The sequence below is a fragment of the Labrus bergylta genome, chromosome 23 (genome assembly GCF_963930695.1).
Source record: "Labrus bergylta chromosome 23, fLabBer1.1, whole genome shotgun sequence".
NCBI classification, from domain to species: Eukaryota; Metazoa; Chordata; class Actinopteri; order Labriformes; family Labridae; genus Labrus; species Labrus bergylta.
This window is the reverse complement of record NC_089217.1, coordinates 10,076,507-10,183,961: the sequence shown is the minus strand read 5'-3', so window position 1 is coordinate 10,183,961 and position 107,455 is coordinate 10,076,507. Positions and strand designations below refer to the sequence as shown.

The window sequence follows — 107,455 nt, the reverse complement described above, 5'->3', positions numbered from 1 at the left end:
TCTGAGCAAATATTCTAATAGTTGCACTTCTTTTAGCTCCTGTTAGAATTTGCCTCGTCTCTGCATGGTTTGTTAATGGTATGTGTATGTGCTCGACAAACACGTCATTGGGTGGATTATGTAAAAAGTTCACAAACAGATTCATAGATAACGAGAACAATGCCCCTATTTGCAAGTGACATGATTGAATGTAACACCAAGTCAAGTTTTTAAAGGACAGACAAGGAGCTCAGTCATGGTCAAGACTTCTGGGGCCTTCAAATGCTGACAGGAATATAGGAATAGTTGGTTGCTGCTGTTGTAGTATATCATGTTTTGCCTAAAGCATAGACATTAGACCTGGTGTTAAAAGAAATGACTAAAGAACCAGCCAACGTCAAATCCTTTGTAGCCTTCAAATACTGTCAGACATATTGTAATAATGAGGTGTGTCAACTTGAGAAAATACTTTTATCATACTCAAGATTTGATAGGTTGACAACAGAAGTTGTTACTTAAACAGTGTAGCATGTAAAAGCAGAGCAGCTGTATGCTTTGTCGATTCTCAAAGGGACACAACAACAACAAAAAACTTTCAAAATCTGTATTTTTTTATGTCAATAACACTTTGAAAGAACAAGTTGTGTTTTCAATTACAGCCGCCTGTGAGGAGCACTTGAAGGCAGCATTCCCCTCCAGGTATAACTCATCTTTTGCCTCCAACAATAGAACTGACAAGCCTCACCAGTCATAGTAAAGATATGTGGTCACATGACGGACAGGGCTGTATTAAGTGAGCTTTTTGTGTTGGGGGGATGATTGAACTTGTCTTTGTGTGGATGTCAAACAATAAGGCCTGAATTTGCAGCTAATCCAAACTCTTCTTCGGGGATATACGGGAGGTAAGATCTGGGCTTGACCTCAGGGTGCATGACAGGAAAAGGGACAACAAAAACATTTTGTTAGAATATATGTTCAATTTATTCTTTTTTGAATTATTATTGAGTTAGGGTTTGTTAATTGTCAATGAATTTGGCAAAAACTTAAGTGAGTTCTGCAACAAAAAAAAAAAACTAAAGACAATAACTCCCTCTGCTTGATCTCACAAGCTGTTGCTCGTACAGACTCGTTAATGCTGAGTAAAATGGGCTCAGACATTGCCTAAGTAGCCTCTTAAAGATTTTATGATGGCTTTTCTTTGATGTATTCTGATCTGAGCAGTGTGTATGCTGGTGAAAAAGGTGCTAATCTCGCCCCTGAGACTGCTCTGTTGGTAGCATGCTTTGGGCTTTGACTTAATGCGGCCTAATGCTGAAACCAGCACCCGCAACATTCCTGCCACTGTCAGATTGTGTGTTATTACAAAGTTTCAGCCAGACGGGGACTGACCGCATGCATTAAAGCAAATACACGTTTAATACCCTGGCCATGACAAGGCCTCATACACTGGGAATTCTTTTTGGGTTTCCAGTCAGTGCTTTTCTTCAACCAGATGGTATTTCTTCTTTTTCTAACTTCTCTTCGCTTTCTCTTAGGACGTCAGCTGCTTTATCTAGTGACACAAGAATAACCATAATGTAACACCAGGATTGTACCGTAATGTTTTAACTTGAGTAGATATATAAATAACAGTATTGAAACAGATACATGATATTGGACAGTATTAATGCAGGGGATGCATAGATATGGTATGCCGAGATTGAACGTGCAGCTGGGCCTTTGAAAGAAACTGGAATGAAAGAGCAAGACTTCAGCCAGGCAGAAACAGGGGGGAGGTTGGAACAGGGCATGTGAAGCTAATTTTCTGTATCCCAACAGCAACCTAAAACAGAATATGTCACTATCGTTACAAAAAAAAAAACCTGTAATAAACTTGAGGAAATGTTTTAGAGCAAGACAGACTTGAGAGGCATTGTAATAAAACTGTTCCCCAAGCAGCAGCTGACCAAACCGCAGCAACAAAAATAACCTGTCTGCTCATTGATTTAGTGTGCGTTCTGTGAGGTGAGCCAGAGCCATTGTCTACAGGAGCAGCTCAACACCTGTTCAAAGGCGCACTCTGTTATTCTTAAAAATAGACCCTCGCGCTCCTTCACTGCTCTGACACCGGTGTTTATGAGCTGTTTTATATATGCCCTTGGAAAAAAACATGATGGAAAGGAATGCTGCACAGAATCCTGTTCTGATATTATGTGTGTTAATACAAAAAGGAATTAGTGATATCATATTGTTAAGTCCTTCCCTGTAACCTTGACCTTTACCTTGACCTCAACAACCTCGATGCAGTTGTTTTTAAAGGGATAGTTTGGATTTTTTCACGTGGGACTGGGAATACTGACAGAGGAGCTGTAGTGGTATTTGTGCTGCCGACGTTTTCACCACCTCACCCTGACATAAGCTTCTTCATCTTCACGGTGTTTTTAACGGGACAACAGTCCTGTACTGCAAACTCTCCCGTTAGTAAAGGTTGCTCAGTCTTGGGAGTTTGACCTTCTTTCAACTAAAATTGAATAAAATTATACTTGAGAAAGATATATAAGTTGAAATATATCATGGTATAACCAGGAACTAGTGGTTAGCATAGCTTAGCAAAACGCTATGAAGCAGTCTGTCCACATATACAAAACTCCACCAACTATAACCTGTAAAACTCACGACTGTAACATATGAAACTTGTTGACCTGATTTTTAAAAAAAAGTGACATCCTTGAGATTCTGTAGCTCCCTTGAAACGTCATTATGACTCAAGGACCCCAGATTGATGGGGAGTTGCATTTATTTTCGCTTTCTTCTCTTAATAAAAAATTATAATTCCTACACAATGTAGTATGATCCAAGGGTGTAGATAACCTGACTGAAAGTGAGTTTAGTAACTTTATCAGAATCCTTTTACCAGCTAAAAGCATATGTCTTTTATATCAACACCTTATATAAAACAAGATCTGTGTGTTTCCACAGGTTGGGCAGTTAAATTCATGACAAGTAAACTGATCTTCAAGTGTCAAATCGATGGAATGCACTTGAACGTAGCATGTAGAATTGTTTCAAGACGTTTTATGAAGCTGTATTGAAATCAGGTTGAATTGTTTCCTTTTTGAAGAATATCAGCTGCTGCATATAAATATCAGACTCCATCACGCTTGTTGGGATGGAAATTTCTTGTGGCAGACCACTTCAAAGTCTACTCCATACCTGGAAAATTGTTGTCAGAGTGTACATATTTGAGCTGATATGACTTGCATAGAGTTTCAGATGTGTGTGTTGGTCCCTGAAGGAATCTTGCGGTCCTGGTAGCTCCAGCGCTGCTCAGACTCCAGTCAACCGCCTGCAGCCCTGATCAGTGCCAAGAGGAAATGGCTAAGGATTAGGCCTGGAGCTGTTTAAAGCCCTGGGTCTCTGCTTTCAATGCCCATGGTGGAATCATTTCAAATTCTACAACTGCTCCAATGTCACAGCATGCAGCCAAGGTTTTTTTCCTCTGTTTTTTGAAGGGTTTGGTTTGCTTGTTTGCACAAATAATAAAAGCAATGAAAGGAGAAGAAATAAGAAGAGATACAAACCAAGGGAGGTGGTGAACAGAATAAAGAAAAAAAAATATCAAGAAGACAAACAACAATCCAAATCACAGTGAGAAAACATTCAACTCAAAAATGAACAGAACCAGCACTAATTAAATTGATCCCGAGAGGATTGAGTGCACGGTGTGTTGTTTTAATACGGTTATTGTCTCAAAAAAAAGAGCCCATAAAAAATGCATCTGGACTTCTGCATGGTGAATCGATTGAATCACTCTTTCTGATGCTCTCATGAGTTTAATGCTATTCTCTTTGTTAAAGGTAGAAACGATGGCTGATGAAGAAGTCGAGGTCGAGGTGATGCCGTGAGTACCTTCATTACCTCAGTATTATTATTATTCCCATTGTGTTTTCACTGAATTCAACACACAATCTGAACTCTTTCCACTGATTGCTCAAAAAATGTGTCTTTTTTTTCTTTTTTAGGGAGGAAGGTAAGAACAAGTTTGATAGATTTCACTAGTCATTCAAATGCAAAGTGGCACTTTCAAGCCTCCATTTCTTAAAGTAGCTTATCTGATTATGTCTTCCCAGAGGAAGAAACCCAGCAGGAGGAAGAAGGTAAAACCTATTTTTGCATGGCTTCATATGTGTTTACTGTCCTGATTTTTGGGTGTGTCTGTTGCTGTTAAGGCCTTGACACACCAAGCAGACGGCAAAGAACTAGTGGCGAAGAAAATTGACACTAGAACACACCGCAAAGACTGCAGCCGACGACCAACCACCACGTACGTTCTGTGCATGCGTGAGAGGCAATAACTCTCCATGCCAGCAGGTGGCGGTAGTCTGTAATCGTCATTCCAAAAAGGGGATATCGGAAAAGGACGAGGAAGAACACGGATCAATAAACCGCTGTTGGAAACAAGAAGACAATTTTCTCACCGCTCTTGGTCAACACTCGTAACATTGGTACTTCTAATTGAGAATAATGTCTGATAAAAGGTTGAAAACAGCCAATCAGAGAGATTCCTACAACCAACCGCGATGGCTCATGATTCAACATGTGGAATTGGCCAAAAAAAAGGCCAACCGGGGCCGACGGGCAGCGAGGGAGCTGGACACACACCGCAAAAACTAGGGCGACGACCACTCAGCGACGGGCCGACGGTCTCCTTGGTGTGTCAGAGCCTTAAAGGCCATAGCTAAAACTAATTTAACATTAGCTTATCTGAACACTGGAAGTGAAGCCTTTCAAACGTGAACTCACTGTTGTGAACACTGTTGTGTTGAAATGTGTTCAAAACCAAATGTGACCGTGGAATGTTGTATGTTATTAGCTAGCCAGGTTATCTGCTTTCCCTTGTTCCCTACCGTTATGCTAAGCTACGTTAACCCCTGATGTCTGTAGCCTCATATATACAATTGGCCTGCAGACACAAGAGTGGTATCAATATCATTTTATCACATCTGACATGAACAAATGAGAAATAAGTATTGTTTGAAATAGCATACGTTTCCTTTAAGACGGGCTAAATCCTATAATGTATCCATTCAAATAGCCTACACATTGTTTTTGTTAGCTGTTAGCAGCACTGCATGTTATTTTATATAGCCTAGGCTATTAAACCCCATGGGGAAATTTAGGTTCACACTCTGTTATTGACATGCTACTCTCGCACAAAGGCCCAAATATACACATGCACAAACAGCACCTATGAACATGAATTAAAGGAGAGATGCACACAGGGGGCCCTTGGAGGATGGGGATTTAGTACCTTGCTAAAGGGCACCACATCAGTAGGCTATTGAGTAACCAGCAACCAGACCAATTACAGTACTGTAGTCCATACTGGGGACCAGCAACCCTCTGGTTAACAGTCTAAGCCCCCTATACATAGGAGCTGCTGTTTTCTCTTTGTAACCCACATAAAAACTCTGACGACCACTCAGATGCATCTTGTGACCCATTAGAGAGGACAAAACCAGAGGTTGGACACCACAGAAGTAAACTACCAAACTGATTTTGAGCTCATTTAAAATTGCACAAGGATTTTCAATATTTATTGTCAATTGGTCAATAATGATACATTCATTAATTAGATGAATTTAAAATCACCTCCCTCACATTTTGATCAAAATGAATCTCATTACACAAAATAAACAGAAAGCTTTATCAAAGTCTTCCTTTTGATGTGTCATGTGTTGAGTTTTTGCTTTGATTTCTGAAATGTGACGAAGAGCTCCAGGGCTCAGTTTGTGATCCCTGATCATTCACATGTATTTATTTATTTGTTAGCTTTGTTCAGAATGTCTGACACCATTATTGGTTTGAGCACATCCCAAGAGACAAAAATAATCATAGTGTTCAGACTTTGACCAAATCCCAGCCCCGAGCTGTTTGCTACTCTGCTATTGATCCACTAATCCTGATTTCACTCACTCAGACACGGAGGCGGCAGCAGAAGAAGGTTTGTATCACTTGTTTTTGTAAGTAAATGACAGATTGTAATTTTTACTTATTTATTTCATACTGTTGTGTTACATTGTGGGCCAACAATGACAAGAATGTGTTCTCCTTTTGTAGAAGCTGCACCTGAAGTAGAAGGTAATTGTCCTCCTTAAATGTGATTGTACATTCCACTGTAATTCAAACTGTGTTTTATAGAATCTAAAACTAATTCTAGAGAAAAAAGGGAATATATAATGACATGTAATCATAGCCTTCCTGTGCCATCATCAATATTACATACATACCATCTTTATATTCATCACGCACAGACTCAGGGAAAATATAGTTAATATTAATTGTCTTTTCTCTTTTAACTCACATCATCTGAGCCCCATGTATTTACTCAAATCAATATTTTCTCCAGTATTCACTGCTATGTGTGGCTGCCTGCTTAATATTGGATGAAGTTTCCCCAAAAGTCGAAATCCATGTTCCAAAAATGTGACATCTACTCCCAGACAAATTAGTGTTAACTCTGAAGTAAACATCAGCACTCATTGTGTAGCTCTCTATTTTCATTGACACAACATTGACATTTTCCAGCATGGTGACATTTTCTAGACAAGTTTAAACACAGTGTTTCACTCTCTTATGTGATGACAATGTGGCCCATCTCATCACATTCTCTCTGTTTCAAACCACTTCAGAGCCTCCCCCGGCGACAGAAGGTAAATACTTCTATTCTGTTATATTCTATTGTAGCTTCACATAAATGACAGTGTTGTACAAATGTGTGCTCATGTGAATTAAATATAGACATGTTATATATTGCAGAATACTTTTTTGCTGAACCACTATCCTAGGTAGCTGTTTGACGTTGTAGCTAAGACACCACATGAATATTTACTCACTATATTCTTCATTTCTTGCACTGATTATCACTAATGTACCGCCTGCAGAGCCTGAAGAGCCCGCAGAGCCTGAAGAAGGTAATACATTGTCCCTATGTTTAAACCTGCATGCATGGTGTGTCTAAATGACACTATATGAGTCTGGTTTTGCATCCCACCGTGTTTCAAAGTGTTTAGTTGGAGCAACAGGGCCTTCGTGATGAGATATTTGCAGGAAATAGAAATTGCGACTTTCAATCTTTCCAATTCCCTGTGGCAGATGAATTCAGATGGGGGTGTAAATATCTTCCCTATTCAGGTTTGATTACACATTTAGAAATGCTTCGACTATCTGAAAGCAGGCCCAAGCTTCTCATGGCATGAGACTCCTAAAGCACTTACATCAGCCCTGCGTGACAAAAAAACTCTTTAGACTTTTCATTTCTCTTTCTGGCAGGGAGAAAGTTTTTCATATCAAGCAATATATAAAAAAAGATATCTGAAGTGGAGAAGCAAAACAATGAAAGGAATCTATTTGTGTTCTTCCTGCTGACGTGTCCTCATGTCCTTTGTCATAGAGTCTCCAGCTGCAGATGAAGGTATGTAAACGTACTGATGAGGTCTTTTGAGGACATTTGTAGTAGTTTAACATGAAAGCCTTTTTTCAATGTAGAATTACTCTGTATCACACGTGCTCCAAAGACTCTGTACCTGTCACCTTTTGGTCTGAGTTGTTTTTATATTTTCTAGATTTTCAGAATTTAGATTTTCTTGTTTTATTTTGTCTCATTCTTCCCTGGTGTTTGTTTCCCTTGTGTGTTTCCTAGTTCAGTCGTTAGTGTTTCCTGTGTTATTTTGTTATTTCCTTTCCTCCTCATGTGTTCTAGAGTGTTTTTTTATTGTTACATTCTTAAGTTATCTGTGTCATTAGTGTTTCTGGAATTGTTTTTGTACTTCTTGTCCTCAGTGCTTCTGTGTGTTTTCCCTCCAGTCCCTCATTGTCGTCACCTGTGTTTGATTACCTCATGTCTATGGAGTGTTTCTTCCTTCTTGTTGTCAGTTCATTGTCAGTTGTCTATGTTGGATGTCATTGTCAGTTGTCTTGTTTCCAGTTTCTGCCTGTGATTATTTTTTAGTTGGACTCTTTGAGAAGTAAGCCTTGTTTTTGACTTTTGCCTTTTTGTTTATTAAATAGTTTTCTTTTGTTCTGCAATTGGGTCCAGTTTCTATTTTTTCCACAACCATGAGTACCAGCCAAAGTAAATCACATGTTGCTTTTTTTTTTTTTTTTTAAACCCTTCATGTAGAGTTTATTTCAGAACACTTGTTCACATGCTGCTCGTTTTTATGACAAAAACCGTCTTTGATGTCATTATGAAATCACAGCAGACACTGAATCATTTTATTTTTTTCAAACAGCAATCACATTGTAGTCATAATATTGACTTAGTAATATTAGAATCCAGATAGAGTTTCCCCACTGCTTATTATGGGATGTGTTCATTGGTCAGAATGTGTATTGTGTGTTTCTACACTTTGACACATTAGTTATGAGTGTTTTTATACTACAAACTAAACTGTTATGGTTTATATTGTTGTTTGGATGTGAAAGTGAAATGAATACTTTAGGATTTAGAAACATAAGTCATTGTTATACTAACTGTGATTCCACTTTGATCCTTTTTTCTCATCATAGATGACTCTAAACCCAAACCAAAGTATGTTTTTATTTGCCATATTATCTACATTTGATTACACAAACCAATAACAGGTCATCTTATTCTAACTCAGATATGTTGTTACAGGGCGTTTGCTCCACCTATATCAGTGCCAAAGATACCAGACGGAGACAAAGTGGACTTTGATGTAAGTGACAGATGACATTTCAAGCAATATAAAGACAATTTAAATGTAATTTAAAGAAATGGTTCACTTATGATCCTGTAGGGTTCTTATTGCATACTGTGTCTGCAAGTTTGCCTGCATGCATTCAAGTTGTTTTAGAACTTAATTGTGTGTTTTGCTTTCTGGGACCTTCAAATATATTTTTAAGTGTGCCAATATGTGTGTGTGTTTGTGTGTCACTGCAGGACATCCACAGGAAACGTCAGGAGAAGGATCTGACTGAAATGCAGTCTCTGATCGAGGCCCATTTCATCCAGAGGAAGAAGGACGAGGAGGAGCTCATCGCTCTCGTTAACAGGATCGTAAGTCTTCCAGGAAAGAGTGCCAGATGGAGTGATGCACCACCCAATAAACAATTACACTGTGTGTGTGTGTGTGTGTGTGTGTGTGTGTGTGTGGGGGGGGGCATGGATGTGTGCAGGAGAAGCGTCGTGCTGAGAGGGCAGAGCAGCAGAGGACCCGTGCGGAGCTAGAGAAGAAGAGGCTGGCTCGAGTTGCTGTGAGTTCCCTTTCATTTTAATCCAATTTAATTCATAGATAATTCCACATAGATAATACTGAAGTGTCCTATCACAACAGCTCCTCTGTAGCTTTCACATTTCTAGAGTGATAGACGAGTTTACTTGATGTTATTACATTCTAAAAGTGCCTCAATGTCCTGCCTCAATTTCAGCTCTGATGATATAGAGTAAAAACAAATGAAAGCCTTGGTCTTGGTCTTGGTCTCGGTCTCTTGACCACTTTTTGAAGGTCTCTTCTCGAAAGCATTTTTACTCTGTCCTGTCTCGGTCTCAGAGTGGGCGGACTAATGCTTTAAAGAAGGGAAAATTGTAGAGTCCAGTCAAGACCACCACAGATGCTCCTTCCTAAAAGATCAAATCACTTCAGTTCATTTGTAGTCTGGTCTCAGTTAGTGTGGTCCTCACTACAACACTAGTACTTCAATTACACATCAATTATGTCTCAACTTTAACTCAACATATACCAGTGATCAAATATTATTATGGACATATTTCTGGTTTTCATGGCAGATTTTTATGTTTTGTTCATGTTTCCAATTAATTGATATGTAGGAATTGACCTGAGGGCCATGTTGAGGGTTGAGGGTTGAGGGTGGGGGGGGGGGGCTGCATGTGGCCACCAGTTGCCCACCCCTGAGCTAGAGGGAGTTTTTGGGAGTCAGATGGTTGAGACCCAAAAAAAAGGCCAACAAATGAGTGAATATTGAATGTACTCTCACAGGGTGTCACAACAGGACTCCATATATATTAAAGTGTGGCTTCACATCACATCAGGTGGATGAATGATAAGCAAAGTGGTCACTAATGAATGAGCTTTATAAACTTAAAATGATTTTTGCGACCCCTGTGGACAGATGTGTACATCTTATCTCTTTTTGTATCTTGTCCTTTGAATATGTAAAAAAAAAACCTGCTTTCTTTCTTAACAGATAGATACATGACTCTCTGTGAATCCTTTCTGTAGAAAATGTAAACCAATATAAGAAATCCTCAAAGGAGCTTTAAAATGTTTGAATCTGGCAGATTAGTCCTTGTAGCTTGTGTCTGAAATGATTAGACAAAAGCTGAGTGCGTTCACATGGAGCTCATTGGATTTTTCAAACTCTTTTTTTCCTGTAAAGTGATCTGCTTGTAGTTCTAGTAGGCCGATATGTTATTAAAGTGACAGCAGAAAGTCTTTCCCAGATGTCGCCGCCATCGTTGGTTGAGAGAACGGGTGGATGTTTGGTATGTGACCATCTTGTATTGTCGCGCAGGAGGAAAAGGAAAGGAAGGAGCAAGAGGAGGCCCGCAAGAAGCAGGATGACGACGCCAAGAAGAAGAAGGCGCTGACTAACATGACTCACCAGTATGGTGGTGTCCAACAGAGGGTTAGAGATAAATCAAACTATTTAATTCTCACTGGATTAAAAATGGGCCGTCATGACCGCTTCATATTCTGTTTACTATCTTTGATTTATTCTCCAATCCAGCAAGATGGAAGGAGGGGAGCAAAGAAGCAGACGGAGAGAGAGAAGAAAAAGAAGATCCTGGCCGATAGGAGGAAGCCTCTCAACATTGACCATCTCAGTGAGGACAAATTGAAGTATGGCAACTTTTTTTTTTTTTTTACTTACTTCAAAATTCCATTGTTAGGTCATTATAACATATTTACAGTCGGCTGCTGGTGATTTGTTCTTCAATATTTAATTTACAGTCCTTGTATGAGAGTTTGACAGTTTTGACTTTGCCTGAAAGTTTCCTCTTTCTTAAATTCTCCTGGCTTTTGCTTAAAAAGGGAGAAGGCCAATGAGCTGTGGCAGTGGCTGATGACGCTGGAAGCTGAGAAGTTTGACCTCAGCGAGAAACTGAAGAAACAGAAATATGACGTAAGTATCCCACAGTGTTCATCACCACTGGCTCCATTAACATATACAGTATATATACTGTATGTATAAAAAGTCATTTTTCTCTCAAGTTGTATATGCACTTGTAAGCTAACTCCAACTACATACTTATGCCTTCTTTCAAACTGTTGGGAAGGAAATAATTCTGGAAATGAAAAATTTCACAAAAGTCTTAGTTTAAAAAAAGGGAAATTACTCTACTTATGTACTCATCTCTGTGTTAATTGTTCTGACATGTGGAAGTGTTTATTAATGACTCCATTTGTGGTTACATGAGGTTACATATTTAGAAAAATGTAGGCGATACTGAAAATAAAATCACGTGTTATAAAAAACGGGCAATTTAAGGTTGAAAATTGTCCTATTGGTCAATAGAATTAAATGATATGCACATATTTAGCCTCAGATTACCTACAGTATATTTACTGCCCAGACTGATTTACTGCACATAGGCCTGTAATGACTTTGGATTATGCTTAAGAAATGAAAGACATTGCAAGTTGATAGTATACAGCCTGGAGCCATGGAAAGCCTCAGAATATGAAAGTTGAAACGCTACATTCTGTGCTTTTTAAGTACAAGGCTGTCCTGACGGCGCCTATCTAAAATGAGTGTGGCTTGACTTCCAGATCAATGTACTCCAGTCCAGAATCAGTGAGCAGCAGAAGTTGTGAGTAACTGTTAAATGAAGAGTGTGAGCCGCTTGGTTTTTGTGTAGTTTTGCTGCCTGTCTGTAAGGGAGTCACGATCCTGGAGCAGGAGCAGAGCTGGGCGACAGCCACAAACAGAAGGTGAAACTGAGAGTCTGTGTTCTTTAAGAAAGCCTGTAGAAGCTGCCTCGTGGTTGTGTGTCAGCAAGCTTGTTATTATCATCCGGTAGCAAACTGCAGAAAAATGCCCAAAGAGGAGTGGGGTGGGTCGCACTAACAATTTGGTAAATAACAGCGGTTATATAAGAGGTTAGAACAAAAAAAATATACCCCGCTCTAGGACAAAATTTCACATAAAATAAACTGGGAGACATCATCATTTTTATTGTCCACACAAACGTAGGGCTTGAAACGAAAAAAATATTGAACTCAGAATTCCTTCTGGAATGTAAATAAACACAACGTAAGAGATGATGGTGGACAATTAGGAGGAAGTTCAGCTTAATTGTACAGATTAATATGAGAGTGCGGAAAAAATATTCCCATTTAACAGCTTTATGAAAAATGAAAAAACAAAATGTTAAGAAATCACAAAGAAAAATCCACAATATTCAACACGATATTCAGGGAAGATGCCCCTTGTCTCTCCAGAAATTTAGTTCAGCCTTCACACTTGTCAAGTTTAGACACCCATAATTTGATGTGAAGTCAGATTTTGCTGTACCTCACACGTCTCATCCACCTTCTTTTTTTTTTAAAGATTTATTTTTGTGCTTTTTGTGCCTTTAATGGAGAAATAGGACAGTGGATAGAGTTGGAAACCAGGGAAAGAGAGTAGGGAATGACATGCGGGAAGGGAGCCACAGGCCGGCTTGAACCCGGGCCGCCTGCTTGAGACTACAGCCTCTGTACATGGGGCGCACGCCCTAACCACTGCGCCACCAGCGCCCCGTCTCATCCACCTTTAACAGATGCTACAATTTGTAGGCTACAGTAATACTTGGAATTAGCTTAACGATCACCTAATTCAAGAAGATGAGAGGTGAGTTTCTGCAGATGAAACTGTGGACGTCAGGTAAGTATATCTTGTTCTGCCGAGCTCTTCTTATGGACCACAAGGTCCGCTCTTTGACTCCGCTGGTATCTGCCTGTAGTCTGCTGTTGTTCCTGTGTTTAGCATGTCCTCCATGTTTGTCCCCCACAGATCAGTCAGCTCCTGGCTCGCGTTCAAAAACACCAGAGGTAAGAAATAGCCATGTGTGAAACATACCTGAGATCTTCTCAGGATGTCTCAAGTTGTGGCTAACATCAGCACTGAGAGTATCTTTTGTTTATCCTAAAAGCCATTGGAAGTGTTGAGGTGGTGTTGGTGCTCATTTAAAGAGCCTTGGGAAATGTGAAATCAGGTCGTATATTTCAGATGGATTGTAAAAATGCTGCACTGAACCCAAGGCCTTTTAAACTCACATCATCCTACTTATTACAAAGTGGGAACATGTGATGCAATCTCACTGTTTGAATTGTGAGCAAAGATTAACATAGGTACTAAAAGTAGTTTTAACGTGCTGTGGCTGTAAACAAGTAAACTATAAATAGTGATTTTTTACTTGTTTCAGACAGCCATGGAGAGTTGGATGTAGTCGTAGAAAGTCTGCTACTTTTAAGCGTGCATGTAGTATTTTATCATTCTGGTTTAATATGCTGCTTAATATTTTTATTCTCTTTTAACCGATGCAGCAAATCTTCTCCATTCATCCATAACTCATTATCCTTTTTTACATCCTCATCCAGGAAGTGTTAAAACACCGTGTTCTAATAGGCCTTTGAAGTCTTTAAAACAGAGAAGCGAGTGGTGGTTTTCAGGAAACATCCCAAAGCCTCACATTTTTGCTTCTTTTTGAAAAACTGCTTTGTGTTAGACTATCAATACCAGTTTTAAAAAGTAAGCCGATCTGAACCAGCCATCAAGGATATAAAAAAAAAAAAAAATAGATAAAAAAAATGTGTTGTTTTAAGGCAGAACGGATGACGTCAGGATGGTTGGTAAGTGTTATGCTTGTCAAATATACGGCACATTAAACTCAGGCTGTATCAGATCTTATGGTGCAAAAAGAGAACAAAGGCAGAGAATCAAAGGTAAGGATCAGAGGAAACCATCTTCATTTGCCAGCTGTGCTTTGCTCTTTTTCTAATAGCATGATGATCTAGTTTTCGCCCTCTTTGACCCTCTGATCACTCCAGTTCACTCTCTGCTATATCTACTTTCATTTTCTTAATGAATACTACTGTACATAGGGTTGTGGGCATGTCAACTTTAAAATACATTCATTCTAGTAGCTATCTCGTTAAGTTTATTATATTAATTTTCACCACAAATATACTACATGCACACGATGCTTGTTAAGATCACACCTAAGCATGTAAATGAACCTGCAACAATAGACTTCATGAATATTCATTCATGCATGCACACGGCGAGCTGTGTAATGATTTGTTTGTGATTCCGCAGCGCCAAAGGAAGAGGCAAGGCCAAGGGCAGGGTGAGATAGAGGCAGCCCTCTGCAGGAGCTCTTCAAGGAAGCGTCTGGAAATGAGCAGCTGTGTCGACTTTGATGACATTAATGTACTTAGAAATATGACAGCAGAATTACAACAGCTGGCTTTCGACATGCACAATAAAGAGATGTTTTACGCTGTTTGAATATTTTCTCTTAAAACCCACAGTGTCTTTGTCAACATCGTCACAATGATGAATCCATTTACATTGCATTAAAATAACTTTTTATTCGTTTGGGAACCATCCACAGAGAACCACATTGCACTAATCAATTTCACATATAGGTAGAGATATGTAAACAAAATGAAATGAGTGCTTGTTACATTATCCACACACTTAAATTACATTAATAAATAAAGATTCTTTTGTATTTCAGTGTACGGATGATGGACTTTCTATACAGTACAGTGTGGTGACAACAGTGCAAAAATTAAAGATGGAGTATGTACACAGGACTATTACACGCCCTGCTACGACTTCTGAGGTCCCATGTTTCCCACACATCACAGCTACCCTAAATGAGAAGGTTGCATCATATTTTTCTGATTTTCTTTAACCTAGAGCCATTACATTCTGAAGAATGCTTTGTGGAGCTGCCCAAACAGCATCAAATCTTTCATTTTCACTTCACACAAAAGTCCATTTCCATTCTGGTTAACCACAGTCTGTCAAAAACCAAAAGTACCTTTGCCTTTGGCTGCACTCTGGTTTCCTCCAGGAGACATAGGAGGCAACTACAGTTTCTAACTCCTCATCTTGAACATTGTCTAACAGAGGCAGTGCAGTTTCATTGACTTAACAAGCATTGTAAATAAATAAACAAACTTAAACAACGTACATGTGTTCAGCTGGCTCCAGTGCATATAAAATACCTACTTTTCATTTTAGCAGGGATCTGATCAGTGCCTTTTCATGGTTTGCATTTCTAAAACTTGTTCCAACACTATGGGTGTGGGTGTGGGTGTGAGCATCATACTTCTCGGCATGATGAGGTGATAACAGATCAGGTTCAGCTCTCCTTGTTGATTTTTCACCACAGATGTGTTTCTCTTATCTCAGCAATCACCTGGCTGGCTCTTTGCAACGCCTGCGGCAAAAGGTAAACACAGAAAAAAAAAAAAATATATAAACAAAAAGAAATGAACATGAATTCATCAGGGATGCAACAAGGTGTGAGTGTGTTACCTGGAGCATGTCAGCCGACTCCTTGCGCCGCTGGGCCATGTCCTCTGATTCAGTCAGCAGCTCGTTGAGGAGGCCAGATTTATACAGCTGACCAACGAGCTCGCTCTGGAGGCTGTCCTTCACGTGGTTGACCAGGAAGTGCATCACTGCCTTCGGCACACTGCAGGAAGAGAGAGAGAGGAAACAGAGCGGACAGATGGTTGAGAACAAGGAGGCAGGACGGTCTGGTGATTGTATCAACCCCCCCCAGATGGAAAGGCACGAATATAACCCCCCAGTTGGCTGTGAGAGTCGAGGAATTCAGCTGCTGAAGTATGAGTTAAAACAGTAGCCACACAAAATTATATCTAACAGCTGATTGAATCCCAGCAGGCAGCACTCTAGATTCTTGCTTTTCAGGCATTGTTGTTAACAGTTGGACAGTAATTGTATGGAATATTTATAGCCTTAAACCATTGGTTTTTACTGATGTGAGTCTTTACAAACTGTTCCCAGACACCACCTGTCTTCAGCTGTACTGATGAACTTCTACCGCTGTGTGATCGAGAGCATCCTGACCAGCAGTGTCTCAGTCTGGTACGGAAACTGCTCTGTCACAGACCGTAAGGCGCTACAGCGGGTGGTAAAAACCGCCCAGCGCATCACAAGGTGTCCACTTCCTGCCATTGAGGATGTCCAAAGAAAACGCTGTCTGTGGCGAGCTCACGGCATCCTTAAAGACTCCTCCCACCCTGCCCACAGACTGTTTACCCTCCTGCCCTCCAGTAGGCGCTTCAGAAGCCTCCGGACCAGAACCAGCAGACTGAGGAACAGCTTTTTCCCCAGAGCTGTCTCTCTACTGAACTCTACCCCCCGAACTCTGAACTCTGTCTCTCTCTCTCTCTCCCTCTCTCTCTCCGCCCCCTGCTGACCCCCCTTTCCCCTACATATCACCTCACACCCATCATTCCCCCACCACTCCTCCTGGTCACACACACACATCTCTCATCCATCTCTCTTATTGTATTATAGTATGTTCATATTATGTCCATATTCTTTATATTATCTGTAAACTAGTATAGCATGTTCACTGCATCTTAATCTGTATATTATTAGTATAGCATGCTCACTGCACCTCAATCTGTATATTATAATCCTAAGAACACACTTATTTTGTAACATTACTTATTTATAGCATTTATTATTTATTTATTGCATCCCATTAATCCAGCCATCCAGATATACCTCATAATTCACTTTTTTTGTCTACATCTGTAAATTTTGCAATTACTGTACATAGCACAGAATTACTGTACATAGCACAGACTCTTGCACTTTCTGCTAATTTCCACTTCTGGTGAGATGCCAAACCTCATTTCGTTACTCTATACAATAAAGTTGAATCTCATCTCATCTCATCTCATCTCATTTGGTCTTTTTTTACAGGCTCTGTCATTTCCTATAACAGCTGGGCACTGTAGTTTTAGTAAACACAACTAAAACTGGAAAAAATACTACTATTTGTTAGGGACTGTATTGACCTGTGGATCAATACACATTTGTTACACTGTTAAGTATTTACAGCAGAAGACCAGGGTGGTAGTTATTTAAAAATAAAAAACACACACAGACGCTGCATCGAGGACTATAGCCTCTGTACATTGTCTCTGTAGGAAGTTCAGCTGCTAGTCTATCCAGAGCCCCGCACATGAAATTTTAGTTTCTGGAATCAGTTCGCTATTGGTTTTGGGTTTTTTTATGTGATGCTTAAGTACAAATTTAAAGACAAGCTAGCTGGTCTACCTGTCCTGGATATTCTTGCGAACGATGAGGAAGTAGGACTTGATGAGGCGTTCAATGACCTCACAGTCCCGCTGTTCACGTGATGACAGTTTCCTGGCAACCGGCACAGGCTAGAGGGGGGAATAAGAGACAATGTAAGAATCAACTGTTCAGTGAAAAATACAGCTTCTTTTTTTAAAAAAATTTTTATAATGGGTCATGCTGATCTTATAATGTTTAATTACCACATCAAGCAGGTTGACAACCCCCTTGAGAGGGCTTCCTGGTCCCGAGCCGGGGGCATCCTCCCCTTTCTTCAGCATCCCCCTCCAGTTTCCTGTGCTGTCCTGCTCACCCTGGGGCCCTGCTGCTGGGGCCTGAGGAGCAGAAATATGAAGACAGATACATTTTAATGACAACACGCACGCTACCAATTTATCAGAACTGCACTCTTCAATTGTCGTTTTTTTTTTCATTTTTTCGACAGGTATGTATGGGTTTTTATTTTTATTTTGACCTGGGTATTTATGGCGTTTTTATTCGACCTGGGTATGTATGGCGTTTTTTTTCCGACATAGGTATGTATGGCGTTTTTTTCAATTCGACCTGGGTATTGTATGCCGTTTTTATTCGACCTGGGTATGTATGGCGTTTTTTTTTTACATAGGTATGTATGCGTTTTTTTCAATTCGACATAGGTATGCATGCGTTTTGTTTTTTTTGACATAGCTCTGTATGGCATTTTTTTTCGACATAGGTATGTATGGCGTTTTTTTTTGACATAGCTCTGTATGGCATTTTTTTTCGACATAGGTATGTATGCGTTTTTTTCAATTCGACATAGGTATGTATGGCATCTTTTTTCGACATAGGTATGTATGGCATCTTTTTTCGACATAGGTATGTATGGCGTTTTTTTTGACATAGCTCTGTATGGCATTTTTTTTCGACATAGGTATGTATGCGTTTTTTTCAATTCGACATAGGTATGTATGGCGTTTTTTTTTCGAGATAGGTATGTAAGCCTTTTTTTCATTTTGACATGGAAATGTATTGCGTTCTTTTCGACATATGTATGGCGTTTTTTTCAATTCGACATAGGTATGTATGGCATTTTGTTTGACAGGTATGTACGTGTTTTTTTTAATTTCTTTGACAGTTATGTATAGCAATTTTTCTAGGCATATGTTTGCATGTTGTTTTTTTATTATTTCTTGCAAGATAGGTATGCATGTCTTTTTTTGTTCAAAATAGTTATGTATGTACTTTTTTAACATAGGTAGAATGGACTGAATAGACAGAATAGACTGTGAATGAAAGGAAAAGTCATATGTCTGTTCACAGGGAAAAGGTATGATGTGTGATAATGTTCATCGCAGTAGGGCAAACCACAAGACATACAAGCAAGTTCACAAAATACAGAACAGGACCTTGAAGCAGGCATCCAAAATGAGCATTAAACAGTCACTGACAGTAAAATGTTGTTGATTTGGAGATGATGTTGGGACGCCTTCACTTAAGGAAGTGAACTCAACTATGAATGCGCCAGCTGAAGAAACAACACGATTGACACAGTGGCACCAAAAACAAGAATTATTCTCTACAGTTATGCTGGTTAGCTCTGTATTACTGCTGTAGTTCACAACTGTGCTTTGAGCACAGAACATGCTAACAATGAAGACTGTAAAATGGAGATATAGTGTTAACCAGGTGCACTATCTTGGTTTATAATATTTCCAAGGTATTTCCCAGTTCAGCTGATGCAGCTAGAAATATCATTATGCACCAAAGTCACGCTCCCATATACTTTTGAGTGACTCAGCCTACATGCGTTGCAGGAGCAGCCAGACATACACACACCGGCTGAATGAACGTGTTTGACTTCGTCAAAGCTCATATGAGAAAAAAATGTGATTTTGCTGAGAGCAGCAAACTAGTCACAGAAAGTTTCTATTTTGTAATGATGATGTACTTTGTTGGGGGCTAACAAATAATAAGTTATACTGTTTTGTTATGCAGCGTTTTATATTACAGCTTTCTATACTCACATTTTTAGTCGATGTGTAATTAAAAGTTATTTTTTTGGGGCCGATCTGAAAAATTATTTGATCTGTGATAAAAGTCCTTGATCCGATCTGAACTGTGAGATCTAAAGCACAATTATTATTATTATTATTATTTACAAGTCCCTTTTGGAACTAAAAGTTTTTCTTGGTTAACAAACTCCTTCTTGCTATTTTTTTTTCAAGTATTGTGTGATAGTATGGTAGAAATCACTTTTTCTTTTTTAATATTTTAATTTTTGAAACAACTGGATATTTTAACATGGCATGATAACCACACATTATTCTTCTACTGAAACCTTTATCCATATAGCCTGCCCTCTACAATATTAAAATGCCCCCCAAAAATAATGCTCATAAACTTAGCGGAAAATAAAAGACAACCAAAGTGTTAGGAGGTTGGAAAAGGAAAGAGAGGGAGAGGCATATTTTAGTGAGACAGGAGGACCAGCTTTAGGAAAACAGACTCTGCAGAACCCAAAGTTGTTAGTGCAAGTCCACACAGGCTGTTGGGGGTGCGAAACAAGAGCCTGGCACCAGCAGACAAAGATCAGAGTGCATGCCAGCAGCCCATGCCATTCAACAATCCATTCATCCATCCATCCCTGCCGGCCCCCACCAACAGCCCTCACAGGCAGCCCCGCGCAGAGCAAGCGAGCTGCGTGCGTGCCCACCTTGGCACCGTCCATGTCTACTCCAGACGCATGGAGCTCGCCAGAAACCACAGTCGGGCCAGCCGAGCCTTTGCCAACCGACTAGCAGGAAAATGAGAGCAGAAATGGAGAGAGAGCGAGAGAGAGAGAGGGAGAGAGAGAGAGAATTGTGGAAAGACGGAGGAAAGGAGTTTGGCAGTGGAAAGTCATTTAAGGGGAGGAGAGAAGTAGAATTCCTGGATGGAAACTATCCGAAGCATTATGTTCACAGATCCTCATCCTGAAGTGCTACGAGTGATTAACGCTGCATGCTTCCCCTTTATGCCCAGATACTGCAGACCATAACCAAATATCAGAACAAATGAGCTTTTGTAGTTTTATGTAGTATATATACCATATATATTATTTTTAAAGGTTGTTTCTTTACCTTATCCCTGGGCACTGCAGCGGGCAGCTCCCTCATCCTGTTCCTCCTCTGCTCCTGTAGTGTCATGACAAAATGTTGGCATCAAAAACAGGTCTTGGCAATTTTACACATGAAAAATATTTATCAGAATTGATGTAATCAAGGCTATCACACTCCTAAAAAAAACCTGTTAATTATGTGAATACATAAAAATCCCAGAGTCTAAAACTTCAAACAGAGCAGTGATTTTCTAATTAGAATCTTACAGTTATCTACTTGATCTACTTTCTCACATTCTGACTGAAGGGTATTGATACTTTTTCATTGTGTCTTATATATGCCATGCCATGTTTGAGGTTATTTTGTCACGAGTACAAACCTCTATGTTGTTATTCATGACCCCACAGGCATCAGCAAAGTCCGGATGTTTGGTGTTGATGTAAGCCAGCTCTATTGCAACCAAGTTATGCACCTTATAGAAGAAGACAGAAAGAAACTTCACTTTTAAATAGAATATGCTGGTGCGGATCCTCATTTAAACCATGAAACCTGAAGGATAATTACTGCAGCATAACTGTTAAAACAGATGACTGTGACCGTACCATCTCATTGGTGATGGGCAGTCTCTTCCTCAGGAGGGAGGTGACCACCTCCACAATGGCTTCATGCAGCTTTGGGAATCGCTGCAGCTCCTGCAAACACACCGTTTCTGCATATGAGTGTTTATGTATGAGAGAGATATAAAGTGATGTGCTCCCTGCTTTGTGCAGAGCAGATCACCTGTGTGCTGTAGTTGCTGCAGTGCTGGATGATCCTCTGCATCTCCTCGTGGACCAGCTCCACGCAGCGCAGGCTGGGCTCCTCCAGGCGTTTCACCTGCTTCTTCACCAGCAGCTCGAAGGAAATCTCGGGCACAAACAGGGACGGACGTGGGCCCTGATGACAGAGAAGTAGAGAGTGACGCAGTTTAGCTTCCTTTTCTTTTTATATGAGCAGCTTGTTTTAAGTGAGCAAACAACGAAAGAGACAGAATAAACTGTGAATGAAAGGAAAAGTCAATGGTCTGTTTTTTTATACGATAGCTAACAGAGCTAACGATGACAGAGAAACTCCTTAACGAGTGTGGGATAACACACTCACTGTTGCGTTCCTTATGGCTGTTAGGATGTCAATGGTGCTGAGTCCTCCCAGAGGATCCACAGACTCCAACGTTCTGCCAAAAGTCTCATGGAATATGTAACAAATTCTGGCTCCACCGCACCTGAAAAATAGCAGCGGGAGGATATTAGCAGTGATGTGAACTCTGTGGCCCGCTCTCCTGTCAGCTCTTCCTTCACAGCGTCTGTGCGTGCCTCAACTTACAAGTTGTATTATATTAAATGATGAAACCAATGCAGTTGTTTTGCTCATTTTCCCTGCGCTGGAACAACAGCATCACCATGTGGCTGAGCCCAGGAGAAGCACGGAGGTACTCACAGCTCTGCCGTCTCGATGTATTTGGCCGTGCCCTCGATGGTGTTGCAGTATTCTGTGGCGAACTTTGTAATGAGCTGGAGCAAGGTGGCACTTTGGTCTTCTACGGGTTCACCGTAGCTGCTGAGCAGGGACTGGTACTGAGCTGCCAGGACGTTGATCCGTGCCTTCAGCTCAGGGAGACAGTCTCGGATATGATGCATCAGTAACCTGACATTAAGGAGAGAAAGGTCACAATGGGTGATGATTCTCTGAGCTGGGATTGGACGGGATAAACTTCTATTGTCTAAATTAAAAACAAAAGCATCTTCTCTAAACAGCTGCTCCAAAATACAAGGTGAGAGATTCTGACATCCAACAATGTTCAGTGCCAGCTCTTTACATCGGCACCGACATATCTGTGTCAAATTTTATTCTTTTAACACTCCCTGTACTGTACAAAAATAAAATATTATTCATGTATTTTCAGACAGAAACAATTTTACAGTTTCACAGTGAAGGTAAATGAGTCACAATGAAAGCATCCTAAAATTGAGTCCTTTCATTTCTCTTTACTTTGTGCATTTTTTTGTCTGACATACACAAAATAAAAGTGCTGCTGCATTCTTTGACTGAGCTTCCTGTTTCTGTGTCTTCTAAAATGTTTTTTTGAAGTGTGGAATCATATGATCCAAACTGGTCTAAGTGCTCTTAAAACAATATTCCATGGAGCTCAAGAGCTACATTTTTAGAGTTTTCAGCTGGTTATGAAATGGGTCAAAGTCATTCTGTTGTCTTTATATGAAATGTGAAAGTAAAGAGAATATCAGATACAAGCTAGACTTTTTCTAAGTATATTTCTTTTTTACCTGTAATACCTTTAACATCTGCCAAAGAGGGAAGATATACAGTGAGACCATGAACAGCTAGCTGAAGAAACAGCCTTTGTCATATTCAATATGTGAAATACTCCTGACAATCTAAAGGCAGCAGGGACTAGATTTGTGTCTGAAAACACAACTTGCAAGTACATCCTGTACAAGACAAAGAGAGAAGAGGTACCACAAGTCCACAGGGGGGCGCCAGATCTCATTCTCGTGTTTACCTGTTAAGTGTTCTGGCCAGGTATTTGGTTCCATTCCTTGTTGCAAGAGAGGGATATTTCTTCTGAAGGAAAGCGTGCTCATCACGGATTGCATCAGCCACTGTCTTCTTATTGTTGATGTCCAGCTGGCTCCTAAAAGTTTCAACACCATTAAAAACAACAACAATTAGTCCAGGGAGATACAAAAAAAAACAAGAGGAGAAATAGAAGATGATTTATAGATAATGGTGATGACATGAATCAAGGCTTACACTTGTTTCCTAATGCACTCTACACCATGAGGAGTTTATATATGGAGGGTAATGGGAATGGATGTTCATGAAAGTGTATTATAATTGATCTGGCAATTATGAATCAGTAGATATTGATATAACAGCATTAAAAATGTATGATAGCACACTCATCTATGTTTTCTTGATCTCTGTTGAGCCTCTCGTATCTTTTAAAACACTCTCATCCCTGTTAGGACTTCTTCATTTCATATTCACCGCAGTAAATATAGAGACTTTTTCCACACCTGTTGACTACTCCAATGAGACCCAGTTTGACAGGAATCACTCTGCCCATCAGAACATCCATCGCATCGGTACCGGCGTCCATCAGGTCTAGTTTGGTCACCACAGCGAGCGTCCTCCTGCCTAATGATTCAGAAATGTAGTTTTTTTTTTTTACTATGCACTGTTTTTGTTCCAATTTATGGTAACAAATAATGGGTTTTCTCTTACAACACACATAAACCCTTCCTCCTCTTCTTTTCCCCCTTACCGTCAGGGTCGACCTCCCGGGCCACCTTCAGGGCCTCCGAGGTGGCCATGTCTGTGTTCGCGGCGGTAACAGCCAGGATGATGCAGTTGGGGTTGGAGATGTGCTTCAGGATCAGATCTTTTATCTGAACCTCGATGTCCTTAGGCTGATCACCCACAGGCACCTGAGAGGGAACAATACCAATTAAAGGAAAAGACACTTCACATCTCAACCGGATTCGTGAGCGACTACACCGGGGGGATTTCTCCGATTAACACATGTTCCACCAGAGGGAAGGAACTAATGAGGTCTGAATCAAAGCCTCCACACTCTCAGGCTTTGACAGCAGGTTTAGAAGCATCAATAATGGGTTACAATCCACATACATCTCATACACAAAGCATTGAACCGGAGAGGAGGGAATTGGTAAATCTTGTTTTTTAGGCGCTGTATAAAAACTTCCCCAGGAGTCCGAGATGATCAAAGCCTTGTCTTTAAGAGCGAGAAATAACATGCGTTACCTTCGTGATTCCTGGCAGATCCACCAGCGTGAGGTTGACAACGTGAGGGGAAAATATCTTCAGATGAATTGGGTCATCGCTGATCCCCTGCAGAGAGACGAGGAAAGAATAGATGTGGACTCGTTATAAGTACGGTATGTGCAAATGCTGATTGGCACAGCACTACCAACGTTTTATAGCTGTTAAATCTGATTATCATGATTTTTATGAGGGGACATGGCGCCGTTTTAGACTCTGCTGGGTGTCTGCTGGTGGGGTAGTTTGTGTTCGCACAGCTGAGCATCTTAAAAAATAAATACTCCACGGTTGTTTAACACACCCAGATGGTGGTCGAACTAAATTTAAAACTGCTTTGAAAATCCTAAAAATAATCTGCAAAAAAAAAAGTACCATATTGTAGATTTTAAACAATTTATGGAGGTACTACTCTGTTTCAAGGTAGCCAAAAGTGCCATCTTCAGTGTTTGAACAAGATAAAAAAGTTAACTTAACGCTATATTATAAGTGGCACAACCCTGGGGGAGGTAACGGCTATAGCTTGGTGTAGCCAAGGTAGCTTACTCAGTGGGGGTTAAACCAGTCTGTCAGGCATGTGGCGAATGCAAGCTTACTGGCAGAAATCATTGCCACTCAGTTTGACTAACAGCAAAGTGTAATGCGCGAGACTTTGAAGTTCCGACTTGTGTTTGATGACTAAACCTTTGCTTCAGCAGTGCAATATAACCACACCAAGTCTGCACAGTTAAGCTCGGTCCAAGCAATAGGTTAGCTGAGAGCAATAAGTTCAGTCTAATTCTAGTAGGGAGAAAAGGTTGTCTAGGTATGATGGGGAAAGAGAGCCTAATTAAATGTTTCCTGATTCTTACTTTCACTTCTTCTAAAGTCAAAAAGAGACCTTTCTAGCTGTGTGACACACACACTCTCATGCTGCTCTGAGAACTGTGGTTATGTATATGTCTATAACCCAAAATGTATTCAGCTTCATGGGAGCACGTATATCTTCTAATGCTTCCCTTTCAGATTGTTGGAAGTATCTGATAGTTGACTTATTCCTCCTCACTGCAGTAAATCTGCTATCTTTGAGTAAGAGAAACATTCAAAAGTGACTCCTGCGCCCCCTTCTCACCTTATTATTTCCAGATATTCGCTCCGTTTCGTTTTCAATTTCCTGCCTGATTTCATCAAAATCTGTGTAGATCTGCAAAAAAACAAAACAAACATATATAGAGAGAGATATAAGAGATATAATATGCAAGGGTGAAAGGTCTTTCATTTCTTTCTATAAAAAATAAACTCATACCTGATTTTTTGTGTGCAGAAACTTGCCCCACTCTTCACCTTCTCTGCCTGTGAAACATAATACAACAGAATAGGTTGGAGATAGCTTTTTCAAAAAATATGTTGACTGCTTCCAGTTGAAGTACAACTACTTTGTGCAGGAGGCTAAGCAAGCACAGCTAACATCAGGACACCTGACAAGAGTCACTGGTCTAGGGAATAAATCAGCTGGAATTACAGGTGTGGCTGTAAGAAGGAGGGAAAAGAACTACAACGCTAAATCAGGTAGACACATGTACAAGGCACCTTTGTGGAGCACCTTTCACTCACCCAGCATCTGCAAGTGATGAGAACGACAGTGACAGAGACAGAACTTTAAAACTGTCTGTGATGCAAATCGCAAGACTTTTCACGCCGGGCCTGTTCCCTAAATGTTTCTCACCCTACAGAATGTGAATCTGAATTTATTTGCAAGAATCCCAACACAGCAAGAACAAAACTGCAGTGAACTAATTAGTGGTAAAACACTTCCGAGATGAGAGGGATTTTGGTACTTACCACTTTCGTCATTCTTCCTCGCATCTCCAGGATCTACATGGACCAGTTGGAGGATGAGAGGTCGCCTGGTCACGATACCAGTCCCACGGGGGAGCAGGTCCCTGCCAACAAGGGCTTCAAGCACTGAACTCTTACCACTGCTCTGGAGCCACGAAAAAAGCAGATAGAGGCATGAGCAAAAATAAGGGACAAACCAGGGACTACATTTACCAGATCAAACATTGCACGTCTTTTCCTCATGCTTTGACCTAGTGGGAGGTAACAGAGGTTAGTGTGGCTCTTAAAATAGCCCCTCTATTGAACATGATAAAAATAGCTTCATCTGCCAGTGCCAATGCAGACTTGGCATATTGGATTTTGCAGCAGTTCAGTTTAACATGCAGTGCTGCATAGCTGGCTGGATCCACAGAGGAGTCTTCAATGTAGCCCCATTTATTAACAATATTTATTATTGCTCTAAATATTTCCACATTACATATTTATTATACCATTATTTACGCGTGCATCGAGGGAAAGCAAGGTTAACCATCTAGCATGACTACTGCTATATCAAAAAAATTGCATTCAGAACAGTCAGTGCATTTTTACCTGGGTCCCCACCACTGCTATCTGCGGCAGCTGTATGATATCCGCACCCACTGTGTTGAAAACATCTTGCAGCTTGTTTATGACTGGGATAAGTGCCTCCATGCTCCCGGTGTGAGGATAATATTAATAAAACTGATAATTTCGTGATGGAGCCAAAGTCATTCAATGTCCCACCGACACCACCATTGCAACAACACCCACTTGAGGGACGACAGTCTTCTCGGGGTGTTGGGAGCTGTAGTTTTCATACAATTACTCAGCGCTGCGCAGGACGAGGGAAAAGACTACACCTCACGTTCTCTGATTACAACGCGACAGTTCTTTTTCTTTTTTTTTTCTCGCGCATGCGTACACCTAATGTTGACCACAGGCTAGCTTCGGTAGCCGAGAAGACTGGCGTGTTCGCTCACTCTAGCCTTCAACTTCTACTGCTGGATTTGAAGTCAGAGAGTTTGTCTGCCGTAGCCAGTCCTTCTTCATTTCACAATGCTTCAGTTCCTGGTGAGTTTACCCGACGTTATCATTCATGACATGACATTTTATAAGGAAACTGAAGGATGCGGAACATGGCTGATGTAGCTAACATGTTAGCATCACGATAAGTAGATGTCAAAAGTCTGTACTGAACAAAGTCGACAAGTTCGTTGTTATACACCGTACAGCTAACTGTTAAAGGGTTAACTCATTACAATGAAATTCAATGATAGTGAAGTTGAAATGAAACTTCGTCTGTCAGATATTTTGCCCTTGGTTAACTTGTTGTTTCTCCTGCAGGCTGGCTTCACCTTAGGAAACGTTGTGGGGATGTACCTGGCTCAAAACTATGACGTAAGTGTTATAAAGTTTGACATGAATACTTAAAGATGAAGGATTTGCATTTAACCCAGGGAGCTACCTGCCATACATACTGATCTTTACCACACCTTGTGCCACAAAGCAAAGCAGACTTAAAGGGTAACTTAACCCCATATTTTCAGTTGTACTGCTCTACCCTGGAAGTTCAAAAAGTGTATTTAAAACGTCAATGTATCAACTTGGAGAAGGAGGGGGGCGGGGCGTGGGGTAAGACACGCCCACTCACTGCTTCGCACCGTTATCAGCCGCAACATGATACAATGTTTGCCCCACACACACACAAATACACACACACACTTGACTCCCCACAGTTCGCCGAGTCGGGTGACGAGGCTTTTATAGGTTTGGTGACGTGGGGATGCACTCCTACGTCATACTGTACTCTTACGTCATACTGTACGCCACACAGACACTCTGCACATTTCTAACACAATATTTCAAATTTCAATACTTTGTACTCAAAGTTGGAGATTGGGACTTGGATTAATCCATAACACTACTTAATACTAAAATACAGAGGTTTATAGTTGAAAAAAGTGGTTTTAGGGTTTAGTTACTCTTTAACAGGTGGTGAAGGACATTTTACACTTTTTATGATGAAGGTAATAAACAGTTTTCACTGTAACTCAGCATTATAACCTTCAGATTCATAGTCTATAACTTCTGTACAGTTTATTTAAATCACTTAGCTGTTACTACAACTTCTTTATTACTTTTTTTTGTACTTTTCTTCAATTTTTTTCTTATAATGTTATTCTATTTTATATATAATTGAAACTTTTTTTGTAGAAGCTGACTCAGGGAGAAACGCACAAGAATTCCAATGTACCTGTACTGTCCTGTACCTGTGCAAATGGCAATAAACATCTATTCATGTTGGAATTAAGATCCCCACAGGGGGAAATTCTGTTTTTACACTCTGTAGGTCATGCAACACACACAGGCTGAAATATGGCACAAACAGGATCCTATGGACATGCACTAATGGCCCACAGCGGGCCGCTCCTGAGCTGATGGTGGGTGGAGGGTTTTGTGCCTTGCTCAGGCACCTCTCCAGCTACCAGACCAACTTCCATATTTGGTCCACACCGGGACTTGAACCGGCGACCCTCGGGTTCCCAACCCAACTCCCTACAGACTGATCTACTGCCGGATCATAATTATAATTAAAGCAGGATTACAGTTTTGGTGTGCACCACGTTTTGGAAGGTCGACCTTAGAAACAGTTAACTGTGTATTTGTGTCTGATTGTATTGATTTGATTGTACTGCTTTTCTCCATTTAGGTTCCCAACATAGCCAAGAAAATTGATGCCTTCAAGAAAGATGTGGAGGCCAAGAAGAAGCCCCCGGAGTGACAAAGGCTGGACCATGTTACAAGCTAGAACAGATGCACTCTGCAGAGAAGCTATTTATTTTACAGGGTACATTGTTAAATGAGTACATATTTGATTAAAAAAAAATTGATAATGTAAAAATGTATAAGAATATTAACAGTGCCTGGAACTGCATTTGTTCTTGCTTTTGGGTTCAAGGCACGTTCCATTGTAGCCTATTTTTATAAGATAAAGTGTGCAAAGACTGGATTTAAAGAATTTTACAAATAACTCGTGGGATCACTTTAAGTCCAACACCATGGCACCGTTTGCTGGCCTTTTCTGGAATGCACTGCAGTGTTTTAGTTTCCACATGTTTATTAAGGTTCTCCAAAGGTGATATGGATAAAACATACAGCTTGCACAAAGTTTAGGGATTTTCCTTTAAAGGCTTTCAATTTATCAGAAACAACTGCCAAACTTTTTATGACCAGTATGAATACAACTCTGATTTTTGCAGCTTATAATAAAGTTGGTAGTTGGTAATAAATTAAAGTCTTTGTCTCGTGAATTAAGGTAACTTTTACTGGCACATTTTTGCAAAGGTGGTGTGAGACAAAACAATACTTCTGCATAGCACTGATTACAGCTGTCAACACTTGTGTTGTTAGATCTGTCCACCAGATGGCGCCATTAACTAGCTCTACTATACATCTAAAGGAGAAAATGTATTTTGGCCAAAAAAAAAAAAACATCTATTTTTTCTTCTTAGGCTTTGTACCCTTCTTTTTCTTCTTGGTATTTGAATGTGGCCATCCAAAGCCTCTAAACTCCAAACAGTCGACTGCATTGTGGGAAATGTAGTAGACATTCTCCATGGCTGCTGGGCTGAGGATGTCCACTTCTGTCTTTGTTGATTTGGCACTGGGGGACCTCTTTTTGGGATTCCCCGTCTTCCTGGCTGGTCTTGAACTGTGGGACCTTGATTTCCTGGATTTGGGAGGCTTTGAACAAAACAAAAAAACCGTTGTACTCTATAGGTTTCTTTCCCCCTCGTGAAATAAATGAAATAGTTCTGAAAGTACGTTATTAATTTACTTGAACTATACCATAGCGAAAAGTGTTGGTCGCTTCCAATACAACAGATTACTTGTCCCTCTGTAGAGTCGGATAAATTCACAGAATGAAACATTCAACAGTAGATCTGCTCTCCTACATTACATGATCTAAAGGCGTTACTAGTTTGAAAACAGATTTCTAGAAACTGCTTCGGTACTTGAAACCGTTAAATATTAAAAGATTTGTGATTCTTACCAGATCTGGTCTTGGCACTGTTGTTTGTGGCAACTGAATGGTTCAACTGGGACAGTGATACCACGTTTGTTTACATCCTGTTGTCTTAGACACAGAACAGAGTCGCTCATGAATGAAGGGGCTGACCTCAGCCACAAGCCTGTAAATTCTTTTGTTGCTTCCAAGACACTCGAACACAACACACAGCTGAACTTTTAACATAAAAATGAACAAGAATTAGTGAAATGACTGATATAACTAACAAAAGGCAAACAGTCAACTATCCTTTCATTTTTTTTGTTTTATTTTTGTTGCAGTGTGCAGTGGAATTCACCACTCGTTAAGACAAAAGAAAGCTTCAAAGTCTTTGGCGATTGTTTCCAAGTTGTCCTGATTTTAAAAAGCCCTTGCATTCACATGGTGAAAATGTAGGTCTGACATCATTGTTACACTTAAATACATTCAGTAAATGTAAATACCATGCAGAAGCTCTTGGATTTTCCTGTCATGCAATAAAAATAAATACTCACACAACCAAAGCAATTCTGCAGCCACTGTGAGAATAACTATTCCAATATGGACCCAAGGAGATTCTCAGTTGTGGGAAAGACACAACTCAAAATAAAAATACACTGTATACAAATATGACATCAAATTCAGCCACAATTTGTGTGCCAATTTATGGCATTCTAAAACGTCTCCTTTCCCAGCAAATACTATAATGGAGGTTTGTTGATCACCATAATAGTGCCATGTGTTTTTCTTTAAAAGGCAATATTTGCTTCCCAAAGCTTCAAGTGCATCAACAAAGTAGCTTTGTTTTCTTGTTAAGTGATACTTCAGTTTAAGTGCCAGCTTGCAGCAGGGTGGTGAGATGCAGCACCTCAACCAGGTGTCCTAGCTTCACCCCTAACTGTTGGAGTAACATGTTGTTAAATATCACTTCATGGCAGTATCTCAGGAGCAAGAAAGACTTTTTTTTTTTTTTTTTTTTTTTTTTTTTAAACTGCAGAGCTTCATGCATTCAAGCCATCAGGATTGACATAACAGGTTAAAAAGTGGTTTGTTTAGGAGCAGTGTTATTGTGTGGTGATGAGGTGAACAATCATCCGGATGATGCGGGAGCCGCGGGGGCAGCTGCACAGGTCCATGCTCGGGCTCCTGATTTTGTCCTCCAGCAGCTGGTCCAGCTCCCAGCGCAGCTCTTTCACCAGCTCTGCCACCTGTGCAACACACAAACACATTTACAGAGCCAGCTTTATTTGTGTTCTTTGATTTGGCTTGTGCTGTTATTGTATGCATTTATATTTGGTATATATACAGTATATTATTTATGTTTTTCCTTTACATATATTTTCATTTAAAAATGACTTTTGTGAGTACTGACAACTTAGGAACACACAAAGAATGTACAATGCCTTTTTGATTTTTGCTTAATAGTATAAAGCTTTACAACATTTCAAAGAGCTTGCAAATGACTTCATCAATCAATACGGTTGAAGCCATGTTTATTTCATATCAAAATATCACTGTGTAACTACATTTTAGACAATACATTAAAGGAAAGTTTTAGTGCTTTAAGATATGTCTCATGATAATTTGTTTTCCTTGATGTATTTCTAAACACTTAAATCTGTATCTAACCTGATGAGAAGAAGCAGCGAATCGGATCCATCCGTCATCAAGTGAGATGACAAACTCTCCCTTGTGCAGCTCCACGTTGACCTGCCCGCCCCCAAACAGCACCAGCGGGTAGACGGACACCATGCTGCAGTCCCTGATGAACACGCGGCTCGTCTTCACCTTCTCGTGGTACACCAGGTAGGGGCTGTTGTAGTGACGAACCTGGAGCACAAACAAGAGTCATGAAACTCGTCGCTCTAAATACAGGAGCTGTTGAACACAAGGCCTCTTCCTTTGTCTTGTGACTCACAGTGTAGTTGACTGAGGAGGGATGCACGTGCACACAGCCGTCATCCTTGGTCATGAAGCGGAGCTCGTTGGCTTTGGGCTGCATCTTCATCGCACCTTTGCTGGTCATCTTGAAATTACCCTGAGGAGCTCGTACCTACATGAAAAGGATCAATGACAGGATAGTGCAGAAGCAATAAAAGTTAACAACAGTCATATACTTTTCACTGTCTTCCATCTCTTATACAAATGAACACAGAGTATGAATATTTACCTGAACCACATTGGGATAGAGGGCAGCACAAAGCATGGCAGACATTAGCCTGATGTTTTCTGAGTTTAAGTTAGCCTAGAAGAAATGACAAAAAATGAATAATTAAAAGCATGGCAACTGTTTCTTTTTCTACGATCTTTGTATGAGAAGTGATTGCCCTGGAAGTTAAATATTTGAGATATTTTCAACTATTAGAAACTTTACTAGGACATAAGCCCTTGCAGCAATGGAGAGAAGGCAGGAGCCTCTTCTCTATTGGATCAAAAATACTGTCTGCACTACAATCCATGTATGTGTGTGTGTGTGTGTGTGTGTGTGTGTTACCTCAGGGCCTGTTGCCTCCAGAACACCATCAGTGCCTTTGGTGCTCATGCGATCTATAATCCTGGCCCTCAGTCCCTCCTTGATGAAGCCAATGTCAGACAGCAGCTCAGCAAACTGTCTCTTGAGACTGGCAATTTCCTGCACACAAAGCAAATATCATTTTGTGAGGAGGGGACAAATTATTTCAAACAAACCAAGAACACAAAAGGAGACAATTAAGTGAACGCTGTCGGACCTGTAGGCCTCGCCATGAGAGAAAGTTCTCCCTGCAGTAGCTGAAGCCGGCCTTGTTGCCATTTTTTGCAGCACAGCACCATCCCTGCAAGAGAAACATCATAACAGTTAAAAGCTACATGATCATCATGTCTGTGCATGTCTTCTCTATAAATGGTAAGTCCATTTAGAACCTTGTAAGCCTGTAACAAAGCTAGATGGTCACTTTGGGCCACAGCAAAGGCCACTTTCTTTTCATTGGCTTCTTCTCTCTTATCCCATGGTGAAACCTGGAACACAGACAGAAGACAATAAATGGTTAATGACACTTTTAACAAGTAATAATCATCACATGGGATCCTATAACCTGTAATACCAATGTGAAACTGGGGTTGCTCAAAAGTAGCAAGTGGTTTCTTACAAAGGGGGATTTGAAGGCCAGACTGGCAGCGATGGTGAGTGCCGGGTCAAGGCAGCGGAAGATAGCACCAAACAGCATGAGTTTCCCGATTCGTACATCGACAGGCAGGCAAGCCAGGTGGTAGCCCAGTGGGGTCAGTTTCTCATCTGCAGTCAGAGCTCCCAGGTCACACAGGCGCTGCTTTGCTGCATCCAAGCTTTCCATAGCCGGGGGCTCGATCAGGCGAGAGAAAACAGACTCCAGCGTCCGCTCGGCAAACACGTCCAGGATCTTAATTCTGTTGAGACGCACAGGAAAGTGTAAATATTAAGTATTTAAGCTCATAAATCTGACATGGTATTGCAGGTAAGAGACCCTCTGCTGCCAAAATCCCTCCGCTGATTTTTAAAACATTATTCCCAATAGCCATGTCATACATTGGCTTCTGCTATTTGCGTTTACAGAGACAACAAAAGAGAAAACAGATGGACGTACCGGAGGCAGAGCTGCTCTAGAGGCACTCTCTGGATCTCGGGAAGTTGCTGCTCAGCCAGCTGGTGTTGGAAGCAGTGACTGGTGAAGAGATGGAAGCAGACCCCCGAGGCCACGCGACCGGCTCGACCCTTCCTCTGCAGCGCGTTGGCCCGAGACACCCAAGAGTCCTCCAGGCTCTCCATGCTTTTAGATGCATCATACCTACGGACAGAATCAAGAAGAAATGTCAGTTGTAGCTTTTTTTATTTTTATTATTATTTTTTTAACTGCAGGCAGCACGAAGTAGAATTAAAACAAAATGATTAACTACTGGAGTCATAATGTGTTTTTCTCCAGAGAACACAAGCTAAGAGAAGCCAACCTTTTCTCCTTCATCTTGCCAGAGTCGATCACATATACCACGTCATCGATGGTTACAGAGGTCTCGGCGATGTTGGTGGAGATGATGATCTTTGTGACACCTTCGGGTGGTCGGCTGAAGACTGCCTGCTGCTCCTCATTGGACAAGGTTGAGTGAAGTGGATACACCTCACACCTAGTGGGAGGAAAGCACATTAATATAAGTTAGCATTTTGCTAGTATCAGGTATTAGTTTACCCAGCCAAACGATAATTGGTCAAAATCATTTGGAACACAAACCAGAAATTACTTCCCCCATTAGAGGTATCAGGGTCAAAATAGGTGAGACAATACACAAGACCTAACTTCTTTGCTACATAAAAATGCTCAGATTTGGAGCAGCAAATAAATCTGCCGTCACAGTGTCATGTTGTCCTTTCATTTTATTGTCTCTCACTTCAGCATGCATGATACGATACACTTTAGGAAATTTGTCTTGGACTCAAAGTGCTGCCAAACATTCAGCTGCTTCCAAAAAACAACCAATACAGACGGAAAGTGGCAGAACGTGACTCCGGGTCGCAAGCAGGGGTATAACATTTAGTTGTTTAAATCAAGGCTGTGTTAATCACAGGTATTTATTTAGCATATTTTTTCAAGTCCTTCACTGTTGTTTCTATATTTTCCACCCTTTTGGTGTGTATCATCTTTAAAAAAGAAAACAAATATACGTAAACAAAATATTTTTACGCCAGCAAACACATCTTTAGACACAGACCTAGTTGGCCCTCTGTTGTTGAACATTCTGTTGGACTTGAGCTGCTCATAGAGCATCTTTATCTCAGCCAGGCCCGGCAGAAACACGAGCACCGCACCTGAACACAGAAACCAAAATGTTACATTCATAAAAAAGTTGTTCAAACTTTCATAGAGTCTTGGAGTCCACTTAACTGACTGAATATAAATTATTTCAGGAGTCTTACCTGGAGGGTAGCCATGCTTTCCATCCACAATCCACTCCAGCAGGCTCTCCACCAGGTCCATATTGATCTTGTCCAGGTCCATCGCTGCCATGGTCTTCAGCACAGGCTTCTTAATATCTACATCAACAACATGTACCATTTCATTGACACCTTCTACATGAGACATAGGAGGTGAAGTTAAAGGAAAGATCCCTTCATCTAGTGTTACTTATTCTGAAACTCACCTTTGTATCTGAGTGTGAGCTCCTGCAGACCGAGCTGCTGGTCTGGAATGGAGTCTTTGACAAAATCCTTCTTACAGAAAGACATGTAGTTCCACATATCGTCACCCAAGTCATCCACCAGGTCCCGAGGATCTGCTTTGCTACCTCGTCCACTTGAGGAAGACGAATTCTGTTTCCCTGAGCGCATGTAAGGGCTGCCGTCCTCGATGACATAACTAGAAAAAAAAAAAAAAAAGAGATTTAGTATCGGGACCTTTTGTCTCATTCCTGCCCTGTGTATTTCCTTTCTCTACACTTGGTGAAAGATGTGCTGGAACTTGTTTTATCTTAGAATACTTAAAAGATGAGTTTGCTTAAGTAGTAGAATTAAAAAAGGATGTCCTTACCGAGATTTAGCAATTGCGTCTTCAAGAAAGAACTGGTCAACAGGAAAAGTACGTCCTGGAATCAGAGAAATGTATCAAGTGGGAAATAAACCATCAATAACATGTGTCTGAGTTGAAAATTGTCTACAATAGATGCTACAGTTGCTGATTACCTGGTATGTGGATGGTGGGACACTTGTAAAAATACTCAGAGAAGAGGTTTGCGTTGAGTGTGGCACTCATCAGAATGATCTTCAGGTCAGGCCTCTGCACTATCAGGTCCTTCAGAACCAACAGCAGGAAGTCACTGAAACATGAAGTAGAATATTGGACAATGTACGAAAAACCAGCTACAGAGAAATGTTTTGTAAATATAACTTGCCTGGGCTTAAATTTCATGCACAACTACAAAACATGTATAGGGTAGAGCTTGGAGGGGCATTTTCATTACATTATGCATCATTTGCATAATCTCACCTCTCCTCTGTGCGCTCGTGCACTTCATCCACTATGACATGTGTGACGCCTGTAAGGTCTGCCTCGCCCTCCAGTCTCCTCAGTAACACGCCTGTGGTGCAGTACAGCAGTCGGGTGGCAGACGTCTAACAGAACAGAGCAGTTATAAAACAGTTCGAGGGAGCACTGGCAATAGTATAACATTTAAGAATTAACTGACTGCTGACGGCTCGCCATCCTGCATATTTGAAATTTCAATCGTGCCCTTACCCTGACGCTCTCCAGGCGGATCTGGTAGCCCACTGAGTTGCCCAGACTCTCTGCTCTCTCCTCTGCCACCCTCTGGGCCACAGAGATGGCAGAGATGCGGCGCGGTTGAGTGCAGATGATGTTCGCCACCTCATCCGCTCGGCCTTTCAAGGTGGAGTCGAGAATGAACTGAGGGATCTGAGTGGTCTTACCACAGCTGCAGAGAAGCCGCAGAAAACAAAGATTAAACAGGTTTCTGTTACCAAGAGGAATGGAATATTACAGGCCTGAAAATGAAGAATTTATTTGGCTTTCTATCTTTTCTATATCTACACACAATGTAATAATAAATGCTCTTAAATTGGTTATTAATACTTTTTGGTAAAGTAATCCTTATCGTTTCAAAATTAAGAAGCGGACCAAAAATACTTTTGAGAGCTATGCAGATTTTTTTTAACAATACGACATGGAAGGAAATGTCAAAAGTTATTATTCAGAAGCCCTTTTTTTCCCCAAAGAATCTTACCATCAATAGTGTATCAAATTTGGATTTAGTCCCTCACTAATGCAGGATAGAACACAGGACCAGAATTTAGCACTACAGCCAGATTATAATTTTTTTTCAACACGCTTTGCTAGGGAAAAGGTTCAGACCTCTTTCAGTTTCCTCTTTCCTGCAATAAAACTAAGTCATGTTTCTGTATGAAATCATAACTATAAATAGCATCTCCTCCGTTTGAGTATATCTGAATTTGACAACCCTCTATGCTGCCCCGTGTGACTCACCCCGTCATCCCGCTGACCACCAGCACCTGGCACCGGTCCAAAAGGTCGAGAATGTTCTCCCTTTCTTGCCAAGCTGGCAGCTTCCTCCTCTGCTCAAACATGGACCTGAAGCGCCTTGATGACTGTGTGCACGGAAGAAAGAACAGCGATGCATTAGTAAGAAATATTACAGAGGATGCCTGGTATTGTGTCTTGGTATCAAATATAAGGAAAACACGTTCAATTTTACCTGCTTCTTCTGGAATTCTCGGCACAGCTTGCCGTTTTCCTGAAGTAGGTTGTCAAGCTTCAGGTTGTGCTTATTCACCATCTTCTTCCTCAAATTGACATAACTCTCACTCTCGACTGGAACAGCTTCCTCCTCATCTTCCTCATCCTGGTCATCCAGCTCCTCTGCTTCTGTTGTCTCTTTCACTATTATGACATTAGTTATAGAGTTTAAACTCATTTACACATGAATAAAGTTAACTGTTGATAATAAGGACGATAAATGATCTGGTTGACTCACCATCTATGGGTCTCTGGTTGTTAGGTGGAGCACTCCGTCTGCTGCTGGAGTGATTACTGCTGCTACTACTGCCCCTGTTTTCCTCAGTTGCATTGCTCCTCACACTCTTACTCTTTGCTATGGCAACAGGAGGTGGAGGAACAACCACCACAGGCGGAGGCGTGCTGTATTTGTGATGACCGACAGCCAGCAGATCCTTCATCATATTTTCATCCTCACATATGGTGATCAGAGTGTAAACAACCGGCTCACTGCTCTTTGCTGCTGCCAACGCTTCTCCAAATAATCTCTCTGTCACACTGAGCCTCCCAGCAGCTCCGACAGACTCGTCGGTAGTGCTAAAGGCAACTATCGGTGCCTGAAAGGGGTAACGGTTTCCTTTGGGGAAACGGATCTGGAGTTCATATTCAGGAGGAGAATAGCTGCTGACGCCGGGCTGGCTCGGGCCCATCGGGTCTGGGGAGCCAGCCCCGGATCTTTCTTTAGTAGGGAGCTGGTGCTTGAACTTGCATTTATCACCAAAGCGGCAGCCCTGCCCTTTCAAGAAGAATTTGCAGACATCACGTATGTTAACAACTCCTCCACCACCACCACCACCTCGGCCCCAGACTCGCTCGCCATTCTTGTCAGCGTTGTCTAAGAGGAACGAGAGGTCCAGGGTTACAGTCCAGACTGAATTAGCGATGCGCTCACTGAAGCGCTCCCCGTATATGGCAGCTAGAGCCAGAGCTTCTTCCTGCCTCTGGCTCAAACAGTCATCCATAGGAACGCTTTTGAGGCCATCAACGGAAAGAGCTTTTTGGCCGAAGCGTTCGCTGTAAACCTGGTGGAGGAGCTGTTCCAAAGTGGTGCCAAATTCACCTCCGCCGGACTCCAGTGCCTGCTTGCTGCGCTCCCTGTCAAACCCGAACCTACACCAATGAAAGGAGGGGGGGAAAAAAAAGAGTTCTAAGGTGATATGGTTCCTGACAGAAAAGAAGCAATCATACTGGCTTTAAATCACAGGAGAGATGTTCTTGAGATGTTTTGAAACCATTTCTTCTTGCTTAATATTATAATATTGTCAAATGCTAAATGACATTACATAAATTCTTCTTGCTGCTCCAAAACAGTAGTTTGAAATTGTATTATTGCCGTGTTGGTCGCTGTTTTGAAGAAGTAGAAACAAGTCAATTTTTCAGGGGCTTAACAAATGAAAGTAACAGCTGAGTATATTGATTGGTCTACCTGCTGGTACAAGTTTCAAAGCTAGAAACACAATAAAAGCTGTGGATTACTGTCTACTCCCACATCTTCAATAAAATAAATCATTTTGCACATCACCTGCAGAGTTTTGCTATTGCGAATAAGGAGATGACAGGCTCAGGGGTGGGCCGCTCATCATCAGATTCTGGATCATATGCTGGGCTCTCTGCCCTCTCCACAGGCTCATCATTAGTGGCCCAGAACTGGCCGTCCTCACGGTGGTCCAGCTCATCAAATTCCACCTCTTCCTCTTCACTCCCCGTATAATCAGAACCAGATTCACTGAGAGAGAGAGAGAGAGCGAGGATGATATCAGTGGAAGTGGAAAACATCACTTTATTGTATGATAAGTGTCTTTTAACAGAGAAAGGACTGTAGATTATTTGATAAGTTTTCAGTTGAATGTACATACTCATAGTTCTCATCGAAGTCCTGGGTCTGCAGCTCCCGCAGCAGCTCCTTGAGTTGTTCCTGGTTCTCATTAGTCATGAAGATCCTCTGCAAGGGCATGGTGCTCGCCTCTGGCCTCGTGCTCTCCCCTGACTGTGGGTATGTTCTGGTCCTCGCAAGAGACCTTGGCAGAGCCTTGCTGCTGCTGTCCCTGTCTCGATCTCTACCCCCCCTTCCTCTACCTGCATCTCTGCCACCTTCATGTCTGCCAACTCCACGGCCACCGCCAACTCCACGGCCACGGCCGCCAACTCCACGGCCGCCACCTCCACGGCCGCCGCCTCCACGGCCGCCGCCTCCGCCTCCACCTCCACCTCTTCCTCTGCTAGGTCTGGAGGCAGCGCCAGGTAAACAGTGACAGCAGAGGAAAACAAATAAACAAACAAACATGAGCACACAGTGTGAAATATTTAACCTGATGGTTCATTTTGTTGCTATAAAATGTATACCTGCTCGAGCGAGGGGCTCCAAAAACAAGGCTGAAATCATCATCATCGTCCCAGCACGCAGCTCCTCCTTTCTTGCCTCCACCGCCGCCGCCGCCGCCACCACCTCCACCTCCTCGTCCTCCACCTCCTTTTGACTTGTTAAACCTCCCCCCTCCTCTGTTTGGCTTCCCACCTCTTCTCCTTGCATTCATGTCTCTGTGAAGAAAAAAAAAACAGTGAAGTCACAGTTCATTTAATTGTTTAAGCTTCACAGCAAACACAACCGATTTGGTTTTTTTTTTTGCTCTCAGAAAAAAAGTATACTCACGTTGAATCAATGTCCTTTCATTGCAGCAAACAATCTGGAAAGGAAAGAGAGACAAGATATGGTTTGAATAAATCCTGAATACACCGAAGAGCAGACCGCTTCTGCACATCCTCGGCACACAGAGCTTGTGGGGTGGCTTGTTGTGGCACTTCAGCTCAAGTAGGAGTAATGAGATGGTGGCTGACACACAGCGCTGCTGGCTGCAATTATGCAATCACACTGGGCACGCAGACTAACAAGCCAACCACGGCGATGACCATTTAGCTTTACACCTGGCTCACTGACAATGTTTGCATTCAGAACTTTGCACAGATTAACAGGATAAGAAAAAAAACGTATTTTTGTGAGCAGCAGTCGGTAAAGCGTCAGCAAGCTAAAAATGCTAACAGGCTAGCGAGCTCTCTTCTTTTCCTGTCACTTCACATGCCGGAAAAGAGAAGCTTTCTCTTGAGCCAAGAGGAGAGGTACAAGTGCTTAAGAGTAACATACAAGTAGGGAAGTGCCTATTATACACTGAGGTTTAAAAGGTACTTTTTTAAAAACGTAACTTTCGAAACAAGCGTGAACCAACCTGATACAGCTGTTCTGAACACCGGCAGCTTGCTTCTCTTTCATTGGCTGAACCTCGGGGTTCAAAGTTTCTCTTCCGGTGTCCGAGTTTGATAGCTTCATGTTGTTTGAAAAATAAATTAATTAATTCATTAATAAATGAATGAATAAAGGGAAAGTCGTTATGATTTGTGCTGAATAAAAGTTTTTAATGTAGAAACAGCCTCTCAAAAAAAAAACACATTTTAAACCAGCCCTGCCAGAACCAGTAACCATGGTAACTCAGTCGCTGTGGCGCTTTAACAACAACACAGTCCGCAGACCGCCACGTTTCAGTCAATGCTGGTTATGTTTTTTTAACGCGCAAATACAGCTTCAGGTTAGCCTGTGTCGTTTTTGTTTTTCATCAGCTGTTTTTTTTTTTTGTGGCTGTGCACGGAGCGTTTTCACTGTCGTATTCTGAAAGCCATCTGTCTGCTGAGGCGAAGCTGTCACGGATGTCTGGTGGGGTGTCATTGTGAAGATGTGATTTCTAACACCCAGCACACATACTGACAACTTCTTCTGCACTGCTCTCTAATTATGGCTGTGTGTGTGTGTGTGTGTGTGGTTTTCCATTTCAGATAAGAAGGACACTGATTTTTTGATAACGCATGGTAAATATCTAAGTTCATCACCTGTAAATGCTTAATGTTTATCTAGCCTGATGTTTTTGAGGTTACTTAATATCTCTGTTACTTACTACATAGGGGAAGAGCCTGTAAAGGTGTCCTACATTTTCCCGAATGGAGACAGATATGGTGAGTGATAACAGATGACGCTGCCTTGTACATTTAAATGACAGTCAAATGAGTTTGTGTCAACTTCTCCACAGAGGGGGAGTGCAGCAGGGTTGCAGCAGGGGCGTTGATGAGGAGTGGTACTGGGAAACACACATCAGCAGGGGGTGTAATATACACCGGAGAGTGGCATGAAGACAAAGTATGTATATGTATCTTACTTCCACTGATGTATGCCGATACTACCTCTGTGGACCTGCATGCTCAGTCCTGTGTGTGTGTGTGTGTCTCACAGATGCATGGTAGAGGGACCCTGCAGCATCCCTCCGGAGCAATATACGAAGGAGGATTCAAAGATAACATGTATGAAGGGGCAGGAACATACACCTTCCCAGACGGCTCTGTGTACAAAGGTCAATTTCACAAGGACAGGTATTTTCTTTTTGTCCTAGCCTTTGTTTTGAGAGCCATTTGTTTGTTGTTGTTTTTGAATGAAGTGTTCTGTTTTGTTTTAATTAATGTTTTGTAGAGGGGCAGATATCATAAGATTAATCTTCTTTCTGCTCCTTTTCATTCAAAATTTATGTTTGTTTGTTTTTCTTAACTTTATTGTTTCTTTGAATGAAATAAAATTGGCAAATAAAAAAATAAAATAAGAGTCAATATGGTTATATTTGCCATCTTTTGTTGGCTGAATGAAGAAGCAGACCTAAATAATCAACGATCCATGCACTGATTAAATTTAATGTGGAATGGATGAAAGAAATAACTAAAATATGTAACAGTACAATTTCCACTTCTAAAAATGAATGTCCTTTCCATAGTAGAGCTCATAAAGGCCACTTAAAGCCTAAAATTTCCAACATTTCCTTAAATTTCCTCTTAATTTTAGGTTGGATTCAATACTATAATACTTAATTTGGGAAAAGTATTCATTAGAAGAATTTAATACTTTACAAATACATGATTTCGCTTTAGTTTTTGGCTGTCCAGTTTTTTTTCTTCTTCAAATGTATGATTTCCAATTTCTCAACTGGTGTGTTCCAGGTTGGAGGGAGAAGGGGCGTTCACTGACACACAGGGACTGGCATGGACAGGGGAGTTCCATGGCAAAGCAGCACTGGGCCTGAAAATGCAGTATAACAGTTAAGACAAAAAACAAACATGGATGAGCTAATCTGAATATGGTATATTCTTCATTGACATTCAACTTTATGGAATAAAAAAAACACCCTAAAAGTGTACATAGTCTGTCTTTGTGCATGTGATAGGTTTAAATGTACTCAGTGCTGGCAGTATGAGCGGTGTGTGTCCACATGCATGTATATCTGTGTAATGGTGGTTACACTTCCATGCAATCTGAGTCATGTCTCTTGCCTGAGGTCACTCTTTCAGCTTTAATTATCGCTCCACTGGTTGGATGCTTGAGCGTAGAAAGGGTCTGAGTTTGCTGCTGTTTTTTTGTATGCATGCTTTATAATGATAGCTATGAATGTGAATAAAGCCATGTAGAATAAGCATTTTTAACCAATGACATCATTTAAAGTGAAAGCAAGCCATCAAAAGTTTACATTATTTTCTGGTTATACTTGATGCTGACTGTAGGACCAGTCGTGGTATTGTTACATCATTATGCCACCAGCCAATCACTGAGTGGCATATGTTTATGTCCCCATCCACTAGATCTGTACAAGAACAGTCAGAACATTGGCCTGAGGAGCCTTGTGTGAGAGTGCGTGGTTAGACTGACCTTCAGTGTTCACGTGAAGTGCTTTAAATGATACACAAAACAATCACAACTGATCAACATTGTTTAATAAGCAACTCTGATATTGTAATTTGTCATTCTAGTAATAATGCCTCTATGGATCTGTAATTGCACATACCCCTGAACAACGTCAGTACTGAGTATTAATCTAGACTGTACAGATGTGGAAACGTGTGTAACAAGAACACATATACACTGTAGTGACATCCATACAATGCTAATAAAGACGTTTGGTAAAACACTCTACCAGATTCAAGAAACAGCAGTTTTCATTGATTGTACAATTTTCTGGTAGAAAACGACATTTTTCTATTGCAAACCTGCAGTGGTGATATGAATGAAAAACCTTGAATATGCTCATGAAGGCAAGAACACTTAAAGTAAAAGTAGAAAATGGCACTGAAATTTGGCACAAGATACAAAAAAAAAATACATCTGAACCTGAAACATAACTGACATAAATACAAACTCACAATGAGTTATTGTCTTTAGTGAACATCTTATGCAGTAAATGTTTGGTGCTCAAGGTGTTCATTTAGTATAATAAATGTGTATTTATCTCTGCAGGTAGAGAGCTAGGTGATGGCAAGGAAGCTTTAACAGTTTGCAATATATTATCTCCATAAACCTGAGAATCTATCAAGTATACAATATTATTTCTTAAAGATTTTGTCTTCCAGAAGAAGAAATAAAAGTCACTTCTTATGCAGAACATACACTTTGAAAGGAAAAATAAAGTACACCTCTAATTATGCTGAAAACATCATAAGACAAAAAATAATAATAATGCAATTCCAAATATGTGAACAGGTCCTCAAAACGAAACAGTGTCCATGCACATTTACAATAAGAAGCACGAGACTGAGTGTTAACACTGTTTTGTACAAAGATCATACATGACATCTCTTGACCCCTGTCTAAACCGAGGGAGAGTGACATGAAAATAAAAAGCTGACCATGCTTTATGTTTCCTGTGCGTGTTTGTGTGCTTCAGTTTCAGACATTTCCAGGGAAACAATCCAGAGCCCTCAGATCTGGAGCTCCATTTAGGTAGTTGGATGTGAAAAAAAAAAACCCCAAAAAACAGCTAAGACGAACTAGAAAAAAATAACTGTTGTTCTTCCAAGCAAGGGTGGCAAAGTGCTCACCAAGGCCACCACTGAGGAGCTCAATGGTTTAACATGATGTGCTGTTGTCGGGCAGATTGAGAGGGAATCAGGGGGTGGAAGCAGGGAGTCACGAACAGAATTCCTGCTATTAGACTCTTTGCTGGGGCGGAGATGGTTCCATAGAAAAGCTGGAGGTCTGCGCAACAAAGAAAACATTCTCCAAAGCGAAACCTTCATACTGAAAGTCTTTCCTCTCCCTGAGCTTTTCTATGGAACCATATTGGGACCAAATTTCCAAAGTATGAAAAAAAAAAACCTGGGTGACATCAGTTATTAAAGACTTTGTTCTGTGATTTCTGGATTTGAATTTCAAAATACCAACATTTAAAGGATATACCTGGATAGCAAGAATTCTATTCAAGATAAAGAGTCTACTTAATATATGACAAATAGGAAACATTTTACCTCAAACTATCCTCTTCACATCTGCTCATCCTCACTTTAACTGTCACACATATACTTTTTATGTTCACAAACAAACTCTATCCACTTATAGCTGGTATATTTAATATATTTTGGTGACATATAGGTGAGATTACTATGACATTATTTGAAATATGGGCTTTTTATAGATTTGGGGCTATCAAAAATGACCCTGTGGTTCTCTTCAAAAAGGTTCTTTTTTTTCTAGAAAGACATAAGAAAAACTTTAAAATCCATCGCTGACAATCTGTAACCCGATACCTACCGTTGAGGTTTTCTTTTTTTTTTTTTCAAAACTTAAAAAAAGACATGAACTTATTTAAAATTATAAAAATGTACATCTCCATTCAAAAATGTTTTAGTCCAAAAAATCTAACCGCACACTTTGATACAAATAAATAGTAACAACACCGAGTCAAAAAAGTACCAACATTTGAAAAAGGAGGACATCAAAACTGACCAAGTGGTTAGATTTCTTTTGAAACACGGGGTACAGGGGGGCAGTAAAACAAAACAAAACATCTCCTGCTGCTACAGCATTTTTTTTTTTAAATGTACTGCTACCTCTGTTGCCCGTCATATCCATGTGTGTGCGCAGCAGTCATAGGCACATGTTAACATCCTCTGTGTGTTTGCGTGGAATCTTTTTGTGCTGATCTAGTGGAAGAATCCTCATCTTCTCAATTTCCAGCATCTTTTTCTTCACCCCTCCCCCATCTCTTCAAAACTGAAACCTTTGACTACACAATTTTGCACATCAAAACTAATCTCTAGCTGCACTGCAATGTTCCCTCTGACCCCCCCTCCTTCCTCCATCATGGGTTTTGCAGCAGGCCCTCCCACTGGATGGGCTGGGAGAACACCTCTCTCTCCAGCCACATCTCGTAGCTGTAGTGGAAGTCCTCGGGTAGGTCCACGCGCTGGCCCAGCACACTCTGTAGGCAGTTGTCCACGGGTGCAAACTCTCCATTCCGGCTCCTGTCGTATCGGCGGCTGTTGAACTTCTCGATGCTCTCCCGCAGTGCGCACTCCTCCGCCTGGAAGTCCCAGGGCCGAGCATCGATGTCTGGGAAGAAAGGGTAAAAAAGCAGGCATTTCAAAACGTTTGAACGTTTACACTCGGGCACATCACCTTGCATTTCATTTTCTTTATCCCACCTGTGCCTGCCTATTATTCATATTTTTATTTCCTACCATTCCTCCCCCTCTTTCTATCTCTTTCTTCAATCCATCTCTCTCTAACACTCATGGTGACAGATCACTTGTTCACCCGCGAGGGACTGTGACCCTGAACAGTCCCCCTTTTGCTGTTTCTATGGCAACATACTCTAGATTGTTCCCAATTGGCTGTATGTCGCACCACACAGCTCTCATACAAAGTGATATGTTACAACACACACATGTACACATCTACTATGTATTGTAAAATCAGCATTTAGAATGTTTCCTATCCGAATACCTATCTTTTATCTTTCCAAAAAAATTCAAATTAGACTTAGTTGATCATAGTATTGTCATTAATCTATTATTCATTATTTTGCATTTCATTATTCTTTGTACTCTAATTAGTGATGTTTTTGACTTTTAAGTTCATTCCCGTATACTGTTGTGGAAATTGTAATTTAGTTATCCCCAGCCCACAAAAAGTTCAGCTTAAAAAAAATGCAATCAAAACTCAAACTGAAGCCTGTCATATATTTGTTGCTTTCTGGCATAAAACGGACTCATTGATGCTGTGATGACATAACTCAAATGCCATGTCAACTTCTTAAACACTTCCTGATTCTGGTTCTGGTTCTGCAGACCCCCAGTTTACCGTTTCCATAAGCCCAGTCGTCGTTGAGCCTGTGGCGGACCTTCTGGTAGATGGCTGACATGGTCTTCATGTTGCTCTTCCTCCACTGGCGGCCCAGGTACTTAGTCTGGATCTTAAGCAGCTTCAGGACGTAGAGCTGCATCATGGCCTGCTTCACCTTCAGAGCTCTCTTCAGGATGGGGGCAGATTTAAACACCACCAGCATCTGAAAAGGGGAACAGAGGTCACTGCAGGAGCACTCTGGAGCCTTGTGGTCTTCCATAGGCATATGGTCGGTGGAAATTCTGTCCTAAAGCAGTGAAAGGCTTCACACAGCAGTGCAGAGTTACTAACCATTGTCCTGGAGTGTTTCCACTTGGTCAGCTTGTTTAATATTCTCAGCAAATTTATACAAGAAAACAGGTTTCTCCAACAGAACTGATTGCTGTCGCCTGCTTCCTAAAGTTCAAACACAGATACAAAAATACACAATGAGTTCAAAAATGATATCATTCTACTCTACTAGCTGACCGTCAGTCAGATTTCATGTTTGGACTCACCAGGCTCTCTGCGGTGAGCTCAGGCATCTCATGCACCACACAGTGGGGGAAGTCCAGCACACATATACTGCAATGCAAACGCACAAAGACAGACGCGTATCCTACATGAAATGTACTGTTTTTACTTCATCCTGTCCCTGAGCTAAAGCAGACCGGCTTTGTCTCTGCACCTACTACCATCTCATTCCCTTCACCCCTGAATCTCCTGTCATTGCATCACTGCTGTGAGGCCATCTGTGACACCCCCTGATAGCCTACATTTCATTCATGCAAAATTGCATCCATGCACAATGTATTCGATATGTTATTACTCTTATCAGAAGGCCCACAAACAAAAACTGAAGGCAGGATACTACACTTTTTCTGTCTCCTGACCTGCACCATCCGAGTCTTTTTGTTCTGTTAATAAAATGTGAAATAGAAGAAGTGTAGTGTTTTGGTGGGAGTATGGGGTAAAAGAGGAAGATCTTACCTGTTTTTGGCACTGATATATGACATGATGTTCTGATTGAAGAACTTGAGGATGAGTGGGATACAGTTGGCAAACACCAGGTGCTGGGAGACGATCTCAAACTTTAGGGAAAGAAGAAGAGGCAGCAATGTGTAACAGGTAGAAAGCCTGACAGTCTGGAGAAGACAAACAACTAAAAGTGTAATAAAATAATAAAGAAAGTTATAGACGTCTGCTTTTTAGTTGTGATTCTTACTTAGAATGCTTTTTAAATGAAAGAGAGAACATGACAATGACTGAGAGAATATATAGCTGACTTGACAAATCCTGGAGAGGAAAATCCACATCTGAAGAAAGAATAGACGAGGTTAAATCTAAATCCTGAAGCCAATAATCCCCCATCATTGATGAGTTTCCCAATTGACAAAAAAAGGTCAAGAACCGGGAGGGATTTCTCTATAAATCCTTCACCTCATTCAAGAAGCTTTACCAAGATTAAAAACAGAAGAAATTCTGCAGCTGGAAATTATATTTCTGTGTTGTATTGACAGAGGCTGCTTGCAAAGGGATATATTAACAATGTTTTGTATGTCATTATATATATATCAAAGTCCAGGTGTTTAAATACAGTGTTGTAAGGCAGTCAGATAATGCACAAAACTTAATTATTTCATTTTTTTTTTATTTCAATCTGCATGCAATCTCCTATTGTAGCAGCAGAGGGCACTGCCACTATGACTCTGTGACTCTACAAGGCAGTTAATAAAAAGAGTGTGAAGGAATGGCCCCTCCTGGCACCACTACAGAGAAAAACGCGAACGTGTGCGCACATCCAGGCAAAATGCACACAGGCAGAGAACAAGAAATATAAACTAACTGCAGAGAAATGAAAAGGGTCCACACACTGTTCAGCTAACCAATGGGATATTTGATTCAACCAGGACAATGTTTTCCATCTACAAGATCCTCCTCCTGGCAACAAAACATGCCTCCATCCCACTGAATTGTGGCACAATCAACTTGAAATAATGCAAATGTCATGTAAACAAAATATGTGATTTTGGACCACATGCTGTCCTTGGACCCTTTTTCCTGTCTGCATTTGAATGAGCACCGGAGTGGGAGTGTGACGGAGGTTGTGAGGTGTGAGGTGTATTAGTGTATTAGTGTGCAGGGGGAGGATGAGATAGAGAAAAAGGAGAATAATGTAAAAAGAGAGAAAGTAGGTGATGTGGGGTGCCTGGAAGAGGGAGATATGTGTGTGTGTGTGTGTGAGAGAGAGAGAACGTGTGTGTGTACCTGATAAATGTGGTTGAGTTTATAGTGTTTCAGGAGCAGCAGCAGCAGAGCAGAGATGGCCTTGACAATGATTTCCTTGTGGCGGTTCACGTCAATCCCCAGCTTCATGCTCTGAAGGACTGTGATACTGCAGGCGACACAAACATACACATTAAAAAAAAACAAAAAAAAAAAAACAATGTGAGGCCTTCAACACTCGAATAACAATACAGTTTGTTCTCAAGAAGGGGAAAAAAAACATAACCATGAAGAAAACCGACTGTTCTCGGTCCTTTCTAAACAACCAGATCATCTGCTAAGTCTTTGATGGTGCATTCAAGGTTTTTTTCAAACGACAACAGCGAGCTCATCAGGCGCAACATCAAAACAAGCGGAAAAAACACAGATCTCAGGGGCCGGAAATGTCAGACAGGGTTCGGAATGTTTTCACTTGTGTTGTTTCTATTCTATTCCTGACATGGAGACTGTCTTTCAGCTCTCTGGTGTGTCCGTTTGTTTAAAACTAGGCCACAACGCAGAGCAAAAAGAAGAAGAAAGTGTATTTTTATTCAAATAATGTTTATCAAAATGAGAGGAAAGCTAATAAATTAAGAAATACCGGGCTTAAAATGAGCATGGAACACTTTGACTTCCTCAGAGCTCACTTTTCAAACTTGATTTTATTTATAAATGGCTTTTTAATAAACAGCAGCTGTGGAAGGTGAAAGGTTGCGTTTATTTTATCTCCAACCACCGAATGGAAGTGTGGCTCAAAGAGACTGCATTAACATCTCACCATGATGTGTAACCTATTCGGCGATCTTTCCGCAGTACTTACGGCATCTCCTCGGGCAGCACGTCAGCCAAGATGTTGATGGAGTCCGTTTTAGCTTTGGAGGTTGGAGCTGCAGCCAGAAGCAGCTTCAGGAGGGCAATCTGACACAGGGAATGATGCCACAGGTTTAAAACCAAAGGCCCAGTTTGGGATCTATTATGTTTTGACATATAAGAGGTACAGCTTGGGCGGATTCCTTGATTCAAAGGTGGTCTTTAGAGGGAAAATGAAAAGGCAATTTGGTAGCAAAACAGTGTGATTTCTTTCAGTCAGGTGACCGTATGGATGGATATTGCCAATGGGCCACTCACCACATACTGGGAGAGGTTAGGAAGCATTCCCAGGTAGAGCATCTCGGCTGACGTCTCCTCCACCTCCTCCTCGCCCTATACAACAATACACACGGACAATCAAGCACACAAACATTAAATAAGATAAATTCATCACACATTTCAGGAGGGAAAAAAAAGGAGTGGTTAAATCACATAAATATCCCATGAAATGTCCCCATTACTCATCAATTCATGTTTAGGAAAATCATGTGTTTTAAAAATGTTATGTTGACATTACTAACCAGAGTCAGCGGACACTGTTGCAGCTCGTCCTCTCTCTTAATCTGGACTTCAGCAATGGACACGTATTTGTGCTGGAGATAAGAAGAGAATTCATGACTCTAAAATGTATTTATAACTACATGGACAGTATATGAAGGTGTTAAGAGGGAGTAAGTGGGATGTCAATGTCAGGGGTCTCAGCAGTGGGGGGGGGGGGTTATTGATTAAAAAACTCTTTGGCTGTAATGAGTCAAAATATGGGGAGAAAGAAGAAGGACTTTAAGAAAAGGGGATGGTGGAGTAAGAAAAAAAAAAAGCCTGAGAAATATCTGAGAAAGTCATGTGGCTGAAAGCCTTGGAAACTAAGAATTCTCTCTCAGACCTGGAGAGACTTCTGTCGCGGGGGAAAAAAAAAGTTTGATTTGCTTGGTGATCATTTCAGTTTGTGAAATTCAAACAAACTGGCACTGAGCTATGCGGCTGGAGGGAACGTGGACGAATCAGAGCAGATGACACATGTGTTTGTTGGTCTTGTCTGTTTAGTGGCCCCCCTCTGGAAAACACTGCGCTTTAGTATGAGTACAACAGTCAGGGCTAGCTGTTCAGCCTTCCCAGGGCTGACACTGTACGGGGCCCTGGTGGCGTCCTGGCTCTTGCTGCCCATCGGTCTACATTGCGTTGGGGTTGAGTGGTGTAAGCGTTGTCGCTGCATGGGCTGGCTCACACAGGCAGAGGAGGATGGGTCTGTTGAAAAGTGGTGGTGCTGTTTGGATTGTGGTGGAAAAGTAGGGACCACGTGGTTGGTAGAGTAGCTTGTCAGTGGGGAATGGGGGCGTGGTCTGCATGGGGTTTCTTTGCCGAGTGCATGTACTTTGATTAGACTCAAGTATCTCGTGCTTATGTCAAATACCTTGATTTTCCTAATTATCTAGTACTTTGTAACCTGTTTCCATGTGTGAAAAACAAGATCTAGACATACGTGGATGTCCCCACTCACCTGTTTAAGAGTCTTCACGCTCTCGTGGATGGGTCGGGGCAAGCCCACAAGGGTCTCTATGTCACTACAAGAAAATAACACGAGACTTAAAATAAGGAGAATACATTAAGGGCTTTTTTTTTTTATATTCTTAAAATCACACTTACTTTCCGAGGGTAAACCCGATGAACTTGTTTCTACTCGTCTCCAGGAAGTGCTCGATGTCTTTCTCCCTACACACACACACATAACCACGAACACACACACACACACACACACACACACACTGCAGTCAGATTATAGAGTCATTTGAAAACACCTGCTGCAACAATTCTGCACATCAACACGCTGTTAAACAGCCATTTCAAAAGGAGGCGCTTGCATGTGCGCGCACACCCACACAAACAAGCACAGGAGCACAGCACGCTGCGTTAGCTTTCTCAAATCTCATCAGTCACGCTGTGTGGAGGGTTCAGAGCCTCCTACTGATCGACACTTAATCAGCCCCGTGTGATGCAGCTCTCCGAGCCGAACTCACTCAATGATAAGGTTCTCTGATAATAAATGCATGATAAATGGACCGCTCGAGTGTTTGTGTCCTCCCTGAGATGCATTATTCATTTCCCCAAAGCAGAGGCGGCAGCACCCTGGGAAGACACACATGCTTCTTTCCAGGATACACAGATGGAGAGCTTATTGTGAGATGAGGGTGAAGAGAGAAAAGCCGGGAGAGAGTTTTCTAAATTTGTCCTGTAACTTTGCAAATGGTGGCAGAGAATCAGGGTGGGAGGCTGACACCAGCTGACGGCCAAATGGTGTAAAGCTCTGGCTGTGGGTGGGAAGTTTTCTCCACTTCAGTGGTCAAAATGGCACGTGGCCAACCCTCATTTGGAGGATTCATCTTAAAAAATAAGTGCTTTTAAACTCATAAAATTCAGCAGGCATTGTTATAGCCAGCTGAAGTAATGAGTGTCAGTATAAGTTTTGTATTTTAACGTCTGAGCTGAGCTGTTTTGAATGTTGTTTTGTATCCAGGATCTTTGTCAAATGGTCTTGTCTGACTTTCGGGATGGTCTACAGTGTAGTCTATCCTGAAATGAGTTTCTGAAACTCTGATTATGCGAGTCACAAACAGAGTGCAGGATCGAGAGCTGTGCAATTAACCTGACTTTAGGGGCCCATGGGAGACCCTTGGGGAAGTTCACCCTCTCTGTGGGGGGTCTGAGGGGAGGCGGAGGAGGCGGCGGCTGGATGATGACATCACGGTCCATGGGGTCCACCTCCCCCTCGATGCCGCTGTCCGTGTCCTCGGGGTCCTCCTCCTCGTCCCGGGCGTCGTCGTTCTTGAACGGGTCGCGCTCGTTGTAGGTGTCCAGGCTGTCCTGCTTGACCAAAGGCTGAGAGAAAGAGAGAGAGAGAGAGAGAGAGAGAGAGCGAGCAGATGATCAATTACACTTTTAAAGACTGCTTTGGCTAGGAGTCACATGATCTCGTCGTTTCTCCAGGTTTTCAGTTTGCACAAAGCTAAGCTAACTGTCTCCTAGCTCCAGCGTCAAAGTTAGAAAAAGCAGTGTTGATCACTAAACAATCTCTTTAGTGCATTAGTATTTAAAAAAAAAAAACAACCTGTAACCTTTTCAAAGCTGCGAATAATCAAATCCCTGGGAAGGGAAATTCAATTAAAAGACATTTTCTCAAAGCAGAAGAGAAAGGACAGATTTCCACAGCAACCACAAGCAACGTTCCTGATTTGACTTAACACAGACTGTTTTTTTTTTCAAAATGCAAAAAATGCAAGCATGGTCCAATAACACTTAGACTTTATATGTAGCTTTTTATGTACAAACAAACAAACCCAGTTCAAGTGCATAACACACATTCACAAGCATACACACACACACACACACACACACAAAGTATCTCAGTCCAAACAATGTCTCCGATGAATGACTGTGGCAGTAGTGCAAGCATCAGGCATGAATCAGAACATTATCAGAGCTAGTGCAGTCGACGTATGGTGCGCCAAGGCTACTTCTAATGCTGGACTAAGTGAGGAGTATAGTGAGTGTACGGTGGGAGGTAAGGAGGGAGGGAGGGAGAGGTGAAACCGTGTTGAGAGCCATTCTCTATGGAGAAGCCATTCACTGCTGTGTGGGAGGTAAAGCTAGTGTTTATCTATCGGGGTTAGGGGACAAACGCTTTCAATGACATCCATTTAAGAGAGAGATCAACTGTAACCCAAAGCCCACAGACGAGATAATATCTTTATTCAGATCTCGATTCTCCTCCTCAATGAATGCATTTTAAGGATATTGACCCCTAGTCCAGAGTCGGTGATTTTGCGAGGTGATTTTTGAGGCCAAACCTAGCAGCGATGTGATGAAAACTACAGGGGAGATGCTACTACGGTAGATGTCTGACGTGACTGCCTTTATGGGACTGTGGAGAGTGGCCAATGACAAAAGCCAGCAAGTCAGCCTTGTCTCTCAAGCCCCCCCCCCCCCAGTACTGAACAGTTGAAAGAGGAAGAGGAGAGAGGAGAAAGAGATAGGGGAGAGACAGTGTGAGGTGTTAGTGGATGATGAGGTGGGAGAAGGGTGATGGAAATGATGGGGGTAAGCCTAAGAGGAGAAGGGGAGGGAAGAAAAGAGGCGGGGGTATTAAGAAAGAAAAAAAGAGGGAAAACATGTAGAGGAGAACATGAGGGAAAATTAAGAGGATCAGGAAGTGTTAGGGGAAATGGAGGAAATGTTTGGATGATGGTTTGAAATAAAGGAAAGTGGAAGGACAGCAAGTAGAAGTTAAGGAAAGACACAATAGAAGAGGCAAAAAGAGAAGAAGGAAAGAAAACATGCGGCCTAAAATGGTTTATTTAAAGGACTAGTTTCACATTTGGGAAACACACTGCTCAAAACGAGACCAGCATATAACTGCAAATCGCTAACTGTGATACCCGGTTTTAAGTCTTTGTGCTATGCTAAGCTAACTGGCAGCTTGCAGTAGCTTCATATAATTAGAGATACAAATATGGAAATGTTAAACTTCGGAAATGAATAGGACTGCACCAAAACCACTGGGAACAACTGAGGTGTTCTGATGGATTTTATAAAGCAACAAACTGTGTTAGTATAACATATAAATCGTATATAGAGTCAAATAGTGTTGAAAAAGTTATTCTTTATCAAATTTGTTTTGTCGTCACGCAGGGAGGGTACGGTGTCTGGCATCTTATATAGGGTTCCTGATTTTGGTGCATCTTAGGATGATGATTGGATGAGGTTAAATGACAGGGTGAGAAAGGAAAGAAGGAAAGAGGAGAGAGGAGAAATAAGGTGTCGGGAAGGTGGGAGAGGAGTGCTTAAAGTCCAGCTCAATGCAGAGTAAAAAAATGCAAGAGGAAACAAAAAAAAAGGGAATTTGTGGGTAAAGACCTGCTTCTTGGGAAAGGGACTGTCTCCTTCCAAGCTATCAACAAAGGCACTCTGTGGGGACACAAGGAAGAGGGGCAATGAGAAACCAGAGGGCAATTAGAGAGAGAAAGCCTGTCCAGTCAATAAGCTCTAGTAAAAACAACACGCTTTGAATTCTCAAAGCCCACCCAGCGCTAGTTTCATCGCCGGGATCACTGACTTACAGCAGAGAGCCAGCGATGTTTGCGCTTCAGAACTGCAGGGAAAAAAAAGTCACCCAGCAAACAGTTAGAGGGTGAGTTAAAGGAGGAATTCTACAGAATAAGTTGTTCACCTATAAGAAGGCAAGTAATGGTAAAATTAGTCAGGGGTAGCATTTCAAATAAGCTCTCTGAATGTGGCCAATGTGTGTGACTGTGTGTGTGTGTGTGTGTGTGTGTGTGTGTGTGTGTGTGTGTGTGTGTGTGTGTGTGTGGGTTAGGTGGGTGGGTTCGGTACCCTGCGGCTTCGGCGTCCTCTCTTCTGCTGCTGCTGCTGTTCAATGAGCTCCATGGCGGAGGCTGGAGGAGAGGCTGCTCTCATGGCCCTCACGACCTTGATGCTGTCCTCTGGGAGTGGAGGCAGGTTCAGACGCTCCCGACCTCGAACCTTCATCTCCTGAAGCTCCTCAAAGCCCCCCAAGGTGAACTAGAGGATAAGGACGGACACAGGAGCACAATGATTCACAGGCATATGACCAGAGGATTCAGGAAGAGTACAGTAGCCAGCCAGGGATGAATTCTACAGAGGTTTTTAAAGATTTGAAAAATAGTTCATAAGATGCTTTTGATGCATTCTTGTCAGTTACAGCATTAGGAAGAGTAGGAACTTACTAATGAATATGCAATGCAGAAGCACAGAAAAGGGGCAGAAAAGCACATTACGGTTTAATGGTTGAAATGTGCTAACCAGTATCGTCTTCCAGAGCAGAAGTAGTACTTTCTTCATGGGGAAGTGCGGGGCGTTCATGCTGCAGAACTTGGTCACCATGGTGAAGAGGAGCAGGGCGAAGGGCTCCCCATTGTAAAGAGGTGAACCTGAGGGGTTAAAGGTCAAATAATTGCATCTGTTATGACAGAACCAACTCTGTTCTGTTGTTTTTTTTTTAAGTATGTATTATTACGATAGAACAATAACTGGTGTGTCTGTGTGTGTGTGTGTGTGTGTGTGTGTGTGTGTGTGTGCGCAAAATAACACAATTATGACTTCACACGACTTTGTCTTTGTCTTATATTTGTCTTTACACACATACACACACCCAGCTCATTCTTAAAGGCTTCTCTGGCTGTTCTCCACTCAGGCCTGTCGTCCTCCGTTTGGACTCTAATGGTCTCCACCATCAGGTACATAATGCTCAGTAGCACTCTGCAATGAAAACAAACACAAGTGAGGAAAGCATTTAATCGCTGCCTAAAGCAATAATAATGGCCCGGGGGGAAAAAGGTCTGCAAATAGACGAGTCGATAATATGATAAACAGCACGATGAGCAACAATTGAACTTTTAAGTGCAAGACGCAGAAAAGGAAGTCACTCTGTGCATTTAACAATGAGGAAATGATTCCTGTGCGCTGCCGGGAAAAAAATGCGCCGCTCATTAACATTGTGGTGTTTCGTTCATTAGATGCTTTGTTCTCTTAACAAGGCCCCTCCTTTAGTTCAGAACATCTACAGCGGCTTTCAATTCACTGGCAGCAATTAAGTACAAACATGCTCCTCTAGGCTGTAATTATTTACAAGTGTCAACAAGGGAATGCCCAGACGAGGGCCTTGTTGCATGTGTGTGTGTGTGTGTGTGTGTGTGTGTCTAATGTGTGTATATGAAAAAAAAAAAAAAATCAATTCCATTAAGGGGAGGCAAAGATGAATGAAAATGACTGGAACAGAAATTGGCTGCTTTAGAGCACGTGGAAACTAGAAAAGAAGAACATTTTTTTTTAAAGAGCACAATGGGAGACATCCAATCAAGACTTAGAAAGTATCTGTGCACAGTAGTCCGGTATTCTGTATTTTATGAAAGGAAATGTGAAATATTGCTCACCTGAGCTCTGTGCTGTCTGCCAGAGAGATGGCAGGCTTCCTCACTGCACTGCTGCACGCCTGGTTGTTACTGCAGACACAAAAACACAAATAAACAATTGTCTTCTTTTATTTGACATAAAGACAGTCTGCGCACATATACAGTACAATCAAATAATCCAAGATAACTCAAGAGCTTTTAAAACATACACAACCACACTCACATTTCTGATGTAGTGCATTTTGCCTGCATTCATCGCATTCATATTCATACGGTAGAATAGCCTGTAAACTGCCATGTGTGTGTGTGTGTGTGTGTGTGTGTTTCTCTGATAGCTTGCTCACACTGCTTTGCTGCGCAGCATGGTGAGAGGCCAGACTGTGCCATGATGCCCCAGAGCAGCTTACATAACAACAAAGAAGAAGCACTGGATCCCAACTGCGGCTGGCACCAGAAGCAAAACAAACAACTTGGAGGAGTCTGCGGCTGTACTGTAGTACTCAGTGGAGGGTTTTTTTGAAGTGCGGCTCACAAACAGTGTTTTCTGCACTTCTCTGTTTCTCTCAATGGCTTTCTGTTCCTTCAAACCTCCTCACACTGGAGTGAGCACCTCTCTCTGCACAAGAGGGGTTTTTTGGAGGACTTGGGAGGGCAGTGTTGATACATTTAGGCACCAGAGGGCTTATTAGACAAAAGAAAAAGGTTGAACTTTTAAGCTTGAGAAATACACAGGCTCTCAGGACTTCAGTCTACGACCTTTCAGTAACATGACAACCACGATGCAACTCTTCTGCCAATGAAAGAACTGTGGATTTTAGTGTTAGGACTTCCGTTATCTCTGAATCATAAAAGCAGACTCCTCCCTTCCTGTATTGCCTCAAACCCTCAGCCTCAGGAGAAAAAGCATTTTCAAGAAGGTATGAAGAACTATTTCGCACAAGAAGCTCTGTCTCTCTTTCTAAGGCTTTGATTGCCCCTAATGTGCGATTCTTTAATGCTCTTTTATATAGTTAATACAAGAGGAGCAGCAGGTCATTTGTCCTATCGAGCAAATTCAAGACAAAAGCTTGACTTGTTGATCGTGTGGAAGTAGAGGTAGTTGTGATTTCCTCATTAACTTATGATGACTTAGCAGTTTTTTTCCCCCCCTGAATGTACAGTACAGTTGTTTAATGACTCAACGTTTCTAGGATATCTACTTACTCTATCTCCATGCTCAGCAGCTCCAGCAGTGCTGTGAAGATGCCCATATCGTAGAGCAGAAAGACATTATGTCTGGACCAGTGAAGCACGTCCACCTCTGTGTCGCACTCATCAAACACTCCTGGGGGGGGGGGGGGGACATGCAACATGCCAAAGGTGTGATTTTAGGCTGTTTTGCACTTTATATTTTGGGGTTTGGTTTTATGAATGTACCAAATCATCTACCGTGGTCGCAATGTTTTAGGCCTACGTACCCTGAGCCAGGTAGAGGATGGCCCGTGCCACCTTCAGCCTCTTGTCTCTGTCCGTCACCTCCAGCGCGTCCAGCAGCCTCATCACATAGGCCCGCTGCTCCTCCACCGTCAGCTCGATCCACCTCCTGCCTCGAGCTGCAGGAAGGACATGACACAGCCTGCCAGGTTATTTTCAGAAACACTTTTTTTCCCTCTGCCTTTGACAAGACAGTGACGGCCACAGGACTAATGTGTATATTTGGCTGTATAACTGTTAGCAGACCGGGCACTTGGCTCATTTAGATTATATGGTTTGTATCTTAAAGCACAGTGGCTGACATGCAGATAAAGCTCTGACTCAACGTGTGTTAAGCTGTGTAGTTAAAAACTAACAAACTGTTTACCATTCAGCTTAGATGCTAAGTCACTCAAACAGCAGAACAAGTGTGATATAGACTTACTAACCCAGTGAGCAACATTTAGCTTATGTTCGCTAACATTTACAAACTTAAGCCACCGTAAGCTGTTCATACCAGAGCAAGTAGTCCATCCATGGTGTATTTAACCACTTTAGAATTCAACTTGTGTCCATGACCTGGATCTTCAGAGAAGTCATGTTACAGTGTGTGTAGATGAAGAGAACGACTGCTACTTTAATCTTTCATTAGATTTTAATAGTGTTACAGAGCAGTCATTAACTGAGTCAATTAGAAACCAATCTATCAAGTCTTACATGAAGTAGATCTCAAAAATACTTTAAAAAAAAAAAAACCAACATTTTGAAGGAGATGCATGCCCACCCTTCACAGTCCTCTACTCTCAGACGTTGTGATAATTACAAAGACAGTAATAGACATTTAGCAGCGGAAGATCATCATGATCAGCGAAGCTCAGACTTAATGTAGCCTAACAAGCGCTGTCTTCTTTAATCAGGATGGAAAAATGCTTTCTAATCACAGCACCAGCCCCAAAAAGAGCGTTTTTGTTTTTCCCTTCTGTGAAGAGCTTAAATTAGACACTTTGACATAATCACAGTGATTAGAGTTTGGATTTTTATGTATTATGGTAGGAAAAAATGGTGTGCAGAATGATTAAAGCTCTGACATAAACATGCACACACAAACATACACCCCACACACAACATATACACATCTTACATACAGTGCTTGCTCAGCACACACACACACACTAATGAAAAGGCTGTGATGTAAAGAGGCAGCTCTATCTCTTTAAAACAGCAGCCAGAGAGGCTCTCATCTAAATCCCACTATTCATTACCACTCAGTTTTGGAGAGGAGGTGACAGATGAAGAGGGTGAAGCTCGTATCTCTCTCGGAGCGGCTGCAAAGAAGCTCTTTTGTCTATAACATCTACAACAATGACTTGAGACCTGCATGGCTTTTTGTTTAGTGTCAGTGTGAGATTTGCGATGGGTTAGAAATGATCAACATGGCGTTTTGATGTGTTTATTTTCTCCTTTTTGGAATATTTAACAGAATCAGCAAATACTGAGCTATTGAGACGGCTTGATCGTCTCAAAGCCAAACAAGACCCCATCAGGTGTAGAAATAACTGCTGCTTTGCTCATCATATGGTTTGGATTAGGATTGGACCTCCTTTCGGTATCTCTTGGCGTCGTCACTCTTTGAACAGCTTTAAAGAGCAGAGCTTTGATGTGGCTGGTCAGCCGGGCTTCAAACAAAATACACACGGGAAGCAACCTACAGCCCTATTCAGAGGTGAGACCACTGAGCTGAACGGTGTTGAAACAGAAACAAATCCCCCGCTATACTTTATGTGTGAGGTTAAAAAGAATGATGTGAGATCTGGATAGGGGAAATGGTTTTGTCACCACTGTTGGATTGTACATTTAAAAAAACGGTGATTATGTAATAAAGGGAGAAGAATCTGATTTGATGAGTTTTTTTTAAAATTCATAAATAAGTCTTAATTCAGCTACTGATGTGTGCATGGTGAGCTGCTCTGGCTCTGAATGCTCTGAACGTTAGGATTGGATTAACTTTGACTGCACTATGACGACCTCTGTTTGAGTAACAAAACTCCCACTGACCACAGCTTGAACCGAACTACAGAAAGAAGAACAGGGAGAAAAAAAAAAACACAACACTCGTGCTTCTGCATTTCCACTTCCAATTCATTTGGATTAAGACCAGACAAGAAAACAGATGTTCTCTCGTAACGTGCAGAATCAGCGGAAACAGTGGGTTCATGTTAACACTGGAGGGAAAAGTGTAACGGTTCCATGGTAGTCGCTCTAGAGCCGGGTTCTGAGTAAAAAACTAAAACACCATCTAAATCTAAGTGATGTGCGGAAGCTCACAAAGCTGGTTCTGTGTGGACGAACACACCCCTCTAGAATTTGCATTTAAAGCTACAGACACAGAAACAGCATGTTGTGGTGTTTGTGAGGGGTTTAAAGGTATCGTTGTTATAAATACAAGCTCACAGTGGATTTAGAATAAGAAACTTCATGAAAATGTTGTACTTATTTAAACTGAGACAAAAGGAGAATAAATGGTGACCGTTAAATGGAGATCTGTAATACAAGTCGGTATGATTACAAGTTAGTTTTTCTCCTCTATAGCTTTTTCTCTCGTGTGTAACCTGTTCTGTTCTTTCCTTTGTTTGTTTTTTTTAATAGTGTGATGGTTCCACCAGGGATCATAAATAGCCCCTTATGGGTACAAGTTGAAGAACCCTTTATGGTTCTATGTAGTAATATTATTTCTAAGTGTATGCTAACGTTAGCATTTTCACAAAGAAGCCGACATTGACTAACACTGCGCAACCAGGCATTCTTCAAAGGTAAATACTGTATTCTAATGCTGACTGATGTATCATGAGAATTATGCATCTATTAGTACGGTTGATTTGCCGATCCCTTCAAACACTTTTACTCGTGTGTTTGCTGTGTAAGAAATGTTTGCGCAGTTAACCTTCACCATCGTGCAGATCAAACGGACGCTGTTTCCTCGAGTCAAAAAAGGTCTTTCAGAGTTGCACAAAAGGACTCTGTACTGTTCTGACAGTCATCAGTGACACAGGAGCTGTCGGAGGAGCTGTCGGAGGAGCCGTCAAGGTCTCTGCGATAAACAACAGCAACAGCAGGCAGCAGCCGCAGTCTACTGGCTGTCTGCTTTGTGTTTGATATCGCACAGCAAAGAAGGGTCCTGGTGGAGTCGTGTGTGTGTGTGTGTGTGTGAGACTCAAAATGGGGTCACAGATACACACACACACACAGCAAACATCTCATTCTTTCACCCTCCCGATGCGACAGTGACAGAAGGTAACGACACAACTGGTAACTCTCCAGGTAATCTAAACACACCAAAGCCCCTGATCTCAGCATCCCCTCAAAACACACAAACACACACAGAAACAAAATACAGTACCATGGGTCCTGAAGTCCTCCTCAAAGTAGTCTCTGTTCAGGGCAAACTCCGGCTCCTCTGTGTAACTGTAGAGCTCTGTGGGCAGAATATCATCAGCAAAACTTAGAACTGAAACAATTAGTCAGCTTATATATGAATCGAGGAAAAAAACGCTGAAAGACGCTGCAAATATTTTTTTGCGTCCGAATCATAAATGTCATTTTTAATGAAAAGCATCATTCTCAAGTTCAGCTTCTCAGATTTTTCATGTTTCACAAATGTATGACGGTTTAAATGTCAAGCAAAGAGAGTACAATAGAACAGTTACAGTAGAGCAGAATAGAAACAAATGCTGTTAGAATAGAATAGAATCAAATAGAACAGACGGTCGGAATACAAAAGAATGGAACCAAGACAGGAAAAGGAGTTGAGTAGTTACGAGAGAAAAGTTATCAAATGTTTTGAACAGAAGCAGAAGACAGGTCCATGGTCTAATACAAACAGACAAAATTAGAGCTCCTGTCTCCTTAGAAGTGATCTCATGTGTTTCATGAACAGTCCAACGATCCGTCACACCTTCTGAGAACAGTCGTCATTTCTTTGACCCCCCCGAGGAGCTGTCGCTACACAGCTGCTGTAAATATCTGTTTGTTTCAAGTGTGACTAACAATCTCTGAAACTCAGCTGCTACTTGCAATCTACCACGAGGACGATCATTTTGACTTCAATGTCATTATTCAACGATTCTCTCTGCACTTAACCTGACTGGGAAATAAAAACAGTACTTGACCGATGAGGACTCTCATCTGTTTGTATTGTTGAGTTCTTTTTTTTTTCCCAATATGACGTCATTCATCTTCTTTTTGGCACTCATACACCAAGCTTGCAGTCACACATGAGCTGTTCCCAGATACACAGATGCTAGGCAGTTCTGAATGTATAATTCTGGTGTTCAGGATTACTCATGACCTTAGTCACACAACGTGTCCTATGTTAGGACCGGGTTTTGTTCTGTGGTCTTCCACAGTGGATCTTCATCTTATTGTCCTGTTTTAAGGAATAACACTGTAACATGAAACAGATGAAAAATCCTGAGGAATGCAGATGAGTGCTTTTTTGTATCAATAGCACATTGTAGCCTGTATGCTAAGTAGAAATGTTCCTGTAGGAATTCTGTGAGTTTAATCCGGAGTCTTATATGACAACCTTTCATCATTTTAGGCGTTAGTCTCATTTACATACAGAGAGGGTACAGAGGACGGACTCAAAGAAGTAATCAAGCCTCACTTTTTCACCACAGCACATGACGAATCACATTTAAGATAGAAGTGTGTGCTAAAACAACACAGAGACAGCCATGAGTGTGTGCAGCCTCAATAAATATATTTGACTGTTTATTTAATATATATTGTGTCATATACTGTTTAGAGCAGTGATTCTCAACTGGTGGGTCGGGTCCCAAAATTGGGCCGCGAGGATGTGCCTGGAATCACGTCCATTAACCATGAAGCGCTTTTTAGACATGTTTGTTTTTGTTTTCCGGTCTGAGGACCAAACTGCACAATTTTCCAATGACTCAATCTGATTGGTTGGAAAGGTTACTTTAAGAAAGTGCCCTCGAAGCAGCGTGTGCGCAAGATTTGTGTTCCAGTGATCTGGGTGTAAAGTATGATTTTCTTATTATTTTGAAAGACATCACAACATTACAAGCTGCTTAGTCGTACCTGAAAGCTCAGCAGTCAGAGTGTCTGTGTCTCCATACTCAAACTCCAGGTTTGGAGACTCCATGGAGCTCTGAGAAGAGAAGAACAAAAACACTCATGAGCATGTACATTATAGTCTGGCTGTTTAATACACAGGCTGTTATCACAGATAAATACTGTACGTATTTCACATTTTACACCTTCCACTTGTCTATACTCCGTTTGCAATCTCAATCCTACACATTTTTACTCCACACACCACCCACACACTCTCTTCAGAGTCTTTCACAGTTTTCGCCTCATCATGTGTTTTTCTATGTATGATTGGCTGCTAAATCTCCGGGCCACTCGCAATGTTTCTCTCATTCCCTCTAATCGAGAGCATCCACTCACAATTACACATGCTCTCTGTAGCTTGATTCAAGCTCTCCCAGGCACTTAGTCGGAGCAGTAAACCGCAGTGAGGAGAAAGTGAGGGAAAAGGAGGCCACAGGACTTAACATGGCCTCTGTTAAAGAGCGGATTAACCTCTGCATGGAGCGGAGGGTCTCTCTCGGCTCTGACTTCAGCCTCAACCTGTGATTAGCATGGGCACATGACTGCACACTAGGGTTTCTTTGTAAAACGCTCACGTGCAACATACAACTGAATATCTGCTGCAACCTTCTACACGACAGTATGTCCACAATATCCACTCATTTGTTGGTAGCTGGATGGAAGAGCGCTAGCCTTTCGGATAGATTAAAAACGGGGGTTCAAACTTTCTCAAAACCCTAAAGGACATGGGACAAAAACTGCTTTCTCTGACACCCCATAGACTGTTGACATTTCCATAAACCGGCCTTAAAAAATGTCATGTCTTCAAGCTCTGCAGTGTTTTATTCTTCTCCTTTTCTCTGCTTTATCTTCAGCCAAATGTTCAACAGCCTAATAGACATATTACTATGAACAAGACATGATCCTAAGCTCAGGTTCCATCAGAACTGTCTCCATTACAATGCTCTGTTCTTCCAAGTATGTTTTGCTAAACAGAAATAGCAGACTATAGACTATTGACCAATCAGAAGCATGCATTAAAAACAACAAGTTATAAATGTTTATAAAAGATAGTTAGCTGTACAAGAGGCCTATGATTGACAGATTCTTTGATTTAGGAGTGGAAATGTCAGTCGTCCACCACATCTGATCTCTACTCTGTAATCTCAACAATGATTGGATGAATAGCTATAAAATCGGAGTTTTTTCTTATCCCCAGGGGATGAATCCCTCTGACGTTTACTTTGAATTTGATACTGATGAATTTTAATTGTAATAACTTTGGTGATTCCTTTTCATGTAGCGCCACCATCAGGTCTCAACTTTCAACGTCCTGAAAACAAATGACTTTGCGCTCAGCTTTATAAGTGTTTGGAGCTAATTAGTGGGTGTAAGCATGCTAACGCGCTGAACTAAGACAGTGAAAAAAAGTCCAGGGTCAACTTGTATCTGCACATGTTTTGTGAATAGTAAATGGACTTGAGCTTGTGTAGCAGGTCACACCTTCACATTCACATCAATTCACACAGTGATGGCTGCTATGTAAAATGGACAATAAGTATTAACTAATCCATTAATACATATTCATACACAACCAACTTGGCAACTTAAGTGTCTTGCCCATGGTGGCTGCAGGAGCTGGGGATCGAACCCCCGACCTTCCAGTTGAGAGACGACCGACTCTACCCCTGATCCACAGCCGCCCCTGCTGTTAGCGTAGTGCTATGAAACGGACAGTAGAAAAAGAATGAATGGGTTACAATAAGAACTTGATGATCTTATAGGATGCAGCAAACAGAGTGGTACACGGTCATGCCTGGGGAAGTTGGACCTTTATAGTAGTGAGAGAATTAGCGTTGGTGACTGGAGCATTTTATGATGTAGGTGTAGGGTGTGGACTGATGAAATGATTAAAGATTCACTTTTACAGTTAATGAGATTTCTTTTTTTTTTTTTTAAAAAGGAACCCCGCGGCAGCACTGGAACTCTCTAAGCTCAGAGTGTTTGATGTGTTTAACTCAATGAGAACTGTCCCAGGGCCAGGACTGTAAATAAGGATGTGCTCTGAGTCAGCTACCCTGGTTAAACAACTCGGTGCTGTCATGTAATGCCAGCTATAAATACCTGCAGCAGCCAAGAGAGCACAGACGCAAATATACAAGACGTCAGTCGAGTGTTTGTTTATGACATCAAGCCAAGGAAATTTAATTTGATGTCATTACTGCAGTTGTAAAACAGGAAATGAGAACCACTCGGGAGTGCGTCCGATTCACAGAATCACCCAATAACTCTTTGAGTGTGAGAGGCAAAGCCTGTGAGCCCTGTAGGTGCTGCTTCAGTGTATCAAACCGCAACAAGCTCTTTATGAAATCTTCATGAAAGTCGACTCAAGACAAGTGGCAGTCTTTATCGATATCTGAAGCATCATTGTGTAATGGGTAGATGGAAAAAGGAAGGCCTTTCAGGTGAGAGCATGATTCATGTTGTGTTGCTTTTGGCACCACTCAATATTGATCCTTCTCCCAGAGGCCAATTGAAGACACCATCTCTAGCAGCACAGTATAAAGGTATTAGTGAAAAGCTTGGCCATGCTTTAATGAATACAGAGTTGGTTAGATTTTTAAATAGCCTTTTTTAATGCAATCTAAGAACTCATCAGTAGAGGTGGGAAAACATTGTTTTTTGTAAAAATCAAGATTCTTATCTTCTGAGAAGTCAAAACTTCCAAAATGGATTTTTTTTTTTTTTGGGGGGGGGGCTAATCAGTCACTCCCTGCTTTGTGCTGAGGCTAGCTCTTTAACTCAGTAGAATGCCAAATGGAGCAGCAAGAAATTCAGCCAGTCCCACAGATGACTGGAGTAGATCCTGAAGTAGGATTAGACTTTCAATCAATGGCTCAATGAATCCAGAATTGTTTTGAAATCGAAAATAGATTCTGAATCGAATCGTGACCCCAAGACTTGAAATCGAATCTTGAGACAGCCCTACTAATCAGTGCTCACTTCAAATCAAATTGAACTCCCCGTGGAGCCAGGGTTATAAAATCTGCTCTATAAAAACATTGTCTGCTTTCACTGTCTTCCCAAGAGGAACAACATCAGATATATGTACCCTATCTTAGACTTGTTGTGTGTGTTATCATCTGTGCTGCAGGCAGATGTTTCAACACCCACATTCATCCACTGCTGCCACTGTGCCGTCCCTTCCCATTCATCCTGCTGCCTGATGCAGCAGTCTGTTTCAATCATAGGGCTAAGACAGCGAATGTGTAGATCACTGTTTGATTAACTGATTCTCTGTTTAGATCATAAATTGCATTCAATTTCTCAACAGGCAAGACATGACACAAAAAGGACACTACAGAAGCCTGTAATGTTTACAAAATATCCAAGATGGCAGACGACGACTTTTGCTTATCAATCAATGATGAATGTAACTGGATGTATTCATAGTATTCACAAATGAGTGGAAGAGAACATGCTGATGAGCAGATGAGTATGAAGTGCAGCGGTCAGAGGAAATAAGCGTCATTACACATGCTGTCCACTTGCTTGTGAATCTCTGGAAAACAATCTGAATCCAGTCAGGTGAAGAACTCTGCTGTTTGTGTTCACACACGCAGCACAGGCACCACTTTTTGAGGAAAACGTGTGAGTTGTGTGGGAAAAGATGAATTGATTCATTGAGTCTGAAATAATTATTGTAATAATTGTATTTTGATTGGTTTTCAGTCCTTATCACGAGTTTCAACTACTTTTTTTTATTTTGTCAAACCAAGATATATAAGCGTGTAGTAGTATTAAACAGACCAAAAGCCAATCCAAATTACACTATTCACAAAGTGCTACGCATACTGTTTAAGTTATTGGCCAAGAAAACAACTAAAATGATTAAATGAATAGATTGAAAATAGTTTGTTACTACTTTTAGGGCCGACCGATATGGAATTTTTGGGTCCGATACCGATATTAGAGAGCGAGAATAAATCTGATAGCAGTATATATCGGCCGATATCTTTCTTTGATCTTTCTTAGATCTGTAGACATAAATATACACAATTATCGTGTTGATCCCGCAAATGCAGTCATCAAACACTTGTGGAAAATACATGTAATACAAGATGGTCACTCAGGTGGAACGTAACATGCATCAACGCCTGACACTCTGCTGGTGACAGCCACAAAGATATTGCTAGTTTAATACAATGAAACTCAAATGAAATGCTTTTTGACTGGTGAATAAATATATATGTATATATATTACATATCTGTGATAAAAGAAGCTGAAACCGATGGTCACTGGATATGCTAATATCGGCTTGCTGATTATTCGGTCGGGCTCCACTACTTTTCTACTGACTGACTTTTTGACTGATTCGACTCAGTTTTCCAGCAGTAAGGATATAAAGCGAGAGCAGCATAACTATTCACCTTTGAACAGATGGAACCAATGGATGTGTGCTTGATAAACGATTTAATGCCGATTACTCTGTAATAAAAGCTGTTGTCAATTACTTTGCATAAATCGATGCACAATCCACGTGGTGTAGAGCCCGCTGTTACAACCGGGTGCTCAGCTTGTCCCTGAAACTGAAGTGATGGCTCTTTACATCCCCAACTGTCATGTTTCTTGAATTCCTGTCAGCAGAAACACAGACACTGTGCTTCTCCTGATCCCTTTCCCTCGCCATCATTTTCTCACCCAGTCCCCCCTCGCTGTCTCCCCCTTTCTCTCCCTCTGCCGCCAGCTGATAACGAGAGCGGTCCTGGCTCCAAACTGGCACAGCTTTTCTCGATGTGCAAACACCGGGCAGGATGTCAAGGCAGGCCACCCCCACTCCTCCCAACATATGCCACATAGACGAGAGATGGCTGCAACGCAAACGACAGACGATTTACGTCCACGACTGACTCAGATATGAGGTTAACTTAGCGGACAGACCAGCCCAGTTCTTGTGCAGTGGCTGGAAGGCTTCAACTTAAACACATGGCTCAGACATTAAGTGCTTTCAATGTCCGTATCGTTCACAACCCCACCCCCAAGACCATCAACAAGCCCTCGTCCTAGAATCAAACGGCATGGGGATGAATACGCTCCAATTCCCAAACAAAAACACACACATCATTGACTGGATTTTATGCCTGGACAACAGCTTTGACTACTTCACTTGCCTGATGTTTCTAGGCTGAGCAACCGAGGAATGAAAACACCTTAGAAGAAAATGTATGAGGGGATGAATTAAATCTGCATTGCTCTATGAGGAGCATCATCAGAGTGAACGTCAACTGAGCTGCTGTCATATTTGGAAGAGACGAGTAGATCTACACATGCAGTTTTCAGAGGGTTGATCACATAAGATCTGTTTGTAAAGTAATGCTATGGGTAGGTTGCTGCCTCTTCGATTGGATAAAAGAAATAATGCAGGCAGCTAATGATTTAAAGAGCAAATCTTTTCAGTGCATGGAACATTAGAGGATATGAATCCAAATCAAAAACTGTCATTGATAGCAATACCTAAACCGATTTAGCTACAGCTGATTGGTCTATTAATCTTAGTCCTATGTCTGCAATTATTTGCAAACCAATTCATTATTCCTGACGTTTTTTTGAGGTTTTCAAATGGGATTATTTGCTACGTTTCTTTTTTGATACAATACTAAATTGGATGATTTGGGTTTGGACTGCTCGTTTGACAGACGTTTTAATAAATATGTTTTAGTGACCAGTTTCCATATTTTCAATTATGTAGTAGACAAAATAGGTGATCCAGGATTCATTGAGATGAATCAATAATAGAAAAGAATATCAGTGTAAAACTACGTCATATCAATAGTGTTCAGTATTCTGGACTTAAAAGGTACAACTTTCTATAAAAAAATGTTTGAAAAGACAATTCTCCGTTTCCATGCCAAGAGACCACAGTGGGGTATTATGTTGATCAATTAAAGCTATTTAAAGATTGAATAGCAAGAACTCTTTTGCCTTTTTGAAGCTCTAACCTGCAAACTATTGACATCCATGATTAAACACTACAAGACCAATTGGATTTCAGAGAACACAGAGTTGTTTCAAGGACACAAGCCAATGTCAACAATGCAGGATAAGGATATTATGCTGTAAAGGAGAGAATACTTTGTGATAATTAAAAAAAACAAATCATAGTCGTTAGACATAAAGAAATCTGTGTGGTAGTGGTGGTGTGGTCCTAACAGCAGCAGTCACATTTCTCCACCTGCATTCTGCACGTTGAGCACCGCTGTAGGATTACTGCTGGGTTATTTATAGGAGCCGGTTGCCAAAATAACACCTCGCTGTCTCTCTGCCTGCCTGGCTGTCTGCATGCATGCTTTCGAGCCAAGACAGCGACTCAATGCATAGAAAGGACATTCAGCTGGTCCGAAAGCTCCCCAGCAACACCAAACACACACACACGTACAAGGACACACACACACACACACACACACACACACAGCCAGTGCGCTCCTATGCCATATACGCGTTAGCAGCTGACTCTACAGAGAAAACCTCTGCGATTTACCTCCGACTCCTTTTGCTGATCCTTGAACACATCTTTCCCTTTCGGCTTCTGTCTGTCGCCGTTATCGATAAGGTTATTAATGATAGGTACCTCCATGTCCTCCGCCTGCATCTTTCTCTGTCGGGGCGGCTCACTTCCTCCTCCGCGGATAGTGCATACCGGTCCGGTTTGAGAGCTGAGACTGCACCGCACCAGCAGGAGCACCGGCGGCTCCGGAGCACAAGTTGAAGATCTCCTCCTCCTCCTCCTCCTCCTCTCGCCGTTACTCCCCCAATCTTTATGGTTCGCTGTCCCTGCGCGCCCCGAGAGGGCGGGGTTAGAGAGTCATCATGACAGCAGAGCAGAGCACATGATTGTAAAACGACGTGGAGCCACACACTGACAATAAAGATGGTTTAATATGTCAATGGTAGCCAATATAAAATAATAAATGTATTACTGCAAAGAAGTCAGCTTAAGAGATACAAAGATTTTACCTCCAAAGGTTCCCACATGATCCATGTAAAAATATTGTTTAGGGCAGAGCCTTATAATATAGATATATTATAATATAGATATATTATAAGGCCCTGGGGCAGGCTATGTGAGAAAGATATGATAAAGTCTGTAGGCTAGTAAAAGTTGAGCATTAAAAATAAAGCAGTTAATCACTTATTTAAAAGATTAGAATGAAAGAGAGATGAAAACTAGTTACAAATATTGTGGTTATATTAACAGGAAAGTAGGCTTAAATCATGTGGAAACTCACCAACCCTTTATGGGCAGAATAAACCAATAAACAACTAATAGGCTACCTTTGTAAGCTGGCTGTCATGTTCATTCTTACTTGGTCTCAATACGTTTTTTGTTGTTGTTGGAAGGCAAATTGTGTTAATCCTCATTAGGCTGATGACTAAAAATGCTTTTCAATGTATAGGCTATTAAAAATCTGAACTTCTAACCTTAAGCCAAAGTGCAGGCATAGCCTTTTATTTAACCTGTTTGTGGCTAATGCTTATTCTATAAAAACTTTCTTCCTGAAATGGCCTTTTCCTTTGACCCATATATGTCATGGCATCTAACCTTGTGTGTTTATCACGTTTTAGATTTGAAGTTAGCATAGTTTGGTTTCTGCCATAGATGGTACAAAATACCAACAACCAGCTTTAACTGATTGATGACGTTTCTAACCAGCTGTGTCAAACTCAATGAACATAAAACAAGATTTTCTCCATAATAAATTGTCCATGCATACAATCTGCAGTCAGAGCAAATACAGTTCATATGCAAGCATCCTAATATCTGACTGAATTTAGAGGTGAATGTGGCCCCCTGTAGCCACTTCACCTCCTGTCAACCACCCTCCAGAACAGAGAGTGAATTATTGATAGGACCAGTGTGGAGGTGGGGGCTGACACACATACCCCCGTCTGCGAAAACCACTTAAGGTGACATGATTGGATTGTACAGTTAAAGGCATGAGCTTCTGATTGAATGTGAGCACATGGCCGGGCAGCAGGGGGGGTGAGTGAGGGGGCAAGTTCATGATTAAATCATTATTCAGTGGTGGTTTATTCAATTTAGACTTAAGTCTGACTAAGCTTTAAATCGAATAAAACAGATAACGTGTAAAGACATCATCGATAGAATCTGTGAATGCATTTTAGCAGGAAAGATTGCTAAATTGTTCAAAATGTAACACCTGTATATCAGGTTTTATTGTAAGTATAAAACAACTGATCATAAGAGAGGAAGAAATTATTTAGAAATATTTTTTTTTTCTTTTTGGTTCGTTTGGTAATGACAATTATGACAATGAATTTGAAATTCGAAGGAGTCATTATTGATTTATTATAAATTGAGTTTTAATGGATAGGACAGCTATGGAGGTGCAGAAAATGAAAAGAGTCGGGGATGATGGGCACTAAAATGCGTGAGGGTCAGGAATCTAACCTGTGCCCGGTGCAACAAGGGCTGTGTGCTCCTTACTGAGCGCCTGCTCTACCAACTGAGCTAAATTAGCGTCCCTGCTTAGGCTTATCACATGAACTTTTATTACTTCTACTGCTTGAAACATGTTAATTTAAGTGATCCAAAGTTGTTTTATACATTTACAAAAAGTAAAGGGGGTGTTTAAAAAATAAAAGTTACCCAGACCTTTAGTGATTGCCTGCTCCAAAAAGCACAGGGTCCTACAACTTCCATGAAGCATTTTAACATTTTCCATTATGAATCAGCTTCAGTCTCCAAGGTGATGCTCCAACAACCCTAGATACATATAAACGTTTTTGACCTTTCACACTGATTTCATGAGGAAAAAAAACAATAGCGTTGAGACAGAAGACATCTTTTGAAGTAAGTTTTGACCTGTAACTTACTGCTGTCCTGGTAAACATTTGTCTAGATACCCATTTAACCCAGTGATGCTTATTTGTGTCAAGAATAAATAATGGCTCACAGCCAGCTGCTGAAGCCAGAGATGTCCCCATCTCTGATGGCTGCTGGCTGCAGATGAGCACACTGTCGCTGTGACAGGCCTCAGCAGCTGCACACATAAGAACCCCCCCCCTACCCCACCCCACCCCTTCCCCCTACACACAAATACAACCACCCAGAAATCAACCCCTTATAAACAGACTGGAACCACATATATCAAACAGCTACATAAGGACAAAGTTGGTTTAGCGGCTTAATTGTGTTTGTAGAAATCAAGGAGACACACTCAAAATAGCTACAATTTTTTACATCTTTATTCATTAAGATTACAGAATGTTTTAAATTATTGCTCATCATCTACCATTATCACTTGCAATATTTAAACATAGGGTTTATTTTTCTTTATTAGACAACTTAAAACATGTTCGAGATTTTTGCCAGTTTGCACTGTATGAGGATTTACAACAATAAATACAGGAGTTGAGTCTTCTTTCACCTTCCTATACTCTTAAAGGTTGTCATGTATGTATATAGTTTGTATATACATATATGATGCTGGTGTCGTCCCCCGCCCACCCATGTGTTGGTCAGCTTACGGCTGACAAAACAAAAAACTGGTTTCTCCCCCTGACGCACAGGCTAGGAACCTGAGGCAGCTGTTAACGAAGCAACCATGGCATACAAAAAAAAAAGAAGAAAAGATGTGAACAAACACAGAAAGACATTTAGACACACGCACACACAACATTTATAATCACCTCCGCTCTTGTATGATGTCACTTTCTCTTTAACACACATTCACACTTAAAAGGGGAAAAATAAGACTCAAAACAAACAGTTTAAAGTACGATACTGACAACAGGTCACGCTATTTCAAAAGTGTACATTTCATCAGCACGAGGAGACAGCAATGCAAACACATTGGCAGGGAACAATGTGGGACAATGAGGTTCTATAGGCTGTGACACAGTGTAGGATCTTATCATCGGAGGCTTACGGGCATACACAAAGGTAATCAGAAAAAAAACTGTGTAAAATGTCTTATTTTAACCACATGACAACTTTGACATTACACCTCTTTGATTGGATGTCAAGAGATGAGAAGATTGATACCACACATGTCTATACGATAAATATGAGGCTCTAGCCACACGCCTGTTAGCTTAGCATAAAGCTTGACAGCAGCCGATATCAATTGGCCACGCTCTTTCCAAATGTAACACAATCACCATAACCAACATCTTTCAAGATTATAAATGTTATATTTTATATGTTGTAGCTTTAGAGTGAGTATGTTACCATTTTAGCTGTATGCTAAGCAAACCTAGTGATTTAACATTTGTTTTCCAGACATTTGTGTGGTGCTCAACATCTTCAATTTTAAGAAAGTGAATTAGGTATTCCCTCAAAGACTTTGGTTGGTATTAATGTTGTATTTTTATTTTTACAATACTAATAGTATTTTAAAATTGCATGAAAAGTGAAGCTATATTGGATTTTTGAGTCAACATTAGTATGTGTTTTAACCAGTAAACTACAGATTTTTATGCCGTTTCCTCTATGACCAAGTGTGTTGTACAATAACAGTACAGTAAATGTTCAGCCCAAACAATAAGCTACTGTGTGCATGTGTTAAAGCATTTGATCCCTCTCAGAGAGCAGCGCTGGCAGCATCTCCCAGCAGGATAACAAAGGGAATCTGATTGGATCAGGTGCAGAGCAGGTAAAGCGGCAGGACGCACTTGGCTGTCAGGGGAATTATCTGTCAGGACTTTCTAGTTTACACTGTCAGGGCAGTTCAGGACAAACTGCAGAGGACAGTTACAGTGTGGCTCACTACACCAGTAATATCAAGCCTTTTAGGAATAGGAGAAGAGACTAATATATAGGGCTTGATGAAAAATACCATTCATGTCTCTGATCTGAGAAGGTAAATGTGATGTAAAATTAATAAGTACCACTGGGTTGTGTTGTGTGTGGTAAGTACAGTAAAAGTTAAAGTACATGACTTTTTTTAATTAGGACCTGGTTGAAGATTTCTGCTGAAGTACCTGCCTGGCAGCATTTTGCTGCACATTTGGTATCTTTCAATATGTTCTGTCACAGTATTCAAATAGAGGGTTCGAGTACATTTATTACATTTATCATTATAACATTGAATTGCTTATTGTGTAACGTATGTTGATTTTTCAAAAATTAACAATATTAGATGGTGCAGGAGAGAAAAAGATAGAAAAATCTTAATTTCAATATAAATATCTAATATACAGTATACCCCTTGTAATGATCTGACAACCTGCCATGCTTCTAATACAGTATAGTCATTCTTGATGAAGGAAAAATGGAATGAAAAGGCTAGTTCTCGCTAGCTTGAAATACTTTTCATTACTTAAACACTTGTGCTATGTGAGCACCTGAAAGCCTAAGAAAGCAGCAGCCGTTGAGATGGTTTCACTGTGGCTTTAAGTGACAGGCTGTCACCATCCAGTCATACTACAAAATGACAAACTACAGGCTGATTCAAAGGGACAGGATGCATTAAAAAAAAATGTTTAAAAACAGACACAACGGTGAATCTCGATGAAACGATCAAATAAAAAGACATGATATGATTGGACCCTGAGATCCTGCCTAACCCCTCCCTCTAGTTTTAACCCCACCCCCTTGCAATAATTCACAATAAAAACAGAAAATGTAATCACAGGTAGAAAAGGAAAGACAACGACAACAACAAAAAAGGGACAGGAAAAAATGTCCGTCACTAAATCTTCAAAGATCATCTTCATTCACACAGATTTTTTTTTAATCAAGTTTTTTTTTTATAAAGTATATATATTTTTAGCGTCAATAATTTCATCTTTAATAGTTAAACAATAAAAGATCTGGCATTGGGTAAGGAGGATGGAGGACTAACATACAACTTGACACACAAATGAGCGCCTAAAGAGAAAGAGACGATGGCGGTGATACAACAAGTGGAAGGGAAGTAAAGCATCTTCTAAAAAAGATGTGGGAGAGCCAGCTAATGGCAGGGTTAATGTGATCATTATTGTTGTTGAACTTGAATAAATAAGCAACTGCCAAAAGCTCAGGAAAAACCGCGCCCCTCCGCCCCTCGGATTGGTCAGAGCTCCTCCCCTTCCCCACCCAAATATAAAGCAGGCGTGTTGACTATTCTGTCCATCCTTCCAACTGTTCTCCTCCCCCTCCTACTCGTCCCCCTCCTCTCCCTCTGAGTCTGTGCCATTCATGGAGTATTTGCATTCTTCAGTCCCTCCCAACACTGGTTTAATACCTGAAGGAGAAAGAGAGAACGTTTGAATGTTAGGGAAGATTGCTTCTTAAGGTGAGGCAGCAATGAGAACTCAACTCTTTATGACTTTATGGAGTAAAACAGATTGAGAAAGTCCGCGTCATGGTCGCAGGGTCTGTGAGGGCTTTTCTAGGCACAGCAGCTTGTCAGCAAAATGCTAAAATTAGCAAGCTAACATTGCCTTCGAGGAGTAGGTACAACCCAGGGCCCTCATTTAACAACAGTGTGTACGCACAGATGTGTGTATTGAGTGAGCGAGAACACTTCCACATACAGCGTGTCATTTATTCTACTTCAACTTCTTCTTAAAGACTGTGTGTAAATATGAGAATCTGAACATGCTTCACACATTACCTAGAGGTAGAAAAGTGAAACTACAAATAGAAAGCATTACGAGTGCCACAACAAGCCTTAAACAATCTCAACAGTTCACGGTTCCCTTTCCTTTAAAACTACTATATTAGTAATGGAACACATCAGTGTAAAAGATAGCTGTGACAGACATTTGATATGGATTGATAATGCACATCTTGCTTTTTGGAAGATCTGATTGTATCACACAGATTTCAAAAGTTTAATTCTTGGGATTTAAATTTTGTTCATATCAAGAATATAATTTAAGGTAGGCAACTTACTACTTCTGATTCAGGAGTTTTTGGTATTTGTAGTTTGACCTAAGACTATATGTTGAGCCACTTAAGGTAAGACTGCTGTGTTGGAAGTGTTGTCATACCTATAGTAGTTTGGCTTAAAGGGCCCGTTCTTGTTCAAGCCCAGGTACTTGGCCTGCTCATCACTCAGCTCTGTGAGATGTGCGTCGAATGTAGGGAGATGTAGGCTGGCCACGTACTCATCTGGAGGAAAAGAGAAAGGAGGGACATGTCATCATTCAGCAGGCAGGCTTGTGTAGTTGATGAATCATTTAAAATGAGTAGAGGAAGAGATGCCGTATGAAGGCTTGAGGATTTACCATCATTCAATCTGCCTTTCCTCTGCACCATCTTCATCTTTCTCTCCATCTGCCTTTTCCTCTCTTATCATTCTGTGTGTTTCTACTTCCTCCTGTCCTTATCGCAGTCCTCTCCCTTTTCTGTCTCCATCATCTTCCTGTCAGTGTGCGCAGCAGCAGCAGTAATCACTGACAGTGTGACCTACATTTGGCTCTCTGTTTATCTTTTCTACGTGCATGCTCTGCTCTCTCACACCAGGGAAAAGCTGAGAAATGCGACGGGCCATGCTGCAGACGAGCTGTGGGCTGTACGCTCTCACACAGACAGTGTGTGTATGCATTTAAACACGCTGAACTTATTCCACTGTGAATGATACGCTACCCAGGGAGACGACCCTGAACTGAACATATGAAAGTACTTCCGAGCTGTCTGGTGGGGGCAAAAAAACCTGCCGCCATCTCCTTGCTTGGCGCCTACTTATGTTTGTGTTTGTGTTGGCATTCATTGTGTATATTGGTGTCATGAATTGAGCAGCCTTTGTTGTAGTGTTAATGCATTCTGAGCTGAAAGAAATCTTACCCATCTTCTTGGGCAGCAAGTAAACATCCTGCTTGTAGCGTCCCTCTGGAGCGTTGTAGAGCTCTATCAGAGCCAGCGCCTGGGGGAAAACAAGTTCATACACATTTAGGCGCACACACACAAGCACTTCTTGTTACGACGTTAAGTGCAATAAACAGAAACAAGTGAGAGCAATGCACACAAGCTGGATCATAAAACAAGACAAGTCGTATTCAGAATTGAAAAGGAGAAAAAAAAACAACGAGCTCCTCCATTTGACCTGGGTGGTGGCGGTGATGGAGAGCACAAAAGTGGGCACAGTGGAACAGCTGAGGTTCAGCAGGCGACCCTGTAGAGCAAGAAGAAGCAACAAAGGGTTTAATAAACATCAGGTTGAAATGCACACTGGTTTTATCTTTACAGTAAAAAAAAACAAAAAACAGAATGTCAGGATGAGCTGTCTGGCTGTGATAATGTTAGAAAGAAAGAAATCTAATTTTAAAGTCAAATGATTAAAACTGCTTTCACTGTCTGAAATTCTGCTTTGCGATGAGGGTAACAGAGAGATCCCCCGTGAAGCAGAAAATGAGGTGGTTAGTATGTTAAACCAAAACACTCTGCTGTGAGGAGAACAGAGAATGACTGTATTGAGGTTGCAGGAATAAAAAGCAGAATTGAAACTTGCAAAAAGGCTCTAAGGTCAGGTGTGTGCTACACATCCTTTGACTTACAATCTTTTGAGATGAATTAGGAATACGCTTCTGTTTCTAGTTTCATTACTGTACATGTCCAGACTATCTTGTCTGAGCTTGACAAGAATTCAGATGAATAAATGCACGAGTGTGTGATATGAGTATGAATTTAAAAAAGACAAGCAGATATGTGATCTTTCTTTGTCTCAGAAATACTGAATGATGAAGCTGAGTGTTTTTGTTTTCTTCATCTAAACCTAGAGTAATGATGGTGGTATAAGAGGTGAGGATGGAGGAGCTGATCTTTACTGGCGTGGTTAAAACCTGATCAAACATCAACAGGAGCAGGCATCAATGGGCGGTCTGACTGACCCTGTCGGTGTGCCCTAATCCTGTCACGACTTGTAACATACCACCACAAACCCCGCCTCAACCTGTAATGTTTGTTTTCAGGGTTGTGCATGTATGTCTGTGTGACGAATACCATTTTATACAAAAATGTATCTGTTGACTTAATGTTACAGTATTAGAGGTATAATCACTTAGAGTCAATGGAGTGTTTGGCTTATTTTCAAAGTCTCATATCCAATAAGGAATTTGTAGTTTATTCTCCTGATGCGAGTTGTCCAGAGTTCTCTGGGTAAGGTTGTTTGCCAGTGATAATGTGGGAGAAAGTATTTGTGTGTGTACCTCAGCCAGCAGCACTATCCTCTTGCCGTCGGGCCAGATGACGTGGTCCACCTGAGAGCGAACTCTCTCCCAGGTCAGTTCAGGAGTCCGCAGGCTCGCCTACAGGATGACATCATCAGAACATTTTTTTTTTTTTTTTTTTTTTTTAAACTTGTTCTACATCTTATTCCTGCAGAGCTGTTGCCGGTGTATCATCAGGAGGCTGAGAGTTGACTCAGTATGCTTGGTCTTTTCCAGGACTGTAGAACTCTAAGAAGTGAGTCACAGCTTCCACCAGGGTCTAAACTGCTTCCTTCCTTCCTCTAATACTCATTCTGAAGAATGCTTTAAATAATCCTTTCAATCCTCTTGTATTCTTTTTTTTTTTTTTTTTATTCCTGGCACTTCTGTCCCACTGGTTCATGGTGAGGAGAATACAATCAGTGAACCAAGAATCTAATCCCTGTTGCTGTTTATTTCTCTGACTTGATTGTATGTTAAAGCTTCGCTCACTGTAAGACACTCTGTACCAGCACATCAGTCTTTATGAATATTATACCATCAGAATAAAGCAGTGATGTCATCACTTTCATTATGAATATGTAATGAAAGCTTTGGAGACAATGCTTAACTCAGTTTTAGACTCCCTAACATCACAACTGCTGACAATGCTGACTCCAGCTTCTGTTATTTTTTGGTGTTTGTTCAGCTCAATCTTGATATTCAGGTCTGTTCAGTGTTTTTTTTTGCTGCAGGTGTATGACTGACCACATCAATTTCAGTGTTGGAGTGTCCCATGTTGCAGACGATGCAGCCATTCTTCATGCGATCAAGGTTCTCTCTCACCACCACGTTCTTATTGCCTGATGGAGAGAGACACATGATTAAGGAAAAGAAATATATCGACACAAAAAAAACAACTTAGCAAACGGTTTCCATATGGGAGAAGGCACAAATGTGAAATAGAGAGAAACAAGAGCTGTTTTCACATTATGCACTCCTGACAATATTTATATAATTTACATTTGTTCACACAGTTTTTTAAAGAGTTTTCTGCAAGTGTGAAAGCTCTATAAATGAAAGAAAGTTGAATGGTGACCTGAAGGGGAAACAGTCTGTAACTTTTTATTTACATCAATCTCTCCTTTTAGCCCAGGTAATTAAGTCTGAAAATGTGATTTAAGTAGAGAGTTCCTCCTGTCGGAGTGCATCTTTAACTTCCTGTTACTTATAGGTTCAGGTGACTTTATTTGTATCTGTAGGTAGATTTGTTTGCATGACTTATTCTATTACGTTTTGGCATTTGATTTAAACTGAAGGACTTCTATAATTTAGCAGCAGCTCTGTTTGGGTAAAGTTACACTTTTAGTAAAACAAAAACGGTTCAATTAAAAAAAACTGAATTTGACATGGGGCAAGTCAAAGGCACAGAGCAGTAGCATAACGACAGTGGAAGGTAGACAGGCCACTAGAGATTGCTTTCTCAGCGAGGAAGAACATTTCGTTAACTTGACTGATTGACATTACTTTTTCCTCGTTAGAGCATGAGAACAAGCTTTCTGAATGTTGCTGCAGGGGATCTAATGAATCGCCCATAATGGAGCAACCAGTGCATGGTCTTATTAGAGCTAATGCTTGTCACATTCTATTCATTTTACAGCAACTTCATTAGGAAAATCCTGCACAAATCCAATCCTCCTTCTTCTAACTTATTATCCTTTTATTATCTCTTCTGTCCGATTGCGGTCGCCCTTAAAAGGGGGGCTCTGTGCTTCGGACCTGCCAGCAGCATTTGGCAGTGAAGCAGACAGACGAGAGATTCTCTGCTCCAATTAAGAGTTCAGGACAACTCCCTGGCTGCTGAGCTGGGAACTTGATTAGGAACTTGTCAGACGCTGACGACAATGACTGTCAGTGTTCTTTCAGGATGACTGAACAGATATTCAGAGCAGCGGCACTGACTGTCCATGTCATGTCTATCACCTTCCAGATTTATTTATGCACTGTTGGTTGTGGATTATGTCCCAAAACAAAAGCTGACAGGACAAATCTGAGTACAGCTGCTGAGTGATGATTAGTCAGCAATCCAACAATTCTGAACACAATTTAACATCATTCAAAAAAGGGAAGATTTTTCTTGATAAAGAGAATAAGGGAGGGTGTCTTGGACCGACCTGTGCAGGTGATGACAATGTCCACTTGTCTGATGACTTCATTCAGTTTCACCAGCCTGAAGCCGTCCATGCTGCAATAAGAAGAGAGACAACGGAGAGCATGAGACCAACGCAAAGGTCAACTGAGGCAGCGAGGCCCGAGACCGGACAAGCTGAATCTTACCACGCCTGCAAGGCACAGATGGGGTCGATCTCTGTGACGTAGACAATGGAGCCCATTGCTTTGAGGGCAGCACAGCAGCCTTTTCCCACCTGAGGATGACAGACAGGATATTATTATCACACAGACAGACTTCTTTCATTAAGTGAGGGAACACACTGATGCTAGGTGAAGGCTGTGTCATTGTTTGGCAATAAAATATACAAGACACATACATATATACATATATATATATATACATATATACACATATATACATATACATATATACACATATATATATATACACATATATATATACATACATATATATATATATATATATATACATACATATATACATATATATATATATATATACATACATACACACACATATATATATATATATATATATATATATATGATACTGTGAGGTGCTTCATCCCTACTACACTGTGCGTCTGTCAGGTGATCTACAGTACCCATTTATTAACCCTTACTGGTCTAATTGTAATCATATGAACAGCAAAGGATAGAGAATTAAACATCATTATATTTGTTTGATTGCACTCTATTGAATAAGTCACAGTGGTAGGTTGTGTTCAGATGCTTCAGCTGACTCAGGTTGTAAAGGGTGTTTACTGTGCAGATAGATGATCATAGCTGGTATACATCATTGCTATTACTGGTTTATTTTAGTGTCTGTTTGCGATCAAAACACAAAACCTGTATCTGCTTTCCAAATTAAAATGTCTCTTTTTCCTATTGAGATCTTTCACATACCCCTGACCACTTCTAGAAATCCCTCCTTTCGATAAAACTCTCTGAAACAAATCATCTTTACACAGTATGATTGTATGTTTTGATTTCATATTTAAGTAGGCATTTCTGCATGTAGCCAAGAAATTGGATGAGCCTTGGTCGGCTTAAATTATGAACATTTGTCCAGTTTGTCAATTAGATTCCAAATAAATATGCGGTTAATATTCTAGTGTTAGGCAAAAATACTTTGTTGTGTGTCCCTACAATTGTCAATTTGTGATCGTGGACACTTTTGCCAACATTTGCTAAAAAAGTCTCCTCCTATCTGATTGTAGTACATGTCGTGTAATTTCCTCTGATGTGGATTCAGCAAGTAGACGCTCCAGCATTGAGGTCTCCGTGTTAAAAGCATTGTGTGGGAGTTTAAACACTTCTGTGAAAGTGTCAGCCTTACCTCTCCGTATCCACACACCACCACCTGTTTGCCTCCAAACATGACATCGGTGGTCCTCTTCAGTCTGAGGACAGAAAAAAAAAAAACTATTTCATGGGCAGCCTCATATGTATTCAAACGGTTTGGAGTGGAGAGGAGAAGGGGGTGGGGGAACCGCCCTTAAGAGATAAATGCTTGTAAAAAGTTAATAAGTTACATACCCGTCTAAGATGGACTCCCTGCAGCAGTAGAGGTTGTCAAACTTCTGCTTGGTCACTGAGTCGTTGACGTTCATGGCTGGAACACAGAGTTTTCCTGCCTTGGACAGCTGGTACAACCTTAGCACACATGCAAAACAACTTAAAGATAATGTCTAACATTTGTGTGTGTTAACCATGCAATTTGGTATAATAATGCCATTTGGAAGTTATATATAATATATATATATATATATTCATTTATACTGGTCTAATTAAACATTCTACTGACACATTGAAGCAGAGCTGCACTGCTGCAATCACAGTACTATCTTTATGGAAGTATTCATTTCACCACTAGATGGCAGTGTTACTGCATTAGAGAGTGTGTATATATGTGTTTGTATGTAGGCCTGTTGGATGGTAATTCAAGGAGACATAAGCATGTACGATATCTCCTTTACAATGTAGGGAACTGGTTTTATTTAAAGTAATGTACCGTTTTTCAACCTTTAGAAAACAAAACAAAGGTCAGGATGTTTGCATGCTGCGAGGCTCACCTGTGCACACCGGTGACACTCTCCTCTACAATGCCCTTGATCTTCTTGAACATGTTGGGGTATTTTTTATAGATCCAGTGTGTCAGATCTCCACCATCATCCAGGATCTGAGAAAATATTAAGACAAAAGAAGAAGCATGGAGGAAAAACAGATTGGTTGAGCAGTTGCCAATAGTGTTGTGTTTATTCTTTCTGTATCCGTTTAACCATATATTTGTACTGTATCCTCATTTCACTTCTACCTTGTAAAAAAGAAAATCTGTTTGAAAAGCTCTAGCTGAGAGCAGATGTTTGTACCACCAGTGGGATCTGCAGGATAAATAAATCATTTCCTAATGCTGAAATAAGCGCTATTTATACTGAAGGTGTGCTACCATGTTGGGTTGCCATCCCTCCACGTTGACACAACGATCGATGCACCACCAGAAGTCGTCCTCTGACTCCCCCTTCCATGCGAATACACTGAAACCTAGAAAGAGACAGAAAAAGTATTTAATGCATAGTAGGGAGGAAGCGAGAAATGGGGAAATCTGCAGGTGGATGGCATGATGTGAAAGAGAGAGCGTCTGCAAGAATCTGAATATTGAAGGCAGGAGGAGAGAAAAGGGCAGGTGTAACACAAAGGAACGCCCCAGGACAGTCTCACCTCCCTCTGCCAGGGCAGCTGCCACTTCATTCTGGGTGGAGTAAATGTTGCAGGCGGCCCATCTGCACTGAGCGCCCAGAGCTGACAGAGTCTCCATCAGCACCTGGGAGAGGAGACCAGACAGTCAAGTTTGATTTTTTTTTTTTTCTGCAGGAAAACTGCCGGACGTTTTGGCTGCGAGTGTGTGCGAGTCTCTCATTTACTCACAGCAGTCTGGGCAGTGATGTGGGTGCAGCCCACCACCTTGGCACCGGCGAGGGGCTTCTCCCCTTGTGCTCGCTTTCTCAGAGCCATCAGGGCCGGCATCTCTGAAAAGAAGAGAATCACAACAACACCAAACTCATAAGTGGATAGAAGAATGAGCTGGATGGCCGAGGAATTCTGTGATTAAATCCTTCCAACACAAATCCAAAAACTCATGCAGCTGAAGGAGTTACTGATGCTAAGTGATGTGTGTGTGTGTGAATGTAGCCTGCAGGATGCAGATGAGGCTCTCTGTATGTTCAGTGAAGTCATTAGGGAATGATGTGAATCATGTGTGTTAATGCGGTGGTTCCTAAATGGTGTTTGTCACTTGCAGAAGGCAGGGGACATATGGCCACCCGGCGGTGTGGAGGAGGCAGACTCACACACTCTGAATGCATGTCGTCATGTTTGTATTACTCTACCCGTGATATTTTAATAATGTCTGTGAAGCAAGTGAATCACAGGTCTGTATCGTACAATTAAAACCCTGAGTTAGCTTCCTGAACCCTGTTGAATCCTCTTAACTACTGAATATTAAAATCTCCTCTGCTGCTCACTTTATAGAGGTGGACTTGAGGGCGTGGTTCTGTAGCTGTGACTTACCTTGCTCGGCGATCTCGATCTCCCTGCGCCCAAAGTCGGCCTGTTTGATGTTTTTGATGCAGAAGTCTCCGTTGCCCTTGGAGTTCTTCTGCTGTTTGTCCCGAGGAGACGTCTCATCGTCAGAGCTGTCTGTGTATGACGCCGCTAGAAGAGAAAATATACAATCGCATTGTCAGTGTGTCAAACATACTGTACAGAAAAAAAGGCAAGAAAGAAAATCTTGCCCTCCACGGTGCTGGCTTCAGCTAGTAGCAGTAAGTTGACGCTGTTTTTTGAATGAAGCCATAACTCACTCAACATGAGCTTTGAATGGGACTTTTTCCTGCTGGGCTTATCTGTGTGCAAATCTTATAGACAAGTGCCCCCTGTGTACTTCAGAGTCAGGCAAAATTTATGGATTCAGATTTAACCCGGAACAGCTGGCGCACAGTGAAAGGCAGGTATGAAAGAAGACCACAGTCACCCCGACATCTACCAAAGAAAACAAGATGAACGGCTATAACTCTCTATAACAACCATTCACATGTAGATCTTGTTATGTGACCTACAGCTACCCAAACAGTGAATGTTGAAACAACAACATGTAGTGCTTTTCTTTAACAGGTTGAAACAGGATTTCTCCGACACTTAAGTGTTTAATAACTGAGCTTGACGTATGTCAAGACAGTAAGTGGACCACTGCCCCCGGTCAACACAGGGATCAATGGGTTCAGCGGGTTCTTGCTGATGCGGCTAAACATATCTGCTGTCTTAGAGGGATCAAACACAGGGATCTTCTTTTTTTTTCTTTTTAGGGTAGACAGCCTCCAGCCAAGCAGATCTGGAGTTGAAGTACTGATGGGACATTTTTGGTTCAGCCAGCAACACCTATCAGCCCGGACTGAGATGATGCACTCTGACACACAGCAGCCTCGACGCCACAAAGAAAGAACATCACAGCCTCAATGTCAGCGGGTTGGCAACATGCTCGTGCATCCTTATCCCTCCTCCACTCCCTCTCCCCATCCCACTTCCCCTTATTTATGTTTGTAGCTGATACTTGGTTTCATCAAGAAAGCAGAACAGCATTTCTTGTCATTGATTAAACCTCACAACTTCAGTTTATGAGCAAAACATTAGTAAAAAAATAAGATGAAGCTGCTATTAAGTAAAAAAAATATGAATATTTGAATACTTTGAATATGTTGCTCCTCAGTTGAACTTCTCTTCTTGAGCTGTAATGTTGAACATCTAAACATAACCTAAATGTTGTGTCAGTTATTATGTTGTCTATAGGTGTTTTAGACCAAACGGTTCTGGATACGTTTTGAAGGGGAACTGTACATTAGGGAAAACGACACACCATCGGGACCTTTCTTTGTCTGCATTCACACTGCCATTTGTGAGAGAGAACCTACTCTGAAGCAGGAGCTTAAAAGGTTCCTCTAAACGTGGTTCTAGAAACTAAAACAGTTCATAGTGTGGAAACAGTGTTGAAACAATAATCAATAAAAAAAAAAAAGGGGGGGGGGGGGGGTTCCCAACAGCTCCTAGAACTATGAAAACATTTCCATGGTCAACTGTGTTATGCTACAGTAACTATGAACTTCAAGTGAAAGAACCCCCAAAGGATATGGTATTAGCTCTGGACCTAATAAAAACATGAAGCTTCTAACAATTCTCCTCCAGATCCACTGATTATCTCCCTACAAGCTTGGTGTTAGAGGTGTCAATTATTACTCACTTTATTAGCAAGAGATGAAACTAGAGTGTCAAATATAATTTCTACAAACACTGTTGCCCTAAACCATTTTTTTTTACCAATACACAGCCCTGACATGGCTTTAATGGCCATACTAATCCAGGCTTAGTATGGTCTTTAATGACATCCACTTTAAAAAAGTTTTAGAGATCGGTGCTTGATACTTCACAGTGCTCCACAACATAATATTACTAGTGGGCAGACTAGTACACTGGATGGGACCTTCTAGAAAAGTGCTAAACTGGTTTGAATCCTATTGGACAGTACCATTTTTTCACCAATTGGTAAAAATGACAAGCCTAAGAATACAATGATGAGTTCCCCAAGGCTTCATATTCAGGCCTCTTCTATTAGAAATCTATGTGCTCCCGCTACATTACATTATTGAAAACAGCAAATCAACTACAATGATTATGCAGACGACACACAGATTTACATCATCTAACCACCAAGTTTACAAGCATTGAGTTAATGCATCAAATTAAGGACCGAGACAGAACCAAATATTAAATTAGACTGTTCGTCTGTTGGGGATTTATTGCTTATGGGCCATATATTACACATTACATAGACTGTTGTGCATCTTTTTATATTGGCTTATATTTGTCGTGCATCTCATCTGAACGCATTTCGTTTGCTGTAAGACACCTTCAAATTACCTGTTGGTTGAAAGGTGCTAAACAAACACATTAGCTTCGCCTTCCTCTGTCAGCTCGTCAAGGTTTCAAAGTTCAGAACAAACACCATCTGCCTCCAGTTTCTTTACTGTTAGGAGAGCCTTTGGTAGGCCACACATTCTGCACAGAAACAAGCGATTATAAAGCTGACTGCTAAAACTCTTGTACTAAAACTACAACTCTTGCCTCCTTACCATTATAAATGCAAACAGAGTACAAGTTTGGTTTAACCAATACAGAAATAGAAACACTCTATATAGGTATAATTGTGTGATGTCACAGCACACAGCTGCATTCTTAGTAGATGCCCACATGTCTGGCACTAGTGCTGTGTGTTTCCTGGGCTTCAGGCTGACTCACTACACAGGGGCTGCCTTCCACCTTCCTCTAGAGCAGGTACTTCTTGCCAATCTCACTCCTACCACTCTTTAAAAATGACCATGGAACAGAACCAGATAGGACTGGGTACCTTGCCAGCAATGTAACAATACTGAAGTTAAAAGGACACGCTGTACTGTGCCAGGAGGGAAAAGGATTTTAAAAAAAAGGTAGTAATCCATGTACCATTTGCTTTTGAAATCTACCATCCGAACAGACAGGAGGAAAGGGAGGGGGGAGAATGTGAGCGGAGGAGAGTGTGGGGGGGTCATGAGGGTGGATGTACTGACACTTGCCAGGAATTCTGGGACAAATCCAGAGGAAGTGTTTAGGTAAAGAAATGAGACTCTTACTAATGATCTGAAATCAAAACCAACATTTTTATAGTACCAGACGGTTGGTGTCAGTGATTCTCAAACCAAAACAGATTCTTAAACAAGCATAACAGAGGCTTCACAGGGGAGATACAAGGGATACACAAGTTTCTGAAAATAACTTTTAGACTTTAAAATAGACACATCTAACTAGACGTATAACTACTGCTGCTTAAAGTGAGGTTGGAACAGCAATAAAGAAAAAACAGCTCCACAAATCATTAAATGAAATAAATGCTGACTAAGCACTGTCATCACAATCCACAAGTTTAAGAAAAAGAAACTCCAGATCATTATTTCGGTCATAATCTGACAGCCTCCGGCAGCAGGAGAGGAAGGTTCTTGGGAGGTGGAGTGATTTAATGACTTTATCTGGTTAAAGGAGCGAGCAGAGAAAAGAGAGAGAGTAAAGAAAAGGTGAAATGAGAGAGTGAAGAAAAGAGAACAGGCTGTGTTATACGGGAGTTACTCGGAACAAATTCAATTCTCACCTTGGAATGGGACTCACATGGAGGCTCTGTTAAAGTGAAAAAAAGAAGCACCCTCCAAACATCAAAAAAAGCGCCTGTGTTTAAGAATCAAAATGTAACATACTGTATAATTTATCATCAGGTTTCAAAAGCGGGGCTTAAAAATAAACTTAAAATATCCTTTGTTAAGTGAAAACAAACAAGTTAACACCTCTGTTGTAGTTTCAGACTTCAGATGCTTAAGCTAAAGCTCTATTTAAACTTTGCAAGATTTTTTTCCACTGGTCTTGGTCAGTGTGCTTCAGCCCTGCTGTGCTAAGCTTCCACTAAAGCTCTGTTTTGAAAAAGTCTTTGTATTGATCTCTCAGTAACAGTACAGCTAAAACCAGAATCTCTTCCTGTAGAGTTGGAGATACGCTCATCTGATTCTGTTTGTACTTTCACATAATCAGCCATATGTAACGGTTAAGCCACATTTGAACTAAATTTTGTGAACAGAGTCATTACTGAGTGTGTCTATAGGGTGGTGGAGCTTCTTCAATTAAAACAGGACTACTCTGCACTTTAAGCAAACCAGTTTTAAATATTGGTGGGAAGATCATTATACACAATTGTTAAGAAGAATAGGCACAAGTTAAAAAGGCAAGAACTTTCTGGGTAAATTAGTCATTTTATGGAAGAAAGAACAACAACAAAAACTCAGAACTTGACCCTGATTGGTGACACTTGCTGGAAAAACACTCCAAGCTGCTTCATCTTTTCTTGTTTTAAGCGAAAAAAAAACTGCAAGATTTTTTTTATAGCACCCCTGCCCTGAGGGACAGCTTGCATCTAGCAATAGCCTGAATCCTATTCATCCATCTGTCATCCATCATAATCTAAAACTATGAGCAGCGCTGTCCAAGCGGCATCATCACACTTGTACGGATTAATTCATCATGCTAATGGTGTCTTTTAAAATACATGCCCTGCGTATGATCCTCACACAACCGGACAACAACGCAACCAGCCTTCGTAGTTAAAGCAGCCGAAGCAACAAATGTTCATGAGTCTTCTAATGTTGTGATGGCAAGAAAAGGGTAAAGGGTTACATCGTCACATTTAGTAGGACAGACATGGGAGGGGGATCAAGTTTCTGTCAGATGTGAGTCCATTCAAGTTGCTCCAGTTCTTGTCCCCTTTTGCCAACTGAGGAAATAAGAGGACTGGATTCATTGCAGATCTATCTGCTGGAAAATAAACGGCGCAAACAATGTGCGGTCGCTATGGAAACGCATGAACGCTTGTTTATCTGAAAAGTGTTTTGCTGGATAAACAAGGTGGTGGGAGCCACTTGTTTCTTCTACTTCATCTCTCAGCACTACAGTCATGAATGGAACTGGGGATTCAGTTGAGTTTATACAACACCCAATACTTCCCAGCTGTCTACCCATTCTCCCCCACACACACACACACACACACACACACACCCACCCACCCACCCTCCCTCCCTCCCTCCCTCCCGCTCCTTTACACCAGCAGCAGCTAATCCTCAAACACAGAGGCCACAGTTTCACATGAACTGCCCGTGTCAAAGTGTGAGAATGAGAGCTGGTGAAAAAAAAAAAAAACACAAAATGAGCAATTTTTTCTTCCAGGTAAAACTTCTTTCCAGCATCTTTGCTGTTGTAAAAAAAAACCTAGAACCTGACAAATATGAGATTTTTGAGGACATGGTCATCATCAATGTGAGACAGGAGGAAATTCACCATTTGACAATAAGGCTGCTAATATAGTGAGCTTCATTAGCTGGAATAAAAATACACCGTAACAACTTTGCAGTAATATATACAGGATGATAAAAAAATTCCATTACAGGGCTGCTTTATAAAACAGAACGCTTTACTGAATAATGTTTAACATTGATTGACATGATGACATCATTTCCAAATCAACCCCTCACATCATTTTCTACAGAGGACCTGAGTTTCAGGTGAGCACCAAAAAACAGAAACTACCTGGTGAGCGCGAGAAAGTTTTCCGCACTCACAAGGAGTTGCCCACGAGAAAATATTGTCTGTGCACGTTCTGTGCCTGTGCACATACAACCTTCTCATGCTCACAGGATAGTTTCTTGTGAGCACAAAAAACCTCTCTCCTCTTAGGGGCTCTGATGTCTTCTCTATACATTTTTTGTGAAATGACGCTTCCATATCTGTAAATATCGGGAAAAGAAACATCTGTGCAGATGTGGATATCCTTAAAAGAACCTAATCTGCACACAGTATTGGTAAAACAATACACCTGTTAGATTAAGTACATTTTACAAAATGTCAAAACCACGAGTATTATCAGTTTTTGGCAACTGGGTCTTTCTTTACTTATTTACCTGAGCTGTAGCTGTCTGTGGACGACTGGGAGATGGAGCGGGACAGAGAGCGGCGGCCGATCTTGGATGGACGCTTGTTGAACTCTTGCTTCTGGTCTGCAAACTGGATCTGCCGTTGGAGAAGGAACAGATGGGGAACAGAGATCAGGACTTGATTCTGATTTTAACACAGTCTTTGTTTTTTGATAACTTCTTTGTCAGGCCTGCCCACAAAAATGGTTTGGCCCCTGAAAGCCTAATGAACGGGCCTTCTTCAGATTTAAATTATCCCCCTGGATTGGATTGGCCTCCTTGTTCTGTCTGCAGTTGGCATGACCTTATCACAACAACAACAAAAAGCTAAAAGCGTTTAATAAGAGTTGGTTTAAACAGGCTCCATTATACTGAAGTGACAATAAATAAAACATGTTCTTTTGATGCTTTAATAACTTGTGTTAAGTATTTTGGATTTAAAATATAATTTGGTGATCGCTGCTTCAATTTAGGATGGACCATGTTTTCGAAGACTTCCATGGGGCTGCTATGCGCCTCGGCCCCCAGAAAGCGTTCCCCCTTTCCCCCCCTTAGTGGCAGCAATTCTTCTTGTTGTCTGAATGAATTTTCAAGAGGTCAAATAAAGCTTTCACCAGTATTAGTATAGGTAAACACACTTAGCATTGAGTTTAAGTCTGCAACGAAAAGCTCAAGAGCAAAATGTCTGAAATAAGAACGAACACAAAACACAGATAAAAAGGTCGATAATAAAAGGGGAAGAGACATAACTAACCAACTTTGTGGTCACTCTGACTTTCAAAGATATCAGCCACAATGACTGTATTATCAAGCAGTAACAAGGCCAGACAGCTGACACGAGGTACGAGAGGTTGTCCTGCTTCAATGAAGGGTTGGCATGTGTCGCCTATTTGTTGTAGTTGGAGCACAGCCTGACCATGACTTTATCGCTTTATTAATGTTTCCATTATTGCATTGGAACAATAGATAGTTGCATCATAATTCATGTACTGATAAATAGTGTGGCCGATTATGAATAGCTCATTAATTCCTGCCATAAAAAGAAGGTAGAAAGTACATTACATTCAAGTGATAGTGAGTGCATGAAGCATTTTTTTCATTAATACAGAAAGTTGTTGAATCGCTCCCGCATAGAGAAAATCATTAGAAATGCTTTTAGAAAGGCAACGGATTTTGTCAATGTCAGAATCTATACGCGGAGGTGGTGAAGCGCTTGATAAAAGAAGCAGAACGGATGTCATTCCTTATTAATGCATGTCCTTCATCGTCGATTCGTCCTTGTTGAAGAACATTTTAATTGGTCCTTGAGTAGGACACCAAAATATTTTGAGATTTCTATCGGAAAGAAATCACAGAAGCAAAATTCTGACAGTCAGACACGTCCTCTTTGAGAGCGTTTGTACGTCAGCGAGTATACCAGCGAGCTGTGTTTGTGCGAGTGCGTGGGTGTCTTCATTCACTCATTGTTACAGAATGTAAGACAGTCAGAAAAAAAATGACACACATGGGAGCCATTGTTCATAACAAAGAGCATTTAAGTCATCATTACCAGCTCACATCCGCACATATCATCAATGATTAAAAACCTTTTCTCATTCATCTTTGTCACTTCTTTGCTCAGTTTATAAGTCTTTCCCTGTGGCTACAATAATGTCACACAACAAGAACCACATCTTCTAGAGTCAATCAAAGAAACTGGTTCCTGATACTGAAATTGTGCAAATTTATTCTTAAGATTTTATTGATTTCCCATTTGCTTTCATTCAGTTCCAATACAAGTCAACTGTCAAGCCATTTCACTTCTTCAAGAACCTGATATTCCTTCCATACTCGCCTTTATTCTTACCTTTTTAACACAGGGCTCACTGCTCTCCCCACTCTTTTTCTTCTTTAGCATTGCCACGTATGTGTGCTAAAGTTGCCAAGTTCTCTGCGTGTCTGATTCAAGGCCTTGCGGACCCTGTCTTTCAAGGTTCTATCATTTCAGAGGCCACCTCTTCTCCCTCTGCCTCCTTTTAGCCCCCGCTTCCCAGCAATCCAGCCCAAACTGGTCCAGCCGGCAAACACAATGCAATGAATTGTTTCCCCTTCCTTTCGTGTTTTCCCTCCCTCTCTCCCCCTCTCCTAACTCTGTATTCTTGTTTAATTGTTGATTGTTCCAGAGATTGGTGTCCCTGATTTGCTCACATCAAAACTGAAGCTAAACTTAGGCCCAGCTTAGAGTTCAGATGTTGAGTATAAGGGAGTCTAACTTGGGCTGGTGGGGGATGTACTCAATTTTGTAGATATTTGGTCAAAATCATAAAGTTTTCAAAATAAAGTGATGATACTGTATCCTATGAGGGACATGAATGTGTGTTCAAAATGTCATAGCAACCAATCCAACAGTTGTCTGGACATTTCATTCTGAAACTCAAATGTTTAACTCAAGGTGGTGATGGAGGAAAAAGGACTCAGGCTCAACAAAGACTTAAGGATACATAACACAAATGAATGCACCAAATTTAGCATCATTAAGTTATGTTCTTTCAAGAAAACTGTCCCGCTGGTCGTGCTAAAGTTTAAGTCCTTAAAGGGAAGAAGTAAAGAAGTAAAGTTGTGTCCACACAATGGCATGACAAAATGACAACTGTACATCATTTGGGAGGTCAGATAATGGTGCTAATAAGCCAGAATCCTATAACCAGCTGTAATAGGGCTAATGGTCACTTCAGGTTTTATCAGATGCTGGTTAGATGAGGGGCTTTAGGAGCTCAGGGCTGCATGGAGGGATTGAGTCTCATTTTTGGAGCTCAGAAGGAGGAGGGAATACGGGGGCTTATGACATGTTTTTTGGGACAAGATTATCACAGGTTAGCTCAGGACTCAGAACAGTGAGTACTGCCAGAGAAAATGACACAGTGGTTTTTTTATTGCTATGCTAAAAAAAAAAAAGGCCAATGAGCAGACTGATCTGTTGTCAAGCTCATGGCTGTATAGCCGTATATTAGTGGCAATTTGAGATTTGATTTCTATGCTATTGAAGGTAATAGGCAGGCAACGACAGGATCTCCACAATGATTGATATTACACATCAGAGGGCTCATGAAGAACAAATCAGAAGGGGCTTTCTTGCAACAGGCTACACCATCTTGACTCTGTCAGTATTTAACTGAAACAATGAATGAATCTCATTAATCTCCATTTCAACTTGCTACAGTGACATTTGAGGATTTATTTACAAGGCAGTGAATGAGCTGACGTGCTAATCCACAGCCACTTACAACAACCCACCAAACAAAGGCCGGTCAGCTGTTAGTGCGGCTTACTTTCATTGTAATAAAACATGAAGTGTCTGGTATAACAAGAGGTAACGAGTTGTATGCTAAAAAATGCAAAAGAAGATAATAACAGGAACCACAACCAAATCAGAATGACCTGAGATAACTTAAAACACATCCCGCAGAGAGGCTAGTTATATCTTGTGTAAGAAAAGCACTGATAAAACGAAAGGAAGCAGCAACACTAATGAAGGAGCAGACTGCCACCGAGGAATAGATCTGCATGACTCAGCATCTCATCTAATGCGTATTTTCCAAAACACTGGCCGTCGCTTTGGAAAAATCATTATGTGGAGTTCAATGTGTTTGAAATTTAGAGCGCCACTGGGGACAGGAAAAAAAACATTCTAATATTTACAACACAACTGGGTTTGATTTTCTTTCACCTCTTTTTCTAAATTGAAAGCAGTGCGGCAAATAATCCAAAAGTCCATTTTGGGTGTTGCATAAATTTCAGGGTTCAAACCAGACTTTTATTCTCAGTCAGACTATGCCACACCGTGCTCTGCATTCCTTTACATTATGGATGGTAACTGATTGGGACATGTGAATAATGAATGGTGGGACACATGGGAGCTAACCCAGGACTGTTCATACTACACAAATTAAGATGCAGGGAGCCATTGCATAGACTTGATATGAAGTATTTGTTCTTGTTAAAAAGTCATTACTATGTAGCAGAGGTGGTTGTGGGATACAGGGGGTGAAGCCAGATGCAGGCAGTCCCAACCGAGCTGTTTGTGAACAAAAGAGGACTCGCACAGCATGTACTTGTTTTTGACCCTCTAGTCCTGTACGGATGCATGTTCGCAATGCAGATGATAGCTCAAAATGTTGCTAAGCAACTATTAAAAATGAGTTGTTCAGCATGCTGCTCTTTTGCCACATATTAACACTCTTAGTGCTTATAACAAAATACACTATCCAGAGTTTCACTGTCTATTGCTGAATTTTTCTTAGAAAATGTAAAAACGCACAGAGGCCTTTTATGATAACATCAAATACCTTAGTGTTACATTAAACATTTTCATGAATAAACTATTAGATGATCAGTAAAAAAGGGTTAAAATGAGTGTTAGATAAACATAAAAAAGAATTTCACAGAATAATATTATTATCAAGGTGGAGGAGTGATATAAAAAGGGATTATTTGGGTTGTGTGTTGGGATGGCTTAATGGCAGAGCATGGCTCACCTCAGAGATCACACACAGGCTTTGTGTTTCATCTGCTTATTTAACTAAGAGCATTGTAGACACCACCATGCACACCAGATCCAGCCATAACCAGCACGTAAGCAGAGCAGAGTAACAGGACAGGGCAGGGGATCTCTATCTGAACAACATGCATGATGAACACTTGGTTGAGAACGTCTGGGCCGCCCTGGTGAAACAACAGAAACCTCTCCAGGCGAGATAAAAGCTAAACAAACAGGCGACAGATGTACTGCTTCAGCAAATGTGATGAGATATGAAACTTCACCGTTTTCCCCGCCACCATTCAGTGCAAAGACAGTTAATCCTTCTGATCCAGCAACTTCCCCAAACCTTCAAATTAACTCTAAAAAAAAAAAATCTGCAGATTTAGCGTTCAAAATCACTGCATAACCAAATACATGGTTCAACATCTTGCCAATAAGTGCTACCAAAGTACTTCAACATGTCAGAATCAATCATTTAAATGTTCTTGTGTCTATTTTGATGTCTTTTGTAAAAAATAAAATAAAATAAAAAATAAAATAAAAAATATTTATAATAAAAATAAAAAAAAGACAGAAAACTATAAGCCATACATATTTTCTATGCGAATAGCAAAAAGAATAATATCATCTGGTGTGCCTACTCAGCATTATCTTTGCATGCTTAGATTATTGTCTTTTCTTGGTCTTCCTTAGACCAACCAGGTGATACATTCCTCATTTTCAGCCAATTTAAAATAAGACCCTCCAACTTCAAATCCACATACACCTCAGTGTTTTAAATCTGAATAACACAAACATCCCTCTCTACTGTCCCCTCACTTAGAGACACACAGAACATATAAACTACAGACACTGTAGCAAAAACAAAAACGCTTGGACAGTGGAATTGGTTAAAGGTCGGTCTGTATTTGTGTATGGAACTTGAATGTTGTGGGGCAAAGAGGTGGTATGCAGCATTTCATGCAGATCAACCTGGAGAACAGCATAGTGGGGTGTTCAATAAAAACATACAAATATGACAAGGTGAGAAATCAACAAAAGCAACTGCAAGTCAACTTCAGGTTTCTGGAAATCAGCCAATAAATCACTTAATTTCTTCCCCAATCAGAGCTCTAATATCACAACTTGAAGTTTTAAAGGCCCTGATTACTGTAGTTTGACATTTGTAGTGAAGTGACTGATTAATGCAGGAACAGGAGGGGGCTCTGTCTAACAAAAACAGAGTAGTATCTGAATGCACACGCCTGACGTCAAACACTGATCTCTCTCTGGCTTGTCTTTAACCACGGAGGATTGTGAAGGCAGCCTTTTTTTTTTCCTGACGCACATGAATTGACCGGTACTATGAAGATCCAAATGGCAGTTAAATACTGACTTAATAGTAGTACTGTTGAGGTAAAGATGTAAAATAGGGGTGAATCTTTTCTATAGGTTAATGAAACTGGAAATTGAGGCTAAACAGGTATTTTTGACACTCTTTACATTTACTCAACAGGTTTAGCTGGAAAGATAGATAATCCATAAGATGCAATAGATACATTTTAAGCTGAAATAAAAAGAATTTCTGTTTTGTCAATGTAATTATTCAATTTTCTCCGTTCTCTTCAAATATTAAAAGCTGAAAATCTTTAGGTCAACAAGTTTTTTGAAAACATTGCTCTGGATGAATTTCATTTGATAATTTAGGGATATCAGTCATTGAGCAATAAAAACATTTTCCATCCTTTCTATATGTAAACTTCTATTTTCTGATATTTGTTTGGACTCTATGCAGTATGCCTGCCACATTGTGTACTCAGCTGTAGCTATAGGGACACAAGTTGGTATGCAATGCTTAGGGCACACAGCAATGTCTTTACAGCTGTGTCGTCTGCAGGGATTCCACACATGTTACATAAACTCCTTCCTTCTGGTTTCTGCAGACGACAATAACATTTCATAGTGTAGTCCGAGAAAGAATTCACTTTATAGAGAGCTCTTCCTGTGCTTGCATTTACAATTGACCCAGACCAGAAGAGATTCATGTATTCTTGGTGTTGACACACCTGTGTAAAAAGACGGAACCTGATCCTATTTAAACACAATGAGGTCAAGCAGAGAGTGAAGTAGAGACCCCTGTAGCAACACAGCACTGGGCCTCTGAGGTCCCTGAACCCGGCACAGGAAAACATGTGGATAATGAAATTTCTCAACACACCTATTAATATTGATACGTGTGTCTATAATGAAATCTTTTACGATTTATTTTTGTTGAAAAGTATTCTTGGATCAGTGTTTCTTAATTTGTGCCAGTGTGTGGGGGTTTTTGTCTCAGAATTAGGGTTTTTAAGAAGAAGGTTGTTTTACACATTTTCTGCCACATATGAAATACTTGTTTCTGCATCAGCCCACGTCTCTTTGTTTACAGCTGCGGGTTTCAGTCGTGTGTCTTAATGACACTACAAACAGGGCCTGAAAAGAAGAGGATTCCTCTGGGCTCACAGGGGAATCCACTTGTCAAGCCTTTCCATCTGCTGCCAAATGTCAGTATACAAACAGACTTGAAATTGCACTGATAAACAGACATTTGTATGCAGGATCATGTTCGACAAGAGTTTGAATTTTTCACGGTTAAGGACGAGGTTGGGATATCTCAGATGGACTAAGGACAACAAAAGAGAAAGTGAAGAAGCAGAATTTAATGAGAACAAAAAGACATGAGCCCCACAACCATCGCTAACTCAAACTTTAAAGTAATCCAAGAAACCTCTACATTTTAAACACATTAAGGCAGCCTATAAAGTTGCAAAATGTACATATATTTTCTGTGGTGAAGAGAACAATGTACATCAAACAGTTGTTAATATTGCTAGAGCTCCATTTCAGAGTTGCTACAGACAAGGTCATTACAACCCTCTTTCCGCCCCCCCATCCCAAAAAACCGAAGAGCCATTGTCCACAGAGTCAAAACTGAATGAGAGAAACTGTGTTTGTGTTAGTATCAGAGATACTGACACAGAGACAAACAGTGTGGTGAAATGCAGCGTCATCTGATTGTCTGTGTGTGCTAACAGCTGCTACTGCTGATGCACTACATTGTCACAGTAATACATTTTTTTTGGGTGAAGTCAATTTGAATAATTATGTTTAACAAAAAAAATGAATCACCTCTGCTGAAAAAAAAAAAAAAAACTGAAGTAAAGTTGTTAGCACACATAATTATAAGTCAATTAAACACATTTTCATGAGTTATTAAAGCACTGGGACACATTTTAAAATCCATTAACATTTAACATTGTGCAGGGCTTACAAAATCCAGGGGGATCTTCGGACTCGCTTCTTAGGATTGTCTTTTCTTGGCTTATTGTCTCCCAAAATGAGTTTGGATTTTTTTGCAGGACAGCAGCTCTGAGTAGACTTTTACGAGTCAGTGTAAAATGTAGGGCCTGACCCATATGGAATTTTTGGGGCCGATACTAATATCGATATTAGGGAGAGAAAACATCCAATACCGATATATCGGCTGATATCTTTTTTTTAGCTCCATCTTCGATCTGTAGAGATAGATACATTTAGTTGTACTTTTTCTGTGTTGTTCCTCAAATGCAGTAATCAACACTTGGAAAAAAATGAGATGAAGACGACAAGATGGTCACTCAACTGGAAAGTAACCACGCATGACAAATGAAATGCTAGTTGACTAGTGCACAAATATAATAATATCAGCGCATATCTGGGATAAAATTAGCATCCATATCCGAATTATGCATTTTACGAACGATAGGCTGAAGGGACTAAAATCTGTTCCATGCAAATAAACATGTCATTCAACATCAGTCTGTTTGTCTGTCTCAGGAGAGACAAGCATCAGAGGTGAACTAGGCCAGGGCCAGAAGAGACCTGTTGAAAGGTCCTCTGTGATGATACCCAAAGGGAGAAGAGGGAAGGAAGGGTTCTCCATTAGGGCCAGTGAGAGGCTGGCTGTTTACACCTCCTCACTATTGCGACCCTCTAGGGGAAGCCTAGCCTCCATCGCTGGCAACACAATCTGAGCTCTAGCCAAGATTGCAAACTGAATGAGTGTACGTGCCAGAAGTGCGTATTAAACAACATCTATGTATCACTCTGAAACATCAGGCTGTGATAACAGTAAAAATCAATGATAAAAGTCCCAGTCATTAAACCGAATGACCAGGAAGCAGACTGATGTACTGGGTGCTTACTTTATATTCACTTTACATAAATGCACAAACATCAACAACTTCACTTATATTAAATGTCAAAGGGGCAAGCAACTAAACAGGCTTCAATTACATTAGAAAGGGGCAACATTTCTACATTGCAATTACAACAGTATGAATCTAGGACTGAGGAAAAAAAAAAAAATCTGAATTTTATACAACTTTATAATAACCTACTTTTAGTTATGCAGCTATGCATTTTCACTTACTCATGGCTATTTAGAGTTACCAGTAATAGATAAGTTAGCCTTGTGTTTGCAAAGGAAGTCCTTTCTGGAAAAAAGAATCCTTGGGGACGGGGCGGCTGTGGCTGAGTTGTAGAATCGGTCATCTAAAGACCGGGAAATCAGGGTTTGATCCCCAGTTCCTGCAGTCACATGTCAAAGTGTCGTTAGGCAAGACAATGAACCCCAAATTGCTCCTGTGTGAATGTGTATGAATAGGGTTATTAAATAATGATGGACATGGGTCCACACTTAACATAGTAGCGTCTGCAATCAGTGTGCAAGTGTCTGCGTATGAGATGTTTCACTATTCAAGCAAGCTTTGGTGTTAGAAATGCACGCGTGTTTAGCAATTTTAAGAGCTTGGCAACAATAAAAAAGAAACGGAACATAACATAAACATAGTCATGTAAGTTGGTGTTCTAGTGACCCGTTTCAATGTCCCTTGAAAAAGCTGACAGAAAACATAACTTGCTACTTCAGTTGCTGAAGTATTGTGTCAACACCTGCTCCGTTCTGGGAAGTAAGCACTGGCCGGGAAATCTTAAACACCAGAGAGCCTGCGTCAGTGATGGAAGGATGAGCTTGTGATCTGTTTTCTATCCAGAAACGGAGTAAAAATAGCTTGGGATGTAATGTGTGGACAACCTCAGGTCAATTTACAAGACTTTGCAGCCACATTCATCTTTCCCAATGATATATCCAGTGGCTGGCTTTAAAAGTCCATCTTCTTTTCCCCACCGGTGCTTGGCTGGGTATCAGTCGCAGTGTCCATGTGACGATAGCGGAAGAAAACATGATGACTAAACTGAGTTAAAAGGAGAACAAGCACGAACAGAGAAGATCAGACAAGCTAAGTGCAAAGATGAGTATGCTAAAATCAAAGCGCTTAAGGGCTTGTAATAGCTTTATGTACGGATGCAGTCTGTTAAGGCTTGGAAAACTTGGTGATAACAGAAAAACAGACTGCAGGGAGAGGCAAAGAGGAACGCTTCCTGTTAACGGCTTAACGCTAAAAACCAACGTCTGGAAATATCCTCAAGTTAAATCCTAAAAGTGCTGCAGCCAGATTGTCACGAATCTGGAAGGAAAAAGCAATATTGGAAAATGTAACAGCCTTTTTAAAAAGATGGTCATTTATAATTAAAAATAATTATCATTCATTATCCTCTGTTGTCACACTCAAGGTGGGAAGCTCCATTACCGTTATAATGACAAACTGCTTTTTCCAAGATTTGAAATCATGTCAACATACAGAGTTCGACTAATCTTTCATTTTATCTATTTCTCGGACTGATGAGTAACTCAACAAGCAGTGGATATTAAAAATCATCAGTACTAGGAGGGACTGGGGGTCATATTTTGAGGTACATAACATTTTAAACCTTCTGTAAAACCGTTTTCACATATGCACTCGTGAAAATATTGAGACAACTTCAGGAGGACTGCTCCGGTTATCTTCTGATCTGGCTGTTTACGTATGCTCCTCTCAGTGGGAGACTATTCCTGTCAGGAGGGAGGTGGGGGGTGGGGGGGGGGGGGGCTGAGGGTCTCCTGAGGTAAGACATGACATAAAAAAAAAACGACGCACAAGTAGCAGACAAAGAGGCAGTCTGATATAGTATGTGATATTGAGAATATTTGCCTTCATATCAATGCTATGTGTAGTTCAACAGAATCACACTATCAACTAAAGAGCACAGACTGACACACAAAACGTTTAATTATGTGCACAGAGATCATAGCGGTTGCGTGCATACAGACTCCAGTCACAGCATATAAACTTCATCACCCTCTCCTACTGGCTCGAGGTGAATTCTCTTATCCTGCTGCGTTCTCACATCAGCCCACTCGGAGTTACTGCGAAAAAATACTTAGGGGGTCTAACAGTCTAACAGCCACATTTTTAACCCCGACTTCTCCTGGAGTTTATCGCAGGATAAACTCCAGGAGAAGTCGGGGTTAAAAATGTGGCTGTTTGCGTTCACACACACACACAGCTCAAAAATATCACAAATATCAGGAGTATTTTAAGAGTTTTCTGCAACTGTGAAAGCCCTATAAGATGACAGCTTGCATTAGTATTGAAGCATGTCTGAGCTAACATGAATGGTACACATTAAGACTTTACACAAGAAAATACCTAAATTCCTGGTGAACGTTCGCTTTAGCTAACAGAATTCATTGAATGCTAATGTAAGCTTTTGGTGCCCTTTTAACCTTTTAAAGTTGCACCATGATCACTCCAGTTAGTTGCTGATCAAAATGAAGCAGAAAAATGATAATGATTTTTTTTGTCGTAGGATTTGTGAACTTGCAAAACAGTATCACGACCATAATAACAGAACTTGGCGGTGGGTCAAGTATGCTGAGTAGCTGATAGCTTTCGTTGGTTAATGATTGAGGGCAAGTTCAAAGAGCTATAAGGGGACTTTCTTAAGATCCACAAGGGGGATACTTCAAAAAGGCAACAACTCCTAAATATGCTAAATTAGTTTCCAGTCAATTACACTTATTTGTCCCTTTATTACATAATACGCTGGAAACCGCCATATTAACAATCGCAAGTTTTTCTTCCTTAATGATCAATATGTATTGTCAGAATGTGAAACGCCTTTCACAGGTCTATAAATGCTCGCACACTACACATATAAAAACACGTGCACAGAAGAAGCGTCAACAAAGTGTCCCCACCCAAGACAGTTCATCAAGTTACTCTGAGGGCACCAATAAACATCTTTATCAGAAGGGTTGTAAAAAATAATCTGAAAAAAAAAAGATCAAACACCATGATGGAAAGTCATATTGTTTGGATTCTTTGTTAAAGCAGCAGAAGGGATTTGTATAGCTTTCTCTTCGGCCTCCAAGCTGCTATCAGTCAAAAACATCTCCCATGCACTTGTTTGTGCTTTTTGGTACACACTTCTCTTCCTTCTATTTTGCTCCTCTCCTACTGCAACAACACTCCCTCTTACACAGCTTGACAGGCTGGAGAGTACACCACAGTGTTATTATGTGCATGTTTTGAGAAAGCCCTTGGATTGCACATCAAAGAGCTGTGGACTGTGGAAATGCTGTTAATGCTTTCAGCTACTTTGCCTGGGTTACTATTGTGTTTGTGTACAAGAATAACTGAAAATACGACATTCGCAGACAGAGAGGTGCCCAAGTTTTTCTACGCCTTTCTTCTCTCTGCATCTTCTCCCACCACTTCACACATACACACACACACGTAGGGCTTGTCCTTTTCATGACTCCTCGCCTCCCTAATTGAAGCTAGATCAAACACAATCCCTCGCTAGAGTTGGATACCGGTGCCCTCGGATTCAACTCGCACAGTGAGGCATCACACATCACAGGACCTATTCCAGACAGACAGGTGGCAACAAGAAAAAGGAAAGCTTTCATTCTTTGCGTTTGTGACCCGCTTCCAGCAGGGTCAAAATGCAAGTCAGCTTCCAGGCATTGACGTTACTCCTCAGATACAAACACTTTCACAGGACACTGTTATCCGCTCGTCATGACGCAGCTGACAGACTGTCATGTCTTGACGGTGATGCTGGTGTTGATTGGCACATTTGCTGACAATCAGGCCTGTTACCGTTACTGTCCAGCACTGACTCACCCCAAGCCATGGTACCCTTCATTAACTGCTAAATTTAGTTGAACATAAATACAGATTTTTTATTTATTTTTCAGTTTTTGAATTGTTTCTCAGATGGGAGTAATTAAGGATACTGTGGAGAACTGATAGGGTTACTAAGATTGTGTTAAAATCCTATTTGAATAATAAATGTCATGCATGATGATCCCTATAATAAGTAATAAGTGGATTTGAAAAAACAAATTGTTTTTTTTATTCCAATTCCTACTGATTACAGCCATCTGTTCAACAAACCCAATCAAAAGTTTATACTGAGTTTCATTGTAATTGTTTGCACAAAGCAAGTTTCAATATTGAATACCAGATGACATTCCATTAAGTGGATTTTAGTTAATGGGTCGAAGCAATCATCAGGTTAAGGAGAACACTTTCCAGGCTTCAGGCCTTTCTGCAGAGTGTAAATAGCCAACAGTTGAAGGCAGCACTTCTACCACAAAACATTTGATTTGATGCTTTGCCTCTAAATTCCATAAAAAAATAAACAAATGTTTTAATTACCGGTATATAATATGCTGCTAACAAAATTAATTTTAATGTATAGAACAGCATTTAAGTGCATCACTGAGTCCCTCAATTAGAGAGAGGAACAGAGAGGAATGCAGGACTGGTTACAGTTTCAACATACAGAAGGTAATCATTCATCGGCTTGCAGCAGTTTCTTGCACGCTCGGTAAGATCTAACCTGCCACCGAAGAGCCAATGAGTACATTTCCTGGTGTCATCAACCCCGTTTTCACCTTTTGGCTTGAGTAATAACTAATTCTGCACATCACTGGCACTTTGAGTCATGAGCCGAGTTACTGTCTAACACGTTACAAAAACATGCACACAGTCGAGTCCCTGTTTATTTCCACAATGGCGGGCTGTTCTAGCAGGGTGGAATTGGAAATAGCAGCTGCAGGAAAACCATTTTAATGGCTCGTAACAAAACGATGTGGTTAAATAGAAAATCAAGCATTGTAGATAAGAGAAAGATTTACTGTAAATATTTAAAAGACAAATCTGCTGCGTGGAACGAACTGCTGGAGAAAGGAGGGTAACAGGGACTATAAAAGTCAAAGCAATGGAAAGACTACACAGGACAAAAAAAAACAGGGGCACTGAAATGGCAGAGAGGTTGGGGTTTTGAGAAAAAGCTGTATCTATTACTTCTTAAATCCATCTGCCTGCTCGGACCAGCAGGGAGCTGGACAGAGCAGAAACCAGGACTGAAAAGAAACTCGGATGCTTGCACATCTTCACAAGTTCATGCAGAGATTACAAATGTTTGCCTCTGTTTAAATGTCCCTCAGTAAAGATCGTAGATGCAAGGCCACTGTAATGACCTTGACATGCCATACAGGGGTCGCTATGGCTGTGTATCCCACTACTGGACTCGTGCGTGCACTTATCCTTAGGACAAAGTGTTTCATACGAGATACAACAGGCTGCTAGTAAGTCTGTGTTCTGCAAGGGACTGAAAGCACTTATGCAAGTATGTGAGAAGAAATCCTGCACATTGAAAATCCTGAAAGGAAAAGTGGCTGCTGCAGTTGTTGCTGTTCAATAACCCTCCTCTCATCCAATAGAAAAGGAATTCCTGACCACCTTGACCAATAGAAGTAAGAAAAAGGAAGCAGCAAGCAGGAGGTGGTGTGTGTGTGTGTGTGTGTGTGTGTGTGTGTGTGTGTGTGTGTATGTGTGTGTGTGTGTATAGGAGCACAGCAAGGCGCCTGAGGGTGGCTGTGATGTAAGAATGGCTCCTGCTGATTTATATACACAGACAAGTGCTCAGACTGTAAATAATGGCACACATACACACTCACGCAATTACCAACGCATACACTTGGCAGTTACTGATCCCACACGCAATTACCAGTGGCTCAACACGTGCTCACACACACGCACACACAACACGTATATGTGGCCAGAGGCTTGGTGCCAACACAGGCCTTCGCTACTGTCAGTGCAGCCACGTCACCAGCAGCACTGTAGGAAGTTGTTCCAGCTCTCTAACCATGCATACTGTGTCAGCATGTATATAGATATAATGTGAAGGAACACAGAGTCGCCTTATAGAGATGAAAGGTTAACGCCACAAGTGCCTGCTGCTTATGTTCAACAATTTCTGCTTCGGGAAAAGCACATGCGTGTTATGTTGTATCACTTTCAGGGGTTTGCACATTCAGTCGACTGAACAGTTAGCGGCATCACCCTCGCGAGTTGGCACAATAATTACTAGTCGGCTAAACAAATTATTAATAGTTTTATATGTTGGCCCCCAAAGCCAGTCAAATGTTATGCTAGAACTGCCACCCATCCACCTGCCACCAGCCAGGCTGTAGCCAAAGACTGGCTGTAGCTCCAGTTAATGGACCTGCTTTCCATGAGCCTGATTGGAATGTCTTCAAAACGTGTTGGAAATGTAAAAAACACTTTGACCTGACAATTGCCTAATAATGAGAGCCAATGCATCACCAAACTTGTTTCAATATATTGCGTACACTTAACGTCTGTGTGAAATATCCAATCCATTCAGCAATTGTCATATTTGAGTCTCGACCAAAATGGGGTACTGGCTGACAATAGTATCCCTAATGCTTAGCAACTTAGTGTCTAAATATTGTAAACTTGAGCTCACATATAAGCTACCTAGATGCTATATCAAGTCAAAGAAGTTAAGAGGAGAAGGAGTCAGTTAAATGCATTTCCCATTTCATGAGTCCAACTGACTGCTTTTGCTTTTTGAACACTTGCAGTGCTGCAATAAGACAATGGAAAAAATGCAGGGCTATCTAAACTGAGCGCAGCACACTAGAACAATTGTCCTTCTGATATGGTCTGATAGTCACTGTAAAAACCAGGGACACTGATACTAGAAGAGAACAGGCAATGAATGATGGGCTTAGTGACAGATTAAACCCTATGTGCGTCCAAACTGAGAGGGGAGGACAGACAACAAACTCAGGGGCTTTCTCTAACTTTATTGCTTTACCTCTCATTCACATACTCTTGCATGCCACTGAATGGAGAAGGAGTGCCAAGGCTGCAGGCGTCACATGTCATTCAGGGACAAGCTAGAGCTTTCACTAATAAGTTTTGAATTTCTTGCAAGTAGATTTGCTAAAGACATGGATTTCCCCTTAAAGGCAAATTTAAACTTGTCTAAACCACACATTATTGTCAACTAAAATGATCCTCAAATAATCAAATTATCCTGTTTAGCTGTCTCTCTCGCACACACAAATAAGCACCCTCAAGTCCAGTTGTGTAACAGCATTTTTTTTGCCCAAGTAGGGCACAGTTAGAAGCAAAAAGGCTTCGTGATCAGATCCTGTTCTCAACTGATTCCATTCACACTGACAGCTGATTGATCCGCATTAGAATTGACCACATTGTTTAAAAATCAATTGTTGGCTCTCTAATCTCGGAGAAAACAACAAACATGTTATACAGAATTGTTGATCGAGTAATGGATCGATGTTACCGAGGCTCTCACCCAAATTAAACTGCAACCTGTATCTACTGTAAGTATCATCCACTCATCTGTTTAGCCATGCAATCATCCATCTCCATCACTAAATGCTTTTCATCATATTGGCCCATTTTCCACCACCGTAGGAATCAATAAATCCTTTCACTGGATTGGAAAAACAAAAAGGATTTTCAACGTCAGTCATTAAGCTCAATGAAAGTGTGCAATCCAAACAAAACCAAAGATGTAAACAGAAAATATCAAAAGAATAAATTAAGTTGTTCGTATCTATAATAGCTAATGGGTGTTTGTGTGTGGGGCCTCTCCTCCTGATTTGCCATAAATAGCCCTTATTCCCTGTGGAGGAGGTATAATTACATCTAAGGCTCACAGACAAGGGGTGGTGCTGCTCTATTTCTGAATAAACCCAAGATGGGGGACAATAACGCATGGGGTTTAAAAGACTCTGAAGTCATTTTTATTAGTTATTATGCTGGATTTTGACTTCATGCAAGTCTCTTTACAAACGCTTTAGGCTACTGGAAGTTGACAAAAAAGACACTTCACAAGTTGAACTGCAAGACAATTCATTGGAAAAGCGGATTTTTAAATATTCTTACAATAACAAAACCAATATGTTTTGTAAAAATAAAAGTTGCGGCTTGTATTCTTCAAAAAAGTTCCCCGCAGGTTTTTAAGCCCATTTCAAAATCACCGTTTTAAACACAATACCAAGCTATTTTAGCTCCAATTAGCCCCCTGTATACTATCAATGAAGGAACAAACAGCAGCCAATCAAACTAAAAAAAATAGTAGAGCTTCCAGCTGGTAAACGGAGACAAATACTTGGTGGGTAGTTAGTTAGAGAATATCCAAACGGAGCTAAAAGGGGTGTTAATGCTAACATTAATTAGGAAGGAGTAAACAACTCGTGCTTGATATGAAGCATCAGTCTTTAAGCAACTTTCCAATAATTTTATCAACAATGTGTTCAAAGTTTGTTTCTGGCATCTCAAAAGGCCACAGAAGGACACACTTGTTAAAAGGTTTAAATAAAAAGGACTATAATGTATATTTTAAGTCTTTATTATTTTGGGTCTTTAAACACACTTGAAGCATGTTACCATAATCTTTCTGTCTGATTTTTTAGAACAAGATTATAGAATGTGGTGAAGGT

At 41.0% G+C, this 107,455-nt stretch overlaps 8 protein-coding genes across 17 annotated transcripts in view; 3 read left to right on the top strand and 5 right to left on the bottom strand.

The window, feature by feature from the left end:
• Positions 1-3,824: 3,824 nt before the first annotated feature.
• On the top strand, positions 3,825-14,491 carry LOC109988126 (troponin T, cardiac muscle isoforms). The gene is made up of 16 exons (XM_065951616.1): positions 3,825-3,859; positions 4,063-4,115; positions 5,939-5,962; positions 6,079-6,099; positions 6,651-6,671; positions 6,903-6,932; positions 7,412-7,432; positions 8,530-8,551; positions 8,639-8,699; positions 8,924-9,040; positions 9,160-9,237; positions 10,516-10,629; positions 10,732-10,844; positions 11,037-11,127; positions 13,000-13,037; positions 14,305-14,491. Exons 1-16 carry the CDS (start codon positions 3,825-3,827, stop codon positions 14,342-14,344), a joined length of 879 nt encoding a protein of 292 aa, XP_065807688.1. The 3' UTR covers positions 14,345-14,491.
• Positions 14,492-14,559: 68 nt separating this feature from the next.
• On the bottom strand, positions 14,560-26,895 carry LOC109988125 (dynamin-1-like protein). Of its 2 annotated transcripts, XM_020639509.3 has the most exons (19): positions 26,667-26,895; positions 26,079-26,220; positions 25,543-25,589; positions 25,369-25,440; positions 24,243-24,329; positions 23,743-23,905; positions 23,495-23,615; positions 22,978-23,109; positions 21,897-22,103; positions 21,561-21,681; positions 21,201-21,356; positions 21,023-21,112; positions 20,800-20,892; positions 20,442-20,495; positions 20,036-20,116; positions 17,544-17,675; positions 17,320-17,429; positions 15,538-15,697; positions 14,560-15,439 (listed from the first exon to the last, which is right to left on the bottom strand). In XM_020639509.3, the coding sequence occupies exons 1-19, from the start codon at positions 26,766-26,768 to the stop codon at positions 15,383-15,385; spliced, it is 2,127 nt and encodes a 708-aa protein (XP_020495165.2). In that variant the 5' UTR covers positions 26,769-26,895; the 3' UTR covers positions 14,560-15,382. The 2 variants fall into 2 exon arrangements, with proteins under 2 accessions (XP_020495165.2, XP_065807113.1); XM_065951041.1 differs by lacking the exon at positions 20,036-20,116 and having other exon boundaries at positions 26,667-26,893.
• Positions 26,896-27,019: 124 nt separating this feature from the next.
• On the top strand, positions 27,020-29,374 carry stmp1 (short transmembrane mitochondrial protein 1). Its single transcript, XM_020639520.3, has 3 exons — positions 27,020-27,167; positions 27,441-27,494; positions 28,807-29,374. The coding sequence occupies exons 1-3, from the start codon at positions 27,153-27,155 to the stop codon at positions 28,876-28,878; spliced, it is 141 nt and encodes a 46-aa protein (XP_020495176.1). The 5' UTR covers positions 27,020-27,152; the 3' UTR covers positions 28,879-29,374.
• Positions 28,976-30,288, bottom strand: LOC109988132 (small lysine-rich protein 1). Of its 2 annotated transcripts, XM_065951044.1 has the most exons (3): positions 30,151-30,288; positions 29,946-29,994; positions 28,976-29,840 (listed from the first exon to the last, which is right to left on the bottom strand). In XM_065951044.1, the coding sequence occupies exons 2-3, from the start codon at positions 29,946-29,948 to the stop codon at positions 29,592-29,594; spliced, it is 252 nt and encodes an 83-aa protein (XP_065807116.1). In that variant the 5' UTR covers positions 29,949-29,994; positions 30,151-30,288; the 3' UTR covers positions 28,976-29,591. The 2 variants fall into 2 exon arrangements, with proteins under 2 accessions (XP_065807116.1, XP_065807114.1); XM_065951042.1 differs by having other exon boundaries at positions 29,946-30,265.
• Positions 30,289-30,410: 122 nt separating this feature from the next.
• On the bottom strand, positions 30,411-40,471 carry dhx57 (DEAH (Asp-Glu-Ala-Asp/His) box polypeptide 57). Its single transcript, XM_020639517.3, has 24 exons — positions 40,108-40,471; positions 39,801-39,995; positions 39,314-39,682; positions 38,980-39,183; positions 37,657-38,567; positions 37,378-37,562; positions 37,149-37,270; positions 36,384-36,579; positions 36,135-36,259; positions 35,831-35,964; positions 35,679-35,733; positions 35,293-35,507; positions 35,069-35,185; positions 34,864-34,960; positions 34,108-34,281; positions 33,747-33,947; positions 33,273-33,549; positions 33,046-33,141; positions 32,874-32,957; positions 32,639-32,776; positions 32,315-32,389; positions 32,063-32,197; positions 31,774-31,974; positions 30,411-31,352 (listed from the first exon to the last, which is right to left on the bottom strand). The coding sequence occupies exons 2-24, from the start codon at positions 39,989-39,991 to the stop codon at positions 31,209-31,211; spliced, it is 4,446 nt and encodes a 1,481-aa protein (XP_020495173.2). The 5' UTR covers positions 39,992-39,995; positions 40,108-40,471; the 3' UTR covers positions 30,411-31,208.
• A 467-nt stretch (positions 40,472-40,938) lies between these two features.
• Positions 40,939-43,447, top strand: morn2 (MORN repeat containing 2). The gene is made up of 6 exons (XM_020639504.3): positions 40,939-41,160; positions 41,280-41,312; positions 41,406-41,456; positions 41,531-41,637; positions 41,731-41,867; positions 42,483-43,447. The coding sequence occupies exons 1-6, from the start codon at positions 41,154-41,156 to the stop codon at positions 42,583-42,585; spliced, it is 438 nt and encodes a 145-aa protein (XP_020495160.2). The 5' UTR covers positions 40,939-41,153; the 3' UTR covers positions 42,586-43,447.
• On the bottom strand, positions 43,234-70,081 carry strip2 (striatin interacting protein 2). Of its 8 annotated transcripts, none has more exons than XM_065951279.1 (23): positions 69,818-70,081; positions 64,878-65,000; positions 63,264-63,333; positions 61,561-61,635; positions 58,169-58,303; positions 57,915-58,035; positions 56,733-56,801; positions 55,952-56,058; positions 55,603-55,730; positions 55,153-55,341; positions 54,676-54,726; positions 52,409-52,641; positions 51,412-51,477; positions 51,266-51,329; positions 50,289-50,360; positions 50,026-50,100; positions 49,718-49,815; positions 48,901-49,027; positions 47,623-47,723; positions 47,151-47,217; positions 46,945-47,049; positions 46,612-46,816; positions 43,234-45,861 (listed from the first exon to the last, which is right to left on the bottom strand). In XM_065951279.1, exons 1-23 carry the CDS (start codon positions 69,926-69,928, stop codon positions 45,611-45,613), a joined length of 2,643 nt encoding a protein of 880 aa, XP_065807351.1. In that variant the 5' UTR covers positions 69,929-70,081; the 3' UTR covers positions 43,234-45,610. The 8 variants fall into 8 exon arrangements, with proteins under 8 accessions (XP_065807351.1, XP_065807352.1, XP_065807354.1 ...); XM_065951280.1 differs by having other exon boundaries at positions 64,899-65,000; positions 69,818-70,080; XM_065951282.1 differs by having other exon boundaries at positions 69,908-70,080.
• A 2,447-nt stretch (positions 70,082-72,528) lies between these two features.
• Positions 72,529-107,455, bottom strand: part of ahcyl2b (adenosylhomocysteinase like 2b) — a 43,295-nt gene continuing 8,368 nt past the window's right edge. The window contains exons 2-17 of the mRNA XM_020639506.3: positions 90,186-90,294; positions 84,178-84,321; positions 83,536-83,636; positions 83,329-83,431; positions 83,057-83,151; positions 82,683-82,789; positions 82,147-82,263; positions 81,947-82,010; positions 80,752-80,840; positions 80,589-80,659; positions 79,183-79,277; positions 78,436-78,534; positions 77,334-77,402; positions 77,075-77,153; positions 76,279-76,399; positions 72,529-75,527 (exon numbers count right to left, since the gene is read on the bottom strand). Coding sequence (XP_020495162.1) covers positions 75,521-75,527; positions 76,279-76,399; positions 77,075-77,153; positions 77,334-77,402; positions 78,436-78,534; positions 79,183-79,277; positions 80,589-80,659; positions 80,752-80,840; positions 81,947-82,010; positions 82,147-82,263; positions 82,683-82,789; positions 83,057-83,151; positions 83,329-83,431; positions 83,536-83,636; positions 84,178-84,321; positions 90,186-90,294 — 1,470 coding nt within the window. The 3' untranslated portion in view covers positions 72,529-75,520. The remainder of the gene's footprint in view (positions 75,528-76,278; positions 76,400-77,074; positions 77,154-77,333; positions 77,403-78,435; positions 78,535-79,182; positions 79,278-80,588; positions 80,660-80,751; positions 80,841-81,946; positions 82,011-82,146; positions 82,264-82,682; positions 82,790-83,056; positions 83,152-83,328; positions 83,432-83,535; positions 83,637-84,177; positions 84,322-90,185; positions 90,295-107,455) is intronic.

What these genes read in the sequence shown, in the direction of transcription:
- strip2 (XM_065951279.1), bottom strand. Translation starts at nt 69,928, where the DNA reads ATGCAGGCGGAGGACATGGAGGTACCTATCATTAATAACCTTATCGAT. An exon ending in AGCCTTTAAGAATGAGCTGG is followed by an intron (nt 55,731 to 55,951) that starts GTGTGTGTATGT and finishes TTAACCCCTCAG; the next exon opens with GTTCACCTCTTTACAATGGG. An exon ending in GGAAACACTCCAGGACAATG is followed by an intron (nt 46,817 to 46,944) that starts GTTAGTAACTCT and finishes TCCCCTTTTCAG; the next exon opens with ATGCTGGTGGTGTTTAAATC.
- morn2 (XM_020639504.3), top strand. An exon ending in CCCGAATGGAGACAGATATG is followed by an intron (nt 41,457 to 41,530) that starts GTGAGTGATAAC and finishes ACTTCTCCACAG; the next exon opens with AGGGGGAGTGCAGCAGGGTT. An exon ending in GGTCAATTTCACAAGGACAG is followed by an intron (nt 41,868 to 42,482) that starts GTATTTTCTTTT and finishes GGTGTGTTCCAG; the next exon opens with GTTGGAGGGAGAAGGGGCGT.
- stmp1 (XM_020639520.3), top strand. An exon ending in ACCTGGCTCAAAACTATGAC is followed by an intron (nt 27,495 to 28,806) that starts GTAAGTGTTATA and finishes TTCTCCATTTAG; the next exon opens with GTTCCCAACATAGCCAAGAA.
- LOC109988125 (XM_020639509.3), bottom strand. Translation starts at nt 26,768, where the DNA reads ATGGAGGCACTTATCCCAGTCATAAACAAGCTGCAAGATGTTTTCAAC. An exon ending in CCGGGAGGTCGACCCTGACG is followed by an intron (nt 23,616 to 23,742) that starts GTAAGGGGGAAA and finishes CTGAATCATTAG; the next exon opens with GCAGGAGGACGCTCGCTGTG. An exon ending in GCAGCAACTACAGCACACAG is followed by an intron (nt 21,113 to 21,200) that starts GTGATCTGCTCT and finishes GTGTGTTTGCAG; the next exon opens with GAGCTGCAGCGATTCCCAAA.
- LOC109988126 (XM_065951616.1), top strand. Translation starts at nt 3,825, where the DNA reads ATGGCTGATGAAGAAGTCGAGGTCGAGGTGATGCC. An exon ending in GGAGGCGGCAGCAGAAGAAG is followed by an intron (nt 5,963 to 6,078) that starts GTTTGTATCACT and finishes CTCCTTTTGTAG; the next exon opens with AAGCTGCACCTGAAGTAGAA. An exon ending in CTCAGTGAGGACAAATTGAA is followed by an intron (nt 10,845 to 11,036) that starts GTATGGCAACTT and finishes TTGCTTAAAAAG; the next exon opens with GGAGAAGGCCAATGAGCTGT.
- dhx57 (XM_020639517.3), bottom strand. Translation starts at nt 39,991, where the DNA reads ATGAATGCAAGGAGAAGAGGTGGGAAGCCAAACAGAGGAGGGGGGAGG. An exon ending in AAAGCATGGCTACCCTCCAG is followed by an intron (nt 34,961 to 35,068) that starts GTAAGACTCCTG and finishes TTCTGTGTTCAG; the next exon opens with GTGCGGTGCTCGTGTTTCTG. An exon ending in CCTCCTCAGTCAACTACACT is followed by an intron (nt 31,975 to 32,062) that starts GTGAGTCACAAG and finishes TTTGTGCTCCAG; the next exon opens with GTTCGTCACTACAACAGCCC.